General features: G+C 35.8%; 29 non-coding genes across 29 annotated transcripts; all 29 read right to left on the bottom strand.

The window, feature by feature from the left end:
* Nucleotides 1–4,935: 4,935 nt before the first annotated feature.
* TRNAF-GAA (transfer RNA phenylalanine (anticodon GAA)) lies at nucleotides 4,936–5,008 on the bottom strand. Its single transcript has one exon. It is a non-coding gene; the product is annotated as a tRNA-Phe (tRNA).
* Nucleotides 5,009–6,961: 1,953 nt separating this feature from the next.
* On the bottom strand, nucleotides 6,962–7,034 carry TRNAF-GAA (transfer RNA phenylalanine (anticodon GAA)). Its single transcript has one exon. It is a non-coding gene; the product is annotated as a tRNA-Phe (tRNA).
* A 2,865-nt stretch (nucleotides 7,035–9,899) lies between these two features.
* TRNAL-UAG (transfer RNA leucine (anticodon UAG)) lies at nucleotides 9,900–9,982 on the bottom strand. The gene has a single exon. It is a non-coding gene; the product is annotated as a tRNA-Leu (tRNA).
* A 3,892-nt stretch (nucleotides 9,983–13,874) lies between these two features.
* On the bottom strand, nucleotides 13,875–13,957 carry TRNAM-CAU (transfer RNA methionine (anticodon CAU)). Its single transcript has one exon. It is a non-coding gene; the product is annotated as a tRNA-Met (tRNA).
* A 3,951-nt stretch (nucleotides 13,958–17,908) lies between these two features.
* On the bottom strand, nucleotides 17,909–17,991 carry TRNAL-CAG (transfer RNA leucine (anticodon CAG)). Its single transcript has one exon. It is a non-coding gene; the product is annotated as a tRNA-Leu (tRNA).
* A 1,891-nt stretch (nucleotides 17,992–19,882) lies between these two features.
* Nucleotides 19,883–19,965, bottom strand: TRNAL-CAG (transfer RNA leucine (anticodon CAG)). The gene has a single exon. It is a non-coding gene; the product is annotated as a tRNA-Leu (tRNA).
* A 1,934-nt stretch (nucleotides 19,966–21,899) lies between these two features.
* TRNAL-CAG (transfer RNA leucine (anticodon CAG)) lies at nucleotides 21,900–21,982 on the bottom strand. The gene has a single exon. It is a non-coding gene; the product is annotated as a tRNA-Leu (tRNA).
* Nucleotides 21,983–26,987: 5,005 nt separating this feature from the next.
* Nucleotides 26,988–27,060, bottom strand: TRNAF-GAA (transfer RNA phenylalanine (anticodon GAA)). Its single transcript has one exon. It is a non-coding gene; the product is annotated as a tRNA-Phe (tRNA).
* Nucleotides 27,061–27,895: 835 nt separating this feature from the next.
* TRNAL-CAG (transfer RNA leucine (anticodon CAG)) lies at nucleotides 27,896–27,978 on the bottom strand. The gene has a single exon. It is a non-coding gene; the product is annotated as a tRNA-Leu (tRNA).
* A 3,006-nt stretch (nucleotides 27,979–30,984) lies between these two features.
* TRNAF-GAA (transfer RNA phenylalanine (anticodon GAA)) lies at nucleotides 30,985–31,057 on the bottom strand. Its single transcript has one exon. It is a non-coding gene; the product is annotated as a tRNA-Phe (tRNA).
* Nucleotides 31,058–31,891: 834 nt separating this feature from the next.
* Nucleotides 31,892–31,974, bottom strand: TRNAL-UAG (transfer RNA leucine (anticodon UAG)). Its single transcript has one exon. It is a non-coding gene; the product is annotated as a tRNA-Leu (tRNA).
* Nucleotides 31,975–33,877: 1,903 nt separating this feature from the next.
* On the bottom strand, nucleotides 33,878–33,960 carry TRNAL-CAG (transfer RNA leucine (anticodon CAG)). Its single transcript has one exon. It is a non-coding gene; the product is annotated as a tRNA-Leu (tRNA).
* Nucleotides 33,961–36,981: 3,021 nt separating this feature from the next.
* On the bottom strand, nucleotides 36,982–37,054 carry TRNAF-GAA (transfer RNA phenylalanine (anticodon GAA)). Its single transcript has one exon. It is a non-coding gene; the product is annotated as a tRNA-Phe (tRNA).
* Nucleotides 37,055–37,888: 834 nt separating this feature from the next.
* TRNAL-UAG (transfer RNA leucine (anticodon UAG)) lies at nucleotides 37,889–37,971 on the bottom strand. The gene has a single exon. It is a non-coding gene; the product is annotated as a tRNA-Leu (tRNA).
* A 1,902-nt stretch (nucleotides 37,972–39,873) lies between these two features.
* TRNAL-UAG (transfer RNA leucine (anticodon UAG)) lies at nucleotides 39,874–39,956 on the bottom strand. Its single transcript has one exon. It is a non-coding gene; the product is annotated as a tRNA-Leu (tRNA).
* Nucleotides 39,957–43,845: 3,889 nt separating this feature from the next.
* TRNAC-GCA (transfer RNA cysteine (anticodon GCA)) lies at nucleotides 43,846–43,928 on the bottom strand. Its single transcript is given in 2 exon segments — nucleotides 43,846–43,880; nucleotides 43,885–43,928. It is a non-coding gene; the product is annotated as a tRNA-Cys (tRNA).
* Nucleotides 43,929–45,831: 1,903 nt separating this feature from the next.
* On the bottom strand, nucleotides 45,832–45,914 carry TRNAL-CAG (transfer RNA leucine (anticodon CAG)). Its single transcript has one exon. It is a non-coding gene; the product is annotated as a tRNA-Leu (tRNA).
* A 1,891-nt stretch (nucleotides 45,915–47,805) lies between these two features.
* On the bottom strand, nucleotides 47,806–47,888 carry TRNAL-CAG (transfer RNA leucine (anticodon CAG)). Its single transcript has one exon. It is a non-coding gene; the product is annotated as a tRNA-Leu (tRNA).
* A 3,951-nt stretch (nucleotides 47,889–51,839) lies between these two features.
* Nucleotides 51,840–51,922, bottom strand: TRNAL-CAG (transfer RNA leucine (anticodon CAG)). The gene has a single exon. It is a non-coding gene; the product is annotated as a tRNA-Leu (tRNA).
* A 1,903-nt stretch (nucleotides 51,923–53,825) lies between these two features.
* Nucleotides 53,826–53,908, bottom strand: TRNAL-CAG (transfer RNA leucine (anticodon CAG)). The gene has a single exon. It is a non-coding gene; the product is annotated as a tRNA-Leu (tRNA).
* A 1,903-nt stretch (nucleotides 53,909–55,811) lies between these two features.
* On the bottom strand, nucleotides 55,812–55,894 carry TRNAL-CAG (transfer RNA leucine (anticodon CAG)). Its single transcript has one exon. It is a non-coding gene; the product is annotated as a tRNA-Leu (tRNA).
* A 995-nt stretch (nucleotides 55,895–56,889) lies between these two features.
* Nucleotides 56,890–56,962, bottom strand: TRNAF-GAA (transfer RNA phenylalanine (anticodon GAA)). The gene has a single exon. It is a non-coding gene; the product is annotated as a tRNA-Phe (tRNA).
* A 4,858-nt stretch (nucleotides 56,963–61,820) lies between these two features.
* Nucleotides 61,821–61,903, bottom strand: TRNAL-UAG (transfer RNA leucine (anticodon UAG)). Its single transcript has one exon. It is a non-coding gene; the product is annotated as a tRNA-Leu (tRNA).
* A 995-nt stretch (nucleotides 61,904–62,898) lies between these two features.
* TRNAF-GAA (transfer RNA phenylalanine (anticodon GAA)) lies at nucleotides 62,899–62,971 on the bottom strand. Its single transcript has one exon. It is a non-coding gene; the product is annotated as a tRNA-Phe (tRNA).
* An 835-nt stretch (nucleotides 62,972–63,806) lies between these two features.
* Nucleotides 63,807–63,889, bottom strand: TRNAL-UAG (transfer RNA leucine (anticodon UAG)). The gene has a single exon. It is a non-coding gene; the product is annotated as a tRNA-Leu (tRNA).
* Nucleotides 63,890–65,811: 1,922 nt separating this feature from the next.
* On the bottom strand, nucleotides 65,812–65,894 carry TRNAL-UAG (transfer RNA leucine (anticodon UAG)). Its single transcript has one exon. It is a non-coding gene; the product is annotated as a tRNA-Leu (tRNA).
* Nucleotides 65,895–81,732: 15,838 nt separating this feature from the next.
* On the bottom strand, nucleotides 81,733–81,815 carry TRNAL-AAG (transfer RNA leucine (anticodon AAG)). Its single transcript has one exon. It is a non-coding gene; the product is annotated as a tRNA-Leu (tRNA).
* Nucleotides 81,816–83,708: 1,893 nt separating this feature from the next.
* On the bottom strand, nucleotides 83,709–83,791 carry TRNAL-CAG (transfer RNA leucine (anticodon CAG)). Its single transcript has one exon. It is a non-coding gene; the product is annotated as a tRNA-Leu (tRNA).
* A 1,892-nt stretch (nucleotides 83,792–85,683) lies between these two features.
* TRNAL-AAG (transfer RNA leucine (anticodon AAG)) lies at nucleotides 85,684–85,766 on the bottom strand. Its single transcript has one exon. It is a non-coding gene; the product is annotated as a tRNA-Leu (tRNA).
* Between the last annotated feature and the right edge of the window lie 28,250 nt (nucleotides 85,767–114,016).

The following is a 114,016-nucleotide window of genomic DNA, read 5'->3' as shown; positions in this document are numbered from 1 at the left end:
ATTTTTTATATGCGTACTTTTCGTCTGCATTAATTTTTAAACCTCCATTTATTTTGTTTGGATATTAGAAATGTTAGATTTCTCACAAATGCGGTGATGCACCACATTTCTTCAGAAACTACTGTTTGGCCACACAGCAGGGCTTTGAAAGGAAGAGCCCTATTTGGGTTTTGCAATGCAGATTTTGCAGGAATACCTTGCAGATGAAATTTGCAGAGTACCAAAACAGCAGAAAACCTCCCAAAGTGACCACATTTTAGAAATTATTTTGCACAATGAGTTAATCAACACCTGCAATTACTATTGTCAGCCTATAGGTGTTTTCACTCTGAACCATCCAGCATTGCAAGTATGCCAGTTTAGTGCCCAGCTTTTGCTTGCAGAGACAAGCAACCCATACATTTTTAAGTGGGCTCTACTCACTGGAGCAATGTCAAATATGTAGATGCTTTGTCTCACCATTAAAGTAGAAACCTCCTATATTTCAAATTAAAGATGACGGACCTGTGTGGAGCTTGTGTTTTTTTGCCTTTTTGACTTTGTCCACAGCATATTTTTTAAGGACATTTGTCTCAGTAATGCCTCAGTGTTTCAAAGTCAAACAAGCTGACTATAATCATTCAGCTAGTGTCTGATAAGTGCTGTCTGTTTCAGCTATCAGGTTACCTTTTAATCCTCTTACAGCTAAGTCAATCTGAAATAAAACAAAATAGAGGAAAAATTACTAAAAAACATTCATGTGTTCAAAAGGAAAAAGTAACCGTTTCTCAAATTTTTAACATTTTGTTTTCTGTAGATAGTTAAGATTTTTAGGCCTTTTGATCATGATCAGTCCATGTGCTTTGTTTAATATCTCCTTAAAATGTAAACGGTGAAGAAAAAGCATTTTGCCGAAACCCGGGATTGGACCAGGGACCTTTAGATATTCAGTCTAACGCTCTCCCAACTGAGCTATTTCGGCCATATCTATACATTTTCTGGGGGGTTTGACACTCTGCAAATGTCAAGTGTCACACCTGGAGGGATATATTATAATTTTTCATTTGACTGTTTTTTGAAGCATGATTTCTATTTGAAATGCCTTCCATTTTGCTGTACATATTTAATAACATTCATTAACTGTTTGTGAATGAGTAGAAAAAGACAGCAATTTTGCCATTGAATTTTTACATTTTCAGTTTGTCTCCATGCACCAGTATAATCCTGACCCTGTGCTTCTAGAATAGGTCATGGTCGCACATAAAACACAATTTGCATGCATAATGTTACATCAAGTTTTATTTTTTATGAGATGCAAACAATTGGAGCAAAAAAGAGACAAAAATTTAGAGAAAATATTTTATTGATTGTTAAAAGTGAGACCATTTGTCCCAAAATGTGCTGAAACATGTCAAAATGACATGGGCATTTCACATTTTTTAAACTATGATTACCTACTTGTTAAGTTTTTGTTTATTAAGTATCGTTATGGTCTATTGATGTATGAGGTGAAAACTATGAAAGTAGACTTACCAGCAAATCCGTTTCTAGATATATTTCATGACAGCACTGTAGAAGGTTGATTCCCTACCCTAATAGGGACAGAGAACACAAAGAGGTGAAATAGTCCCTCCTCATTGACTGTCCAAAGGATTTTTCTAGTGCCAAAAGAACAACAGACATATGCACAAAAAATCTGTTTGATGTTCCTAGAGTTCTTTTTTGAGAGGACAAATTCAGATTCACTCCAAAGACTCTCAGGAAATTTTTCAAAACCACATTACTAAGTTTTGTTTGACCTCATCTAATCAATAAATGAAGATAAAGATTCTTGAAATTAAATGTGGATGTCAGAAGTGGGATTGGAACCCAAGCCTCGAGGGGAGACTGCGACCTGAAAGCAGCGCCTTAGACCGTTCGCCTTAGACCGCTTCGATATGCAATTGGAACTTAACTCCTTCCATGCTAGTCAGCAGAAATGTTACCATTCCTTGTGATTAAAAACTTGTCACACACCCCAAAAAAGTCAATAAATAACATTTTTTATATGCGTACTTTTCGTCTGCATTAATTTTTAAACCTCCATTTATTTTGTTTGGATATTAGAAATGTTAGATTTCTCACAAATGCGGTGATGCACCACATTTCTTCAGAAACTACTGTTTGGCCACACAGCAGGGCTTTGAAAGGAAGAGCCCTATTTGGGTTTTGCAATGCAGATTTTGCAGGAATACCTTGCAGATGAAATTTGCAGAGTACCAAAACAGCAGAAAACCTCCCAAAGTGACCACATTTTAGAAATTATTTTGCACAATGAGTTAATCAACACCTGCAATTACTATTGTCAGCCTATAGGTGTTTTCACTCTGAACCATCCAGCATTGCAAGTATGCCAGTTTAGTGCCCAGCTTTTGCTTGCAGAGACAAGCAACCCATACATTTTTAAGTGGGCTCTACTCACTGGAGCAATGTCAAATATGTAGATGCTTTGTCTCACCATTAAAGTAGAAACCTCCTATATTTCAAATTAAAGATGACGGACCTGTGTTCAGCTTGTGTTTTTTGCCTTTTTGACTTTGTCCACAGCATATTTTTTAAGGACATTTGTCTCAGTAATGCCTCAGTGTTTCAAAGTCAAACAAGCTGACTATAATCATTCAGCTAGTGTCTGATAAGTGCTGTCTGTTTCAGCTATCAGGTTACCTTTTAATCCTCTTACAGCTAAGTCAATCTGAAATAAAACAAAATAGAGGAAAAATTACTAAAAAACATTCATGTGTTCAAAAGGAAAAAGTTACCGTTTCTCAAATTTTTAACATTTTGTTTTCTGTAGATAGTTAAGATTTTTAGGCCTTTTGATCATTATCGGTCCATGTGCTTTGTTTAATATCTCCTTAAAATGTAAACGGTGAAGAAAAAGCATTTTGCCGAAACCCGGCATTGGACCAGGGACCTTTAGATCTTCAGTCTAACGCTCTCGCAACTGAGCTATTTCGGCCATTTCTATACATTTTCTGGGGGGTTTGACACTCTGCAAATGTCAAGTGTCACACCTGGAGGGATATATTATAATTTTTCATTTGACTGTTTTTTGAAGCATGATTTCTATTTGAAACGCCTTCCATTTTGCTGTACATATTTAATAACATTCATTAACTATTTGTGAATGAGTAGAAAAAGACAGCAATTTTGCCATTGAATTTTTACATTTTCAGTTTGTCTCCATGCACCAGTATAATTCTGACCCTGTGCTTCTAGAATAGGTCATGGTCGCACATAAAACACAATTTGCATGCATAATGTTACATCAAGTTTTATTTTTTATGAGATGCAAACAATTGGAGCAAAAAAGAGACAAAAATTTAGAGAAAATATTTTATTGATTGTTAAAAGTGAGACCATTTGTCCCAAAATGTGCTGAAACATGTCAGAATGACATGGGCATTTCACATTTTTTAAACTATGATTACCTACTTGTTAAGTTTTTGTTTATTAAGTATCGTTATGGTCTATTGATGTATGAGGTGAAAACTATGAAAGTAGACTTACCAGCAAATCCGTTTCTAGATATATTTCATGACAGCACTGTAGAAGGTTGATTCCCTACCCTAATAGGGACAGAGAACACAAAGAGGTGAAATAGTCCCTCCTCATTGACTGTCCAAAGGATTTTTCTAGTGCCAAAAGAACAACAGACATATGCACAAAAAATCTGTTTGATGTTCCTAGAGTTCTTTTTTGAGAGGACAAATTCAGATTCACTCCAAAGACTCTCAGGAAATTTTTCAAAACCACATTACTAAGTTTTGTTTGACCTCATCTAATCAATAAATGAAGATAAAGTTTCTTGAAATTAAATGTTGATGTCAGAAGTGGGATTTGAACCCACGCCTCCAGGGGAGACTGCGACCTGAACGCAGCACCTTAGACCGCTCGGTATTAGACCGCTCGCCTTAGACCGCTTCGATATGCAATTGGAACTTAACTCCTTCCATGCTAGTCAGCAGAAATGTTACCATTCCTTGTGATTAAAAACTTGTCACACCACCCCAAAAAAGTCAATAAATAACATTTTTTATATGCGTACTTTTCGTCTGCATTAATTTTTAAACCTCCATTTATTTTGTTTGGATATTAGAAATGTTAGATTTCTCACAAATGCGGTGATGCACCACATTTCTTCAGAAACTACTGTTTGGCCACACAGCAGGACTTTGAAAGGAAGAGCCCTATTTGGGTTTTGCAATGCAGATTTTGCAGGAATACCTTGCAGATGAAATTTGCAGAGTACCAAAACAGCAGAAAACCTCCCAAAGTGACCACATTTTAGAAATTATTTGCACAATGAGTTAATCAACACCTGCAATTACTATTGTCAGCCTATAGGTGTTTTCACTCTGAACCATCCAGCATTGCAAGTATGCCAGTTTAGTGGCCAGCTTTTGCTTGCAGAGACAAGCAACCCATACATTTTTAAGTGGGCTCTACTCACTGGAGCAATGTCAAATATGTAGATGCTTTGTCTCACCATTAAAGTAGAAACCTCCTATATTTCAAATTAAAGATGACGGACCTGTGTTCAGCTTGTGTTTTTTGCCTTTTTGACTTTGTCCACAGCATATTTTTTAAGGACATTTGTCTCAGTAATGTCTCAGTGTTTCAAAGTCAAACAAGCTGACTATAATCATTCAGCTAGTGTCTGATAAGTGCTGTCTGTTTCAGCTATCAGGTTACCTTTTAATCCTCTTACAGCTAAGTCAATCTGAAATAAAACAAAATAGAGGAAAAATTACTAAAAAACATTCATGTGTTCAAAAGGAAAAAGTTACCGTTTCTCAAATTTTTAACATTTTGTTTTCTGTAGATAGTTAAGATTTTTAGGCCTTTTGATCATGATCAGTCCATGTGCTTTGTTTAATATCTCCTTAAAATGTAAACGGTGAAGAAAAAGCATTTTGCCGAAACCCGGGATTGGACCAGGGACCTTTAGATCTTCAGTCTAACGCTCTCCCAACTGAGCTATTTCGGCCATATCTATACATTTTCTGGGGGGTTTGACACTCTGCAAATGTCAAGTGTCACACCTGGAGGGATATATTATAATTTTTCATTTGACTGTTTTTTGAAGCATGATTTCTATTTGAAACGCCTTCCATTTTGCTGTACATATTTAATAACATTCATTAACTATTTGTGAATGAGTAGAAAAAGACAGCAATTTTGCCATTGAATTTTTACATTTTCAGTTTGTCTCCATGCACCAGTATAATTCTGACCCTGTGCTTCTAGAATAGGTCATGGTCGCACATAAAACACAATTTGCATGCATAATGTTACATCAAGTTTTATTTTTTATGAGATGCAAACAATTGGAGCAAAAAAGAGACAAAAATTTAGAGAAAATATTTTATTGATTGTTAAAAGTGAGACCATTTGTCCCAAAATGTGCTGAAACATGTCAGAATGACATGGGCATTTCACATTTTTTAAACTATGATTACCTACTTGTTAAGTTTTTGTTTATTAAGTATCGTTATGGTCTATTGATGTATGAGGTGAAAACTATGAAAGTAGACTTACCAGCAAATCCGTTTCTAGATATATTTCATGACAGCACTGTAGAAGGTTGATTCCCTACCCTAATAGGGACAGAGAACACAAAGAGGTGAAATAGTCCCTCCTCATTGACTGTCCAAAGGATTTTTCTAGTGCCAAAAGAACAACAGACATATGCACAAAAAATCTGTTTGATGTTCCTAGAGTTCTTTTTTGAGAGGACAAATTCAGATTCACTCCAAAGACTCTCAGGAAATTTTTCAAAACCACATTACTAAGTTTTGTTTGACCTCATCTAATCAATAAATGAAGATAAAGTTTCTTGAAATTAAATGTCAGAAGTGGGATTTGCACCCACGCCTCGAGGGGAGACTGCGACCTGAACGCAGCACCTTAGACCGCTCGGTATTAGACCGCTCGCCTTAGACCGCTTCGATATGCAATTGGAACTTAACTCCTTCCATGCTAGACAGCAGAAATGTTACCATTCCTTGTGATTAAAAACTTGTCACACCACCCCAAAAAAGTCAATAAATAACATTTTTTATATGCGTACTTTTCGTCTGCATTAATTTTTAAACCTCCATTTATTTTGTTTGGATATTAGAAATGTTAGATTTCTCACAAATGCGGTGATGCACCACATTTCTTCAGAAACTACTGTTTGGCCACACAGCAGGGCTTTGAAAGGAAGAGCCCTATTTGGGTTTTGCAATGCAGATTTTGCAGGAATACCTTGCAGATGAAATTTGCAGAGTACCAAAACAGCAGAAAACCTCCCAAAGTGACCACATTTTAGAAATTATTTTGCACAATGAGTTAATCAACACCTGCAATTACTATTGTCAGCCTATAGGTGTTTTCACTCTGAACCATCCAGCATTGCAAGTATGCCAGTTTAGTGCCCAGCTTTTGCTTGCAGAGACAAGCAACCCACACATTTTTAAGTGGGCTCTACTCACTGGAGCAATGTCAAATATGTAGATGCTTTGTCTCACCATTAAAGTAGAAACCTCCTATATTTCAAATTAAAGATGACGGACCTGTGTGGAGCTTGTGTTTTTTGCCTTTTTGACTTTGTCCACAGCATATTTTTTAAGGACATTTGTCTCAGTAATGCCTCAGTGTTTCAAAGTCAAACAAGCTGACTATAATCATTCAGCTAGTGTCTGATAAGTGCTGTCTGTTTCAGCTATCAGGTTACCTTTTAATCCTCTTACAGCTAAGTCAATCTGAAATAAAACAAAATAGAGGAAAAATTACTAAAAAAAATTCATGTGTTCAAAAGGAAAAAGTTACCGTTTCTCAAATTTTTAACATTTTGTTTTCTGTAGATAGTTAAGATTTTTAGGCCTTTTGATCATGATCAGTCCATGTGCTTTGTTTAATATCTCCTTAAAATGTAAACGGTGAAGAAAAAGCATTTTGCCGAAACCCGGGATTGGACCAGGGACCTTTAGATCTTCAGTCTAACGCTCTCCCAACTGAGCTATTTCGGCCTTATCTATACATTTTCTGGGGGGTTTGACACTCTGCAAATGTCAAGTGTCACACCTGGAGGGATATATTATAATTTTTCATTTGACTGTTTTTTGAAGCATGATTTCTATTTGAAACGCCTTCCATTTTGCTGTACATATTTAATAACATTCATTAACTATTTGTGAATGAGTAGAAAAAGACAGCAATTTTGCCATTGAATTTTTACATTTTCAGTTTGTCTCCATGCACCAGTATAATTCTGACCCTGTGCTTCTAGAATAGGTCATGGTCGCACATAAAACACAATTTGCATGCATAATGTTACATCAAGTTTTATTTTTTATGAGATGCAAACAATTGGAGCAAAAAAGAGACAAAAATTTAGAGAAAATATTTTATTGATTGTTAATGTTAAAAGTGAGACCATTTGTCCCAAAATGTGCTGAAACATGTCAGAATGACATGGGCATTTCACATTTTTTAAACTATGATTACCTACTTGTTAAGTTTTTGTTTATTAAGTATCGTTATGGTCTATTGATGTATGAGGTGAAAACTATGAAAGTAGACTTACCAGCAAATCCGTTTCTAGATATATTTCATGACAGCACTGTAGAAGGTTGATTCCCTACCCTAATAGGGACAGAGAACACAAAGAGGTGAAATAGTCCCTCCTCATTGACTGTCCAAAGGATTTTTCTAGTGCCAAAAGAACAACAGACCTATGCACAAAAAATCTGTTTGATGTTCCTAGAGTTCTTTTTTGAGAGGACAAATTCAGATTCACTCCAAAGACTCTCAGGAAATTTTTCAAAACCACATTACTAAGTTTTGTTTGACCTCATCTAATCAATAAATGAAGATAAAGTTTCTTGAAATTAAATATTGATGTCAGAAGTGGGATTTGAACCCACGCCTCCAGGGGAGACTGCGACCTGAACGCAGCGCCTTAAACCGCTCGGTATTAGACCGCTCGCCTTAGACCGCTTCGATATGCAATTGGAACTTAACTCCTTCCATGCTAGTCAGCAGAAATGTTACCATTCCTTGTGATTAAAAACTTGTCACACCACCCCAAAAAAGTCAATAAATAACATTTTTTATATGCGTACTTTTCATCTGCATTAATTTTTAAACCTCCATTTATTTTGTTTGGATATTAGAAATGTTAGATTTCTCACAAATGCGGTGATGCACCACATTTCTTCAGAAAGTACTGTTTGGCCACACAGCAGGGCTTTGAAAGGAAGAGCCCTATTTGGGTTTTGCAATGCAGATTTTGCAGGAATACCTTGCAGATGAAATTTGCAGAGTACCAAAACAGCAGAAAACCTCCCAAAGTGACCACATTTTAGAAATTATTTTGCACAATGAGTTAATCAACACCTGCAATTACTATTGTCAGCCTATAGGTGTTTTCACTCTGAACCATCCAGCATTGCAAGTATGCCAGTTTAGTGCCCAGCTTTTGCTTGCAGAGACAAGCAACCCATACATTTTTAAGTGGGCTCTACTCACTGGAGCAATGTCAAATATGTAGATGCTTTGTCTCACCATTAAAGTAGAAACCTCCTATATTTCAAATTAAAGATGACGGACCTGTGTGGAGCTTGTGTTTTTTGCCTTTTTTACTTTGTCCACAGCATATTTTTTAAGGACATTTGTCTCAGTAATGCCTCAGTGTTTCAAAGTCAAACAAGCTGACTATAATCATTCAGCTAGTGTCTGATAAGTGCTGTCTGTTTCAGCTATCAGGTTACCTTTTAATCCTCTTACAGCTAAGTCAATCTGAAATAAAACAAAATAGAGGAAAAATTACTAAAAAAAATTCATGTGTTCAAAAGGAAAAAGTTACCGTTTCTCAAATTTTTAACATTTTGTTTTCTGTAGATAGTTAAGATTTTTAGGCCTTTTGATCATGATCAGTCCATGTGCTTTGTTTAATATCTCCTTAAAATGTAAACGGTGAAGAAAAAGCATTTTGCCGAAACCCGGGATTGGACCAGGGACTTTTAGATCTTCAGTCTAACGCTCTCCCAACTTTGCTATTTCGGCCATATCTATACATTTTCTGGGGGGTTTGACACTCTGCAAATGTCAAGTGTCACACCTGGAGGGATATATTATAATTTTTCATTTGACTGTTTTTTGAAGCATGATTTCTATTTGAAACGCCTTCCATTTTGCTGTACATATTTAATAACATTCATTAACTATTTGTGAATGAGTAGAAAAAGACAGCAATTTTGCCATTGAATTTTTACATTTTCAGTTTGTCTCCATGCACCAGTATAATTCTGACCCTGTGCTTCTAGAATAGGTCATGGTCGCACATAAAACACAATTTGCATGCATAATGTTACATCAAGTTTTATTTTTTATGAAATGCAAACAATTGGAGCAAAAAAGAGACAAAAATTTAGAGAAAATATTTTATTGATTGTTAAAAGTGAGACCATTTGTCCCAAAATGTGCTGAAACATGTCAGAAGGACATGGGCATTTCACATTTTTTAAACTATGATTACCTACTTGTTAAGTTTTTGTTAATTAAGTATCGTTATGGTCTATTGATGTATGAGGTGAAAACTATGAAAGTAGACTTACCAGCAAATCCGTTTCTAGATATATTTCATGACAGCACTGTAGAAGGTTGATTCCCTACCCTAATAGGGACAGAGAACACAAAGAGGTGAAATAGTCCCTCCTCATTGACTGTCCAAAGGATTTTTCTAGTGCCAAAAGAACATATGCACAAAAATCTGTTTGATGTTCCTAGAGTTCTTTTTTGAGAGGACAAATTCAGATTCACTCCAAAGACTCTCAGGAAATTTTTCAAAACCACATTACATGAAGATAAAATTTCTTGAAATTAAATGTTGATGTCAGAAGTGGGATTTGAACCCACGCCTCCAGGGGAAACTGCAACCTAAACGCAGCGCCTTAGACCCCTCGGCCATCTTGACTTCGATATGGAATTGGAACTTAACTCCTTCCATGCTAGTCAGCAGAAATGTTACCATTCCTTGTGATTAAAAACTTGTCACACCACCCCAAAAAAGTCAATAAATAACATTTTTTATATGCGTACTTTTCGTCTGCATTAATTTTTAAACCTCCATTTATTTTGTTTGGATATTAGAAATGTTAGATTTCTCACAAATGCGGTGATGCACCACATTTCTTCAGAAACTACTGTTTGGCCACACAGCAGGGCTTTGAAAGGAAGAGCCCTATTTGGGTTTTGCAATGCAGATTTTGCAGGAATACCTTGCAGATGAAATTTGCAGAGTACCAAAACAGCAGAAAACCTCCCAAAGTGACCACATTTTAGAAATTATTTTGCACAATGAGTTAATCAACACCTGCAATTACTATTGTCAGCCTATAGGTGTTTTCACTCTGAACCATCCAGCATTGCAAGTATGCCAGTTTAGTGCCCAGCTTTTGCTTGCAGAGACAAGCAACCCATACATTTTTAAGTGGGCTCTACTCACTGGAGCAATGTCAAATATGTAGATGCTTTGTCTCACCATTAAAGTAGAAACCTCCTATATTTCAAATTAAAGATGACGGACCTGTGTGGAGCTTGTGTTTTTTGCCTTTTTGACTTTGTCCACAGCATATTTTTTAAGGACATTTGTCTCAGTAATGCCTCAGTGTTTCAAAGTCAAACAAGCTGACTATAATCATTCAGCTAGTGTCTGATAAGTGCTGTCTGTTTCAGCTATCAGGTTACCTTTTAATCCTCTTACAGCTAAGTCAATCTGAAATAAAACAAAATAGAGGAAAAATTACTAAAAAACATTCATGTGTTCAAAAGGAAAAAGTTACCGTTTCTCAAATTTTTAACATTTTGTTTTCTGTAGATAGTTAAGATTTTTAGGCCTTTTGATCATGATCAGTCCATGTGCTTTGTTTAATATCTCCTTAAAATGTAAACGGTGAAGAAAAAGCATTTTGCCGAAACCCGGGATTGGACTAGGGACCTTTAGATCTTCAGTCTAACGCTCTCCCAACTGAGATATTTCAGCCATATCTATACATTTTCTGGGGGGTTTGACACTCTGCAAATGTCAAGTGTCACACCTGGAGGGATATATTATAATTTTTCATTTGACTGTTTTTTGAAGCATGATTTCTATTTGAAACGCCTTCCATTTTGCTGTACATATTTAATAACATTCATTAACTATTTGTGAATGAGTAGAAAAAGACAGCAATTTTGCCATTGAATTTTTACATTTTCAGTTTGTCTCCATGCACCAGTATAATTCTGACCCTGTGCTTCTAGAATAGGTCATGGTCGCACATAAAACACAATTTGCATGCATAATGTTACATCAAGTTTTATTTTTTATGAGATGCAAACAATTGGAGCAAAAAAGAGACAAAAATTTAGAGAAAATATTTTATTGATTGTTAAAAGTGAGACCATTTGTCCCAAAATGTGCTGAAACATGTCAGAATGACATGGGCATTTCACATTTTTTAAACTATGATTACCTACTTGTTAAGTTTTTGTTTATTAAATATCGTTATGGTCTATTGATGTGTGAGGTGAAAACTATGAAAGTAGACTTACCAGCAAATCCGTTTCTAGATATATTTCATGACAGCACTGTAGAAGGTTGATTCCCTACCCTAATAGGGACAGAGAACACAAAGAGGTGAAATAGTCTCTCCTCATTGACTGTCCAAAGGATTTTTCTAGTGCCAAAAGAACAACAGACATATGCACAAAAAATCTGTTTGATGTTCCTAGAGTTCTTTTTTGAGAGGACAAATTCAGATTCACTCCAAAGACTCTCGGGAAATTTTTCAAAACCACATTACATGAAGATAAAGTTTCTTGAAATTAAATGTTGATGTCAGAAGTGGGATTTGAACACACGCCTCCAGGGGAGACTGCGACCTGAACGCAGCGCCTTAGACCGCTTGGCCATCCTGACTTCGATATGAAATTGGAACTTAACTCCTTCCATGCTAGTCAGCAGAAATGTTACCATTCCTTGTGATTAAAAACTTGTCACACCACCCCAAAAAAGTCAATAAATAACATTTTTTATATGCGTACTTTTCGTCTGCATTAATTTTTAAACCTCCATTTATTTTGTTTGGATATTAGAAATGTTAGATTTCTCACAAATGCGGTGATGCACCACATTTCTTCAGAAACTACTGTTTGGCCACACAGCAGGGCTTTGAAAGGAAGAGCCCTATTTGGGTTTTGCAATGCAGATTTTGCAGGAATACCTTGCAGATGAAATTTGCAGAGTACCAAAACAGCAGAAAACCTCCCAAAGTGACCACATTTTAGAAATTATTTTGCACAATGAGTTAATCAACACCTGCAATTACTATTGTCAGCCTATAGGTGTTTTCACTCTGAACCATCCAGCATTGCAAGTATGCCAGTTTAGTGCCCAGCTTTTGCTTGCAGAGACAAGCAACCCATACATTTTTAAGTGGGCTCTACTCACTGGAGCAATGTCAAATATGTAGATGCTTTGTCTCACCATTAAAGTAGAAACCTCCTATATTTCAAATTAAAGATGACGGACCTGTGTGGAGCTTGTGTTTTTTGCCTTTTTGACTTTGTCCACAGCATATTTTTTAAGGACATTTGTCTCAGGAATGCCTCAGTGTTTCAAAGTCAAACAAGCTGACTATAATCATTCAGCTAGTGTCTGATAAGTGCTGTCTGTTTCAGCTATCAGGTTACCTTTTAATCCTCTTACAGCTAAGTCAATCTGAAATAAAACAAAATAGAGGAAAAATTACTAAAAAACATTCATGTGTTCAAAAGGAAAAAGTTACCGTTTCTCAAATTTTTAACATTTTGTTTTCTGTAGATAGTTAAGATTTTTAGGCCTTTTGATCATGATCAGTCCATGTGCTTTGTTTAATATCTCCTTAAAATGTAAACGGTGAAGAAAAAGCATTTTGCCGAAACCCGGGATTGGACTAGGGACCTTTAGATCTTCAGTCTAACGCTCTCCCAACTGAGCTATTTCGGCCATATCTATACATTTTTTGGGGGGTTTGACACTCTGCAAATGTCAAGTGTCACACCTGGAGGGATATATTATAATTTTTCATTTGACTGTTTTTTGAAGCATGATTTCTATTTGAAACGCCTTCCATTTTGCTGTACATATTTAATAACATTCATTGACTATTTGTGAATGAGTAGAAAAAGACAGCAATTTTGCCATTGAATTTTTACATTTTCAGTTTGTCTCCATGCACCAGTATAATTCTGACCCTGTGCTTCTAGAATAGGTCATGGTCGCACATAAAACACAATTTGCATGCATAATGTTACATCAAGTTTTATTTTTTATGAGATGCAAACAATTGGAGCAAAAAAGAGACAAAAATTTAGAGAAAATATTTTATTGATTGTTAAAAGTGAGACCATTTGTCCCAAAATGTGCTGAAACATGTCAGAATGACATGGGCATTTCACATTTTTTAAACTATGATTACCTACTTGTTAAGTTTTTGTTTATTAAGTATCGTTATGGTCTATTGATGTATGAGGTGAAAACTATGAAAGTAGACTTACCAGCAAATCCGTTTCTAGATATATTTCATGACAGCACTGTAGAAGGTTGATTCCCTACCCTAATAGGGACAGAGAACACAAAGAGGTGAAATAGTCCCTCCTCATTGACTGTCCAAAGGATTTTTCTAGTGCCAAAAGAACAACAGACATATGCACAAAAAATGTGTTTGATGTTCCTAGAGTTCTATTTTGAGAGGACAAATTCAGATTCACTCCAAAGACTCTCAGGAAATTTTTCAAAACCACATCAATAAATGAAGATAAAGTTTCTGCAAATTAAATGTTGATGTCAGAAGTGGGATTTGAACCCACGCCTCCAGGGGAGACTGCGACATGAACGCTGCGCCTTAGACCGCTCGGCCATCCTGACTTTGATATGCAATTGGAACTTAACTCCTTCCATGCTAGTCAGCAGAAATGTTACCATTCCTTGTGATTACAAACTTGTCACACCACCCCAAAAAAGTCAATAAATAACATTTTTTATATGCGTACTTTTCGTCTGCATTAATTTTTAAACCTCCATTTATTTTGTTTGGATATTAGAAATGTTAGATTTCTCACAAATGCGGTGATGCACCACATTTCTTCAGAAACTACTGTTTGGCCACACAGCAGGGCTTTGAAAGGAAGAGCCCTATTTGGGTTTTGCAATGCAGATTTTGCAGGAATACCTTGCAGATGAAATTTGCAGAGTACCAAAACAGCAGAAAACCTCCCAAAGTGACCACATTTTAGAAATTATTTTGCACAATGAGTTAATCAACACCTGCAATTACTATTGTCAGCCTATAGGTGTTTTCACTCTGAACCATCCAGCATTGCAAGTATGCCAGTTTAGTGCCCAGCTTTTGCTTGCAGAGACAAGCAACCCATACATTTTTAAGTGGGCTCTACTCACTGGAGCAATGTCAAATATGTAGATGCTTTGTCTCACCATTAAAGTAGAAACCTCCTATATTTCAAATTAAAGATGACGGACCTGTGTGGAGCTTGTGTTTTTTGCCTTTTTGACTTTGTCCACAGCATATTTTTTAAGGACATTTGTCTCAGTAATGCCTCAGTGTTTCAAAGTCAAACAAGCTGACTATAATCATTCAGCTAGTGTCTGATAAGTGCTGTCTGTTTCAGCTATCAGGTTACCTTTTAATCCTCTTACAGCTAAGTCAATCTGAAATAAAACAAAATAGAGGAAAAATTACTAAAAAACATTCATGTGTTCAAAAGGAAAAAGTTACCGTTTCTCAAATTTTTAACATTTTGTTTTCTGTAGATAGTTAAGATTTTTAGGCCTTTTGATCATGATCAGTCCATGTGCTTTGTTTAATATCTCCTTAAAATGTAAACGGTGAAGAAAAAGCATTTTGCCGAAACCCGGGATTGGACTAGGGACCTTTAGATCTTCAGTCTAACGCTCTCCCAACTGAGCTATTTCGGCCATATCTATACATTTTCTGGGGGGTTTGACACTCTGCAAATGTCAAGTGTCACACCTGGAGGGATATATTATAATTTTTCATTTGACTGTTTTTTGAAGCATGATTTCTATTTGAAACGCCTTCCATTTTGCTGTACATATTTAATAACATTCATTGACTATTTGTGAATGAGTAGAAAAAGACAGCAATTTTGCCATTGAATTTTTACATTTTCAGTTTGTCTCCATGCACCAGTATAATTCTGACCCTGTGCTTCTAGAATAGGTCATGGTCGCACATAAAACACAATTTGCATGCATAATGTTACATCAAGTTTTATTTTTTATGAGATGCAAACAATTGGAGCAAAAAAGAGACAAAAATTTAGAGAAAATATTTTATTGATTGTTAAAAGTGAGACCATTTGTCCCAAAATGTGCTGAAACATGTCAGAATGACATGGGCATTTCACATTTTTTAAACTATGATTACCTACTTGTTAAGTTTTTGTTTATTAAGTATCGTTATGGTCTATTGATGTATGAGGTGAAAACTATGAAAGTAGACTTACCAGCAAATCCGTTTCTAGATATATTTCATGACAGCACTGTAGAAGGTTGATTCCCTACCCTAATAGGGACAGAGAACACAAAGAGGTGAAATAGTCCCTCCTCGTTGACTGTCCAAAGGATTTTTCTAGTGCCAAAAGAACAACAGACATATGCACAAAAAATGTGTTTGATGTTCCTAGAGTTCTTTTTTGAGAGGACAAATTCAGATTCACTCCAAAGACTCTCAGGAAATTTTTCAAAACCACATTACTAAGTTTTGTTTGACCTCATCTAATCAATAAATGAAGATAAAGTTTCTTGAAATTAAATGTTGATGTCAGAAGTGGGATTTGAACCCACGCCTCCATGGGAGACTGCGACCTGAACGCTGCGCCTTAGACCGCTCGGCCATCCTGACTTTGATATGCAATTGGAACTTAACTCCTTCCATGCTAGTCAGCAGAAATGTTACCATTCCTTGTGATTACAAACTTGTCACACCACCCCAAAAAAGTCAATAAATAACATTTTTTATATGCGTACTTTTCGTCTGCATTAATTTTTAAACCTCCATTTATTTTGTTTGGATATTAGAAATGTTAGATTTCTCACAAATGCGGTGATGCACCACATTTCTTCAGAAACTACTGTTTGGCCACACAGCAGGGCTTTGAAAGGAAGAGCCCTATTTGGGTTTTGCAATGCAGATTTTGCAGGAATACCTTGCAGATGAAATTTGCAGAGTACCAAAACAGCAGAAAACCTCCCAAAGTGACCACATTTTAGAAATTATTTTGCACAATGAGTTAATCAACACCTGCAATTACTATTGTCAGCCTATAGGTGTTTTCACTCTGAACCATCCAGCATTGCAAGTATGCCAGTTTAGTGCCCAGCTTTTGCTTGCAGAGACAAGCAACCCATACATTTTTAAGTGGGCTCTACTCACTGGAGCAATGTCAAATATGTAGATGCTTTGTCTCACCATTAAAGTAGAAACCTCCTATATTTCAAATTAAAGATGACGGACCTGTGTGGAGCTTGTGTTTTTTGCCTTTTTGACTTTGTCCACAGCATATTTTTTAAGGACATTTGTCTCAGTAATGCCTCAGTGTTTCAAAGTCAAACAAGCTGACTATAATCATTCAGCTAGTGTCTGATAAGTGCTGTCTGTTTCAGCTATCAGGTTACCTTTTAATCCTCTTACAGCTAAGTCAATCTGAAATAAAACAAAATAGAGGAAAAATTACTAAAAAACATTCATGTGTTCAAAAGGAAAAAGTTACCGTTTCTCAAATTTTTAACATTTTGTTTTCTGTAGATAGTTAAGATTTTTAGGCCTTTTGATCATGATCAGTCCATGTGCTTTGTTTAATATCTCCTTAAAATGTAAACGGTGAAGAAAAAGCATTTTGCCGAAACCCGGGATTGGACTAGGGACCTTTAGATCTTCAGTCTAACGCTCTCCCAACTGAGCTATTTCGGCCATATCTATACATTTTCTGGGGGGTTTGACACTCTGCAAATGTCAAGTGTCACACCTGGAGGGATATATTATAATTTTTCATTTGACTGTTTTTTGAAGCATGATTTCTATTTGAAACGCCTTCCATTTTGCTGTACATATTTAATAACATTCATTGACTATTTGTGAATGAGTAGAAAAAGACAGCAATTTTGCCATTGAATTTTTACATTTTCAGTTTGTCTCCATGCACCAGTATAATTCTGACCCTGTGCTTCTAGAATAGGTCATGGTCGCACATAAAACACAATTTGCATGCATAATGTTACATCAAGTTTTATTTTTTATGAGATGCAAACAATTGGAGCAAAAAAGAGACAAAAATTTAGAGAAAATATTTTATTGATTGTTAAAAGTGAGACCATTTGTCCCAAAATGTGCTGAAACATGTCAGAATGACATGGGCATTTCACATTTTTTAAACTATGATTACCTACTTGTTAAGTTTTTGTTTATTAAGTATCGTTATGGTCTATTGATGTATGAGGTGAAAACTATGAAAGTAGACTTACCAGCAAATCCGTTTCTAGATATATTTCATGACAGCACTGTAGAAGGTTGATTCCCTACCCTAATAGGGACAGAGAACACAAAGAGGTGAAATAGTCCCTCCTCATTGACTGTCCAAAGGATTTTTCTAGTGCCAAAAGAACAACAGACATATGCACAAAAAATGTGTTTGATGTTCCTAGAGTTCTTTTTTGAGAGGACAAATTCAGATTCACTCCAAAGACTCTCAGGAAATTTTTCAAAACCACATTACTAAGTTTTGTTTGGCCTCATCTAATCAATAAATGAAGATAAAGTTTCTTGAAATTAAATGTTGATGTCAGAAGTGGGATTTGAACCCACGCCTCCAGGGGAGACTGCGACCTGAACGCAGCGCCTTAGACCGCTCGGCCATCCTGACTTCGATATGCAATTGGAACTTAACTCCTTCCATGCTAGTCAGCAGAAATGTTACCATTCCTTGTGATTACAAACTTGTCACACCACCTCAAAAAAGTCAATAAATAACATTTTTTATATGCGTACTTTTCGTCTGCATTAATTTTTAAACCTCCATTTATTTTGTTTGGATATTAGAAATGTTAGATTTCTCACAAATACGGTGATGCACCACATTTCTTCAGAAACTACTGTTTGGCCACACAGCAGGGCTTTGAAAGGAAGAGCCCTATTTGGGTTTTGCAATGCAGATTTTGCAGGAATACCTTGCAGATGAAATTTGCAGAGTACCAAAACAGCAGAAAACCTCCCAAAGTGACCACATTTTAGAAATTATTTTGCACAATGAGTTAATCAACACCTGCAATTACTATTGTCAGCCTATAGGTGTTTTCACTCTGAACCATCCAGCATTGCAAGTATGCCAGTTTAGTGCCCAGCTTTTGCTTGCAGAGGCAAGCAACCCATACATTTTTAAGTGGGCTCTACTCACTGGAGCAATGTCAAATATGTAGATGCTTTGTCTCACCATTAAAGTAGAAACCTCCTATATTTCAAATTAAAGATGACGGACCTGTGTGGAGCTTGTGTTTTTTGACTTTTTGACGTTGTCCACAGCATATTTTTTAAGGACATTTGTCTCAGTAATGCCTCAGTGTTTCAAAGTCAAACAAGCTGACTATAATCATTCAGCTAGTGTCTGATAAGTGCTGTCTGTTTCAGCTATCAGGTTACCTTTTAATCCTCTTACAGCTAAGTCAATCTGAAATAAAACAAAATAGAGGAAAAATTACTAAAAAACATTCATGTGTTCAAAAGGAAAAAGTTACCGTTTCTCAAATTTTTAACATTTTGTTTTCTGTAGATAGTTAAGATTTTTAGGCCTTTTGATCATGATCAGTCCATGTGCTTTGTTTAATATCTCCTTAAAATGTAAATGGTGAAGAAAAAGCATTTTGCCGAAACCCGGGACCTTGAGATCTTCAGTCTAACGCTCTCCCAACTGAGCTATTTCGGCCATATCTATACATTTTCTGGGGGGTTTGACACTCTGCAAATGTCAAGTGTCACACCTGGAGGGATATATTATAATTTTTCATTTGACTGTTTTTTGAAGCATGATTTCTATTTGAAACGCCTTCCATTTTGCTGTACATATTTAATAACATTCATTAACTATTTGTGAATGAGTAGAAAAAGACAGCAATTTTGCCATTGAATTTTTACATTTTCAGTTTGTCTCCACGCACCAGTATAATTCTGACCCTGTGCTTCTAGAATAGGTCATGGTCGCACATAAAACACAATTTGCATGCATAATGTTACATCAAGTTTTATTTTTTATGAGATGCAAACAATTGGAGCAAAAAAGAGACAAAAATTTAGAGAAAATATTTTATTGATTGTTAAAAGTGAGACCATTTGTCCCAAAATGTGCTGAAACATGTCAGAATGACATGGGCATTTCACATTTTTTAAACTATGATTACCAACTTGTTAAGTTTTTGTTTATTAAGTATCGTTATGGTCTATTGATGTATGAGGTGAAAACTATGAAAGTAGACTTACCAGCAAATCCGTTTCTAGATATATTTCATGACAGCACTGTAGAAGGTTGATTCCCTACCCTAATAGGGACAGAGAACACAAAGAGGTGAAATAGTCCCTCCTCATTGACTGTCCAAAGGATTTTTCTAGTGCCAAAAGAACAACAGACATATGCACAAAAAATCTGTTTGATGTTCCTAGAGTTCTTTTTTGAGAGGACAAATTCAGATTCACTCCAAAGACTCTCAGGAAATTTTTCAAAACCACATTACATGAAGATGAAGTTACTTGAAATTAAATGTTGATGTCAGAAGTCGGATTTGAACCAACGCCTCCAGGGGAGACTGCGACCTGAACGCAGCGCCTTAGACCGCTCGGCCATCCTGACTTCGATATGCAATTGGAACTTAACTCCTTCCATGCTAGTCAGGAGAAATGTCACCATTCCTTGTGATTACAAACTTGTCACACCACCCCAAAAAAGTCAATAAATAACATTTTTTATATGCGTACTTTTCGTCTGCATTAATTTTTAAACCTCCATTTATTTTGTTTGGATATTAGAAATGTTAGATTTCTCACAAATACGGTGATGCACCACATTTCTTCAGAAACTACTGTTTGGCCACACAGCAGGGCTTTGAAAGGAAGAGCCCTATTTGGGTTTTGCAATGCAGATTTTGCAGGAATACCTTGCAGATGAAATTTGCAGAGTACCAAAACAGCAGAAAACCTCCCAAAGTGACCACATTTTAGAAATTATTTTGCACAATGAGTTAATCAACACCTGCAATTACTATTGTCAGCCTATAGGTGTTTTCACTCTGAACCATCCAGCATTGCAAGTATGCCAGTTTAGTGCCCAGCTTTTGCTTGCAGAGGCAAGCAACCCATACATTTTTAAGTGGGCTCTACTCACTGGAGCAATGTCAAATATGTAGATGCTTTGTCTCACCATTAAAGTAGAAACCTCCTATATTTCAAATTAAAGATGACGGACCTGTGTGGAGCTTGTGTTTTTTGCCTTTTTGACGTTGTCCACAGCATATTTTTTAAGGACATTTGTCTCAGTAATGCCTCAGTGTTTCAAAGTCAAACAAGCTGACTATAATCATTCAGCTAGTGTCTGATAAGTGCTGTCTGTTTCAGCTATCAGGTTACCTTTTAATCCTCTTACAGCTAAGTCAATCTGAAATAAAACAAAATAGAGGAAAAATTACTAAAAAACATTCATGTGTTCAAAAGGAAAAAGTTACCGTTTCTCAAATTTTTAACATTTTGTTTTCTGTAGATAGTTAAGATTTTTAGGCCTTTTGATCATGATCAGTCCATGTGCTTTGTTTAATATCTCCTTAAAATGTAAACGGTGAAGAAAAAGCATTTTGCCGAAACCCGGGATTGGACCAGGGACCTTTAGATCTTCAGTCTAACGCTCTCCCAACTGAGCTATTTCAGCCATATCTATACATTTTCTGGGGGGTTTGACACTCTGCAAATGTCAAGTGTCACACCTGGAGGGATATATTATAATTTTTCATTTGACTGTTTTTTGAAGCATGATTTCTATTTGAAACGCCTTCCATTTTGCTGTACATATTTAATAACATTCATTAACTATTTGTGAATGAGTAGAAAAAGACAGCAATTTTGCCATTGAATTTTTACATTTTCAGTTTGTCTCCATGCACCAGTATAATTCTGACCCTGTGCTTCTAGAATAGGTCATGGTCACACATAAAACACAATTTGCATGCATAATGTTACATCAAGTTTTATTTTTTATGAGATGCAAACAATTGGAGCAAAAAAGAGACAAAAATTTAGAGAAAATATTTTATTGATTGTTAAAAGTGAGACCATTTGTCCCAAAATGTGCTGAAACATGTCAGAATGACATGGGCATTTCACATTTTTTAAACTATGATTACCAACTTGTTAAGTTTTTGTTTATTAAGTATCGTTATGGTCTATTGATGTATGAGGTGAAAACTATGAAAGTAGACTTACTAGCAAATCCGTTTCTAGATATATTTCATGACAGCACTGTAGAAGGTTGATTCCCTACCCTAATAGGGACAGAGAACAAAAAGAGGTGAAATAGTCCCTCCTCATTGACTGTCCAAAGGATTTTTCTAGTGCCAAAAGAACAACAGACATATGCACAAAAAATCTGTTTGATGTTCCTAGAGTTCTTTTTTGAGAGGACAAATTCAGATTCACTCCAAAGACTCTCAGGAAATTTTTCAAAACCACATTACTAAGTTTTGTTTGACCTCATCTAATCAATAAATGAAGATAAAGTTACTTGAAATTAAATGTTGATGTCAGAAGTGGGATTTGAACCCACGCCTCCAGGGGAGACTGCGACCTGAACGCAGCGCCTTAGACCGCTCGGCCATCCTGACTTCGATATGCAATTGGAAATTAACTCCTTCCATGCTAGTCAGCAGAAATGTTACCATTCCTTGTGATTACAAACTTGTCACACCACCCCAAAAAAGTCAATAAATAACATTTTTTATATGCGTACTTTTCGTCTGCATTAATTTTTAAACCTCCATTTATTTTGTTTGGATATTAGAAATGTTAGATTTCTCACAAATACGGTGATGCACCACATTTCTTCAGAAACTACTGTTTGGCCACACAGCAGGGCTTTGAAAGGAAGAGCCCTATTTGGGTTTTGCAATGCAGATTTTGCAGGAATACCTTGCAGATGAAATTTGCAGAGTACCAAAACAGCAGAAAACCTCCCAAAGTGACCACATTTTAGAAATTATTTTGCACAATGAGTTAATCAACACCTGCAATTACTATTGTCAGCCTATAGGTGTTTTCACTCTGAACCATCCAGCATTGCAAGTATGCCAGTTTAGTGCCCAGCTTTTGCTTGCAGAGGCAAGCAACCCATACATTTTTAAGTGGGCTCTACTCACTGGAGCAATATCAAATATGTAGATGCTTTGTCTCACCATTAAAGTAGAAACCTCCTATATTTCAAATTAAAGATGACGGACCTGTGTGGAGCTTGTGTTTTTTGCCTTTTTGACGTTGTCCACAGCATATTTTTTAAGGACATTTGTCTCAGTAATGCCTCAGTGTTTCAAAGTCAAACAAGCTGACTATAATCATTCAGCTAGTGTCTGATAAGTGCTGTCTGTTTCAGCTATCAGGTTACCTTTTAATCCTCTTACAGCTAAGTCAATCTGAAATAAAACAAAATAGAGGAAAAATTACTAAAAAACATTCATGTGTTCAAAAGGAAAAAGTTACCGTTTCTCAAATTTTTAACATTTTGTTTTCTGTAGATAGTTAAGATTTTTAGGCCTTTTGATCATGATCAGTCCATGTGCTTTGTTTAATATCTCCTTAAAATGTAAATGGTGAAGAAAAAGCATTTTGCCGAAACCCGGGACCTTTAGATCTTCAGTCTAACGCTCTCCCAACTGAGCTATTTCGGCCATATCTATACATTTTCTGGGGGGTTTGACACTCTGCAAATGTCAAGTGTCACACCTGGAGGGATATATTATAATTTTTCATTTGACTGTTTTTTGAAGCATGATTTCTATTTGAAACGCCTTCCATTTTGCTGTACATATTTAATAACATTCATTAACTATTTGTGAATGAGTAGAAAAAGACAGCAATTTTGCCATTGAATTTTTACATTTTCAGTTTGTCTCCACGCACCAGTATAATTCTGACCCTGTGCTTCTAGAATAGGTCATGGTCGCACATAAAACACAATTTGCATGCATAATGTTACATCAAGTTTTATTTTTTATGAGATGCAAACAATTGGAGCAAAAAAGAGACAAAAATTTAGAGAAAATATTTTATTGATTGTTAAAAGTGAGACCATTTGTCCCAAAATGTGCTGAAACATGTCAGAATGACATGGGCATTTCACATTTTTTAAACTATGATTACCAACTTGTTAAGTTTTTGTTTATTAAGTATCGTTATGGTCTATTGATGTATGAGGTGAAAACTATGAAAGTAGACTTACCAGCAAATCCGTTTCTAGATATATTTCATGACAGCACTGTAGAAGGTTGATTCCCTACCCTAATAGGGACAGAGAACACAAAGAGGTGAAATAGTCCCTCCTCATTGACTGTCCAAAGGATTTTTCTAGTGCCAAAAGAACAACAGACATATGCACAAAAAATCTGTTTGATGTTCCTAGAGTTCTTTTTTGAGAGGACAAATTCAGATTCACTCCAAAGACTCTCAGGAAATTTTTCAAAACCACATTACTAAGTTTTGTTTGACCTCATCTAATCAATAAATGAAGATAAAGTTTCTTGAAATTAAATGTTGATGTCAGAAGTGGGATTTGAACCCACACCTCCAGGGGAGACTGTGACCTGAACGCTGCGCCTTAGACCACTCGGCCATCCTTACTTCGATATGCAATTGGAACTTAACTCCTTCCATGCTAGTCAGCAGAAATGTTACCATTCCTTGTGATTACAAACTTGTCACACCACCCCAAAAAAGTCAATAAATAACATTTTTTATATGCATACTTTTCGTCTGCATTAATTTTTAAACCTCCATTTATTTTGTTTGGATATTAGAAATGTTAGATTTCTCACAAATGCGGTGATGCACCACATTTCTTCAGAAACTACTGTTTGGCCACACAGCAGGGCTTTGAAAGGAAGAGCCCTATTTGGGTTTTGCAATGCAGATTTTGCAGGAATACCTTGCAGATGAAATTTGCAGAGTACCAAAACAGCAGAAAACCTCCCAAAGTGACCACATTTTAGAAATTATTTTGCACAATGAGTTAATCAACACCTGCAATTACTATTGTCAGCCTATAGGTGTTTTCACTCTGAACCATCCAGCATTGCAAGTATGCCAGTTTAGTGCCCAGCTTTTGCTTGCAGAGACAAGCAACCCATACATTTTTAAGTGGGCTCTACTCACTGGAGCAATGTCAAATATGTAGATGCTTTGTCTCACCATTAAAGTAGAAACCTCCTATATTTCAAATTAAAGATGACGGACCTGTGTGGAGCTTGTGTTTTTTTGCCTTTTTGACTTTGTCCACAGCATATTTTTTAAGGACATTTGTCTCAGTAATGCCTCAGTGTTTCAAAGTCAAACAAGCTGACTATAATCATTCAGCTAGTGTCTGATAAGTGCTGTCTGTTTCAGCTATCAGGTTACCTTTTAATCCTCTTACAGCTAAGTCAATCTGAAATAAAACAAAATAGAGGAAAAATTACTAAAAAACATTCATGTGTTCAAAAGGAAAAAGTTACCGTTTCTCAAATTTTTAACATTTTGTTTTCTGTAGATAGTTAAGATTTTTAGGCCTTTTGATCATGATCAGTCCATGTGCTTTGTTTAATATCTCCTTAAAATGTAAACGGTGAAGAAAAAGCATTTTGCCGAAACCCGGGACCTTTAGATCTTCAGTCTAACGCTCTCCCAACTGAGCTATTTCGGCCATATCTATACATTTTCTGGGGGGTTTGACACTCTGCAAATGTCAAGTGTCACACCTGGAGGGATATATTATAATTTTTCATTTGACTGTTTTTTGAAGCATGATTTCTATTTGAAACGCCTTCCATTTTGCTGTACATATTTAATAACATTCATTAACTATTTGTGAATGAGTAGAAAAAGACAGCAATTTTGCCATTGAATTTTTACATTTTCAGTTTGTCTCCATGCACCAGTATAATTCTGACCCTGTGCTTCTAGAATAGGTCATGGTCGCACATAAAACACAATTTGCATGCATAATGTTACATCAAGTTTTATTTTTTATGAGATGCAAACAATTGGAGCAAAAAAGAGACAAAAATTTAGAGAAAATATTTTATTGATTGTTAAAAGTGAGACCATTTGTCCCATAATGTGCTGAAACATGTCAGAATGACATGGGCATTTCACATTTTTTAAACTATGATTACCTACTTGTTAAGTTTTTGTTTATTAAGTATCGTTATGGTCTATTGATGTATGAGGTGAAAACTATGAAAGTAGACTTACCAGCAAATCCGTTTCTAGATATATTTCATGACAGCACTGTAGAAGGTTGATTCCCTACCCTAATAGGGACAGAGAACACAAAGAGGTGAAATAGTCCCTCCTCATTGACTGTCCAAAGGATTTTTCTAGTGCCAAAAGAACAACAGACATATGCACAAAAAATCTGTTTGATGTTCCTAGAGTTGTTTTTTGAGAGGACAAATTCAGATTCACTCCAAAGACTCTCAGGAAATTTTTCAAAACCACATTACTAAGTTTTGTTTGACCTCATCTAATCAATAAATGAAAATAAAGATTCTTGAAATTAAATGTTGATGTCAGAAGTGGGATTGGAACCCAAGCCTCGAGGGGAGACTGCGACATGAACGCAGCGCCTTAGACCGCTCGCCTTAGACCGCTTCGATATGCAATTGGAACTTAACTCCTTCCATGCTAGTCAGCAGAAATGTTACCATTCCTTGTGATTAAAAACTTGTCACACACCCCAAAAAAGTCAATAAATAACATTTTTTATATGCGTACTTTTCGTCTGCATTAATTTTTAAACCTCCATTTATTTTGTTTGGATATTAGAAATGTTAGATTTCTCACAAATGCGGTGATGCACCACATTTCTTCAGAAACTACTGTTTGGCCACACAGCAGGGCTTTGAAAGGAAGAGCCCTATTTGGGTTTTGCAATGCAGATTTTGCAGGAATACCTTGCAGATGAAATTTGCAGAGTACCAAAACAGCAGAAAACCTCCCAAAGTGACCACATTTTAGAAATTATTTTGCACAATGAGTTAATCAACACCTGCAATTACTATTGTCAGCCTATAGGTGTTTTCACTCTGAACCATCCAGCATTGCAAGTATGCCAGTTTAGTGCCCAGCTTTTGCTTGCAGAGACAAGCAACCCATACATTTTTAAGTGGGCTCTACTCACTGGAGCAATGTCAAATATGTAGATGCTTTGTCTCACCATTAAAGTAGAAACCTCCTATATTTCAAATTAAAGATGACGGACCTGTGTTCAGCTTGTGTTTTTTGCCTTTTTGACTTTGTCCACAGCATATTTTTTAAGGACATTTGTCTCAGTAATGCCTCAGTGTTTCAAAGTCAAACAAGCTGACTATAATCATTCAGCTAGTGTCTGATAAGTGCTGTCTGTTTCAGCTATCAGGTTACCTTTTAATCCTCTTACAGCTAAGTCAATCTGAAATAAAACAAAATAGAGGAAAAATTACTAAAAAACATTCATGTGTTCAAAAGGAAAAAGTTACCGTTTCTCAAATTTTTAACATTTTGTTTTCTGTAGATAGTTAAGATTTTTAGGCCTTTTGATCATTATCAGTCCATGTGCTTTGTTTAATATCTCCTTAAAATGTAAACGGTGAAGAAAAAGCATTTTGCCGAAACCCGGGATTGGACCAGGGACCTTTAGATCTTCAGTCTAACGCTCTCCCAACTGAGCTATTTCGGCCATTTCTATACATTTTCTGGGGGGTTTGACACTCTGCAAATGTCAAGTGTCACACCTGGAGGGATATATTATAATTTTTCATTTGACTGTTTTTTGAAGCATGATTTCTATTTGAAACGCCTTCCATTTTGCTGTACATATTTAATAACATTCATTAACTATTTGTGAATGAGTAGAAAAAGACAGCAATTTTGCCATTGAATTTTTACATTTTCAGTTTGTCTCCATGCACCAGTATAATTCTGACCCTGTGCTTCTAGAATAGGTCATGGTCGCACATAAAACACAATTTGCATGCATAATGTTACATCAAGTTTTATTTTTTATGAGATGCAAACAATTGGAGCAAAAAATAGACAAAAATTTAGAGAAAATATTTTATTGATTGTTAAAAGTGAGACCATTTGTCCCAAAATGTGCTGAAACATGTCAGAATGACATGGGCATTTCACATTTTTTAAACTATGATTACCTACTTGTTAAGTTTTTGTTTATTAAGTATCGTTATGGTCTATTGATGTATGAAGTGAAAACTATGAAAGTAGACTTACCAGCAAATCCGTTTCTAGATATATTTCATGACAGCACTGTAGAAGGTTGATTCCCTACCCTAATAGGGACAGAGAACACAAAGAGGTGAAATAGTCCCTCCTCATTGACTGTCCAAAGGATTTTTCTAGTGCCAAAAGAACAACAGACATATGCACAAAAAATCTGTTTGATGTTCCTAGAGTTCTTTTTTGAGAGGACAAATTCAGATTCACTCCAAAGACTCTCAGGAAATTTTTCAAAACCACATTACATGAAGATAAAGTTACTTGAAATTAAATGTTGATGTCAGAAGTGGGATTTGAACCCACGCCTCCAGGGGAGACTGCGACCTGAACGCAGCGCCTTAGACCGCTCGGCCATCCTGACTTCGATATGAAATTGGAACTTAACTCCTTCCATGCTAGTCAGCAGAAATGTTACCATTCCTTGTGATTACAAACTTGTCACACCACCCCAAAAAAGTCAATAAATAACATTTTTTATATGCGTACTTTTCGTCTGCATTAATTTTTAAACCTCCATTTATTTTGTTTGGATATTAGAAATGTTAGATTTCTCACAAATACGGTGATGCACCACATTTCTTCAGAAACTACTGTTTGGCCACACAGCAGGGCTTTGAAAGGAAGAGCCCTATTTGGGTTTTGCAATGCAGATTTTGCAGGAATACCTTGCAGATGAAATTTGCAGAGTACCAAAATAGCAGAAAACCTCCCAAAGTGACCACATTTTAGAAATTATTTTGCACAATGAGTTAATCAACACCTGCAATTACTATTGTCAGCCTATAGGTGTTTTCACTCTGAACCATCCAGCATTGCAAGTATGCCAGTTTAGTGCCCAGCTTTTGCTTGCAGAGGCAAGCAACCCATACATTTTTAAGTGGGCTCTACTCACTGGAGCAATGTCAAATATGTAGATGCTATGTCTCACCATTAAAGTAGAAACCTCCTATATTTCAAATTAAAGATGACGGACCTGTGTGGAGCTTGTGTTTTTTGCCTTTTTGACTTTGTCCACAGCATATTTTTTAAGGACATTTGTCTCAGTAATGCCTCAGTGTTTCAAAGTCAAACAAGCTGACTATAATCATTCAGCTAGTGTCTGATAAGTGCTGTCTGTTTCAGCTATCAGGTTACCTTTTAATCCTCTTACAGCTAAGTCAATCTGAAATAAAACAAAATAGAGGAAAAATTACTAAAAAACATTCATGTGTTCAAAAGGAAAAAGTTACCGTTTCTCAAATTTTTAACATTTTGTTTTCTGTAGATAGTTAAGATTTTTAGGCCTTTTGATCATGATCAGTCCATGTGCTTTGTTTAATATCTCCTTAAAATGTAAATGGTGAAGAAATAGCATTTTGCCGAAACCCGGGACCTTTAGATCTTCAGTCTAACGCTCTCCCAACTGAGCTATTTCGGCCATATCTATACATTTTCTGGGGGGTTTGACACTCTGCAAATGTCAAGTGTCACACCTGGAGGGATATATTATAATTTTTCATTTGACTGTTTTTTGAAGCATGATTTCTATTTGAAACGCCTTCCATTTTGCTGTACATATTTAATAACATTCATTAACTATTTGTGAATGAGTAGAAAAAGACAGCAATTTTGCCATTGAATTTTTACATTTTCAGTTTGTCTCCATGCACCAGTATAATTCTGACCCTGTGCTTCTAGAATAGGTCATGGTCGCACATAAAACACAATTTGCATGCATAATGTTACATCAAGTTTTATTTTTTATGAGATGCAAACAATTGGAGCAAAAAAGAGACAAAAATTTAGAGAAAATATTTTATTGATTGTTAATGTTAAAAGTGAGACCATTTGTCCCAAAATGTGCTGAAACATGTCAGAATGACATGGGCATTTCACATTTTTTAAACTATGATTACCTACTTGTTAAGTTTTTGTTTATTAAGTATCGTTATGGTCTATTGATGTATGAGGTGAAAACTATGAAAGTAGACTTACCAGCAAATCCGTTTCTAGATATATTTCATGACAGCACTGTAGAAGGTTGATTCCCTACCCTAATAGGGACAGAGAACACAAAGAGGTGAAATAGTCCCTCCTCATTGACTGTCCAAAGGATTTTTCTAGTGCCAAAAGAACAACAGACATATGCACAAAAAATCTGTTTGATGTTCCTAGAGTTCTTTTTTGAGAGGACAAATTCAGATTCACTCCAAAGACTCTCAGGAAATTTTTCAAAACCACATTACTAAGTTTTGTTTGACCTCATCTAATCAATAAATGAAGATAAAGTTTCTTGAAATTAAATATTGATGTCAGAAGTGGGATTTGAACCCACGCCTCCAGGGGAGACTGCGACCTGAACGCAGCGCCTTAGACCGCTCGCCTTAGACCGCTTCGATATGCAATTGGAACTTAACTCCTTCCATGCTAGTCAGCAGAAATGTTACCATTCCTTGTGATTAAAAACTTGTCACACCACCCCAAAAAAGTCAATAAATAACATTTTTTATATGCGTACTTTTCGTCTGCATTAATTTTTAAACCTCCATTTATTTTGTTTGGATATTAGAAATGTTAGATTTCTCACAAATGCGGTGATGCACCACATTTCTTCAGAAACTACTGTTTGGCCACACAGCAGGGCTTTGAAAGGAAGAGCCCTATTTGGGTTTTGCAATGCAGATTTTGCAGGAATACCTTGCAGATGAAATTTGCAGAGTACCAAAACAGCAGAAAACCTCCCAAAGTGACCACATTTTAGAAATTATTTTGCACAATGAGTTAATCAACACCTGCAATTACTATTGTCAGCCTATAGGTGTTTTCACTCTGAACCATCCAGCATTGCAAGTATGCCAGTTTAGTGCCCAGCTTTTGCTTGCAGAGACAAGCAACCCATACATTTTTAAGTGGGCTCTACTCACTGGAGCAATGTCAAATATGTAGATGCTTTGTCTCACCATTAAAGTAGAAACCTCCTATATTTCAAATTAAAGATGACGGACCTGTGTGGAGCTTGTGTTTTTTGCCTTTTTGACTTTGTCCACAGCATATTTTTTAAGGACATTTGTCTCAGTAATGCCTCAGTGTTTCAAAGTCAAACAAGCTGACTATAATCATTCAGCTAGTGTCTGATAAGTGCTGTCTGTTTCAGCTATCAGGTTACCTTTTAATCCTCTTACAGCTAAGTCAATCTGAAATAAAACAAAATAGAGGAAAAATTACTAAAAAACATTCATGTGTTCAAAAGGAAAAAGTTACCGTTTCTCAAATTTTTAACATTTTGTTTTCTGTAGATAGTTAAGATTTTTAGGCCTTTTGATCATGATCAGTCCATGTGCTTTGTTTAATATCTCCTTAAAATGTAAACGGTGAAGAAAAAGCATTTTGCCGAAACCCGGGATTGGACCAGGGACCTTTAGATCTTCAGTCTAACGCTCTCCCAACTGAGCTATTTCGGCCATATCTATACATTTTCTGGGGGGTTTGACACTCTGCAAATGTCAAGTGTCACACCTGGAGGGATATATTATAATTTTTCATTTGACTGTTTTTTGAAGCATGATTTCTATTTGAAACGCCTTCCATTTTGCTGTACATATTTAATAACATTCATTAACTATTTGTGAATGAGTAGAAAAAGACAGCAATTTTGCCATTGAATTTTTACATTTTCAGTTTGTCTCCATGCACCAGTATAATTCTGACCCTGTGCTTCTAGAATAGGTCATGGTCGCACATAAAACACAATTTGCATGCATAATGTTACATCAAGTTTTATTTTTTATGAGATGCAAACAATTGGAGCAAAAAAGAAACAAAAATTTAGAGAAAATATTTTATTGATTGTTAAAAGTGAGACCATTTGTCCCAAAATGTGCTGAAACATGTCAGAATGACATGGGCATTTCACATTTTTTAAACTATGATTACCTACTTGTTAAGTTTTTGTTTATTAAGTATCGTTATGGTCTATTGATGTATGAGGTGAAAACTATGAAAGTAGACTTACCAGCAAATCCGTTTCTAGATATATTTCATGACAGCACTGTAGAAGGTTGATTCCCTACCCTAATAGGGACAGAGAACACAAAGAGGTGAAATAGTCCCTCCTCATTGACTGTCCAAAGGATTTTTCTAGTGCCAAAAGAACAACAGACATATGCACAAAAATCTGTTTGATGTTCCTAGAGTTCTTTTTTGAGAGGACAAATTCAGATTCACTCCAAAGACTCTCAGGAAATTTTTCAAAACCACATTACATGAAGATAAAGTTTCTTGAAATTAAATGTTGATGTCAGAAGTGGGATTTGAACCCACGCCTCCAGGGGAAACTGCAACCTAAGCGCAGCGCCTTAGACCACTCTGCCATCTTGACTTCGATATGCAATTGGAACTTAACTCCTTCCATGCTAGTCAGCAGAAATGTTACCATTCCTTGTGATTAAAAACTTGTCACACCACCCCAAAAAAGTCAATAAATAACATTTTTTATATGCGTACTTTTCGTCTGCATTAATTTTTAAACCTCCATTTATTTTGTTTGGATATTAGAAATGTTAGATTTCTCACAAATGCGGTGATGCACCACATTTCTTCAGAAACTACTGTTTGGCCACACAGCAGGGCTTTGAAAGGAAGAGCCCTATTTGGGTTTTGCAATGCAGATTTTGCAGGAATACCTTGCAGATGAAATTTGCAGAGTACCAAAACAGCAGAAAACCTCCCAAAGTGACCACATTTTAGAAATTATTTTGCACAATGAGTTAATCAACACCTGCAATTACTATTGTCAGCCTATAGGTGTTTTCACTCTGAACCATCCAGCATTGCAAGTATGCCAGTTTAGTGCCCAGCTTTTGCTTGCAGAGACAAGCAACCCATACATTTTTAAGTGGGCTCTACTCACTGGAGCAATGTCAAATATGTAGATGCTTTGTCTCACCATTAAAGTAGAAACCTCCTATATTTCAAATTAAAGATGACGGACCTGTGTGGAGCTTGTGTTTTTTGCCTTTTTGACTTTGTCCACAGCATATTTTTTAAGGACATTTGTCTCAGTAATGCCTCAGTGTTTCAAAGTCAAACAAGCTGACTATAATCATTCAGCTAGTGTCTGATAAGTGCTGTCTGTTTCAGCTATCAGGTTACCTTTTAATCCTCTTACAGCTAAGTCAATCTGAAATAAAACAAAATAGAGGAAAAATTACTAAAAAACATTCATGTGTTCAAAAGGAAAAAGTTACCGTTTCTCAAATTTTTAACATTTTGTTTTCTGTAGATAGTTAAGATTTTTAGGCCTTTTGATCATGATCAGTCCATGTGCTTTGTTTAATATCTCCTTAAAATGTAAACGGTGAAGAAAAAGCATTTTGCCGAAACCCGGGATTGGACTAGGGACCTTTAGATCTTCAGTCTAACGCTCTCCCAACTGAGATATTTCGGCCATATCTATACATTTTCTGGGCGGTTTGACACTCTGCAAATGTCAAGTGTCACACCTGGAGGGATATATTATAATTTTTCATTTGACTGTTTTTTGAAGCATGATTTCTATTTGAAACGCCTTCCATTTTGCTGTACATATTTAATAACATTCATTAACTATTTGTGAATGAGTAGAAAAAGACAGCAATTTTGCCATTGAATTTTTACATTTTCAGTTTGTCTCCATGCACCAGTATAATTCTGACCCTGTGCTTCTAGAATAGGTCATGGTCGCACATAAAACACAATTTGCATGCATAATGTTACATCAAGTTTTATTTTTTATGAGATGCAAACAATTGGAGCAAAAAAGAAACAAAAATTTAGAGAAAATATTTTATTGATTGTTAAAAGTGAGACCATTTGTCCCAAAATGTGCTGAAACATGTCAGAATGACATGGGCATTTCACATTTTTTAAACTATGATTACCTACTTGTTAAGTTTTTGTTTATTAAGTATCGTTATGGTCTATTGATGTATGAGGTGAAAACTATGAAAGTAGACTTACCAGCAAATCCGTTTCTAGATATATTTCATGACAGCACTGTAGAAGGTTGATTCCCTACCCTAATAGGGACAGAGAACACAAAGAGGTGAAATAGTCCCTCCTCATTGACTGTCCAAAGGATTTTTCTAGTGCCAAAAGAACAACAGACATATGCACAAAAAATCTGTTTGATGTTCCTAGAGTTCTTTTTTGAGAGGACAAATTCAGATTCACTCCAAAGACTCTCAGGAAATTTTTCAAAACCACATTACATGAAGATAAAGTTACTTGAAATTAAATGTTGATGTCAGAAGTGGGATTTGAACCCACGCCTCCAGGGGAGACTGCGACCTGAACGCAGCGCCTTAGACCGCTCGGCCATCCTGACTTCGATATGAAATTGGAACTTAACTCCTTCCATGCTAGTCAGCAGAAATGTTACCATTCCTTGTGATTACAAACTTGTCACACCACCCCAAAAAAGTCAATAAATAACATTTTTTATATGCGTACTTTTCGTCTGCATTAATTTTTAAACCTCCATTTATTTTGTTTGGATATTAGAAATGTTAGATTTCTCACAAATACGGTGATGCACCACATTTCTTCAGAAACTACTGTTTGGCCACACAGCAGGGCTTTGAAAGGAAGAGCCCTATTTGGGTTTTGCAATGCAGATTTTGCAGGAATACCTTGCAGATGAAATTTGCAGAGTACCAAAATAGCAGAAAACCTCCCAAAGTGACCACATTTTAGAAATTATTTTGCACAATGAGTTAATCAACACCTGCAATTACTATTGTCAGCCTATAGGTGTTTTCACTCTGAACCATCCAGCATTGCAAGTATGCCAGTTTAGTGCCCAGCTTTTGCTTGCAGAGGCAAGCAACCCATACATTTTTAAGTGGGCTCTACTCACTGGAGCAATGTCAAATATGTAGATGCTATGTCTCACCATTAAAGTAGAAACCTCCTATATTTCAAATTAAAGATGACGGACCTGTGTGGAGCTTGTGTTTTTTGCCTTTTTGACTTTGTCCACAGCATATTTTTTAAGGACATTTGTCTCAGTAATGCCTCAGTGTTTCAAAGTCAAACAAGCTGACTATAATCATTCAGCTAGTGTCTGATAAGTGCTGTCTGTTTCAGCTATCAGGTTACCTTTTAATCCTCTTACAGCTAAGTCAATCTGAAATAAAACAAAATAGAGGAAAAATTACTAAAAAACATTCATGTGTTCAAAAGGAAAAAGTTACCGTTTCTCAAATTTTTAACATTTTGTTTTCTGTAGATAGTTAAGATTTTTAGGCCTTTTGATCATGATCAGTCCATGTGCTTTGTTTAATATCTCCTTAAAATGTAAATGGTGAAGAAAAAGCATTTTGCCGAAACCCGGGACCTTTAGATCTTCAGTCTAACGCTCTCCCAACTGAGCTATTTCGGCCATATCTATACATTTTCTGGGGGGTTTGACACTCTGCAAATGTCAAGTGTCACACCTGGAGGGATATATTATAATTTTTCATTTGACTGTTTTTTGAAGCATGATTTCTATTTGAAACGCCTTCCATTTTGCTGTACATATTTAATAACATTCATTAACTATTTGTGAATGAGTAGAAAAAGACAGCAATTTTGCCATTGAATTTTTACATTTTCAGTTTGTCTCCATGCACCAGTATAATTCTGACCCTGTGCTTCTAGAATAGGTCATGGTCGCACATAAAACACAATTTGCATGCATAATGTTACATCAAGTTTTATTTTTTATGAGATGCAAACAATTGGAGCAAAAAAGAGACAAAAATTTAGAGAAAATATTTTATTGATTGTTAATGTTAAAAGTGAGACCATTTGTCCCAAAATGTGCTGAAACATGTCAGAATGACATGGGCATTTCACATTTTTTAAACTATGATTACCTACTTGTTAAGTTTTTGTTTATTAAGTATCGTTATGGTCTATTGATGTATGAGGTGAAAACTATGAAAGTAGACTTACCAGCAAATCCGTTTCTAGATATATTTCATGACAGCACTGTAGAAGGTTGATTCCCTACCCTAATAGGGACAGAGAACACAAAGAGGTGAAATAGTCCCTCCTCATTGACTGTCCAAAGGATTTTTCTAGTGCCAAAAGAACAACAGACATATGCACAAAAAATATGTTTGATGTTCCTAGAGTTCTTTTTTGAGAGGACAAATTCAGATTCACTCCAAAGACTCTCAGGAAATTTTTCAAAACCACATTACTAAGTTTTGTTTGACCTCATCTAATCAATAAATGAAGATAAAGTTTCTTGAAATTAAATATTGATGTCAGAAGTGGGATTTGAACCCACGCCTCCAGGGGAGACTGCGACCTGAACGCAGCGCCTTAGACCGCTCGGTATTAGACCGCTCGCCTTAGACCGCTTCGATATGCAATTGGAACTTAACTCCTTCCATGCTAGTCAGCAGAAATGTTACCATTCCTTGTGATTAAAAACTTGTCACACCACCCCAAAAAAGTCAATAAATAACATTTTTTATATGCGTACTTTTCGTCTGCATTAATTTTTAAACCTCCATTTATTTTGTTTGGATATTAGAAATGTTAGATTTCTCACAAATGCGGTGATGCACCACATTTCTTCAGAAACTACTGTTTGGCCACACAGCAGGGCTTTGAAAGGAAGAGCCCTATTTGGGTTTTGCAATGCAGATTTTGCAGGAATACCTTGCAGATGAAATTTGCAGAGTACCAAAACAGCAGAAAACCTCCCAAAGTGACCACATTTTAGAAATTATTTTGCACAATGAGTTAATCAACACCTGCAATTACTATTGTCAGCCTATAGGTGTTTTCACTCTGAACCATCCAGCATTGCAAGTATGCCAGTTTAGTGCCCAGCTTTTGCTTGCAGAGACAAGCAACCCATACATTTTTAAGTGGGCTCTACTCACTGGAGCAATGTCAAATATGTAGATGCTTTGTCTCACCATTAAAGTAGAAACCTCCTATATTTCAAATTAAAGATGACGGACCTGTGTGGAGCTTGTGTTTTTTGCCTTTTTGACTTTGTCCACAGCATATTTTTTAAGGACATTTGTCTCAGTAATGCCTCAGTGTTTCAAAGTCAAACAAGCTGACTATAATCATTCAGCTAGTGTCTGATAAGTGCTGTCTGTTTCAGCTATCAGGTTACCTTTTAATCCTCTTACAGCTAAGTCAATCTGAAATAAAACAAAATAGAGGAAAAATTACTAAAAAACATTCATGTGTTCAAAAGGAAAAAGTTACCGTTTCTCAAATTTTTAACATTTTGTTTTCTGTAGATAGTTAAGATTTTTAGGCCTTTTGATCATGATCAGTCCATGTGCTTTGTTTAATATCTCCTTAAAATGTAAACGGTGAAGAAAAAGCATTTTGCCGAAACCCGGGATTGGACCAGGGACCTTTAGATCTTCAGTCTAACGCTCTCCCAACTGAGCTATTTCGGCCATATCTATACATTTTCTGGGGGGTTTGACACTCTGCAAATGTCAAGTGTCACACCTGGAGGGATATATTATAATTTTTCATTTGACTGTTTTTTGAAGCATGATTTCTATTTGAAACGCCTTCCATTTTGCTGTACATATTTAATAACATTCATTAACTATTTGTGAATGAGTAGAAAAAGACAGCAATTTTGCCATTGAATTTTTACATTTTCAGTTTGTCTCCATGCACCAGTATAATTCTGACCCTGTGCTTCTAGAATAGGTCATGGTCGCACATAAAACACAATTTGCATGCATAATGTTACATCAAGTTTTATTTTTTATGAGATGCAAACAATTGGAGCAAAAAAGAGACAAAAATTTAGAGAAAATATTTTATTGATTGTTAAAAGTGAGACCATTTGTCCCAAAATGTGCTGAAACATGTCAGAATGACATGGGCATTTCACATTTTTTAAACTATGATTACCTACTTGTTAAGTTTTTGTTTATTAAATATCGTTATGGTCTATTGATGTATGAGGTGAAAACTATGAAAGTAGACTTACCAGCAAATCCGTTTCTAGATATATTTCATGACAGCACTGTAGAAGGTTGATTCCCTACCCTAATAGGGACAGAGAACACAAAGAGGTGAAATAGTCCCTCCTCATTGACTGTCCAAAGGATTTTTCTAGTGCCAAAAGAACAACAGACATATGCACAAAAATCTGTTTGATGTTCCTAGAGTTCTTTTTTGAGAGGACAAATTCAGATTCACTCCAAAGACTCTCAGGAAATTTTTCAAAACCACATTACATGAAGATAAAGTTTCTTGAAATTAAATGTTGATGTCAGAAGTGGGATTTGAACCCACGCCTCCAGGGGAAACTGCAACCTAAGCGCAGCGCCTTAGACCACTCTGCCATCTTGACTTCGATATGCAATTGGAACTTAACTCCTTCCATGCTAGTCAGCAGAAATGTTACCATTCCTTGTGATTAAAAACTTGTCACACCACCCCAAAAAAGTCAATAAATAACATTTTTTATATGCGTACTTTTCGTCTGCATTAATTTTTAAACCTCCATTTATTTTGTTTGGATATTAGAAATGTTAGATTTCTCACAAATGCGGTGATGCACCACATTTCTTCAGAAACTACTGTTTGGCCACACAGCAGGGCTTTGAAAGGAAGAGCCCTATTTGGGTTTTGCAATGCAGATTTTGCAGGAATACCTTGCAGATGAAATTTGCAGAGTACCAAAACAGCAGAAAACCTCCCAAAGTGACCACATTTTAGAAATTATTTTGCACAATGAGTTAATCAACACCTGCAATTACTATTGTCAGCCTATAGGTGTTTTCACTCTGAACCATCCAGCATTGCAAGTATGCCAGTTTAGTGCCCAGCTTTTGCTTGCAGAGACAAGCAACCCATACATTTTTAAGTGGGCTCTACTCACTGGAGCAATGTCAAATATGTAGATGCTTTGTCTCACCATTAAAGTAGAAACCTCCTATATTTCAAATTAAAGATGACGGACCTGTGTGGAGCTTGTGTTTTTTGCCTTTTTGACTTTGTCCACAGCATATTTTTTAAGGACATTTGTCTCAGTAATGCCTCAGTGTTTCAAAGTCAAACAAGCTGACTATAATCATTCAGCTAGTGTCTGATAAGTGCTGTCTGTTTCAGCTATCAGGTTACCTTTTAATCCTCTTACAGCTAAGTCAATCTGAAATAAAACAAAATAGAGGAAAAATTACTAAAAAACATTCATGTGTTCAAAAGGAAAAAGTTACCGTTTCTCAAATTTTTAACATTTTGTTTTCTGTAGATAGTTAAGATTTTTAGGCCTTTTGATCATGATCAGTCCATGTGCTTTGTTTAATATCTCCTTAAAATGTAAACGGTGAAGAAAAAGCATTTTGCCGAAACCCGGGATTGGACTAGGGACCTTTAGATCTTCAGTCTAACGCTCTCCCAACTGAGCTATTTCGGCCATATCTATACATTTTCTGGGCGGTTTGACACTCTGCAAATGTCAAGTGTCACACCTGGAGGGATATATTATAATTTTTCATTTGACTGTTTTTTGAAGCATGATTTCTATTTGAAACGCCTTCCATTTTGCTGTACATATTTAATAACATTCATTAACTATTTGTGAATGAGTAGAAAAAGACAGCAATTTTGCCATTGAATTTTTACATTTTCAGTTTGTCTCCATGCACCAGTATAATTCTGACCCTGTGCTTCTAGAATAGGTCATGGTCGCACATAAAACACAATTTGCATGCATAATGTTACATCAAGTTTTATTTTTTATGAGATGCAAACAATTGGAGCAAAAAAGAGACAAAAATTTAGAGAAAATATTTTATTGATTGTTAAAAGTGAGACCATTTGTCCCAAAATGTGCTGAAACATGTCAGAATGACATGGGCATTTCACATTTTTTAAACTATGATTACCTACTTGTTAAGTTTTTGTTTATTAAATATCGTTATGGTCTATTGATGTATGAGGTGAAAACTATGAAAGTAGACTTACCAGCAAATCCGTTTCTAGATATATTTCATGACAGCACTGTAGAAGGTTGATTCCCTACCCTAATAGGGACAGAGAACACAAAGAGGTGAAATAGTCCCTCCTCATTGACTGTCCAAAGGATTTTTCTAGTGCCAAAAGAACAACAGACATATGCACAAAAATCTGTTTGATGTTCCTAGAGTTCTTTTTTGAGAGGACAAATTCAGATTCACTCCAAAGACTCTCAGGAAATTTTTCAAAACCACATTACATGAAGATAAAGTTTCTTGAAATTAAATGTTGATGTCAGAAGTGGGATTTGAACCCACGCCTCCAGGGGAAACTGCAACCTAAGCGCAGCGCCTTAGACCACTCTGCCATCTTGACTTCGATATGCAATTGGAACTTAACTCCTTCCATGCTAGTCAGCAGAAATGTTACCATTCCTTGTGATTAAAAACTTGTCACACCACCCCAAAAAAGTCAATAAATAACATTTTTTATATGCGTACTTTTCGTCTGCATTAATTTTTAAACCTCCATTTATTTTGTTTGGATATTAGAAATGTTAGATTTCTCACAAATGCGGTGATGCACCACATTTCTTCAGAAACTACTGTTTGGCCACACAGCAGGGCTTTGAAAGGAAGAGCCCTATTTGGGTTTTGCAATGCAGATTTTGCAGGAATACCTTGCAGATGAAATTTGCAGAGTACCAAAACAGCAGAAAACCTCCCAAAGTGACCACATTTTAGAAATTATTTTGCACAATGAGTTAATCAACACCTGCAATTACTATTGTCAGCCTATAGGTGTTTTCACTCTGAACCATCCAGCATTGCAAGTATGCCAGTTTAGTGCCCAGCTTTTGCTTGCAGAGACAAGCAACCCATACATTTTTAAGTGGGCTCTACTCACTGGAGCAATGTCAAATATGTAGATGCTTTGTCTCACCATTAAAGTAGAAACCTCCTATATTTCAAATTAAAGATGACGGACCTGTGTGGAGCTTGTGTTTTTTGCCTTTTTGACTTTGTCCACAGCATATTTTTTAAGGACATTTGTCTCAGTAATGCCTCAGTGTTTCAAAGTCAAACAAGCTGACTATAATCATTCAGCTAGTGTCTGATAAGTGCTGTCTGTTTCAGCTATCAGGTTACCTTTTAATCCTCTTACAGCTAAGTCAATCTGAAATAAAACAAAATAGAGGAAAAATTACTAAAAAACATTCATGTGTTCAAAAGGAAAAAGTTACCGTTTCTCAAATTTTTAACATTTTGTTTTCTGTAGATAGTTAAGATTTTTAGGCCTTTTGATCATGATCAGTCCATGTGCTTTGTTTAATATCTCCTTAAAATGTAAACGGTGAAGAAAAAGCATTTTGCCGAAACCCGGGATTGGACTAGGGACCTTTAGATCTTCAGTCTAACGCTCTCCCAACTGAGCTATTTCAGCCATATCTATACATTTTCTGGGGGGTTTGACACTCTGCAAATGTCAAGTGTCACACCTGGAGGGATATATTATAATTTTTCATTTGACTGTTTTTTGAAGCATGATTTCTATTTGAAACGCCTTCCATTTTGCTGTACATATTTAATAACATTCATTAACTATTTGTGAATGAGTAGAAAAAGACAGCAATTTTGCCATTGAATTTTTACATTTTCAGTTTGTCTCCATGCACCAGTATAATTCTGACCCTGTGCTTCTAGAATAGGTCATGGTCGCACATAAAACACAATTTGCATGCATAATGTTACATCAAGTTTTATTTTTTATGAGATGCAAACAATTGGAGCAAAAAAGAGACAAAAATTTAGAGAAAATATTTTATTGATTGTTAAAAGTGAGACCATTTGTCCCAAAATGTGCTGAAACATGTCAGAATGACATGGGCATTTCACATTTTTTAAACTATGATTACCTACTTGTTAAGTTTTTGTTTATTAAATATCGTTATGGTCTATTGATGTGTGAGGTGAAAACTATGAAAGTAGACTTACCAGCAAATCCGTTTCTAGATATATTTCATGACAGCACTGTAGAAGGTTGATTCCCTACCCTAATAGGGACAGAGAACACAAAGAGGTGAAATAGTCCCTCCTCATTGACTGTCCAAAGGATTTTTCTAGTGCCAAAAGAACAACAGACATATGCACAAAAAATCTGTTTGATGTTCCTAGAGTTCTTTTTTGAGAGGACAAATTCAGATTCACTCCAAAGACTCTCAGGAAATTTTTCAAAACCACATTACATGAAGATAAAGTTTCTTGAAATTAAATGTTGATGTCAGAAGTGGGATTTGAACTCACGCCTCCAGGGAAAACTGCAACCTAAACGCAGCGCCTTAGACCACTCTGCCATCTTGACTTCGATATGCAATTGGAACTTAACTCCTTCCATGCTAGTCAGCAGAAATGTTACCATTCCTTGTGATTAAAAACTTGTCACACCACCCCAAAAAAGTCAATAAATAACATTTTTTATATGCGTACTTTTCGTCTGCATTAATTTTTAAACCTCCATTTATTTTGTTTGGATATTAGAAATGTTAGATTTCTCACAAATGCGGTGATGCACCACATTTCTTCAGAAACTACTGTTTGGCCACACAGCAGGGCTTTGAAAGGAAGAGCCCTATTTGGGTTTTGCAATGCAGATTTTGCAGGAATACCTTGCAGATGAAATTTGCAGAGTACCAAAACAGCAGAAAACCTCCCAAAGTGACCACATTTTAGAAATTATTTTGCACAATGAGTTAATCAACACCTGCAATTACTATTGTCAGCCTATAGGTGTTTTCACTCTGAACCATCCAGCATTGCAAGTATGCCAGTTTAGTGCCCAGCTTTTGCTTGCAGAGACAAGCAACCCATACATTTTTAAGTGGGCTCTACTCACTGGAGCAATGTCAAATATGTAGATGCTTTGTCTCACCATTAAAGTAGAAACCTCCTATATTTCAAATTAAAGATGACGGACCTGTGTGGAGCTTGTGTTTTTTGCCTTTTTGACTTTGTCCACAGCATATTTTTTAAGGACATTTGTCTCAGTAATGCCTCAGTGTTTCAAAGTCAAACAAGCTGACTATAATCATTCAGCTAGTGTCTGATAAGTGCTGTCTGTTTCAGCTATCAGGTTACCTTTTAATCCTCTTACAGCTAAGTCAATCTGAAATAAAACAAAATAGAGGAAAAATTACTAAAAAACATTCATGTGTTCAAAAGGAAAAAGTTACCGTTTCTCAAATTTTTAACATTTTGTTTTCTGTAGATAGTTAAGATTTTTAGGCCTTTTGATCATGATCAGTCCATGTGCTTTGTTTAATATCTCCTTAAAATGTAAACGGTGAAGAAAAAGCATTTTGCCGAAACCCGGGATTGGACCAGGGACCTTTAGATCTTCAGTCTAGCGCTCTCCCAACTGAGCTATTTTGACCATATCTATAGATTTTCTGGGGGGTTTGACACTCTGCAAATGTCAAGTGTCACACCTGGAGGGATATATTATAATTTTTCATTTGACTGTTTTTTGAAGCATGATTTCTATTTGAAACGCCTTCCATTTTGCTGTACATATTTAATAACATTCATTAACTATTTGTGAATGAGTAGAAAAAGACAGCAATTTTGCCATTGAATTTTTACATTTTCAGTTTGTCTCCATGCACCAGTATAATTCTGACCCTGTGCTTCTAGAATAGGTCATGGTCGCACATAAAACACAATTTGCATGCATAATGTTACATCAAGTTTTATTTTTTATGAGATGCAAACAATTGGAGCAAAAAAGAGACAAAAATTTAGAGAAAATATTTTATTGATTGTTAAAAGTGAGACCATTTGTCCCAAAATGTGCTGAAACATGTCAGAATGACATGGGCATTTCACATTTTTTAAACTATGATTACCTACTTGTTAAGTTTTTGTTTATTAAATATCGTTATGGTCTATTGATGTATGAGGTGAAAACTATGAAAGTAGACTTACCAGCAAATCCGTTTCTAGATATATTTCATGACAGCACTGTAGAAGGTTGATTCCCTACCCTAATAGGGACAGAGAACACAAAGAGGTGAAATAGTCCCTCCTCATTGACTGTCCAAAGGATTTTTCTAGTGCCAAAAGAACAACAGACATATGCACAAAAAATCTGTTTGATGTTCCTAGAGTTCTTTTTTGAGAGGACAAATTCAGATTCACTCCAAAGACTCTCAGGAAATTTTTCAAAACCACATTACATGAAGATAAAGTTTCTTGAAATTAAATGTTGATGTCAGAAGTGGGATTTGAACCCACGCCTCCAGGGGAAACTGCAACCTGAACGCTGCGCCTTAGACCGCTCGGCCATCCTGACTTTGATATGCAATTGGAACTTAACTCCTTCCATGCTAGTCAGCAGAAATGTTACCATTCCTTGTGATTACAAACTTGTCACACCACCCCAAAAAAGTCAATAAATAACATTTTTTATATGCGTACTTTTCGTCTGCATTAATTTTTAAACCTCCATTTATTTTGTTTGGATATTAGAAATGTTAGATTTCTCACAAATGCGGTGATGCACCACATTTCTTCAGAAACTACTGTTTGGCCACACAGCAGGGCTTTGAAAGGAAGAGCCCTATTTGGGTTTTGCAATGCAGATTTTGCAGGAATACCTTGCAGATGAAATTTGCAGAGTACCAAAACAGCAGAAAACCTCCCAAAGTGACCACATTTTAGAAATTATTTTGCACAATGAGTTAATCAACACCTGCAATTACTATTGTCAGCCTATAGGTGTTTTCACTCTGAACCATCCAGCATTGCAAGTATGCCAGTTTAGTGCCCAGCTTTTGCTTGCAGAGACAAGCAACCCATACATTTTTAAGTGGGCTCTACTCACTGGAGCAATGTCAAATATGTAGATGCTTTGTCTCACCATTAAAGTAGAAACCTCCTATATTTCAAATTAAAGATGACGGACCTGTGTGGAGCTTGTGTTTTTTGCCTTTTTGACTTTGTCCACAGCATATTTTTTAAGGACATTTGTCTCAGTAATGCCTCAGTGTTTCAAAGTCAAACAAGCTGACTATAATCATTCAGCTAGTGTCTGATAAGTGCTGTCTGTTTCAGCTATCAGGTTACCTTTTAATCCTCTTACAGCTAAGTCAATCTGAAATAAAACAAAATAGAGGAAAAATTACTAAAAAACATTCATGTGTTCAAAAGGAAAAAGTTACCGTTTCTCAAATTTTTAACATTTTGTTTTCTGTAGATAGTTAAGATTTTTAGGCCTTTTGATCATGATCAGTCCATGTGCTTTGTTTAATATCTCCTTAAAATGTAAACGGTGAAGAAAAAGCATTTTGCCGAAACCCGGGATTGGACTAGGGACCTTTAGATCTTCAGTCTAACGCTCTCCCAACTGAGCTATTTCGGCCATATCTATACATTTTCTGGGGGGTTTGACACTCTGCAAATGTCAAGTGTCACACCTGGAGGGATATATTATAATTTTTCATTTGACTGTTTTTTGAAGCATGTTTTCTATTTGAAACGCCTTCCATTTTGCTGTACATATTTAATAACATTCATTGACTATTTGTGAATGAGTAGAAAAAGACAGCAATTTTGCCATTGAATTTTTACATTTTCAGTTTGTCTCCATGCACCAGTATAATTCTGACCCTGTGCTTCTAGAATAGGTCATGGTCGCACATAAAACACAATTTGCATGCATAATGTTACATCAAGTTTTATTTTTTATGAGATGCAAACAATTGGAGCAAAAAAGAAACAAAAATTTAGAGAAAATATTTTATTGATTGTTAAAAGTGAGACCATTTGTCCCAAAATGTGCTGAAACATGTCAGAATGACATGGGCATTTCACATTTTTTAAACTATGATTACCTACTTGTTAAGTTTTTGTTTATTAAGTATCGTTATGGTCTATTGATGTATGAGGTGAAAACTATGAAAGTAGACTTACCAGCAAATCCGTTTCTAGATATATTTCATGACAGCACTGTAGAAGGTTGATTCCCTACCCTAATAGGGACAGAGAACACAAAGAGGTGAAATAGTCCCTCCTCATTGACTGTCCAAAGGATTTTTCTAGTGCCAAAAGAACAACAGACATATGCACAAAAAATCTGTTTGATGTTCCTAGAGTTCTTTTTTGAGAGGACAAATTCAGATTCACTCCAAAGACTCTCAGGAAATTTTTCAAAACCACATTACATGAAGATAAAGTTACTTGAAATTAAATGTTGATGTCAGAAGTGTGATTTGAACCCACGCCTCCAGGGGAGACTGCGACCTGAACGCAGCGCCTTAGACCGCTCGGCCATCCTGACTTCGATATGAAATTGGAACTTAACTCCTTCCATGCTAGTCAGCAGAAATGTTACCATTCCTTGTGATTACAAACTTGTCACACCACCCCAAAAAAGTCAATAAATAACATTTTTTATATGCGTACTTTTCGTCTGCATTAATTTTTAAACCTCCATTTATTTTGTTTGGATATTAGAAATGTTAGATTTCTCACAAATACGGTGATGCACCACATTTCTTCAGAAACTACTGTTTGGCCACACAGCAGGGCTTTGAAAGGAAGAGCCCTATTTGGGTTTTGCAATGCAGATTTTGCAGGAATACCTTGCAGATGAAATTTGCAGAGTACCAAAATAGCAGAAAACCTCCCAAAGTGACCACATTTTAGAAATTATTTTGCACAATGAGTTAATCAACACCTGCAATTACTATTGTCAGCCTATAGGTGTTTTCACTCTGAACCATCCAGCATTGCAAGTATGCCAGTTTAGTGCCCAGCTTTTGCTTGCAGAGGCAAGCAACCCATACATTTTTAAGTGGGCTCTACTCACTGGAGCAATGTCAAATATGTAGATGCTATGTCTCACCATTAAAGTAGAAACCTCCTATATTTCAAATTAAAGATGACGGACCTGTGTGGAGCTTGTGTTTTTTGCCTTTTTGACTTTGTCCACAGCATATTTTTTAAGGACATTTGTCTCAGTAATGCCTCAGTGTTTCAAAGTCAAACAAGCTGACTATAATCATTCAGCTAGTGTCTGATAAGTGCTGTCTGTTTCAGCTATCAGGTTACCTTTTAATCCTCTTACAGCTAAGTCAATCTGAAATAAAACAAAATAGAGGAAAAATTACTAAAAAACATTCATGTGTTCAAAAGGAAAAAGTTACCGTTTCTCAAATTTTTAACATTTTGTTTTCTGTAGATAGTTAAGATTTTTAGGCCTTTTGATCATGATCAGTCCATGTGCTTTGTTTAATATCTCCTTAAAATGTAAATGGTGAAGAAAAAGCATTTTGCCGAAACCCGGGACCTTTAGATCTTCAGTCTAACGCTCTCCCAACTGAGCTATTTCGGCCATATTTATACATTTTCTGGGGGGTTTGACACTCTGCAAATGTCAAGTGTCACACCTGGAGGGATATATTATAATTTTTCATTTGACTGTTTTTTGAAGCATGATTTCTATTTGAAACGCCTTCCATTTTGCTGTACATATTTAATAACATTCATTAACTATTTGTGAATGAGTAGAAAAAGACAGCAATTTTGCCATTGAATTTTTACATTTTCAGTTTGTCTCCATGCACCAGTATAATTCTGACCCTGTGCTTCTAGAATAGGTCATGGTCGCACATAAAACACAATTTGCATGCATAATGTTACATCAAGTTTTATTTTTTATGAGATGCAAACAATTGGAGCAAAAAAGAGACAAAAATTTAGAGAAAATATTTTATTGATTGTTAAAAGTGAGACCATTTGTCCCAAAATGTGCTGAAACATGTCAGAATGACATGGGCATTTCACATTTTTTAAACTATGATTACAAACTTGTTAAGTTTTTGTTTATTAAGTATCGTTATGGTCTATTGATGTATGAGGTGAAAACTATGAAAGTAGACTTACCAGCAAATCCGTTTCTAGATATATTTCATGACAGCACTGTAGAAGGTTGATTCCCTACCCTAATAGGGACAGAAAACACAAAGAGGTGAAATAGTCCCTCCTCATTGACTGTCCAAAGGATTTTTCTAGTGCCAAAAGAACAACAGACATATGCACAAAAAATCTGTTTGATGTTCCTAGAGTTCTTTTTTGAGAGGACAAATTCAGATTCACTCCAAAGACTCTCAGGAAATTTTTCAAAACCACATTACATGAAGATAAAGATACTTGAAATTAAATGTTGATGTCAGAAGTGTGATTTGAACCCACGCCTCCAGGGGAGACTGCGACCTGAACGCAGCGCCTTAGACCGCTCGGCCATCCTGACTTCGATATGCAATTGGAACTTAACTCCTTCCATGCTAGTCAGCAGAAATGTTACCATTCCTTGTGATTACAAACTTGTCACACCACCTCAAAAAAGTCAATAAATAACATTTTTTATATGCGTACTTTTCGTCTGCATTAATTTTTAAACCTCCATTTATTTTGTTTGGATATTAGAAATGTTAGATTTCTCACAAATACGGTGATGCACCACATTTCTTCAGAAACTACTGTTTGGCCACACAGCAGGGCTTTGAAAGGAAGAGCCCTATTTGGGTTTTGCAATGCAGATTTTGCAGGAATACCTTGCAGATGAAATTTGCAGAGTACCAAAACAGCAGAAAACCTCCCAAAGTGACCACATTTTAGAAATTATTTTGCACAATGAGTTAATCAACACCTGCAATTACTATTGTCAGCCTATAGGTGTTTTCACTCTGAACCATCCAGCATTGCAAGTATGCCAGTTTAGTGCCCAGCTTTTGCTTGCAGAGGCAAGCAACCCATACATTTTTAAGTGGGCTCTACTCACTGGAGCAATGTCAAATATATAGATGCTTTGTCTCACCATTAAAGTAGAAACCTCCTATATTTCAAATTAAAGATGACGGACCTGTGTGGAGCTTGTGTTTTTTGCCTTTTTGACGTTGTCCACAGCATATTTTTTAAGGACATTTGTCTCAGTAATGCCTCAGTGTTTCAAAGTCAAACAAGCTGACTATAATCATTCAGCTAGTGTCTGATAAGTGCTGTCTGTTTCAGCTATCAGGTTACCTTTTAATCCTCTTACAGCTAAGTCAATCTGAAATAAAACAAAATAGAGGAAAAATTACTAAAAAACATTCATGTGTTCAAAAGGAAAAAGTTACCGTTTCTCAAATTTTTAACATTTTGTTTTCTGTAGATAGTTAAGATTTTTAGGCCTTTTGATCATGATCAGTCCATGTGCTTTGTTTAATATCTCCTTAAAATGTAAACGGTGAAGAAAAAGCATTTTGCCGAAACCCGGGATTGGACTAGGGACCTTTAGATCTTCAGTCTAACGCTCTCCCAACTGAGCTATTTCGGCCATATCTATACATTTTCTGGGGGGTTTGACACTCTGCAAATGTCAAGTGTCACACCTGGAGGGATATATTATAATTTTTCATTTGACTGTTTTTTGAAGCATGATTTCTATTTGAAACGCCTTCCATTTTGCTGTACATATTTAATAACATTCATTGACTATTTGTGAATGAGTAGAAAAAGACAGCAATTTTGCCATTGAATTTTTACATTTTCAGTTTGTCTCCATGCACCAGTATAATTCTGACCCTGTGCTTCTAGAATAGGTCATGGTCGCACATAAAACACAATTTGCATGCATAATGTTACATCAAGTTTTATTTTTTATGAGATGCAAACAATTGGAGCAAAAAAGAGACAAAAATTTAGAGAAAATATTTTATTGATTGTTAAAAGTGAGACCATTTGTCCCAAAATGTGCTGAAACATGTCAGAATGACATGGGCATTTCACATTTTTTAAACTATGATTACCTACTTGTTAAGTTTTTGTTTATTAAGTATCGTTATGGTCTATTGATGTATGAGGTGAAAACTATGAAAGTAGACTTACCAGCAAATCCGTTTCTAGATATATTTCATGACAGCACTGTAGAAGGTTGATTCCCTACCCTAATAGGGACAGAGAACACAAAGAGGTGAAATAGTCCCTCCTCGTTGACTGTCCAAAGGATTTTTCTAGTGCCAAAAGAACAACAGACATATGCACAAAAAATGTGTTTGATGTTCCTAGAGTTCTTTTTTGAGAGGACAAATTCAGATTCACTCCAAAGACTCTCAGGAAATTTTTCAAAACCACATTACTAAGTTTTGTTTGACCTCATCTAATCAATAAATGAAGATAAAGTTTCTTGAAATTAAATGTTGATGTCAGAAGTGGGATTTGAACCCACGCCTCCAGGGGAGACTGCGACCTGAACGCTGCGCCTTAGACCGCTCGGCCATCCTGACTTTGATATGAAATTGGAACTTAACTCCTTCCATGCTAGTCAGCAGAAATGTTACCATTCCTTGTGATTACAAACTTGTCACACCACCCCAAAAAAGTCAATAAATAACATTTTTTATATGCGTACTTTTCGTCTGCATTAATTTTTAAACCTCCATTTATTTTGTTTGGATATTAGAAATGTTAGATTTCTCACAAATGCGGTGATGCACCACATTTCTTCAGAAACTACTGTTTGGCCACACAGCAGGGCTTTGAAAGGAAGAGCCCTATTTGGGTTTTGCAATGCAGATTTTGCAGGAATACCTTGCAGATGAAATTTGCAGAGTACCAAAACAGCAGAAAACCTCCCAAAGTGACCACATTTTAGAAATTATTTTGCACAATGAGTTAATCAACACCTGCAATTACTATTGTCAGCCTATAGGTGTTTTCACTCTGAACCATCCAGCATTGCAAGTATGCCAGTTTAGTGCCCAGCTTTTGCTTGCAGAGACAAGCAACCCATACATTTTTAAGTGGGCTCTACTCACTGGAGCAATGTCAAATATGTAGATGCTTTGTCTCACCATTAAAGTAGAAACCTCCTATATTTCAAATTAAAGATGACGGACCTGTGTGGAGCTTGTGTTTTTTGCCTTTTTGACTTTGTCCACAGCATATTTTTTAAGGACATTTGTCTCAGTAATGCCTCAGTGTTTCAAAGTCAAACAAGCTGACTATAATCATTCAGCTAGTGTCTGATAAGTGCTGTCTGTTTCAGCTATCAGGTTACCTTTTAATCCTCTTACAGCTAAGTCAATCTGAAATAAAACAAAATAGAGGAAAAATTACTAAAAAACATTCATGTGTTCAAAAGGAAAAAGTTACCGTTTCTCAAATTTTTAACATTTTGTTTTCTGTAGATAGTTAAGATTTTTAGGCCTTTTGATCATGATCAGTCCATGTGCTTTGTTTAATATCTCCTTAAAATGTAAACGGTGAAGAAAAAGCATTTTGCCGAAACCCGGGATTGGACTAGGGACCTTTAGATCTTCAGTCTAACGCTCTCCCAACTGAGCTATTTCGGCCATATCTATACATTTTCTGGGGGGTTTGACACTCTGCAAATGTCAAGTGTCACACCTGGAGGGATATATTATAATTTTTCATTTGACTGTTTTTTGAAGCATGATTTCTATTTGAAACGCCTTCCATTTTGCTGTACATATTTAATAACATTCATTGACTATTTGTGAATGAGTAGAAAAAGACAGCAATTTTGCCATTGAATTTTTACATTTTCAGTTTGTCTCCATGCACCAGTATAATTCTGACCCTGTGCTTCTAGAATAGGTCATGGTCGCACATAAAACACAATTTGCATGCATAATGTTACATCAAGTTTTATTTTTTATGAGATGCAAACAATTGGAGCAAAAAAGAGACAAAAATTTAGAGAAAATATTTAATTGATTGTTAAAAGTGAGACCATTTGTCCCAAAATGTGCTGAAACATGTCAGAATGACATGGGCATTTCACATTTTTTAAACTATGATTACCTACTTGTTAAGTTTTTGTTTATTAAGTATCGTTATGGTCTATTGATGTATGAGGTGAAAACTATGAAAGTAGACTTACCAGCAAATCCGTTTCTAGATATATTTCATGACAGCACTGTAGAAGGTTGATTCCCTACCCTAATAGGGACAGAGAACACAAAGAGGTGAAATAGTCCCTCCTCATTGACTGTCCAAAGGATTTTTCTAGTGCCAAAAGAACAACAGACATATGCACAAAAAATGTGTTTGATGTTCCTAGAGTTCTTTTTTGAGAGGACAAATTCAGATTCACTCCAAAGACTCTCAGGAAATTTTTCAAAACCACATTACTAAGTTTTGTTTGACCTCATCTAATCAATAAATGAAGATAAAGTTTCTTGAAATTAAATGTTGATGTCAGAAGTGGGATTTGAACCCACGCCTCTAGGGGAGACTGCGACCTGAACGCAGCGCCTTAGACCGCTCGGCCATCCTGACTTCGATATGAAATTGGAACTTAACTCCTTCCATGCTAGTCAGCAGAAATGTTACCATTCCTTGTGATTACAAACTTGTCACACCACCTCAAAAAAGTCAATAAATAACATTTTTTATATGCGTACTTTTCGTCTGCATTAATTTTTAAACCTCCATTTATTTTGTTTGGATATTAGAAATGTTAGATTTCTCACAAATACGGTGATGCACCACATTTCTTCAGAAACTACTGTTTGGCCACACAGCAGGGCTTTGAAAGGAAGAGCCCTATTTGGGTTTTGCAATGCAGATTTTGCAGGAATACCTTGCAGATGAAATTTGCAGAGTACCAAAACAGCAGAAAACCTCCCAAAGTGACCACATTTTAGAAATTATTTTGCACAATGAGTTAATCAACACCTGCAATTACTATTGTCAGCCTATAGGTGTTTTCACTCTGAACCATCCAGCATTGCAAGTATGCCAGTTTAGTGCCCAGCTTTTGCTTGCAGAGACAAGCAACCCATACATTTTTAAGTGGGCTCTACTCACTGGAGCAATGTCAAATATGTAGATGCTTTGTCTCACCATTAAAGTAGAAACCTCCTATATTTCAAATTAAAGATGACGGACCTGTGTGGAGCTTGTGTTTTTTGCCTTTTTGACTTTGTCCACAGCATATTTTTTAAGGACATTTGTCTCAGTAATGCCTCAGTGTTTCAAAGTCAAACAAGCTGACTATAATCATTCAGCTAGTGTCTGATAAGTGCTGTCTGTTTCAGCTATCAGGTTACCTTTTAATCCTCTTACAGCTAAGTCAATCTGAAATAAAACAAAATAGAGGAAAAATTACTAAAAAACATTCATGTGTTCAAAAGGAAAAAGTTACCGTTTCTCAAATTTTTAACATTTTGTTTTCTGTAGATAGTTAAGATTTTTAGGCCTTTTGATCATGATCAGTCCATGTGCTTTGTTTAATATCTCCTTAAAATGTAAACGGTGAAGAAAAAGCATTTTGCCGAAACCCGGGATTGGACTAGGGACCTTTAGATCTTCAGTCTAACGCTCTCCCAACTGAGCTATTTCGGCCATATCTATACATTTTCTGGGGGGTTTGACACTCTGCAAATGTCAAGTGTCACACCTGGAGGGATATATTATAATTTTTCATTTGACTGTTTTTTGAAGCATGATTTCTATTTGAAACGCCTTCCATTTTGCTGTACATATTTAATAACATTCATTGACTATTTGTGAATGAGTAGAAAAAGACAGCAATTTTGCCATTGAATTTTTACATTTTCAGTTTGTCTCCATGCACCAGTATAATTCTGACCCTGTGCTTCTAGAATAGGTCATGGTCGCACATAAAACACAATTTGCATGCATAATGTTACATCAAGTTTTATTTTTTATGAGATGCAAACAATTGGAGCAAAAAAGAGACAAAAATTTAGAGAAAATATTTAATTGATTGTTAAAAGTGAGACCATTTGTCCCAAAATGTGCTGAAACATGTCAGAATGACATGGGCATTTCACATTTTTTAAACTATGATTACCAACTTGTTAAGTTTTTGTTTATTAAGTATCGTTATGGTCTATTGATGTATGAGGTGAAAACTATGAAAGTAGACTTACCAGCAAATCCGTTTCTAGATATATTTCATGACAGCACTGTAGAAGGTTGATTCCCTACCCTAATAGGGACAGAGAACACAAAGAGGTGAAATAGTCCCTCCTCATTGACTGTCCAAAGGATTTTTCTAGTGCCAAAAGAACAACAGACATATGCACAAAAAATGTGTTTGATGTTCCTAGAGTTCTTTTTTGAGAGGACAAATTCAGATTCACTCCAAAGACTCTCAGGAACTTTTTCAAAACCACATTACATGAAGATAAAGTTACTTGAAATTAAATGTTGATGTCAGAAGTGGGATTTGAACCCACGCCTCCAGGGGAGACTGCGACCTGAACGCAGCGCCTTAGACCGCTCGGCCATCCTGACTTCGCTATGCAATTGGAACTTAACTCCTTCCATGCTAGTCAGGAGAAATGTCACCATTCCTTGTGATTACAAACTTGTCACACCACCCCAAAAAAGTCAATAAATAACATTTTTTATATGCGTACTTTTCGTCTGCATTAATTTTTAAACCTCCATTTATTTTGTTTGGATATTAGAAATGTTAGATTTCTCACAAATACGGTGATGCACCACATTTCTTCAGAAACTACTGTTTGGCCACACAGCAGGGCTTTGAAAGGAAGAGCCCTATTTGGGTTTTGCAATGCAGATTTTGCAGGAATACCTTGCAGATGAAATTTGCAGAGTACCAAAACAGCAGAAAACCTCCCAAAGTGACCACATTTTAGAAATTATTTTGCACAATGAGTTAATCAACACCTGCAATTACTATTGTCAGCCTATAGGTGTTTTCACTCTGAACCATCCAGCATTGCAAGTATGCCAGTTTAGTGCCCAGCTTTTGCTTGCAGAGGCAAGCAACCCATACATTTTTAAGTGGGCTCTACTCACTGGAGCAATGTCAAATATGTAGATGCTTTGTCTCACCATTAAAGTAGAAACCTCCAATATTTCAAATTAAAGATGACGGACCTGTGTGGAGCTTGTGTTTTTTGCCTTTTTGACGTTGTCCACAGCATATTTTTTAAGGACATTTGTCTCAGTAATGCCTCAGTGTTTCAAAGTCAAACAAGCTGACTATAATCATTCAGCTAGTGTCTGATAAGTGCTGTCTGTTTCAGCTATCAGGTTACCTTTTAATCCTCTTACAGCTAAGTCAATCTGAAATAAAACAAAATAGAGGAAAAATTACTAAAAAACATTCATGTGTTCAAAAGGAAAAAGTTACCGTTTCTCAAATTTTTAACATTTTGTTTTCTGTAGATAGTTAAGATTTTTAGGCCTTTTGATCATGATCAGTCCATGTGCTTTGTTTAATATCTCCTTAAAATGTAAACGGTGAAGAAAAAGCATTTTGCCGAAACCCGGGATTGGACCAGGGACCTTTAGATCTTCAGTCTAACGCTCTCCCAACTGAGCTATTTCAGCCATATCTATACATTTTCTGGGGGGTTTGACACTCTGCAAATGTCAAGTGTCACACCTGGAGGGATATATTATAATTTTTCATTTGACTGTTTTTTGAAGCATGATTTCTATTTGAAACGCCTTCCATTTTGCTGTACATATTTAATAACATTCATTAACTATTTGTGAATGAGTAGAAAAAGACAGCAATTTTGCCATTGAATTTTTACATTTTCAGTTTGTCTCCATGCACCAGTATAATTCTGACCCTGTGCTTCTAGAATAGGTCATGGTCACACATAAAACACAATTTGCATGCATAATGTTACATCAAGTTTTATTTTTTATGAGATGCAAACAATTGGAGCAAAAAAGAGACAAAAATTTAGAGAAAATATTTTATTGATTGTTAAAAGTGAGACCATTTGTCCCAAAATGTGCTGAAACATGTCAGAATGACATGGGCATTTCACATTTTTTAAACTATGATTACCAACTTGTTAAGTTTTTGTTTATTAAGTATCGTTATGGTCTATTGATGTATGAGGTGAAAACTATGAAAGTAGACTTACTAGCAAATCCGTTTCTAGATATATTTCATGACAGCACTGTAGAAGGTTGATTCCCTACCCTAATAGGGACAGAGAACACAAAGAGGTGAAATAGTCCCTCCTCATTGACTGTCCAAAGGATTTTTCTAGTGCCAAAAGAACAACAGACATATGCACAAAAAATCTGTTTGATGTTCCTAGAGTTCTTTTTTGAGAGGACAAATTCAGATTCACTCCAAAGACTCTCAGGAAATTTTTCAAAACCACATTACATGAAGATAAAGTTACTTGAAATTAAATGTTGATGTCAGAAGTGGGATTTGAACCCACGCCTCCAGGGGAGACTGCGACCTGAACGCAGCGCCTTAGACCGCTCGGCCATCCTGACTTCGATATGCAATTGGAACTTAACTCCTTCCATGCTAGTCAGCAGAAATGTTACCATTCCTTGTGATTACAAACTTGTCACACCACCCCAAAAAAGTCAATAAATAACATTTTTTATATGCGTACTTTTCGTCTGCATTAATTTTTAAACCTCCATTTATTTTGTTTGGATATTAGAAATGTTAGATTTCTCACAAATACGGTGATGCACCACATTTCTTCAGAAACTACTGTTTGGCCACACAGCAGGGCTTTGAAAGGAAGAGCCCTATTTGGGTTTTGCAATGCAGATTTTGCAGGAATACCTTGCAGATGAAATTTGCAGAGTACCAAAACAGCAGAAAACCTCCCAAAGTGACCACATTTTAGAAATTATTTTGCACAATGAGTTAATCAACACCTGCAATTACTATTGTCAGCCTATAGGTGTTTTCACTCTGAACCATCCAGCATTGCAAGTATGCCAGTTTAGTGCCCAGCTTTTGCTTGCAGAGGCAAGCAACCCATACATTTTTAAGTGGGCTCTACTCACTGGAGCAATATCAAATATGTAGATGCTTTGTCTCACCATTAAAGTAGAAACCTCCTATATTTCAAATTAAAGATGACGGACCTGTGTGGAGCTTGTGTTTTTTGCCTTTTTGACGTTGTCCACAGCATATTTTTTAAGGACATTTGTCTCAGTAATGCCTCAGTGTTTCAAAGTCAAACAAGCTGACTATAATCATTCAGCTAGTGTCTGATAAGTGCTGTCTGTTTCAGCTATCAGGTTACCTTTTAATCCTCTTACAGCTAAGTCAATCTGAAATAAAACAAAATAGAGGAAAAATTACTAAAAAACATTCATGTGTTCAAAAGGAAAAAGTTACCGTTTCTCAAATTTTTAACATTTTGTTTTCTGTAGATAGTTAAGATTTTTAGGCCTTTTGATCATGATCAGTCCATGTGCTTTGTTTAATATCTCCTTAAAATGTAAACGGTGAAGAAAAAGCATTTTGCCGAAACCCGGGATTGGACCAGGGACCTTTAGATCTTCAGTCTAACGCTCTCCCAACTGAGCTATTTCGGCCATATCTATACATTTTCTGGGGGGTTTGACACTCTGCAAATGTCAAGTGTCACACCTGGAGGGATATATTATAATTTTTCATTTGACTGTTTTTTGAAGCATGATTTCTATTTGAAACGCCTTCCATTTTGCTGTACATATTTAATAACATTCATTAACTATTTGTGAATGAGTAGAAAAAGACAGCAATTTTGCCATTGAATTTTTACATTTTCAGTTTGTCTCCATGCACCAGTATAATTCTGACCCTGTGCTTCTAGAATAGGTCATGGTCGCACATAAAACACAATTTGCATGCATAATGTTACATCAAGTTTTATTTTTTATGAGATGCAAACAATTGGAGCAAAAAAGAGACAAAAATTTAGAGAAAATATTTTATTGATTGTTAAAAGTGAGACCATTTGTCCCATAATGTGCTGAAACATCTCAGAATGACATGGGCATTTCACATTTTTTAAACTATGATTACCTACTTGTTAAGTTTTTGTTTATTAAGTATCGTTATGGTCTATTGATGTATGAGGTGAAAACTATGAAAGTAGACTTACCAGCAAATCCGTTTCTAGATATATTTCATGACAGCACTGTAGAAGGTTGATTCCCTACCCTAATAGGGACAGAGAACACAAAGAGGTGAAATAGTCCCTCCTCATTGACTGTCCAAAGGATTTTTCTAGTGCCAAAAGAACAACAGACATATGCACAAAAAATCTGTTTGATGTTCCTAGAGTTCTTTTTTGAGAGGACAAATTCAGATTCACTCCAAAGACTCTCAGGAAATTTTTCAAAACCACATTACTAAGTTTTGTTTGACCTCATCTAATCAATAAATGAAGATAAAGTTTCTTGAAATTAAATGTCAGAAGTGGGATTTGAACCCACGCCTCGAGGGGAGACTGCGACCTGAACGCAGCACCTTAGACCGCTCGGTATTAGACCGCTCGCCTTAGACCGCTTCGATATGCAATTGGAACTTAACTCCTTCCATGCTAGACAGCAGAAATGTTACCATTCCTTGTGATTAAAAACTTGTCACAAGACCCCAAAAAAGTCAATAAATAACATTTTTTATATGCGTACTTTTCGTCTGCATTAATTTTTAAACCTCCATTTATTTTGTTTGGATATTAGAAATGTTAGATTTCTCACAAATGCGGTGATGCACCACATTTCTTCAGAAACTACTGTTTGGCCACACAGCAGGGCTTTGAAAGGAAGAGCCCTATTTGGGTTTTGCAATGCAGATTTTGCAGGAATACCTTGCAGATGAAATTTGCAGAGTACCAAAACAGCAGAAAACCTCCCAAAGTGACCACATTTTAGAAATTATTTTGCACAATGAGTTAATCAACACCTGCAATTACTATTGTCAGCCTATAGGTGTTTTCACTCTGAACCATCCAGCATTGCAAGTATGCCAGTTTAGTGCCCAGCTTTTGCTTGCAGAGACAAGCAACCCATACATTTTTAAGTGGGCTCTACTCACTGGAGCAATGTCAAATATGTAGATGCTTTGTCTCACCATTAAAGTAGAAACCTCCTATATTTCAAATTAAAGATGACGGACCTGTGTGGAGCTTGTGTTTTTTGCCTTTTTGACTTTGTCCACAGCATATTTTTTAAGGACATTTGTCTCAGTAATGCCTCAGTGTTTCAAAGTCAAACAAGCTGACTATAATCATTCAGCTAGTGTCTGATAAGTGCTGTCTGTTTCAGCTATCAGGTTACCTTTTAATCCTCTTACAGCTAAGTCAATCTGAAATAAAACAAAATAGAGGAAAAATTACTAAAAAAAATTCATGTGTTCAAAAGGAAAAAGTTACCGTTTCTCAAATTTTTAACATTTTGTTTTCTGTAGATAGTTAAGATTTTTAGGCCTTTTGATCATGATCAGTCCATGTGCTTTGTTTAATATCTCCTTAAAATGTAAACGGTGAAGAAAAAGCATTTTGCCGAAACCTGGGATTGGACTAGGGACCTTTAGATCTTCAGTCTAACGCTCTCCCAACTGAGCTATTTCGGCCATATCTATACGTTTTCTGGGGGGTTTGACACTCTGCAAATGTCAAGTGTCACACCTGGAGGGATATATTATAATTTTTCATTTGACTGTTTTTTGAAGCATGTTTTCTATTTGAAACGCCTTCCATTTTGCTGTACATATTTAATAACATTCATTGACTATTTGTGAATGAGTAGAAAAAGACAGCAATTTTGCCATTGAATTTTTACATTTTCAGTTTGTCTCCATGCACCAGTATAATTCTGACCCTGTGCTTCTAGAATAGGTCATGGTCACACATAAAACACAATTTGCATGCATAATGTTACATCAAGTTTTATTTTTTATGAGATGCAAACAATTGGAGCAAAAAAGAGACAAAAATTTAGAGAAAATATTTTATTGATTGTTAAAAGTGAGACCATTTGTCCCAAAATGTGCTGAAACATGTCAGAATGACATGGGCATTTCACATTTTTTAAACTATGATTACCAACTTGTTAAGTTTTTGTTTATTAAGTATCGTTATGGTCTATTGATGTATGAGGTGAAAACTATGAAAGTAGACTTACCAGCAAATCCGTTTCTAGATATATTTCATGACAGCACTGTAGAAGGTTGATTCCCTACCCTAATAGGGACAGAGAACAAAAAGAGGTGAAATAGTCCCTCCTCATTGACTGTCCAAAGGATTTTTCTAGTGCCAAAAGAACAACAGACATATGCACAAAAAATCTGTTTGATGTTCCTAGAGTTCTTTTTTGAGAGGACAAATTCAGATTCACTCCAAAGACTCTCAGGAAATTTTTCAAAACCACATTACTAAGTTTTGTTTGACCTCATCTAATCAATAAATGAAGATAAAGTTTCTTGAAATTAAATGTTGATGTCAGAAGTGGGATTTGAACCCACGCCTCCAGGGGAGACTGCGACCTGAACGCTGCGCTTTAGACCGCTCGGCCATCCTGACTTCGATATGCAATTGGAACTTAACTCCTTCCATGCTAGTCAGCAGAAATGTTACCATTCCTTGTGATTACAAACTTGTCACACCACCCCAAAAAAGTCAATAAATAACATTTTTTATATGCGTACTTTTCGTCTGCATTAATTTTTAAACCTCCATTTATTTTGTTTGGATATTAGAAATGTTAGATTTCTCACAAATACGGTGATGCACCACATTTCTTCAGAAACTACTGTTTGGCCACACAGCAGGGCTTTGAAAGGAAGAGCCCTATTTGGGTTTTGCAATGCAGATTTTGCAGGAATACCTTGCAGATGAAATTTGCAGAGTACCAAAACAGCAGAAAACCTCCCAAAGTGACCACATTTTAGAAATTATTTTGCACAATGAGTTAATCAACACCTGCAATTACTATTGTCAGCCTATAGGTGTTTTCACTCTGAACCATCCAGCATTGCAAGTATGCCAGTTTAGTGCCCAGCTTTTGCTTGCAGAGGCAAGCAACCCATACATTTTTAAGTGGGCTCTACTCACTGGAGCAATGTCAAATATGTAGATGCTTTGTCTCACCATTAAAGTAGAAACCTCCTATATTTCAAATTAAAGATGACGGACCTGTGTGGAGCTTGTGTTTTTTGCCTTTTTGACTTTGTCCACAGCATATTTTTTAAGGACATTTGTCTCAGTAATGCCTCAGTGTTTCAAAGTCAAACAAGCTGACTATAATCATTCAGCTAGTGTCTGATAAGTGCTGTCTGTTTCAGCTATCAGGTTACCTTTTAATCCTCTTACAGCTAAGTCAATCTGAAATAAAACAAAATAGAGGAAAAATTACTAAAAAACATTCATGTGTTCAAAAGGAAAAAGTTACCGTTTCTCAAATTTTTAACATTTTGTTTTCTGTAGATAGTTAAGATTTTTAGGCCTTTTGATCATGATCAGTCCATGTGCTTTGTTTAATATCTCCTTAAAATGTAAATGGTGAAGAAAAAGCATTTTGCCGAAACCCAGGACCTTTAGTCTAACGCTCTCCCAACTGAGCTATTTCGGCCATATCTATACATTTTCTGGGGGGTTTGACACTCTGCAAATGTCAAGTGTCACACCTGGAGGGATATATTATAATTTTTCATTTGACTGTTTTTTGAAGCATGATTTCTATTTGAAACACCTTCCATTTTGCTGTACATATTTAATAACATTCATTAACTATTTGTGAATGAGTAGAAAAAGACAGCAATTTTGCCATTGAATTTTTACATTTTCAGTTTGTCTCCATGCACCAGTATAATTCTGACCCTGTGCTTCTAGAATAGGTCATGGTCGCACATAAAACACAATTTGCATGCATAATGTTACATCAAGTTTTATTTTTTATGAGATGCAAACAATTGGAGCAAAAAAGAGACAAAAATTTAGAGAAAATATTTTATTGATTGTTAAAAGTGAGACCATTTGTCCCAAAATGTGCTGAAACATGTCAGAATGACATGGGCATTTCACATTTTTTAAACTATGATTACCTACTTGTTAAGTTTTTGTTTATTAAATATCGTTATGGTCTATTGATGTATGAGGTGAAAACTATGAAAGTAGACTTACCAGCAAATCCGTTTCTAGATATATTTCATGACAGCACTGTAGAAGGTTGATTCCCTACCCTAATAGGGACAGAGAACACAAAGAGGTGAAATAGTCCCTCCTCATTGACTGTCCAAAGGATTTTTCTAGTGCCAAAAGAACAACAGACATATGCACAAAAAATCTGTTTGATGTTCCTAGAGTTCTTTTTTGAGAGGACAAATTCAGATTCACTCCAAAGACTCTCAGGAAATTTTTCAAATCCACATTACATGAAGATAAAGTTTCTTGAAATTAAATGTTGATGTCAGAAGTGGGATTTGAACCCACGCCTCCAGGGGAAACTGCAACCTAAACGCAGCGCCTTAGACCACTCGGCCATCTTGACTTCGATATGCAATTGGAACTTAACTCCTTCCATGCTAGTCAGCAGAAATGTTACCATTCCTTGTGATTAAAAACTTGTCACACCACCCCAAAAAAGTCAATAAATAACATTTTTTATATGCGTACTTTTCGTCTGCATTAATTTTTAAACCTCCATTTATTTTGTTTGGATATTAGAAATGTTAGATTTCTCACAAATGCGGTGATGCACCACATTTCTTCAGAAACTACTGTTTGGCCACACAGCAGGGCTTTGAAAGGAAGAGCCCTATTTGGGTTTTGCAATGCAGATTTTGCAGGAATACCTTGCAGATGAAATTTGCAGAGTACCAAAACAGCAGAAAACCTCCCAAAGTGACCACATTTTAGAAATTATTTTGCACAATGAGTTAATCAACACCTGCAATTACTATTGTCAGCCTATAGGTGTTTTCACTCTGAACCATCCAGCATTGCAAGTATGCCAGTTTAGTGCCCAGCTTTTGCTTGCAGAGACAAGCAACCCATACATTTTTAAGTGGGCTCTACTCACTGGAGCAATGTCAAATATGTAGATGCTTTGTCTCACCATTAAAGTAGAAACCTCCTATATTTCAAATTAAAGATGACGGACCTGTGTGGAGCTTGTGTTTTTTGCCTTTTTGACTTTGTCCACAGCATATTTTTTAAGGACATTTGTCTCAGTAATGCCTCAGTGTTTCAAAGTCAAACAAGCTGACTATAATCATTCAGCTAGTGTCTGATAAGTGCTGTCTGTTTCAGCTATCAGGTTACCTTTTAATCCTCTTACAGCTAAGTCAATCTGAAATAAAACAAAATAGAGGAAAAATTACTAAAAAACATTCATGTGTTCAAAAGGAAAAAGTTACCGTTTCTCAAATTTTTAACATTTTGTTTTCTGTAGATAGTTAAGATTTTTAGGCCTTTTGATCATGATCAGTCCATGTGCTTTGTTTAATATCTCCTTAAAATGTAAACGGTGAAGAAAAAGCATTTTGCCGAAACCCGGGATTGGACCAGGGACCTTTAGATCTTCAGTCTAACGCTCTCCCAACTGAGCTATTTCGGCCATATCTATACATTTTCTGGGGGGTTTGACACTCTGCAAATGTCAAGTGTCACACCTGGAGGGATATATTATAATTTTTCATTTGACTGTTTTTTGAAGCATGATTTCTATTTGAAACGCCTTCCATTTTGCTGTACATATTTAATAACATTCATTAACTATTTGTGAATGAGTAGAAAAAGACAGCAATTTTGCCATTGAATTTTTACATTTTCAGTTTGTCTCCATGCACCAGTATAATTCTGACCCTGTGCTTCTAGAATAGGTCATGGTCGCACATAAAACACAATTTGCATGCATAATGTTACATCAAGTTTTATTTTTTATGAGATGCAAACAATTGGAGCAAAAAAGAGACAAAAATTTAGAGAAAATATTTTATTGATTGTTAAAAGTGAAACCATTTGTCCCAAAATGTGCTGAAACATGTCAGAATGACATGGGCATTTCACATTTTTTAAACTATGATTACCTACTTGTTAAGTTTTTGTTTATTAAATATCGTTATGGTCTATTGATGTATGAGGTGAAAACTATGAAAGTAGACTTACCAGCAAATCCGTTTCTAGATATATTTCATGACAGCACTGTAGAAGGTTGATTCCCTACCCTAATAGGGACAGAGAACACAAAGAGGTGAAATAGTCCCTCCTCATTGACTGTCCAAAGGATTTTTCTAGTGCCAAAAGAACAACAGACATATGCACAAAAAATCTGTTTGATGTTCCTAGAGTTCTTTTTTGAGAGGACAAATTCAGATTCACTCCAAAGACTCTGAGGAAATTTTTCAAAACCACATTACATGAAGATAAAGTTTCTTGAAATTAAATGTTGATGTCAGAAGTGGGATTTGAACCCACGCCTCCAGGGGAAACTGCAACCTAAACGCAGCGCCTTAGACCACTCGGCCATCTTGACTTCGATATGCAATTGGAACTTAACTCCTTCCATGCTAGTCAGCAGAAATGTTACCATTCCTTGTGATTAAAAACTTGTCACACCACCCCAAAAAAGTCAATAAATAACATTTTTTATATGCGTACTTTTCGTCTGCATTAATTTTTAAACCTCCATTTATTTTGTTTGGATATTAGAAATGTTAGATTTCTCACAAATGCGGTGATGCACCACATTTCTTCAGAAACTACTGTTTGGCCACACAGCAGGGCTTTGAAAGGAAGAGCCCTATTTGGGTTTTGCAATGCAGATTTTGCAGGAATACCTTGCAGATGAAATTTGCAGAGTACCAAAACAGCAGAAAACCTCCCAAAGTGACCACATTTTAGAAATTATTTTGCACAATGAGTTAATCAACACCTGCAATTACTATTGTCAGCCTATAGGTGTTTTCACTCTGAACCATCCAGCATTGCAAGTATGCCAGTTTAGTGCCCAGCTTTTGCTTGCAGAGACAAGCAACCCATACATTTTTAAGTGGGCTCTACTCACTGGAGCAATGTCAAATATGTAGATGCTTTGTCTCACCATTAAAGTAGAAACCTCCTATATTTCAAATTAAAGATGACGGACCTGTGTGGAGCTTGTGTTTTTTGCCTTTTTGACTTTGTCCACAGCATATTTTTTAAGGACATTTGTCTCAGTAATGCCTCAGTGTTTCAAAGTCAAACAAGCTGACTATAATCATTCAGCTAGTGTCTGATAAGTGCTGTCTGTTTCAGCTATCAGGTTACCTTTTAATCCTCTTACAGCTAAGTCAATCTGAAATAAAACAAAATAGAGGAAAAATTACTAAAAAACATTCATGTGTTCAAAAGGAAAAAGTTACCGTTTCTCAAATTTTTAACATTTTGTTTTCTGTAGATAGTTAAGATTTTTAGGCCTTTTGATCATGATCAGTCCATGTGCTTTGTTTAATATCTCCTTAAAATGTAAACGGTGAAGAAAAAGCATTTTGCCGAAACCCGGGACCTTTAGATCTTCAGTCTAACGCTCTCCCAACTGAGCTATTTCGGCCATATCTTTACATTTTCTGGGGGGTTTGACACTCTGCAAATGTCAAGTGTCACACCTGGAGGGATATATTATAATTTTTCATTTGACTGTTTTTTGAAGCATGATTTCTATTTGAAACGCCTTCCATTTTGCTGTACATATTTAATAACATTCATTAACTATTTGTGAATGAGTAGAAAAAGACAGCAATTTTGCCATTGAATTTTTACATTTTCAGTTTGTCTCCATGCACCAGTATAATTCTGACCCTGTGCTTCTAGAATAGGTCATGGTCGCACATAAAACACAATTTGCATGCATAATGTTACATCAAGTTTTATTTTTTATGAGATGCAAACAATTGGAGCAAAAAAGAGACAAAAATTTAGAGAAAATATTTTATTGATTGTTAAAAGTGAGACCATTTGTCCCAAAATGTGCTGAAACATGTCAGAATGACATGGGCATTTCACATTTTTTAAACTATGATTACCTACTTGTTAAGTTTTTGTTTATTAAATATTGTTATGGTCTATTGATGTATGAGGTGAAAACTATGAAAGTAGACTTACCAGCAAATCCGTTTCTAGATATATTTCATGACAGCACTGTAGAAGGTTGATTCCCTACCCTAATAGGGACAGAGAACACAAAGAGGTGAAATAGTCCCTCCTCATTGACTGTCCAAAGGATTTTTCTAGTGCCAAAAGAACAACTGACATATGCACAAAAAATCTGTTTGATGTTCCTAGAGTTCTTTTTTGAGAGGACAAATTCAGATTCACTCCAAAGACTCTCGGGAAATTTTTCAAAACCACATTACTAAGTTTTGTTTGACCTCATCTAATCAATAAATGAAGATAAAGTTTCTTGAAATTAAATGTTGATGTCAGAAGTGGGATTTGAACCCACGCCTCCAGGGGAAACTGCAACCTAAACGCAGCGCCTTAGACCACTCTGCCATCTTGACTTCGATATGAAATTGGAACTTAACTCCTTCCATGCTAGTCAGCAGAAATGTTACCATTCCTTGTGATTAAAAACTTGTCACACCACCCCAAAAAAGTCAATAAATAACATTTTTTATATGCGTACTTTTCGTCTGCATTAATTTTTAAACCTCCATTTATTTTGTTTGGATATTAGAAATGTCAGATTTCTCACAAATGCGGTGATGCACCACATTTCTTCAGAAACTACTGTTTGGCCACACAGCAGGGCTTTGAAAGGAAGAGCCCTATTTGGGTTTTGCAATGCAGATTTTGCAGGAATACCTTGCAGATGAAATTTGCAGAGTACCAAAACAGCAGAAAACCTCCCAAAGTGACCACATTTTAGAAATTATTTTGCACAATGAGTTAATCAACACCTGCAATTACTATTGTCAGCCTATAGGTGTTTTCACTCTGAACCATCCAGCATTGCAAGTATGCCAGTTTAGTGCCCAGCTTTTGCTTGCAGAGGCAAGCAACCCATACATTTTTAAGTGGGCTCTACTCACTGGAGCAATGTCAAATATGTAGATGCTTTGTCTCACCATTAAAGTAGAAACCTCCTATATTTCAAATTAAAGATGACGGACCTGTGTGGAGCTTGTGTTTTTTGCCTTTTTGACTTTGTCCACAGCATATTTTTTAAGGACATTTGTCTCAGTAATGCCTCAGTGTTTCAAAGTCAAACAAGCTGACTATAATCATTCAGCTAGTGTCTGATAAGTGCTGTCTGTTTCAGCTATCAGGTTACCTTTTAATCCTCTTACAGCTAAGTCAATCTGAAATAAAACAAAATAGAGGAAAAATTACTAAAAAACATTCATGTGTTCAAAAGGAAAAAGTTACCGTTTCTCAAATTTTTAACATTTTGTTTTCTGTAGATAGTTAAGATTTTTAGGCCTTTTGATCATGATCAGTCCATGTGCTTTGTTTAATATCTCCTTAAAATGTAAACGGTGAAGAAAAAGCATTTTGCCGAAACCCGGGATTGGACCAGGGACCTTTAGATCTTCAGTCTAATGCTCTCCCAACTGAGATATTTCGGCCATATCTATACATTTTCTGGGGGGTTTGACACTCTGCAAATGTCAAGTGTCACACCTGGAGGGATATATTATAATTTTTCATTTGACTGTTTTTTGAAGCATGATTTCTATTTGAAACGCCTTCCATTTTGCTGTACATATTTAATAACATTCATTAACTATTTGTGAATGAGTAGAAAAAGACAGCAATTTTGCCATTGAATTTTTACATTTTCAGTTTGTCTCCATGCACCAGTATAATTCTGACCCTGTGCTTCTAGAATAGGTCATGGTCGCACATAAAACACAATTTGCATGCATAATGTTACATCAAGTTTTATTTTTTATGAGATGCAAACAATTGGAGCAAAAAAGAGACAAAAATTTAGAGAAAATATTTTATTGATTGTTAAAAGTGAGACCATTTGTCCCAAAATGTGCTGAAACATGTCAGAATGACATGGGCATTTCACATTTTTTAAACTATGATTACCTACTTGTTAAGTTTTTGTTTATTAAATATTGTTATGGTCTATTGATGTATGAGGTGAAAACTATGAAAGTAGACTTACCAGCAAATCCGTTTCTAGATATATTTCATGACAGCACTGTAGAAGGTTGATTCCCTACCCTAATAGGGACAGAGAACACAAAGAGGTGAAATAGTCCCTCCTCATTGACTGTCCAAAGGATTTTTCTAGTGCCAAAAGAACAACAGACATATGCACAAAAAATCTGTTTGATGTTCCTAGAGTTCTTTTTTGAGAGGACAAATTCAGATTCACTCCAAAGACTCTCGGGAAATTTTTCAAAACCACATTACATGAAGATAAAGTTTCTTGAAATTAAATGTTGATGTCAGAAGTGGGATTTGAACACACGCCTCCAGGGGAAACTGCGACCTGAACGCAGCGCCTTAGACCGCTCGGCCATCCTGACTTCGATATGAAATTGGAACTTAACTCCTTCCATGCTAGTCAGCAGAAATGTTACCATTCCTTGTGATTAAAAACTTGTCACACCACCCCAAAAAAGTCAATAAATAACATTTTTTATATGCGTACTTTTCGTCTGCATTAATTTTTAAACCTCCATTTATTTTGTTTGGATATTAGAAATGTTAGATTTCTCACAAATGCGGTGATGCACCACATTTCTTCAGAAACTACTGTTTGGCCACACAGCAGGGCTTTGAAAGGAAGAGCCCTATTTGGGTTTTGCAATGCAGATTTTGCAGGAATACCTTGCAGATGAAATTTGCAGAGTACCAAAACAGCAGAAAACCTCCCAAAGTGACCACATTTTAGAAATTATTTTGCACAATGAGTTAATCAACACCTGCAATTACTATTGTCAGCCTATAGGTGTTTTCACTCTGAACCATCCAGCATTGCAAGTATGCCAGTTTAGTGCCCAGCTTTTGCTTGCAGAGACAAGCAACCCATACATTTTTAAGTGGGCTCTACTCACTGGAGCAATGTCAAATATGTAGATGCTTTGTCTCACCATTAAAGTAGAAACCTCCTATATTTCAAATTAAAGATGACGGACCTGTGTGGAGCTTGTGTTTTTTGCCTTTTTGACTTTGTCCACAGCATATTTTTTAAGGACATGTGTCTCAGGAATGCCTCAGTGTTTCAAAGTCAAACAAGCTGACTATAATCATTCAGCTAGTGTCTGATAAGTGCTGTCTGTTTCAGCTATCAGGTTACCTTTTAATCCTCTTACAGCTAAGTCAATCTGAAATAAAACAAAATAGAGGAAAAATTACTAAAAAACATTCATGTGTTCAAAAGGAAAAAGTTACCGTTTCTCAAATTTTTAACATTTTGTTTTCTGTAGATAGTTAAGATTTTTAGGCCTTTTGATCATGATCAGTCCATGTGCTTTGTTTAATATCTCCTTAAAATGTAAACGGTGAAGAAAAAGCATTTTGCCGAAACCCGGGATTGGACTAGGGACCTTTAGATCTTCAGTCTAACGTTCTCCCAACTGAGCTATTTCGGCCATATCTATACATTTTCTGGGGGGTTTGACACTCTGCAAATGTCAAGTGTCACACCTGGAGGGATATATTATAATTTTTCATTTGACTGTTTTTTGAAGCATGATTTCTATTTGAAACGCCTTCCATTTTGCTGTACATATTTAATAACATTCATTGACTATTTGTGAATGAGTAGAAAAAGACAGCAATTTTGCCATTGAATTTTTACATTTTCAGTTTGTCTCCATGCACCAGTATAATTCTGACCCTGTGCTTCTAGAATAGGTCATGGTCGCACATAAAACACAATTTGCATGCATAATGTTACATCAAGTTTTATTTTTTATGAGATGCAAACAATTGGAGCAAAAAAGAGACAAAAATTTAGAGAAAATATTTTATTGATTGTTAAAAGTGAGACCATTTGTCCCAAAATGTGCTGAAACATGTCAGAATGACATGGGCATTTCACATTTTTTAAACTATGATTACCTACTTGTTAAGTTTTTGTTTATTAAGTATCGTTATGGTCTATTGATGTATGAGGTGAAAACTATGAAAGTAGACTTACCAGCAAATCCGTTTCTAGATATATTTCATGACAGCACTGTAGAAGGTTGATTCCCTACCCTAATAGGGACAGAGAACACAAAGAGGTGAAATAGTTCCTCCTCATTGACTGTCCAAAGGATTTTTCTAGTGCCAAAAGAACAACAGACATATGCACAAAAAATGTGTTTGATGTTCCTAGAGTTCTTTTTTGAGAGGACAAATTCAGATTCACTCCAAAGACTCTCAGGAAATTTTTCAAAACCACATTACTAAGTTTTGTTTGACCTCATCTAATCAATAAATGAAGATAAAGTTTCTTGAAATTAAATATTGATGTCAGAAGTGGGATTTGAACCCACGCCTCCAGGGGAGACTACGACCTGAACGCTGCGCCTTTGACCGCTCGGCCATCCTGACTTCGATATGCAATTGGAACTTAACTCCTTCCATGCTAGTCAGCAGAAATGTTACCATTCCTTGTGATTACAAACTTGTCACACCACCCCAAAAAAGTCAATAAATAACATTTTTTATATGCGTACTTTTCGTCTGCATTAATTTTTAAACCTCCATTTATTTTGTTTGGATATTAGAAATGTTAGATTTCTCACAAATACGGTGATGCACCACATTTCTTCAGAAACTACTGTTTGACCACACAGCAGGGCTTTGAAAGGAAGAGCCCTATTTGGGTTTTGCAATGCAGATTTTGCAGGAATACCTTGCAGATGAAATTTGCAGAGTACCAAAATAGCAGAAAACCTCCCAAAGTGACCACATTTTAGAAATTATTTTGCACAATGAGTTAATCAACACCTGCAATTACTATTGTCAGCCTATAGGTGTTTTCACTCTGAACCATCCAGCATTGCAAGTATGCCAGTTTAGTGCCCAGCTTTTGCTTGCAGAGGCAAGCAACCCATACATTTTTAAGTGGGCTCTACTCACTGGAGCAATGTCAAATATGTAGATGCTTTGTCTCACCATTAAAGTAGAAACCTCCTATATTTCAAATTAAAGATGACGGACCTGTGTGGAGCTTGTGTTTTTTGCCTTTTTGACTTTGTCCACAGCATATTTTTTAAGGACATTTGTCTCAGTAATGCCTCAGTGTTTCAAAGTCAAACAAGCTGACTATAATCATTCAGCTAGTGTCTGATAAGTGCTGTCTGTTTCAGCTATCAGGTTACCTTTTAATCCTCTTACAGCTAAGTCAATCTGAAATAAAACAAAATAGAGGAAAAATTACTAAAAAACATTCATGTGTTCAAAAGGAAAAAGTTACCGTTTCTCAAATTTTTAACATTTTGTTTTCTGTAGATAGTTAAGATTTTTAGGCCTTTTGATCATGATCAGTCCATGTGCTTTGTTTAATATCTCCTTAAAATGTAAACGGTGAAGAAAAAGCATTTTGCCGAAACGCGGGACCTTTAGATCTTCAGTCTAACGCTCTCCCAACTGAGCTATTTCGGCCATATCTATACATTTTCTGGGGGGTTTGACACTCTGCAAATGTCAAGTGTCACACCTGGAGGGATATATTATAATTTTTCATTTGACTGTTTTTTGAAGCATGATTTCTATTTGAAACGCCTTCCATTTTGCTGTACATATTTAATAACATTCATTAACTATTTGTGAATGAGTAGAAAAAGACAGCAATTTTGCCATTGAATTTTTACATTTTCAGTTTGTCTCCATGCACCAGTATAATTCTGACCCTGTGCTTCTAGAATAGGTCATGGTCGCACATAAAACACAATTTGCATGCATAATGTTACATCAAGTTTTATTTTTTATGAGATGCAAACAATTGGAGCAAAAAAGAGACAAAAATTTAGAGAAAATATTTTATTGATTGTTAAAAGTGAGACCATTTGTCCCAAAATGTGCTGAAACATGTCAGAATGACATGGGCATTTCACATTTTTTAAACTATGATTACCTACTTGTTAAGTTTTTGTTTATTAAGTATCGTTATGGTCTATTGATGTATGAGGTGAAAACTATGAAAGTAGACTTACCAGCAAATCCGTTTCTAGATATATTTCATGACAGCACTGTAGAAGGTTGATTCCCTACCCTAATAGGGACAGAGAACACAAAGAGGTGAAATAGTCCCTCCTCATTGACTGTCCAAAGGATTTTTCTAGTGCCAAAAGAACAACAGACATATGCACAAAAAATCTGTTTGATGTTCCTAGAGTTCTTTTTTGAGAGGACAAATTCAGATTCACTCCAAAGACTCTCAGGAAATTTTTCAAAACCACATTACATGAAGATAAAGTTTCTTGAAATTAAATGTTGATGTCAGAAGTGGGATTTGAACTCACGCCTCCAGGGGAAACTGCAACCTAAACGCAGCGCCTTAGACCACTCTGCCATCCTGACTTTGATATGCAATTGGAACTTAACTCCTTCCATGCTAGTCAGCAGAAATGTTACCATTTCTTGTGATTAAAAACTTGTCACACCACCCCAAAAAAGTCAATAAATAACATTTTTTATATGCGTACTTTTCGTCTGCATTAATTTTTAAACCTCCATTTATTTTGTTTGGATATAAGAAATGTTAGATTTCTCACAAATGCGGTGATGCACCACATTTCTTCAGAAACTACTGTTTGGCCACACAGCAGGGCTTTGAAAGGAAGAGCCCTATTTGGGTTTTGCAATGCAGATTTTGCAGGAATACCTTGCAGATGAAATTTGCAGAGTACCAAAACAGCAGAAAACCTCCCAAAGTGACCACATTTTAGAAATTATTTTGCACAATGAGTTAATCAACACCTGCAATTACTATTGTCAGCCTATAGGTGTTTTCACTCTGATCCAGCATTGCAAGTATGCCAGTTTAGTGCCCAGCTTTTGCTTGCAGAGACAAGCAACCCATACATTTTTAAGTGGGCTCTACTCACTGGAGCAATGTCAAATATGTAGATGCTTTGTCTCACCATTAAAGTAGAAACCTCCTATATTTCAAATTAAAGATGACGGACCTGTGTGGAGCTTGTGTTTTTTGCCTTTTTGACTTTGTCCACAGCATATTTTTTAAGGACATTTGTCTCAGTAATGCCTCAGTGTTTCAAAGTCAAACAAGCTGACTATAATCATTCAGCTAGTGTCTGATAAGTGCTGTCTGTTTCAGCTATCAGGTTACCTTTTAATCCTCTTACAGCTAAGTCAATCTGAAATAAAACAAAATAGAGGAAAAATTACTAAAAAACATTCATGTGTTCAAAAGGAAAAAGTTACCGTTTCTCAAATTTTTAACATTTTGTTTTCTGTAGATAGTTAAGATTTTTAGGCCATTTGATCATGATCAGTCCATGTGCTTTGTTTAATATCTCCTTAAAATGTAAACAGTGAAGAAAAAGCATTTGGCCGAAACCCGGGATTGGACCAGGGACCTTTAGATCTTCAGTCTAACGCTCTCCCAACTGAGCTATTTCGGCCATATCTATACATTTTCTGGGGGGTTTGACACTCTGCAAATGTCAAGTGTCACACCTGGAGGTATATATTATAATTTTTCATTTGACTGTTTTTTGAAGCATGATTTCTATTTGAAACGCCTTCCATTTTGCTGTACATATTTAATAACATTCATTAACTATTTGTGAATGAGTAGAAAAAGACAGCAATTTTGCCATTGAATTTTTACATTTTCAGTTTGTCTCCATGCACCAGTATAATTCTGACCCTGTGCTTCTAGAATAGGTCATGGTCGCACATAAAACACAATTTGCATGCATAATGTTACATCAAGTTTTATTTTTTATGAGATGCAAATATTTGGAGCAAAAAAGAGACAAAAATGTAGAGAAAATATTTTATTGATTGTTAAAAGTGAGACCATTTGTCCCAAAATGTGCTGAAACATGTCAGAATGACATGGGCATTTCACATTTTTTAAACTATGATTACCTACTTGTTAAGTTTTTGTTTATTAAGTATCGTTATGGTCTATTGATGTATGAGGTGAAAACTATGAAAGTAGACTTACCAGCAAATCCGTTTCTAGATATATTTCATGACAGCACTGTAGAAGGTTGATTCCCTACCCTAATAGGGACAGAGAACACAAAGAGGTGAAATAGTCCCTCCTCATTGACTGTCCAAAGGATTTTTCTAGTGCCAAAAGAACAACAGACATATGCACAAAAAATCTGTTTGATGTTCCTAGAGTTCTTTTTTGAGAGGACAAATTCAGATTCACTCCAAAGACTCTCAGGAAATTTTTCAAAACCACATTACATGAAGATAAAGTTTCTTGAAATTAAATGTTGATGTCAGAAGTGGAATTTGAACCCACGCCTCCAGGGGAGACTGCGACCTGCACGCAGCGCCTTAGACCACTCGGCCATCCTGACTTTGATATGCAATTGGAACTTAACTCCTTCCATGCTAGTCAGCAGAAATGTTACCATTTCTTGTGATTAAAAACTTGTCACACCACCCCAAAAAAGTCAATAAATAACATTTTTTATATGCGTACTTTTCGTCTGCATTAATTTTTAAACCTCCATTTATTTTGTTTGGATATTAGAAATGTTAGATTTCTCACAAATACGGTGATGCACCACATTTCTTCAGAAACTACTGTTTGGCCACACAGCAGGGCTTTGAAAGGAAGAGCCCTATTTGGGTTTTGCAATGCAGATTTTGCAGGAATACCTTGCAGATGAAATTTGCAGAGTACCAAAACAGCAGAAAACCTCCCAAAGTGACCAAATTTTAGAAATTATTTTGCACAATGAGTTAATCAACACCTGCAATTACTATTGTCAGCCTATAGGTGTTTTCACTCTGATCCATCCAGCATTGCAAGTATGCCAGTTTAGTGCCCAGCTTTTGCTTGCAGAGACAAGCAACCCATACATTTTTAAGTTGGCTCTACTCACTGGAGCAATGTCAAATATGTAGATGCTTTGTCTCACCATTAAAGTAGAAACCTCCTATATTTCAAATTAAAGATGACGGACCTGTGTGGAGCTTGTGTTTTTTGCCTTTTTGACTTTGTCCACAGCATATTTTTTAAGGACATTTGTCTCAGTAATGCCTCAGTGTTTCAAAGTCAAACAAGCTGACTATAATCATTCAGCTAGTGTCTGATAAGTGCTGTCTGTTTCAGCTATCAGGTTACCTTTTAATCCTCTTACAGCTAAGTTAATCTGAAATAAAACAAAATAGAGGAAAAATTACTAAAAAACATTCATGTGTTCAAAAGGAAAAAGTTACCGTTTCTCAAATTTTTCACATTTTGTTTTCTGTAGATAGTTAAGATTTTTAGGCCTTTTGATCATGATCAGTCCATGTGCTTTGTTTAATATCTCCTTAAAATGTAAATGGTGAAGAAAAAGCATTTTGCTGAAACCCGGGACCTTTAGATCTTCAGTCTAACGCTCTCCCAACTGAGATATTTCGGCCATATCTATACATTTTCTGGGGGGTTTGACACTCTGCAAATGTCAAGTGTCACACCTGGAGGGATATATTATAATTTTTCATTTGACTGTTTTTTGAAGCATGATTTCTATTTGAAACGCCTTCCATTTTGCTGTACATATTTAATAACATTCATTAACTATTTGTGAATGAGTAGAAAAAGACAGCAATTTTGCCATTGAATTTTTACATTTTCAGTTTGTCTCCATGCACCAGTATAATTCTGACCCTGTGCTTCTAGAATAGGTCATGGTCGCACATAAAACACAATTTGCATGCATAATGTTACATCAAGTTTTATTTTTTATGAGATGCAAACAATTGGAGCAAAAAAGAGACAAAAATTTAGAGAAAATATTTTATTGATTGTTAAAAGTGAGACCATTTGTCCCAAAATGTGCTGAAACATGTCAGAATGACATGGGCATTTCACATTTTTTAAACTATGATTACCTACTTGTTAAGTTTTTGTTTATTAAGTATCGTTATGGTCTATTGATGTATGAGGTGAAAACTATGAAAGTAGACTTACCAGCAAATCCGTTTCTAGATATATTTCATGACAGCACTGTAGAAGGTTGATTCCCTACCCTAATAGGGACAGAGAACACAAAGAGGTGAAATAGTCCCTCCTCATTGACTGTCCAAAGGATTTTTCTAGTGCCAAAAGAACAACAGACATATGCACAAAAAATCTGTTTGATGTTCCTAGAGTGTTCTTTTTTGAGAGGACAAATTCAGATTCACTCCAAAGACTCTCAGGAAATTTTTCAAAACCACATTACTAAGTTTTGTTTGACCTCATCTAATCAATAAATGAAGATAAAGTTACTTGAAATTAAATGTTGATGTCAGAAGTGGGATCTGAACCCACTCCTCCAGGGGAGACTGCGACCTGAACGCTGCGCCTTTGACCGCTCGGCCATCCTGACTTCAATATGCAATTGGAATTTAACTCCTTCCATGCTAGTCAGCAGAAATGTTACCATTCCTTGTGATTACAAACTTGTCACACCACCCCAAAAAAGTCAATAAATAACATTTTTTATATGCGTACTTTTCGTCTGCATTAATTTTTAAACCTCCATTTATTTTGTTTGGATATAAGAAATGTTAGATTTCTCACAAATGCGGTGATGCACCACATTTCTTCAGAAACTACTGTTTGGCCACACAGCAGGGCTTTGAAAGGAAGAGCCCTATTTAGGTTTTGCAATGCAGATTTTGCAGGAATACCTTGCAGATGAAATTTGCAGAGTACCAAAACAGCAGAAAACCTCCCAAAGTGACAACATTTTAGAAATTATTTTGCACAATGAGTTAATCAACACCTGCAATTACTATTGTCAGCCTATAGGTGTTTTCACTCTGATCCATCCAGCATTGCAAGTATGCCAGTTTAGTGCCCAGCTTTTGCTTGCAGAGACAAGCAACCCATACATTTTTAAGTTGGCTCTACTCACTGGAGCAATGTCAAATATGTAGATGCTTTGTCTCACCATTAAAGTAGAAACCTCCTATATTTCAAATTAAAGATGACGGACCTGTGTGGAGCTTGTGTTTTTTGCCTTTTTGACTTTGTCCACAGCATATTTTTTAAGGACATTTGTCTCAGTAATGCCTCAGTGTTTCAAAGTCAAACAAGCTGACTATAATCATTCAGCTAGTGTCTGATAAGTGCTGTCTGTTTCAGCTATCAGGTTACCTTTTAATCCTCTTACAGCTAAGTCAATCTGAAATAAAACAAAATAGAGGAAAAATTACTAAAAAACATTCATGTGTTCAAAAGGAAAAAGTTACCGTTTCTCAAATTTTTAACATTTTGTTTTCTGTAGATAGTTAAGATTTTTAGGCCTTTTGATCATGATCAGTCCATGTGCTTTGTTTAATATCTCCTTAAAATGTAAACGGTGAAGAAAAAGCATTTTGCCGAAACGCGGGACCTTTAGATCTTCAGTCTAACGCTCTCCCAACTGAGCTATTTCGGCCATATCTATACATTTTCTGGGGGGTTTGACACTCTGCAAATGTCAAGTGTCACACCTGGAGGGATATATTATAATTTTTCATTTGACTGTTTTTTGAAGCATGATTTCTATTTGAAACGCCTTCCATTTTGCTGTACATATTTAATAACATTCATTAACTATTTGTGAATGAGTAGAAAAAGACAGCAATTTTGCCATTGAATTTTTACATTTTCAGTTTGTCTCCATGCACCAGTATAATTCTGACCCTGTGCTTCTAGAATAGGTCATGGTCGCACATAAAACACAATTTGCATGCATAATGTTACATCAAGTTTTATTTTTTATGAGATGCAAACAATTGGAGCAAAAAAGAGACAAAAATTTAGAGAAAATATTTTATTGATTGTTAAAAGTGAGACCATTTGTCCCAAAATGTGCTGAAACATGTCAGAATGACATGGGCATTTCACATTTTTTAAACTATGATTACCTACTTGTTAAGTTTTTGTTTATTAAGTATCGTTATGGTCTATTGATGTATGAGGTGAAAACTATGAAAGTAGACTTACCAGCAAATCCGTTTCTAGATATATTTCATGACAGCACTGTAGAAGGTTGATTCCCTACCCTAATAGGGACAGAGAACACAAAGAGGTGAAATAGTCCCTCCTCATTGACTGTCCAAAGGATTTTTCTAGTGCCAAAAGAACAACCGACATATGCACAAAAAATCTGTTTGATGTTCCTAGAGTTCTTTTTTGAGAGGACAAATTCAAATTCACTCGAAAGACTCTCAGGAAATTTTTCAAAACCACATTACTAAGTTTTGTTTGACCTCATCTAATCAATAAATGAAGATAAAGTTTCTTGAAATTAAATGTTGATGTCAGAAGTGGGATCTGAACCCACGCCTCCAGGGGAGACTGCGACCTGAACGCTGCGCCTTAGACCGCTCGGCCATCCTGACTTCGATATGCAATTGGAACTTAACTCCTTCCATGCTAGTCAGCAGAAATGTTACCATTCCTTGTGATTACAAACTTGTCACACCACCCCAAAAAAGTCAATAAATAACATTTTTTATATGCGTACTTTTCGTCTGCATTAATTTTTAAACCTCCATTTATTTTGTTTGGATATTAGAAATGTTAGATTTCTCACAAATACGGTGATGCACCACATTTCTTCAGAAACTACTGTTTGGCCACACAGCAGGGCTTTGAAAGGAAGAGCCCTATTTGGGTTTTGCAATGCAGATTTTGCAGGAATACCTTGCAGATGAAATTTGCAGAGTACCAAAACAGCAGAAAACCTCCCAAAGTGACCACATTTTAGAAATTATTTTGCACAATGAGTTAATCAACACCTGCAATTACTATTGTCAGCCTATAGGTGTTTTCACTCTGAACCATCCAGCATTGCAAGTATGCCAGTTTAGTGCCCAGCTTTTGCTTGCAGAGACAAGCAACCCATACATTTTTAAGTGGGCTCTACTCACTGGAGCAATGTCAAATATGTAGATGCTTTGTCTCACCATTAAAGTAGAAACCTCCTATATTTCAAATTAAAGATGACGGACCTGTGTGGAGCTTGTGTTTTTTTGCCTTTTTGACTTTGTCCACAGCATATTTTTTAAGGACATTTGTCTCAGTAATGCCTCAGTGTTTCAAAGTCAAACAAGCTGACTATAATCATTCAGCTAGTGTCTGATAAGTGCTGTCTGTTTCAGCTATCAGGTTACCTTTTAATCCTCTTACAGCTAAGTCAATCTGAAATAAAACAAAATAGAGGAAAAATTACTAAAAAACATTCATGTGTTCAAAAGGAAAAAGTTACCGTTTCTCAAATTTTTAACATTTTGTTTTCTGTAGATAGTTAAGATTTTTAGGCCTTTTGATCATGATCAGTCCATGTGCTTTGTTTAATATCTCCTTAAAATGTAAATGGTGAAGAAAAAGCATTTTGCCGAAACACGGGACCTTTAGATCTTCAGTCTAACGCTCTCCCAACTGAGATATTTCGGCCATATCTATACATTTTCTCGGGGGTTTGACACTCTGCAAATGTCAAGTGTCACACCTGGAGGGATATATTATAATTTTTCATTTGACTGTTTTTTGAAGCATGATTTCTATTTGAAACGCCTTCCATTTTGCTGTACATATTTAATAACATTCATTAACTATTTGTGAATGAGTAGAAAGAGACAGCAATTTTGCCATTGAATTTTTACATTTTCAGTTTGTCTCCATGCACCAGTATAATTCTGACCCTGTGCTTCTAGAATAGGTCATGGTCGCACATAAAACACAATTTGCATGCATAATGTTACATCAAGTTTTATTTTTTATGAGATGCAAACAATTGGAGCAAAAAAGAGACAAAAATTTAGAGAAAATATTTTATTGATTGTTAAAAGTGAGACCATTTGTCCCAAAATGTGCTGAAACATGTCAGAATGACATGGGCATTTCACATTTTTTAAACTATGATTACCTACTTGTTAAGTTTTTGTTTATTAAGTATCGTTATGGTCTATTGATGTATGAGGTGAAAACTATGAAAGTAGACTTACCAGCAAATCCGTTTCTAGATATATTTCATGACAGCACTGTAGAAGGTTGATTCCCTACCCTAATAGGGACAGAGAACACAAAGAGGTGAAATAGTCCCTCCTCATTGACTGTCCAAAGGATTTTTCTAGTGCCAAAAGAACAACAGACATATGCACAAAAAATCTGTTTGATGTTCCTAGAGTTCTTTTTTGAGAGGACAAATTCAGATTCACTCCAAAGACTCTCAGGAAATTTTTCAAAACCACATTACATGAAGATAAAGTTTCTTGAAATTAAATGTTGATGTCAGAAGTGGGATTTGAAACCACGCCTCCAGGGGAGACTGCGACCTGAACGCAGCGCCTTAGACCGCTCGGCCATCTTGACTTCGATATGCAATTGGAAATTAACTCCTTCCATGCTAGTCAGCAGAAATGTTACCATTTCTTGTGATTAAAAACTTGTCACACCACCCCAAAAAAGTCAATAAATAACATTTTTTATATGCGTACTTTTCGTCTGCATTAATTTTTAAACCTCCATTTATTTTGTTTGGATATTAGAAATGTTAGATTTCTCACAAATGCGGTGATGCACCACATTTCTTCAGAAACTACTGTTTGGCCACACAGCAGGGCTTTGAAAGGAAGAGCCCTATTTGGGTTTTGCAATGCAGATTTTGCAGGAATACCTTGCAGATGAAATTTGCAGAGTACCAAAACAGCAGAAAACCTCCCAAAGTGACCACATTTTAGAAATTATTTTGCACAATGAGTTAATCAACACCTGCAATTACTATTGTCAGCCTATATGTGTTTTCACTCTGAACCATCCAGCATTGCAAGTATGCCAGTTTAGTGCCCAGCTTTTGCTTGCAGAGACAAGCAACCCATACATTTTTAAGTGGGCTCTACTCACTGGAGCAATGTCAAATATGTAGATGCTTTGTCTCACCATTAAAGTAGAAACCTCCTATATTTCAAATTAAAGATGACGGACCTGTGTGGAGCTTGTGTTTTTTTGCCTTTTTGACTTTGTCCACAGCATATTTTTTAAGGACATTTGTCTCAGTAATGCCTCAGTGTTTCAAAGTCAAACAAGCTGACTATAATCATTCAGCTAGTGTCTGATAAGTGCTGTCTGTTTCAGCTATCAGGTTACCTTTTAATCCTCTTACAGCTAAGTCAATCTGAAATAAAACAAAATAGAGGAAAAATTACTAAAAAACATTCATGTTTTCAAAAGGTAAAAGTTACCGTTTCTCAAATTTTTAACATTTTGTTTTCTGTAGGTAGTTAAGATTTTTAGGCCTTTTGATCATGATCAGTCCATGTGCTTTGTTTAATATCTCCTTAAAATGTAAATGGTGAAGAAAAAGCATTTTGCCGAAACCCGGGACCTTTAGATCGTCAGTCTAACGCTCTCCCAACTGAGCTATTTCGGCCATATCTATACATTTTCTGGGGGGTTTGACACTCTGCAAATGTCAAGTGTCACACCTGGAGGGATATATTATAATTTTTCATTTGACTGTTTTTTGAAGCATGATTTCTATTTGAAACGCCTTCCATTTTGCTGTACATATTTAATAACATTCATTAACTATTTGTGAATGAGTAGAAAAAGACAGCAATTTTGCCATTGAATTTTTACATTTTCAGTTTGTCTCCATGCACCAGTATAATTCTGACCCTGTGCTTCTAGAATAGGTCATGGTCGCACATAAAACACAATTTGCATGCATAATGTTACATCAAGTTTTATTTTTTATGAGATGCAAACAATTGGAGCAAAAAAGAGACAAAAATTTAGAGAAAATATTTTATTGATTGTTAAAAGTGAGACCATTTGTCCCAAAATGTGCTGAAACATGTCAGAATGACATGGGCATTTCACATTTTTTAAACTATGATTACCTACTTGTTAAGTTTTTGTTTATTAAGTATCGTTATGGTCTATTGATGTATGAGGTGAAAACTATGAAAGTAGACTTACCAGCAAATCCGTTTCTAGATATATTTCATGACAGCACTGTAGAAGGTTGATTCCCTACCCTAATAGGGACAGAGAACACAAAGAGGTGAAATAGTCCCTCCTCATTGACTGTCCAAAGGATTTTTCTAGTGCCAAAAGAACAACAGACATATGCACAAAAAATCTGTTTGATGTTCCTAGAGTTCTTTTTTGAGAGGACAAATTCAGATTCACTCCAAAGACTCTCAGGAAATTTTTCAAAACCACATTACATGAAGATAAAGTTTATTGAAATTAAATGTTGATGTCAGAAGTGGGATTTGAACCCACGCCTCTAGGGGAGACTACGACCTTAACGCAGCGCCTTAGACCACTCGGCCATCCTGACTTCGATATGCAATTGGAACTTAACTCCTTCCATGCTAGTCAGCAGAAATGTTACCATTCCTTGTGATTAAAAGCTTGTCACACCACCCCAAAAAAGTAAATAAATAACATTTTTTATATGCGTACTTTTCGTCTGCATTAATTTTTAAACCTCCATTTATTTTGTTTGGATATTAGAAATGTTAGATTTCTCACAAATGCGGTGATGCACCACATTTCTTCAGAAACTACTGTTTGGCCACACAGCAGGGCTTTGAAAGGAAGAGCCCTATTTGGGTTTTGCAATGCAGATTTTGCAGGAATACCTTGCAGATGAAATTTGCAGAGTACCAAAACAGCAGAAAACCTCCCAAAGTGACCACATTTTAGAAATTATTTTGCACAATGAGTTAATCAACACCTGCAATTACTATTGTCAGCCTATAGGTGTTTTCACTCTGAACCATCCAGCATTGCAAGTATGCCAGTTTAGTGCCCAGCTTTTGCTTGCAGAGACAAGCAACCCATACATTTTTAAGTGGGCTCTACTCACTGGAGCAATGTCAAATATGTAGATGCTTTGTCTCACCATTAAAGTAGAAACCTCCTATATTTCAAATTAAAGATGACGGACCTGTGTGGAGCTTGTGTTTTTTGCCTTTTTGACTTTGTCCACAGCATATTTTTTAAGGACATTTGTCTCAGTAATGCCTCAGTGTTTCAAAGTCAAACAAGCTGACTATAATCATTCAGCTAGTGTCTGATAAGTGCTGTCTGTTTCAGCTATCAGGTTACCTTTTAATCCTCTTACAGCTAAGTTAATCTGAAATAAAACAAAATAGAGGAAAAATTACTAAAAAACATTCATGTGTTCAAAAGGAAAAAGTTACCGTTTCTCAAATTTTTAACATTTTGTTTTCTGTAGATAGTTAAGATTTTTAGGCCTTTTGATCATGATCAGTCCATGTGCTTTGTTTAATATCTCCTTAAAATGTAAATGGTGAAGAAAAAGCATTTTGCCGAAACCCGGGACCTTTAGATCTTCAGTCTAACGCTCTCCCAACTGAGCTATTTCAGCCATATCTATACATTTTCTGGGGGGTTTGACACTCTGCAAATGTCAAGTGTCACACCTGGAGGGATATATTATAATTTTTCATTTGACTGTTTTTTGAAGCATGATTTCTATTTGAAACGCCTTCCATTTTGCTGTACATATTTAATAACATTCATTAACTATTTGTGAATGAGTAGAAAAAGACAGCAATTTTGCCATTGAATTTTTACATTTTCAGTTTGTCTCCATGCACCAGTATAATTCTGACCCTGTGCTTCTAGAATAGGTCATGGTCGCACATAAAACACAATTTGCATGCATAATGTTACATCAAGTTTTATTTTTTATGAGATGCAAACAATTGGAGCAAAAAAGAGACAAAAATTTAGAGAAAATATTTTATTGATTGTTAAAAGTGAGACCATTTGTCCCAAAATGTGCTGAAACATGTCAGAATGACATGGGCATTTCACATTTTTTAAACTATGATTACCTACTTGTTAAGTTTTTGTTTATTAAGTATCGTTATGGTCTATTGATGTATGAGGTGAAAACTATGAAAGTAGACTTACCAGCAAATCCGTTTCTAGATATATTTCATGACAGCACTGTAGAAGGTTGATTCCCTACCCTAATAGGGACAGAGAACACAAAGAGGTGAAATAGTCCCTCCTCATTGACTGTCCAAAGGATTTTTCTAGTGCCAAAAGAACAACAGACATATGCACAAAAAATCTGTTTGATGTTCCTAGAGTGTTCTTTTTTGAAAGGACAAATTCAGATTCACTCCAAAGACTCTCAGGAAATTTTTCAAAACCACATTACATGAAGATAAAGTTTCTTGAAATTAAGTGTTGATGTCAGAAGTGGTATTTGAACCCACGCCTCCAGGGGAGACTGCGACCTGAACGCAGCGCCTTAGACCACTCGGCCATCCTGACTTTGATATGCAATTGGAACTTAACTCCTTCCATGCTAGTCAGCAGAAATGTTACCATTCCTTGTGATTAAAAACTTGTCACACCACCCCAAAAAAGTCAATAAATAACATTTTTTATATGCGTACTTTTCATCTGCATTAATTTTTAAACCTCCATTTATTTTGTTTGGATATTAGAAATGTTAGATTTCTCACAAATGCGGTGATGCACCACATTTCTTCAGAAACTACTGTTTGGCCACACAGCAGGGCTTTGAAAGGAAGAGCCCTATTTGGGTTTTGCAATGCAGATTTTGCAGGAATACCTTGCAGATGAAATTTGCAGAGTACCAAAACAGCAGAAAACCTCCCAAAGTGACCACATTTTAGAAATTATTTTGCACAATGAGTTAATCAACACCTGCAATTACTATTGTCAGCCTATAGGTGTTTTCACTCTGAACCATCCAGCATTGCAAGTATGCCAGTTTAGTGCCCAGCTTTTGCTTGCAGAGACAAGCAACCCATACATTTTTAAGTGGGCTCTACTCACTGGAGCAATGTCAAATATGTAGATGCTTTGTCTCACCATTAAAGTAGAAACCTCCTATATTTCAAATTAAAGATGACGGACCTGTGTGGAGCTTGTGTTTTTTTGCCTTTTTGACTTTGTCCACAGCATATTTTTTAAGGACATTTGTCTCAGTAATGCCTCAGTGTTTCAAAGTCAAACAAGCTGACTATAATCATTCAGCTAGTGTCTGATAAGTGCTGTCTGTTTCAGCTATCAGGTTACCTTTTAATCCTCTTACAGCTAAGTCAATCTGAAATAAAACAAAATAGAGGAAAAATTACTAAAAAACATTCAAGTGTTCAAAAGGAAAAAGTTACCGTTTCTCAAATTTTTAACATTTTGTTTTCTGTAGATAGTTAAGATTTTTAGGCCTTTTGATCATGATCAGTCCATGTGCTTTGTTTAATATCTCCTTAAAATGTAAACGGTGAAGAAAAAGCATTTTGCCGAAAACCGGGACCTTTAGATCTTCAGTCTAACGCTCTCCCAACTGAGCTATTTCGGCCATATCTATACATTTTCTGGGGGGTTTGACGCTCTGCAAATGTCAAGTGTCACACCTGGAGGGATATATTATAATTTTTCATTTGACTGTTTTTTGAAGCATGATTTCTATTTGAAACGCCTTCCATTTTGCTGTACATATTTAATAACATTCATTGACTATTTGTGAATGAGTAGAAAAAGACAGCAATTTTGCCATTGAATTTTTACATTTTCAGTTTGTCTCCATGCACCAGTATAATTCTGACCCTGTGCTTCTAGAATAGGTCATGGTCGCACATAAAACACAATTTGCATGCATAATGTTACATCAAGTTTTATTTTTTATGAGATGCAAACAATTGGAGCAAAAAAGAGACAAAAATTTAGAGAAAATATTTTATTGATTGTTAAAAGTGAGACCATTTGTCCCAAAATGTGCTGAAACATGTCAGAATGACATGGGCATTTCACATTTTTTAAACTATGATTACCTACTTGTTAAGTTTTTGTTTATTAAGCATCGTTATGGTCTATTGATGTATGATGTGAAAACTATGAAAGTAGACTTACCAGCAAATCCGTTTCTAGATATATTTCATGACAGCACTGTAGAAGGTTGATTCCCTACCCTAATAGGGACAGAGAACACAAAGAGGTGAAATAGTCCCTACTCATTGACTGTCCAAAGGATTTTTCTAGTGCCAATAGAACAACAGACATATGCACAAAAAATCTGTTTGATGTTCCTAGAGTTCTTTTTTGAGAGGACAAATTCAGATTCACTCCAAAGACTCTCAGGAAATTTCTCAAAACCACATTACATGAAGATAAAGTTTCTTGAAATTAAATGTTGATGTCAGAAGTGGGATTTGAACCCACGCCTCCAGGGGAGACTGCGACCTTAACGCAGCGCCTTAGACCACTCGGCCATCCTGACTTCGATATGCAATTGGAACTTAACTCCTTCCATGCTAGTCAGCAGAAATGTTACCATTCCTTGTGATTAAAAACTTGTCACACCACCCCAAAAAAGTAAATAAATAACATTTTTTATATGCGTACTTTTCGTCTGCATTAATTTTTAAACCTCCATTTATTTTGTTTGGATATTAGAAATGTTAGATTTCTCACAAATGCGGTGATGCACCACATTTCTTCAGAAACTACTGTTTGGCCACACAGCAGGGCTTTGAAAGGAAGAGCCCTATTTGGGTTTTGCAATGCAGATTTTGCAGGAATACCTTGCAGATGAAATTTGCAGAGTACCAAAACAGCAGAAAACCTCCCAAAGTGACCACATTTTAGAAATTATTTTGCACAATGAGTTAATCAACACCTGCAATTACTATTGTCAGCCTATAGGTGTTTTCACTCTGAACCATCCAGCATTGCAAGTATGCCAGTTTAGTGCCCAGCTTTTGCTTGCAGAGACAAGCAACCCATACATTTTTAAGTGGGCTCTACTCACTGTAGCAATGTCAAATATGTAGATGCTTTGTCTCACCATTAAAGTAGAAACCTCCTATATTTCAAATTAAAGATGACGGACCTGTGTGGAGCTTGTGTTTTTTGCCTTTTTGACTTTGTCCACAGCATATTTTTTAAGGACATTTGTCTCAGTAATGCCTCAGTGTTTCAAAGTCAAACAAGCTGACTATAATCATTCAGCTAGTGTCTGATAAGTGCTGTCTGTTTCAGCTATCAGGTTACCTTTTAATCCTCTTACAGCTAAGTTAATCTGAAATAAAACAAAATAGAGGAAAAATTACTAAAAAACATTCATGTGTTCAAAAGGAAAAAGTTACCGTTTCTCAAATTTTTAACATTTTGTTTTCTGTAGATAGTTAAGATTTTTAGGCCTTTTGATCATGATCAGTCCATGTGCTTTGTTTAATATCTCCTTAAAATGTAAATGGTGAAGAAAAAGCATTTTGCCGAAACCCGGGACCTTTAGATCTTCAGTCTAACGCTCTCCCAACTGAGCTATTTCGGCCATATCTATACATTTTCTGGGGGGTTTGACACTCTGCAAATGTCAAGTGTCACACCTGGAGGGATATATTATAATTTTTCATTTGACTGTTTTTTGAAGCATGATTTCTATTTGAAACGCCTTCCATTTTGCTGTACATATTTAATAACATTCATTAACTATTTGTGAATGAGTAGAAAAAGACAGCAATTTTGCCATTGAATTTTTACATTTTCAGTTTGTCTCCATGCACCAGTATAATTCTGACCCTGTGCTTCTAGAATAGGTCATGGTCGCACATAAAACACAATTTGCATGCATAATGTTACATCAAGTTTTATTTTTTATGAGATGCAAACAATTGGAGCAAAAAAGAGACAAAAATTTAGAGAAAATATTTTATTGATTGTTAAAAGTGAGACCATTTGTCCCAAAATGTGCTGAAACATGTCAGAATGACATGGGCATTTCACATTTTTTAAACTATGATTACCTACTTGTTAAGTTTTTGTTTATTAAGTATCGTTATGGTCTATTGATGTATGAGGTGAAAACTATGAAAGTAGACTTACCAGCAAATCCGTTTCTAGATATATTTCATGACAGCACTGTAGAAGGTTGATTCCCTACCCTAATAGGGACAGAGAACACAAAGAGGTGAAATAGTCCCTCCTCATTGACTGTCCAAAGGATTTTTCTAGTGCCAAAAGAACAACAGACATATGCACAAAAAATCTGTTTGATGTTCCTAGAGTGTTCTTTTTTGAGAGGACAAATTCAGATTCACTCCAAAGACTCTCAGGAAATTTTTCAAAACCACATTACTAAGTTTTGTTTGACCTCATCTAATCAATAAATGAAGACAAAGTTACTTGAAATTAAATGTTGATGTCAGAAGTGGGATCTGAACCCACGCCTCCAGGGGAGACTGCGACCTGAACGCTGCGCCTTTGACCGCTCGGCCATCCTGACTTCGATATGCAGTTGGAATTTAACTCCTTCCATGCTAGTCAGCAGAAATGTTACCATTCCTTGTGATTACAAACTTGTCACACCACCCCAAAAAAGTCAATAAATAACATTTTTTATATGCGTACTTTTCGTCTGCATTAATTTTTAAACCTCCATTTATTTTGTTTGGATATTAGAAATGTTAGATTTCTCACAAATGCGGTGATGCACCACATTTCTTCAGAAACTACTGTTTGGCCACACAGCAGGGATTTGAAAGGAAGAGCCCTATTTGGGTTTTGCAATGCAGATTTTGCAGGAATACCTTGCAGATGAAATTTGCAGCGTACCAAAACAGCAGAAAACCTCCCAAAGTGACCACATTTTAGAAATTATTTTGCACAATGAGTTAATCAACACCTGCAATTACTATTGTCAGCCTATAGGTGTTTTCACTCTGAACCATCCAGCATTGCAAGTATGCCAGTTTAGTGCCCAGCTTTTGCTTGCAGAGACAAGCAACCCATACATTTTTAAGTGGGCTCTACTCACTGGAGCAATGTCAAATATGTAGATGCTTTGTCTCACCATTAAAGTAGAAACCTCCTATATTTCAAATTAAAGATGACGGACCTGTGTGGAGCTTGTGTTTTTTTGCCTTTTTGACTTTGTCCACAGCATATTTTTTAAGGACATTTGTCTCAGTAATGCCTCAGTGTTTCAAAGTCAAACAAGCTGACTATAATCATTCAGCTAGTGTCTGATAAGTGCTGTCTGTTTCAGCTATCAGGTTACCTTTTAATCCTCTTACAGCTAAGTCAATCTGAAATAAAACAAAATAGAGGAAAAATTACTAAAAAACATTCATGTGTACAAAAGGAAAAAGTTACCGTTTCTCAAATTTTTAACATTTTGTTTTCTGTAGATAGTTAAGATTTTCAGGCCTTTTGATCATGATCAGTCCATGTGCTTTGTTTAATATCTCCTTAAAATGTAAACGGTGAAGAAAAAGCATTTGGCCGAAACCCGGGACCTTTAGATCTTCAGTCTAACGCTCTCCCAACTGAGCTATTTCGGCCATATCTATACATTTTCTGGGGGGTTTGACACTCTGCAAATGTCAAGTGTCACACCTGGAGGGATATATTATAATTTTTCATTTGACTGTTTTTTGAAGCATGATTTCTATTTGAAACGCCTTCCATTTTGCTGTACATATTTAATAACATTCATTAACTATTTGTGAATGAGTAGAAAAAGACAGCAATTTTGCCATTGAATTTTTACATTTTCAGTTTGTCTCCATGCACCAGTATAATTCTGACCCTGTGCTTCTAGAATAGGTCATGGTCGCACATAAAACACAATTTGCATGCATAATGTTACATCAAGTTTTATTTTTTATGAGATGCAAACAATTGGAGCAAAAAAGAGACAAAAATTTAGAGAAAATATTTTATTGATTGTTAAAAGTGAGACCATTTGTCCCAAAATGTGCTGAAACATGTCAGAATGACATGGGCATTTCACATTTTTTAAACTATGATTACCTACTTGTTAAGTTTTTGTTTATTAAGTATCGTTATGGTCTATTGATGTATGAGGTGAAAACTATGAAAGTAGACTTACCAGCAAATCCGTTTCTAGATATATTTCATGACAGCACTGTAGAAGGTTGATTCCCTACCCTAATAGGGACAGAGAACACAAAGAGGTGAAATAGTCCCTCCTCATTGACTGTCCAAAGGATTTTTCTAGTGCCAAAAGAACAACAGACATATGCACAAAAAATCTGTTTGATGTTCCTAGAGTTCTTTTTTGAGAGGACAAATTCAGATTCACTCCAAAGACTCTCAGGAAATTTTTCAAAACCACATTACATGAAGAAAAAGTTTCTTGAAATTAAATGTTGATGTCAGAAGTGGGATTTGAACCCACGCCTCCAGGGGAGACTGCGACCTGAACGCAAAGTCAATAAATAACATTTTTTATATGCGTACTTTTCATCTGCATTAATTTTTAAACCTCCATTTATTTTGTTTGGATATTAGAAATGTTAGATTTCTCACAAATGCGGTGATGCACCACATTTCTTCAGAAACTACTGTTTGGCCACACAGCAGGGCTTTGAAAGGAAGAGCCCTATTTGGGTTTTGCAATGCAGATTTTGCAGGAATACCTTGCAGATGAAATTTGCAGAGTACCAAAACAGCAGAAAACCTCCCAAAGTGACCACATTTTAGAAATTATTTTGCACAATGAGTTAATCAACACCTGCAATTACTATTGTCAGCCTATAGGTGTTTTCACTCTGAACCATCCAGCATTGCAAGTATGCCAGTTTAGTGCCCAGCTTTTGCTTGCAGAGACAAGCAACCCATACATTTTTAAGTGGGCTCTACTCACTGGAGCAATGTCAAATATGTAGATGCTTTGTCTCACCATTAAAGTAGAAACCTCCTATATTTCAAATTAAAGATGACGGACCTGTGTGGAGCTTGTGTTTTTTTGCCTTTTTGACTTTGTCCACAGCATATTTTTTAAGGACATTTGTCTCAGTAATGCCTCAGTGTTTCAAAGTCAAACAAGCTGACTATAATCATTCAGCTAGTGTCTGATAAGTGCTGTCTGTTTCAGCTATCAGGTTACCTTTTAATCCTCTTACAGCTAAGTCAATCTGAAATAAAACAAAATAGAGGAAAAATTACTAAAAAACATTCATGTGTTCAAAAGGAAAAAGTTACCGTTTCTCAAATTTTTAACATTTTGTTTTCTGTAGATAGTTAAGATTTTTAGGCCTTTTGATCATGATCAGTCCATGTGCTTTGTTTAATATCTCCTTAAAATGTAAATGGTGAAGAAAAAGCATTTTGCCGAAACCCGGGACCTTTAGATCTTCAGTCTAACGCTCTCCCAACTGAGCTATTTCGGCCATATCTATACATTTTCTGGGGGGTTTGACACTCTGCAAATGTCAAGTGTCACACCTGGAGGGATATATTATAATTTTTCATTTGACTGTTTTTTGAAGCATGATTTCTATTTGAAACGCCTTCCATTTTGCTGTACATATTTAATAACATTCATTAACTATTTGTGAATGAGTAGAAAAAGACAGCAATTTTGCCATTGAATTTTTACATTTTCAGTTTGTCTCCATGCACCAGTATAATTCTGACCCTGTGCTTCTAGAATAGGTCATGGTCGCACATAAAACACAATTTGCATGCATAATGTTACATCAAGTTTTATTTTTTATGAGATGCAAACAATTGGAGCAAAAAAGAGACAAAAATTTAGAGAAAATATTTTATTGATTGTTAAAAGTGAGACCATTTGTCCCAAAATGTGCTGAAACATGTCAGAATGACATGGGCATTTCACATTTTTTAAACTATGATTACCTACTTGTTAAGTTTTTGTTTATTAAGTATCGTTATGGTCTATTGATGTATGAGGTGAAAACTATGAAAGTAGACTTACCAGCAAATCCGTTTCTAGATATATTTCATGACAGCACTGTAGAAGGTTGATTCCCTACCCTAATAGGGACAGAGAACACAAAGAGGTGAAATAGTCCCTCCTCATTGACTGTCCAAAGGATTTTTCTAGTGCCAAAAGAACAACAGACATATGCACAAAAAATCTGTTTGATGTTCCTAGAGTGTTCTTTTTTGAGAGGACAAATTCAGATTCACTCCAAAGACTCTCAGGAAATTTTTCAAAACCACATTACTAAGTTTTGTTTGACCTCATCTAATCAATAAATGAAGACAAAGTTACTTGAAATTAAATGTTGATGTCAGAAGTGGGATCTGAACCCACGCCTCCAGGGGAGACTGCGACCTGAACGCTGCGCCTTTGACCGCTCGGCCATCCTGACTTCGATATGCAATTGGAATTTAACTCCTTCCATGCTAGTCAGCAGAAATGTTACCATTCCTTGTGATTACAAACTTGTCACACCACCCCAAAAAAGTCAATAAATAACATTTTTTATATGCGTACTTTTCGTCTGCATTAATTTTTAAACCTCCATTTATTTTGTTTGGATATTAGAAATGTTAGATTTCTCACAAATGCGGTGATGCACCACATTTCTTCAGAAACTACTGTTTGGCCACACAGCAGGGATTTGAAAGGAAGAGCCCTATTTGGGTTTTGCAATGCAGATTTTGCAGGAATACCTTGCAGATGAAATTTGCAGCGTACCAAAACAGCAGAAAACCTCCCAAAGTGACCACATTTTAGAAATTATTTTGCACAATGAGTTAATCAACACCTGCAATTACTATTGTCAGCCTATAGGTGTTTTCACTCTGAACCATCCAGCATTGCAAGTATGCCAGTTTAGTGCCCAGCTTTTGCTTGCAGAGACAAGCAACCCATACATTTTTAAGTGGGCTCTACTCACTGGAGCAATGTCAAATATGTAGATGCTTTGTCTCACCATTAAAGTAGAAACCTCCTATATTTCAAATTAAAGATGACGGACCTGTGTGGAGCTTGTGTTTTTTTGCCTTTTTGACTTTGTCCACAGCATATTTTTTAAGGACATTTGTCTCAGTAATGCCTCAGTGTTTCAAAGTCAAACAAGCTGACTATAATCATTCAGCTAGTGTCTGATAAGTGCTGTCTGTTTCAGCTATCAGGTTACCTTTTAATCCTCTTACAGCTAAGTCAATCTGAAATAAAACAAAATAGAGGAAAAATTACTAAAAAACATTCATGTGTACAAAAGGAAAAAGTTACCGTTTCTCAAATTTTTAACATTTTGTTTTCTGTAGATAGTTAAGATTTTCAGGCCTTTTGATCATGATCAGTCCATGTGCTTTGTTTAATATCTCCTTAAAATGTAAACGGTGAAGAAAAAGCATTTGGCCGAAACCCGGGACCTTTAGATCTTCAGTCTAACGCTCTCCCAACTGAGCTATTTCGGCCATATCTATACATTTTCTGGGGGGTTTGACACTCTGCAAATGTCAAGTGTCACACCTGGAGGGATATATTATAATTTTTCATTTGACTGTTTTTTGAAGCATGATTTCTATTTGAAACGCCTTCCATTTTGCTGTACATATTTAATAACATTCATTAACTATTTGTGAATGAGTAGAAAAAGACAGCAATTTTGCCATTGAATTTTTACATTTTCAGTTTGTCTCCATGCACCAGTATAATTCTGACCCTGTGCTTCTAGAATAGGTCATGGTCGCACATAAAACACAATTTGCATGCATAATGTTACATCAAGTTTTATTTTTTATGAGATGCAAACAATTGGAGCAAAAAAGAGACAAAAATTTAGAGAAAATATTTTATTGATTGTTAAAAGTGAGACCATTTGTCCCAAAATGTGCTGAAACATGTCAGAATGACATGGGCATTTCACATTTTTTAAACTATGATTACCTACTTGTTAAGTTTTTGTTTATTAAGTATCGTTATGGTCTATTGATGTATGAGGTGAAAACTATGAAAGTAGACTTACCAGCAAATCCGTTTCTAGATATATTTCATGACAGCACTGTAGAAGGTTGATTCCCTACCCTAATAGGGACAGAGAACACAAAGAGGTGAAATAGTCCCTCCTCATTGACTGTCCAAAGGATTTTTCTAGTGCCAAAAGAACAACAGACATATGCACAAAAAATCTGTTTGATGTTCCTAGAGTTCTTTTTTGAGAGGACAAATTCAGATTCACTCCAAAGACTCTCAGGAAATTTTTCAAAACCACATTACATGAAGAAAAAGTTTCTTGAAATTAAATGTTGATGTCAGAAGTGGGATTTGAACCCACGCCTCCAGGGGAGACTGCGACCTGAACGCAAAGTCAATAAATAACATTTTTTATATGCGTACTTTTCATCTGCATTAATTTTTAAACCTCCATTTATTTTGTTTGGATATTAGAAATGTTAGATTTCTCACAAATGCGGTGATGCACCACATTTCTTCAGAAACTACTGTTTGGCCACACAGCAGGGCTTTGAAAGGAAGAGCCCTATTTGGGTTTTGCAATGCAGATTTTGCAGGAATACCTTGCAGATGAAATTTGCAGAGTACCAAAACAGCAGAAAACCTCCCAAAGTGACCACATTTTAGAAATTATTTTGCACAATGAGTTAATCAACACCTGCAATTACTATTGTCAGCCTATAGGTGTTTTCACTCTGAACCATCCAGCATTGCAAGTATGCCAGTTTAGTGCCCAGCTTTTGCTTGCAGAGACAAGCAACCCATACATTTTTAAGTGGGCTCTACTCACTGGAGCAATGTCAAATATGTAGATGCTTTGTCTCACCATTAAAGTAGAAACCTCCTATATTTCAAATTAAAGATGACGGACCTGTGTGGAGCTTGTGTTTTTTTGCCTTTTTGACTTTGTCCACAGCATATTTTTTAAGGACATTTGTCTCAGTAATGCCTCAGTGTTTCAAAGTCAAACAAGCTGACTATAATCATTCAGCTAGTGTCTGATAAGTGCTGTCTGTTTCAGCTATCAGGTTACCTTTTAATCCTCTTACAGCTAAGTCAATCTGAAATAAAACAAAATAGAGGAAAAATTACTAAAAAACATTCATGTGTTCAAAAGGAAAAAGTTACCGTTTCTCAAATTTTTAACATTTTGTTTTCTGTAGATAGTTAAGATTTTTAGGCCTTTTGATCATGATCAGTCCATGTGCTTTGTTTAATATCTCCTTAAAATGTAAATGGTGAAGAAAAAGCATTTTGCCGAAACACGGGACCTTTAGATCTTCAGTCTAACGCTCTCCCAACTGAGATATTTCGGCCATATCTATACATTTTCTCGGGGGTTTGACACTCTGCAAATGTCAAGTGTCACACCTGGAGGGATATATTATAATTTTTCATTTGACTGTTTTTTGAAGCATGATTTCTATTTGAAACGCCTTCCATTTTGCTGTACATATTTAATAACATTCATTAACTATTTGTGAATGAGCAGAAAGAGACAACAATTTTGCCATTGAATTTTTACATTTTCAGTTTGTCTCCATGCACCAGTATAATTCTGACCCTGTGCTTCTAGAATAGGTCATGGTCGCACATAAAACACAATTTGCATGCATAATGTTACATCAAGTTTTATTTTTTATGAGATGCAAACAATTGGAGCAAAAAAGAGACAAAAATTTAGAGAAAATATTTTATTGATTGTTAAAAGTGAGACCATTTGTCCCAAAATGTGCTGAAACATGTCAGAATGACATGGGCATTTCACATTTTTTAAACTATGATTACCTACTTGTTAAGTTTTTGTTTATTAAGTATCGTTATGGTCTATTGATGTATGAGGTGAAAACTATGAAAGTAGACTTACCAGCAAATCCGTTTCTAGATATATTTCATGACAGCACTGTAGAAGGTTGATTCCCTACCCTAATAGGGACAGAGAACACAAAGAGGTGAAATAGTCCCTCCTCATTGACTGTCCAAAGGATTTTTCTAGTGCCAAAAGAACAACAGACATATGCACAAAAAATCTGTTTGATGTTCCTAGAGTTCTTTTTTGAGAGGACAAATTCAGATTCACTCCAAAGACTCTCAGGAAATTTTTCAAAACCACATTACATGAAGAAAAAGTTTCTTGAAATTAAATGTTGATGTCAGAAGTGGGATTTGAACCCACGCCTCCAGGGGAGACTGCGACCTGAACGCAAAGTCAATAAATAACATTTTTTATATGCGTACTTTTCATCTGCATTAATTTTTAAACCTCCATTTATTTTGTTTGGATATTAGAAATGTTAGATTTCTCACAAATGCGGTGATGCACCACATTTCTTCAGAAACTACTGTTTGGCCACACAGCAGGGCTTTGAAAGGAAGAGCCCTATTTGGGTTTTGCAATGCAGATTTTGCAGGAATACCTTGCAGATGAAATTTGCAGAGTACCAAAACAGCAGAAAACCTCCCAAAGTGACCACATTTTAGAAATTATTTTGCACAATGAGTTAATCAACACCTGCAATTACTATTGTCAGCCTATAGGTGTTTTCACTCTGAACCATCCAGCATTGCAAGTATGCCAGTTTAGTGCCCAGCTTTTGCTTGCAGAGACAAGCAACCCATACATTTTTAAGTGGGCTCTACTCACTGGAGCAATGTCAAATATGTAGATGCTTTGTCTCACCATTAAAGTAGAAACCTCCTATATTTCAAATTAAAGATGACGGACCTGTGTGGAGCTTGTGTTTTTTTGCCTTTTTGACTTTGTCCACAGCATATTTTTTAAGGACATTTGTCTCAGTAATGCCTCAGTGTTTCAAAGTCAAACAAGCTGACTATAATCATTCAGCTAGTGTCTGATAAGTGCTGTCTGTTTCAGCTATCAGGTTACCTTTTAATCCTCTTACAGCTAAGTCAATCTGAAATAAAACAAAATAGAGGAAAAATTACTAAAAAACATTCATGTGTTCAAAAGGAAAAAGTTACCGTTTCTCAAATTTTTAACATTTTGTTTTCTGTAGATAGTTAAGATTTTTAGGCCTTTTGATCATGATCAGTCCATGTGCTTTGTTTAATATCTCCTTAAAATGTAAATGGTGAAGAAAAAGCATTTTGCCGAAACACGGGACCTTTAGATCTTCAGTCTAACGCTCTCCCAACTGAGATATTTCGGCCATATCTATACATTTTCTCGGGGGTTTGACACTCTGCAAATGTCAAGTGTCACACCTGGAGGGATATATTATAATTTTTCATTTGACTGTTTTTTGAAGCATGATTTCTATTTGAAACGCCTTCCATTTTGCTGTACATATTTAATAACATTCATTAACTATTTGTGAATGAGTAGAAAGAGACAACAATTTTGCCATTGAATTTTTACATTTTCAGTTTGTCTCCATGCACCAGTATAATTCTGACCCTGTGCTTCTAGAATAGGTCATGGTCGCACATAAAACACAATTTGCATGCATAATGTTACATCAAGTTTTATTTTTTATGAGATGCAAACAATTGGAGCAAAAAAGAGACAAAAATTTAGAGAAAATATTTTATTGATTGTTAAAAGTGAGACCATTAGTCCCAAAATGTGCTGAAACATGTCAGAATGACATGGGCATTTCACATTTTTTAAACTATGATTACCTACTTGTTAAGTTTTTGTTTATTAAGTATCGTTATGGTCTATTGATGTATGAGGTGAAAACTATGAAAGTAGACTTACCAGCAAATCCGTTTCTAGATATATTTCATGACAGCACTGTAGAAGGTTGATTCCCTACCCTAATAGGGACAGAGAACACAAAGAGGTGAAATAGTCCCTCCTCATTGACTGTCCAAAGGATTTTTCTAGTGCCAAAAGAACAACAGACATATGCACAAAAAATCTGTTTGATGTTCCTAGAGTTCTTTTTTGAGAGGACAAATTCAGATTCACTCCAAAGACTCTCAGGAAATTTTTCAAAACCACATTACATGAAGAAAAAGTTTCTTGAAATTAAATGTTGATGTCAGAAGTGGGATTTGAACCCACTCCTCCAGGGGAGACTGCGACCTGAACGCAAAGTCAATAAATAACATTTTTTATATGCGTACTTTTCATCTGCATTAATTTTTAAACCTCCATTTATTTTGTTTGGATATTAGAAATGTTAGATTTCTCACAAATGCGGTGATGCACCACATTTCTTCAGAAACTACTGTTTGGCCACACAGCAGGGCTTTGAAAGGAAGAGCCCTATTTGGGTTTTGCAATGCAGATTTTGCAGGAATACCTTGCAGATGAAATTTGCAGAGTACCAAAACAGCAGAAAACCTCCCAAAGTGACCACATTTTAGAAATTATTTTGCACAATGAGTTAATCAACACCTGCAATTACTATTGTCAGCCTATAGGTGTTTTCACTCTGAACCATCCAGCATTGCAAGTATGCCAGTTTAGTGCCCAGCTTTTGCTTGCAGAGACAAGCAACCCATACATTTTTAAGTGGGCTCTACTCACTGGAGCAATGTCAAATATGTAGATGCTTTGTCTCACCATTAAAGTAGAAACCTCCTATATTTCAAATTAAAGATGACGGACCTGTGTGGAGCTTGTGTTTTTTTGCCTTTTTGACTTTGTCCACAGCATATTTTTTAAGGACATTTGTCTCAGTAATGCCTCAGTGTTTCAAAGTCAAACAAGCTGACTATAATCATTCAGCTAGTGTCTGATAAGTGCTGTCTGTTTCAGCTATCAGGTTACCTTTTAATCCTCTTACAGCTAAGTCAATCTGAAATAAAACAAAATAGAGGAAAAATTACTAAAAAACATTCATGTGTTCAAAAGGAAAAAGTTACCGTTTCTCAAATTTTTAACATTTTGTTTTCTGTAGATAGTTAAGATTTTTAGGCCTTTTGATCATGATCAGTCCATGTGCTTTGTTTAATATCTCCTTAAAATGTAAATGGTGAAGAAAAAGCATTTTGCCGAAACCCGGGACCTTTAGATCTTCAGTCTAACGCTCTCCCAACTGAGCTATTTCGGCCATATCTATACATTTTCTGGGGGGTTTGACACTCTGCAAATGTCAAGTGTCACACCTGGAGGGATATATTATAATTTTTCATTTGACTGTTTTTTGAAGCATGATTTCTATTTGAAACGCCTTCCATTTTGCTGTACATATTTAATAACATTCATTAACTATTTGTGAATGAGTAGAAAAAGACAGCAATTTTGCCATTGAATTTTTACATTTTCAGTTTGTCTCCATGCACCAGTATAATTCTGACCCTGTGCTTCTAGAATAGGTCATGGTCGCACATAAAACACAATTTGCATGCATAATGTTACATCAAGTTTTATTTTTTATGAGATGCAAACAATTGGAGCAAAAAAGAGACAAAAATTTAGAGAAAATATTTTATTGATTGTTAAAAGTGAGACCATTTGTCCCAAAATGTGCTGAAACATGTCAGAATGACATGGGCATTTCACATTTTTTAAACTATGATTACCTACTTGTTAAGTTTTTGTTTATTAAGTATCGTTATGGTCTATTGATGTATGAGGTGAAAACTATGAAAGTAGACTTACCAGCAAATCCGTTTCTAGATATATTTCATGACAGCACTGTAGAAGGTTGATTCCCTACCCTAATAGGGACAGAGAACACAAAGAGGTGAAATAGTCCCTCCTCATTGACTGTCCAAAGGATTTTTCTAATGCCAAAAGAACAACAGACATATGCACAAAAAATCTGTTTGATGTTCCTAGAGTGTTATTTTTTGAGAGGACAAATTCAGATTCACTCCAAAGACTCTCAGGAAATTTTTCAAAACCACATTACTAAGTTTTGTTTGACCTCATCTAATCAATAAATGAAGACAAAGTTACTTGAAATTAAATGTTGATGTCAGAAGTGGGATCTGAACCCACGCCTCCAGGGGAGACTGCGACCTGAACGCTGCGCCTTTGACCGCTCGGCCATCCTGACTTCGATATGCAATTGGAATTTAACTCCTTCCATGCTAGTCAGCAGAAATGTTACCATTCCTTGTGATTACAAACTTGTCACACCACCCCAAAAAAGTCAATAAATAACATTTTTTATATGCGTACTTTTCGTCTGCATTAATTTTTAAACCTCCATTTATTTTGTTTGGATATTAGAAATGTTAGATTTCTCACAAATGCGGTGATGCACCACATTTCTTCAGAAACTACTGTTTGGCCACACAGCAGGGATTTGAAAGGAAGAGCCCTATTTGGGTTTTGCAATGCAGATTTTGCAGGAATACCTTGCAGATGAAATTTGCAGCGTACCAAAACAGCAGAAAACCTCCCAAAGTGACCACATTTTAGAAATTATTTTGCACAATGAGTTAATCAACACCTGCAATTACTATTGTCAGCCTATAGGTGTTTTCACTCTGAACCATCCAGCATTGCAAGTATGCCAGTTTAGTGCCCAGCTTTTGCTTGCAGAGACAAGCAACCCATACATTTTTAAGTGGGCTCTACTCACTGGAGCAATGTCAAATATGTAGATGCTTTGTCTCACCATTAAAGTAGAAACCTCCTATATTTCAAATTAAAGATGACGGACCTGTGTGGAGCTTGTGTTTTTTTGCCTTTTTGACTTTGTCCACAGCATATTTTTTAAGGACATTTGTCTCAGTAATGCCTCAGTGTTTCAAAGTCAAACAAGCTGACTATAATCATTCAGCTAGTGTCTGATAAGTGCTGTCTGTTTCAGCTATCAGGTTACCTTTTAATCCTCTTACAGCTAAGTCAATCTGAAATAAAACAAAATAGAGGAAAAATTACTAAAAAACATTCATGTGTACAAAAGGAAAAAGTTACCGTTTCTCAAATTTTTAACATTTTGTTTTCTGTAGATAGTTAAGATTTTCAGGCCTTTTGATCATGATCAGTCCATGTGCTTTGTTTAATATCTCCTTAAAATGTAAACGGTGAAGAAAAAGCATTTGGCCGAAACCCGGGACCTTCAGATCTTCAGTCTAACGCTCTCCCAACTGAGCTATTTCGGCCATATCTATACATTTTCTGGGGGGTTTGACACTCTGCAAATGTCAAGTGTCACACCTGGAGGGATATATTATAATTTTTCATTTGACTGTTTTTTGAAGCATGATTTCTATTTGAAACGCCTTCCATTTTGCTGTACATATTTAATAACATTCATTAACTATTTGTGAATGAGTAGAAAAAGACAGCAATTTTGCCATTGAATTTTTACATTTTCAGTTTGTCTCCATGCACCAGTATAATTCTGACCCTGTGCTTCTAGAATAGGTCATGGTCGCACATAAAACACAATTTGCATGCATAATGTTACATCAAGTTTTATTTTTTATGAGATGCAAACAATTGGAGCAAAAAAGAGACAAAAATTTAGAGAAAATATTTTATTGATTGTTAAAAGTGAGACCATTTGTCCCAAAATGTGCTGAAACATGTCAGAATGACATGGGCATTTCACATTTTTTAAACTATGATTACCTACTTGTTAAGTTTTTGTTTATTAAGTATCGTTATGGTCTATTGATGTATGAGGTGAAAACTATGAAAGTAGACTTACCAGCAAATCCGTTTCTAGATATATTTCATGACAGCACTGTAGAAGGTTGATTCCCTACCCTAATAGGGACAGAGAACACAAAGAGGTGAAATAGTCCCTCCTCATTGACTGTCCAAAGGATTTTTCTAGTGCCAAAAGAACAACAGACATATGCACAAAAAATCTGTTTGATGTTCCTAGAGTTCTTTTTTGAGAGGACAAATTCAGATTCACTCCAAAGACTCTCAGGAAATTTTTCAAAACCACATTACATGAAGAAAAAGTTTCTTGAAATTAAATGTTGATGTCAGAAGTGGGATTTGAACCCACGCCTCCAGGGGAGACTGCGACCTGAACGCAAAGTCAATAAATAACATTTTTTATATGCGTACTTTTCATCTGCATTAATTTTTAAACCTCCATTTATTTTGTTTGGATATTAGAAATGTTAGATTTCTCACAAATGCGGTGATGCACCACATTTCTTCAGAAACTACTGTTTGGCCACACAGCAGGGCTTTGAAAGGAAGAGCCCTATTTGGGTTTTGCAATGCAGATTTTGCAGGAATACCTTGCAGATGAAATTTGCAGAGTACCAAAACAGCAGAAAACCTCCCAAAGTGACCACATTTTAGAAATTATTTTGCACAATGAGTTAATCAACACCTGCAATTACTATTGTCAGCCTATAGGTGTTTTCACTCTGAACCATCCAGCATTGCAAGTATGCCAGTTTAGTGCCCAGCTTTTGCTTGCAGAGACAAGCAACCCATACATTTTTAAGTGGGCTCTACTCACTGGAGCAATGTCAGATATGTAGATGCTTTGTCTCACCATTAAAGTAGAAACCTCCTATATTTCAAATTAAAGATGACGGACCTGTGTGGAGCTTGTGTTTTTTTGCCTTTTTGACTTTGTCCACAGCATATTTTTTAAGGACATTTGTCTCAGTAATGCCTCAGTGTTTCAAAGTCAAACAAGCTGACTATAATCATTCAGCTAGTGTCTGATAAGTGCTGTCTGTTTCAGCTATCAGGTTACCTTTTAATCCTCTTACAGCTAAGTCAATCTGAAATAAAACAAAATAGAGGAAAAATGACTAAAAAACATTCATGTGTTCAAAAGGAAAAAGTTACCGTTTCTCAAATTTTTAACATTTTGTTTTCTGTAGATAGTTAAGATTTTTAGGCCTTTTGATCATGATCAGTCCATGTGCTTTGTTTAATATCTCCTTAAAATGTAAATGGTGAAGAAAAAGCATTTTGCCGAAACACGGGACCTTTAGATCTTCAGTCTAACGCTCTCCCAACTGAGATATTTCGGCCATATCTATACATTTTCTCGGGGGTTTGACACTCTGCAAATGTCAAGTGTCACACCTGGAGGGATATATTATAATTTTTCATTTGACTGTTTTTTGAAGCATGATTTCTATTTGAAACGCCTTCCATTTTGCTGTACATATTTAATAACATTCATTAACTATTTGTGAATGAGTAGAAAGAGACAACAATTTTGCCATTGAATTTTTACATTTTCAGTTTGTCTCCATGCACCAGTATAATTCTGACCCTGTGCTTCTAGAATAGGTCATGGTCGCACATAAAACACAATTTGCATGCATAATGTTACATCAAGTTTTATTTTTTATGAGATGCAAACAATTGGAGCAAAAAAGAGACAAAAATTTAGAGAAAATATTTTATTGATTGTTAAAAGTGAGACCATTTGTCCCAAAATGTGCTGAAACATGTCAGAATGACATGGGCATTTCACATTTTTTAAACTATGATTACCTACTTGTTAAGTTTTTGTTTATTAAGTATCGTTATGGTCTATTGATGTATGAGGTGAAAACTATGAAAGTAGACTTACCAGCAAATCCGTTTCTAGATATATTTCATGACAGCACTGTAGAAGGTTGATTCCCTACCCTAATAGGGACAGAGAACACAAAGAGGTGAAATAGTCCCTCCTCATTGACTGTCCAAAGGATTTTTCTAGTGCCAAAAGAACAACAGACATATGCACAAAAAATCTGTTTGATGTTCCTAGAGTTCTTTTTTGAGAGGACAAATTCAGATTCACTCCAAAGACTCTCAGGAAATTTTTCAAAACCACATTACATGAAGAAAAAGTTTCTTGAAATTAAATGTTGATGTCAGAAGTGGGATTTGAACCCACTCCTCCAGGGGAGACTGCGACCTGAACGCAAAGTCAATAAATAACATTTTTTATATGCGTACTTTTCATCTGCATTAATTTTTAAACCTCCATTTATTTTGTTTGGATATTAGAAATGTTAGATTTCTCACAAATGCGGTGATGCACCACATTTCTTCAGAAACTACTGTTTGGCCACACAGCAGGGCTTTGAAAGGAAGAGCCCTATTTGGGTTTTGCAATGCAGATTTTGCAGGAATACCTTGCAGATGAAATTTGCAGAGTACCAAAACAGCAGAAAACCTCCCAAAGTGACCACATTTTAGAAATTATTTTGCACAATGAGTTAATCAACACCTGCAATTACTATTGTCAGCCTATAGGTGTTTTCACTCTGAACCATCCAGCATTGCAAGTATGCCAGTTTAGTGCCCAGCTTTTGCTTGCAGAGACAAGCAACCCATACATTTTTAAGTGGGCTCTACTCACTGGAGCAATGTCAAATATGTAGATGCTTTGTCTCACCATTAAAGTAGAAACCTCCTATATTTCAAATTAAAGATGACGGACCTGTGTGGAGCTTGTGTTTTTTTGCCTTTTTGACTTTGTCCACAGCATATTTTTTAAGGACATTTGTCTCAGTAATGCCTCAGTGTTTCAAAGTCAAACAAGCTGACTATAATCATTCAGCTAGTGTCTGATAAGTGCTGTCTGTTTCAGCTATCAGGTTACCTTTTAATTCTCTTACAGCTAAGTCAATCTGAAATAAAACAAAATAGAGGAAAAATTACTAAAAAACATTCATGTGTTCAAAAGGAAAAAGTTACCGTTTCTCAAATTTTTAACATTTTGTTTTCTGTAGATAGTTAAGATTTTTAGGCCTTTTGATCATGATCAGTCCATGTGCTTTGTTTAATATCTCCTTAAAATGTAAATGGTGAAGAAAAAGCATTTTGCCGAAACCCGGGACCTTTAGATCTTCAGTCTAACGCTCTCCCAACTGAGCTATTTCGGCCATATCTATACATTTTCTGGGGGGTTTGACACTCTGCAAATGTCAAGTGTCACACCTGGAGGGATATATTATAATTTTTCATTTGACTGTTTTTTGAAGCATGATTTCTATTTGAAACGCCTTCCATTTTGCTGTACATATTTAATAACATTCATTAACTATTTGTGAATGAGTAGAAAAAGACAGCAATTTTGCTATTGAATTTTTACATTTTCAGTTTGTCTCCATGCACCAGTATAATTCTGACCCTGTGCTTCTAGAATAGGTCATGGTCGCACATAAAACACAATTTGCATGCATAATGTTACATCAAGTTTTATTTTTTATGAGATGCAAACAATTGGAGCAAAAAAGAGACAAAAATTTAGAGAAAATATTTTATTGATTGTTAAAAGTGAGACCATTTGTCCCAAAATGTGCTGAAACATGTCAGAATGACATGGGCATTTCACATTTTTTAAACTATGATTACCTACTTGTTAAGTTTTTGTTTATTAAGTATCGTTATGGTCTATTGATGTATGAGGTGAAAACTATGAAAGTAGACTTACCAGCAAATCCGTTTCTAGATATATTTCATGACAGCACTGTAGAAGGTTGATTCCCTACCCTAATAGGGACAGAGAACACAAAGAGGTGAAATAGTCCCTCCTCATTGACTGTCCAAAGGATTTTTCTAATGCCAAAAGAACAACAGACATATGCACAAAAAATCTGTTTGATGTTCCTAGAGTGTTCTTTTTTGAGAGGACAAATTCAGATTCACTCCAAAGACTCTCAGGAAATTTTTCAAAACCACATTACTAAGTTTTGTTTGACCTCATCTAATCAATAAATGAAGACAAAGTTACTTGAAATTAAATGTTGATGTCAGAAGTGGGATCTGAACCCACGCCTCCAGGGGAGACTGCGACCTGAACGCTGCGCCTTTGACCGCTCGGCCATCCTGACTTCGATATGCAATTGGAATTTAACTCCTTCCATGCTAGTCAGCAGAAATGTTACCATTCCTTGTGATTACAAACTTGTCACACCACCCCAAAAAAGTCAATAAATAACATTTTTTATATGCGTACTTTTCGTCTGCATTAATTTTTAAACCTCCATTTATTTTGTTTGGATATTAGAAATGTTAGATTTCTCACAAATGCGGTGATGCACCACATTTCTTCAGAAACTACTGTTTGGCCACACAGCAGGGATTTGAAAGGAAGAGCCCTATTTGGGTTTTGCAATGCAGATTTTGCAGGAATACCTTGCAGATGAAATTTGCAGCGTACCAAAACAGCAGAAAACCTCCCAAAGTGACCACATTTTAGAAATTATTTTGCACAATGAGTTAATCAACACCTGCAATTACTATTGTCAGCCTATAGGTGTTTTCACTCTGAACCATCCAGCATTGCAAGTATGCCAGTTTAGTGCCCAGCTTTTGCTTGCAGAGACAAGCAACCCATACATTTTTAAGTGGGCTCTACTCACTGGAGCAATGTCAAATATGTAGATGCTTTGTCTCACCATTAAAGTAGAAACCTCCTATATTTCAAATTAAAGATGACGGACCTGTGCGGAGCTTGTGTTTTTTTGCCTTTTTGACTTTGTCCACAGCATATTTTTTAAGGACATTTGTCTCAGTAATGCCTCAGTGTTTCAAAGTCAAACAAGCTGACTATAATCATTCAGCTAGTGTCTGATAAGTGCTGTCTGTTTCAGCTATCAGGTTACCTTTTAATCCTCTTACAGCTAAGTCAATCTGAAATAAAACAAAATAGAGGAAAAATTACTAAAAAACATTCATGTGTACAAAAGGAAAAAGTTACCGTTTCTCAAATTTTTAACATTTTGTTTTCTGTAGATAGTTAAGATTTTCAGGCCTTTTGATCATGATCAGTCCATGTGCTTTGTTTAATATCTCCTTAAAATGTAAACGGTGAAGAAAAAGCATTTGGCCGAAACCCGGGACCTTCAGATCTTCAGTCTAACGCTCTCCCAACTGAGCTATTTCGGCCATATCTATACATTTTCTGGGGGGTTTGACACTCTGCAAATGTCAAGTGTCACACCTGGAGGGATATATTATAATTTTTCATTTGACTGTTTTTTGAAGCATGATTTCTATTTGAAACGCCTTCCATTTTGCTGTACATATTTAATAACATTCATTAACTATTTGTGAATGAGTAGAAAAAGACAGCAATTTTGCCATTGAATTTTTACATTTTCAGTTTGTCTCCATGCACCAGTATAATTCTGACCCTGTGCTTCTAGAATAGGTCATGGTCGCACATAAAACACAATTTGCATGCATAATGTTACATCAAGTTTTATTTTTTATGAGATGCAAACAATTGGAGCAAAAAAGAGACAAAAATTTAGAGAAAATATTTTATTGATTGTTAAAAGTGAGACCATTTGTCCCAAAATGTGCTGAAACATGTCAGAATGACATGGGCATTTCACATTTTTTAAACTATGATTACCTACTTGTTAAGTTTTTGTTTATTAAGTATCGTTATGGTCTATTGATGTATGAGGTGAAAACTATGAAAGTAGACTTACCAGCAAATCCGTTTCTAGATATATTTCATGACAGCACTGTAGAAGGTTGATTCCCTACCCTAATAGGGACAGAGAACACAAAGAGGTGAAATAGTCCCTCCTCATTGACTGTCCAAAGGATTTTTCTAGTGCCAAAAGAACAACAGACATATGCACAAAAAATCTGTTTGATGTTCCTAGAGTTCTTTTTTGAGAGGACAAATTCAGATTCACTCCAAAGACTCTCAGGAAATTTTTCAAAACCACATTACATGAAGAAAAAGTTTCTTGAAATTAAATGTTGATGTCAGAAGTGGGATTTGAACCCACGCCTCCAGGGGAGACTGCGACCTGAACGCAAAGTCAATAAATAACATTTTTTATATGCGTACTTTTCATCTGCATTAATTTTTAAACCTCCATTTATTTTGTTTGGATATTAGAAATGTTAGATTTCTCACAAATGCGGTGATGCACCACATTTCTTCAGAAACTACTGTTTGGCCACACAGCAGGGCTTTGAAAGGAAGAGCCCTATTTGGGTTTTGCAATGCAGATTTTGCAGGAATACCTTGCAGATGAAATTTGCAGAGTACCAAAACAGCAGAAAACCTCCCAAAGTGACCACATTTTAGAAATTATTTTGCACAATGAGTTAATCAACACCTGCAATTACTATTGTCAGCCTATAGGTGTTTTCACTCTGAACCATCCAGCATTGCAAGTATGCCAGTTTAGTGCCCAGCTTTTGCTTGCAGAGACAAGCAACCCATACATTTTTAAGTGGGCTCTACTCACTGGAGCAATGTCAAATATGTAGATGCTTTGTCTCACCATTAAAGTAGAAACCTCCTATATTTCAAATTAAAGATGACGGACCTGTGTGGAGCTTGTGTTTTTTTGCCTTTTTGACTTTGTCCACAGCATATTTTTTAAGGACATTTGTCTCAGTAATGCCTCAGTGTTTCAAAGTCAAACAAGCTGACTATAATCATTCAGCTAGTGTCTGATAAGTGCTGTCTGTTTCAGCTATCAGGTTACCTTTTAATCCTCTTACAGCTAAGTCAATCTGAAATAAAACAAAATAGAGGAAAAATTACTAAAAAACATTCATGTGTTCAAAAGGAAAAAGTTACCGTTTCTCAAATTTTTAACATTTTGTTTTCTGTAGATAGTTAAGATTTTTAGGCCTTTTGATCATGATCAGTCCATGTGCTTTGTTTAATATCTCCTTAAAATGTAAATGGTGAAGAAAAAGCATTTTGCCGAAACACGGGACCTTTAGATCTTCAGTCTAACGCTCTCCCAACTGAGATATTTCGGACATATCTATACATTTTCTCGGGGGTTTGACACTCTGCAAATGTCAAGTGTCACACCTGGAGGGATATATTATAATTTTTCATTTGACTGTTTTTTGAAGCATGATTTCTATTTGAAACGCCTTCCATTTTGCTGTACATATTTAATAACATTCATTAACTATTTGTGAATGAGTAGAAAAAGACAACAATTTTGCCATTGAATTTTTACATTTTCAGTTTGTCTCCATGCACCAGTATAATTCTGACCCTGTGCTTCTAGAATAGGTCATGGTCGCACATAAAACACAATTTGCATGCATAATGTTACATCAAGTTTTATTTTTTATGAGATGCAAACAATTGGAGCAAAAAAGAGACAAAAATTTAGAGAAAATATTTTATTGATTGTTAAAAGTGAGACCATTTGTCCCAAAATGTGCTGAAACATGTCAGAATGACATGGGCATTTCACATTTTTTAAACTATGATTACCTACTTGTTAAGTTTTTGTTTATTAAGTATCGTTATGGTCTATTGATGTATGAGGTGAAAACTATGAAAGTAGACTTACCAGCAAATCCGTTTCTAGATATATTTCATGACAGCACTGTAGAAGGTTGATTCCCTACCCTAATAGGGACAGAGAACACAAAGAGGTGAAATAGTCCCTCCTCATTGACTGTCCAAAGGATTTTTCTAGTGCCAAAAGAACAACAGACATATGCACAAAAAATCTGTTTGATGTTCCTAGAGTTCTTTTTTGAGAGGACAAATTCAGATTCACTCCAAAGACTCTCAGGAAATTTTTCAAAACCACATTACATGAAGAAAAAGTTTCTTGAAATTAAATGTTGATGTCAGAAGTGGGATTTGAACCCACGCCTCCAGGGGAGACTGCGACCTGAACGCAAAGTCAATAAATAACATTTTTTATATGCGTACTTTTCGTCTGCATTAATTTTTAAACCTCCATTTATTTTGTTTGGATATTAGAAATGTTAGATTTCTCACAAATGCGGTGATGCACCACATTTCTTCAGAAACTACTGTTTGGCCACACAGCAGGGCTTTGAAAGGAAGAGCCCTATTTGGGTTTTGCAATGCAGATTTTGCAGGAATACCTTGCAGATGAAATTTGCAGAGTACCAAAACAGCAGAAAACCTCCCAAAGTGACCACATTTTAGAAATTATTTTGCACAATGAGTTAATCAACACCTGCAATTACTATTGTCAGCCTATAGGTGTTTTCACTCTGAACCATCCAGCATTGCAAGTATGCCAGTTTAGTGCCCAGCTTTTGCTTGCAGAGACAAGCAACCCATACATTTTTAAGTGGGCTCTACTCACTGGAGCAATGTCAAATATGTAGATGCTTTGTCTCACCATTAAAGTAGAAACCTCCTATATTTCAAATTAAAGATGACGGACCTGTGTGGAGCTTGTGTTTTTTTGCCTTTTTGACTTTGTCCACAGCATATTTTTTAAGGACATTTGTCTCAGTAATGCCTCAGTGTTTCAAAGTCAAACAAGCTGACTATAATCATTCAGCTAGTGTCTGATAAGTGCTGTCTGTTTCAGCTATCAGGTTACCTTTTAATCCTCTTACAGCTAAGTCAATCTGAAATAAAACAAAATAGAGGAAAAATTACTAAAAAACATTCATGTGTTCAAAAGGAAAAAGTTACCGTTTCTCAAATTTTTAACATTTTGTTTTCTGTAGATAGTTAAGATTTTTAGGCCTTTTGATCATGATCAGTCCATGTGCTTTGTTTAATATCTCCTTAAAATGTAAATGGTGAAGAAAAAGCATTTTGCCGAAACACGGGACCTTTAGATCTTCAGTCTAACGCTCTCCCAACTGAGATATTTCGGCCATATCTATACATTTTCTCGGGGGTTTGACACTCTGCAAATGTCAAGTGTCACACCTGGAGGGATATATTATAATTTTTCATTTGACTGTTTTTTGAAGCATGATTTCTATTTGAAACGCCTTCCATTTTGCTGTACATATTTAATAACATTCATTAACTATTTGTGAATGAGTAGAAAGAGACAACAATTTTGCCATTGAATTTTTACATTTTCAGTTTGTCTCCATGCACCAGTATAATTCTGACCCTGTGCTTCTAGAATAGGTCATGGTCGCACATAAAACACAATTTGCATGCATAATGTTACATCAAGTTTTATTTTTTATGAGATGCAAACAATTGGAGCAAAAAAGAGACAAAAATTTAGAGAAAATATTTTATTGATTGTTAAAAGTGAGACCATTTGTCCCAAAATGTGCTGAAACATGTCAGAATGACATGGGCATTTCACATTTTTTAAACTATGATTACCTACTTGTTAAGTTTTTGTTTATTAAGTATCGTTATGGTCTATTGATGTATGAGGTGAAAACTATGAAAGTAGACTTACCAGCAAATCCGTTTCTAGATATATTTCATGACAGCACTGTAGAAGGTTGATTCCCTACCCTAATAGGGACAGAGAACACAAAGAGGTGAAATAGTCCCTCCTCATTGACTGTCCAAAGGATTTTTCTAGTGCCAAAAGAACAACAGACATATGCACAAAAAATCTGTTTGATGTTCCTAGAGTTCTTTTTTGAGAGGACAAATTCAGATTCACTCCAAAGACTCTCAGGAAATTTTTCAAAACCACATTACATGAAGAAAAAGTTTCTTGAAATTAAATGTTGATGTCAGAAGTGGGATTTGAACCCACGCCTCCAGGGGAGACTGCGACCTGAACGCAAAGTCAATAAATAACATTTTTTATATGCGTACTTTTCATCTGCATTAATTTTTAAACCTCCATTTATTTTGTTTGGATATTAGAAATGTTAGATTTCTCACAAATGCGGTGATGCACCACATTTCTTCAGAAACTACTGTTTGGCCACACAGCAGGGCTTTGAAAGGAAGAGCCCTATTTGGGTTTTGCAATGCAGATTTTGCAGGAATACCTTGCAGATGAAATTTGCAGAGTACCAAAACAGCAGAAAACCTCCCAAAGTGACCACATTTTAGAAATTATTTTGCACAATGAGTTAATCAACACCTGCAATTACTATTGTCAGCCTATAGGTGTTTTCACTCTGAACCATCCAGCATTGCAAGTATGCCAGTTTAGTGCCCAGCTTTTGCTTGCAGAGACAAGCAACCCATACATTTTTAAGTGGGCTCTACTCACTGGAGCAATGTCAAATATGTAGATGCTTTGTCTCACCATTAAAGTAGAAACCTCCTATATTTCAAATTAAAGATGACGGACCTGTGTGGAGCTTGTGTTTTTTTGCCTTTTTGACTTTGTCCACAGCATATTTTTTAAGGACATTTGTCTCAGTAATGCCTCAGTGTTTCAAAGTCAAACAAGCTGACTATAATCATTCAGCTAGTGTCTGATAAGTGCTGTCTGTTTCAGCTATCAGGTTACCTTTTAATCCTCTTACAGCTAAGTCAATCTGAAATAAAACAAAATAGAGGAAAAATTACTAAAAAACATTCATGTGTTCAAAAGGAAAAAGTTACCGTTTCTCAAATTTTTAACATTTTGTTTTCTGTAGATAGTTAAGATTTTTAGGCCTTTTGATCATGATCAGTCCATGTGCTTTGTTTAATATCTCCTTAAAATGTAAATGGTGAAGAAAAAGCATTTTGCCGAAACACGGGACCTTTAGATCTTCAGTCTAACGCTCTCCCAACTGAGATATTTCGGCCATATCTATACATTTTCTCGGGGGTTTGACACTCTGCAAATGTCAAGTGTCACACCTGGAGGGATATATTATAATTTTTCATTTGACTGTTTTTTGAAGCATGATTTCTATTTGAAACGCCTTCCATTTTGCTGTACATATTTAATAACATTCATTAACTATTTGTGAATGAGTAGAAAGAGACAACAATTTTGCCATTGAATTTTTACATTTTCAGTTTGTCTCCATGCACCAGTATAATTCTGACCCTGTGCTTCTAGAATAGGTCATGGTCGCACATAAAACACAATTTGCATGCATAATGTTACATCAAGTTTTATTTTTTATGAGATGCAAACAATTGGAGCAAAAAAGAGACAAAAATTTAGAGAAAATATTTTATTGATTGTTAAAAGTGAGACCATTTGTCCCAAAATGTGCTGAAACATGTCAGAATGACATGGGCATTTCACATTTTTTAAACTATGATTACCTACTTGTTAAGTTTTTGTTTATTAAGTATCGTTATGGTCTATTGATGTATGAGGTGAAAACTATGAAAGTAGACTTACCAGCAAATCCGTTTCTAGATATATTTCATGACAGCACTGTAGAAGGTTGATTCCCTACCCTAATAGGGACAGAGAACACAAAGAGGTGAAATAGTCCCTCCTCATTGACTGTCCAAAGGATTTTTCTAGTGCCAAAAGAACAACAGACATATGCACAAAAAATCTGTTTGATGTTCCTAGAGTTCTTTTTTGAGAGGACAAATTCAGATTCACTCCAAAGACTCTCAGGAAATTTTTCAAAACCACATTACATGAAGAAAAAGTTTCTTGAAATTAAATGTTGATGTCAGAAGTGGGATTTGAACCCACGCCTCCAGGGGAGACTGCGACCTGAACGCAAAGTCAATAAATAACATTTTTTATATGCGTACTTTTCATCTGCATTAATTTTTAAACCTCCATTTATTTTGTTTGGATATTAGAAATGTTAGATTTCTCACAAATGCGGTGATGCACCACATTTCTTCAGAAACTACTGTTTGGCCACACAGCAGGGCTTTGAAAGGAAGAGCCCTATTTGGGTTTTGCAATGCAGATTTTGCAGGAATACCTTGCAGATGAAATTTGCAGAGTACCAAAACAGCAGAAAACCTCCCAAAGTGACCACATTTTAGAAATTATTTTGCACAATGAGTTAATCAACACCTGCAATTACTATTGTCAGCCTATAGGTGTTTTCACTCTGAACCATCCAGCATTGCAAGTATGCCAGTTTAGTGCCCAGCTTTTGCTTGCAGAGACAAGCAACCCATACATTTTTAAGTGGGCTCTACTCACTGGAGCAATGTCAAATATGTAGATGCTTTGTCTCACCATTAAAGTAGAAACCTCCTATATTTCAAATTAAAGATGACGGACCTGTGTGGAGCTTGTGTTTTTTTGCCTTTTTGACTTTGTCCACAGCATATTTTTTAAGGACATTTGTCTCAGTAATGCCTCAGTGTTTCAAAGTCAAACAAGCTGACTATAATCATTCAGCTAGTGTCTGATAAGTGCTGTCTGTTTCAGCTATCAGGTTACCTTTTAATCCTCTTACAGCTAAGTCAATCTGAAATAAAACAAAATAGAGGAAAAATTACTAAAAAACATTCATGTGTTCAAAAGGAAAAAGTTACCGTTTCTCAAATTTTTAACATTTTGTTTTCTGTAGATAGTTAAGATTTTTAGGCCTTTTGATCATGATCAGTCCATGTGCTTTGTTTAATATCTCCTTAAAATGTAAATGGTGAAGAAAAAGCATTTTGCCGAAACACGGGACCTTTAGATCTTCAGTCTAACGCTCTCCCAACTGAGATATTTCGGCCATATCTATACATTTTCTCGGGGGTTTGACACTCTGCAAATGTCAAGTGTCACACCTGGAGGGATATATTATAATTTTTCATTTGACTGTTTTTTGAAGCATGATTTCTATTTGAAACGCCTTCCATTTTGCTGTACATATTTAATAACATTCATTAACTATTTGTGAATGAGTAGAAAGAGACAACAATTTTGCCATTGAATTTTTACATTTTCAGTTTGTCTCCATGCACCAGTATAATTCTGACCCTGTGCTTCTAGAATAGGTCATGGTCGCACATAAAACACAATTTGCATGCATAATGTTACATCAAGTTTTATTTTTTATGAGATGCAAACAATTGGAGCAAAAAAGAGACAAAAATTTAGAGAAAATATTTTATTGATTGTTAAAAGTGAGACCATTTGTCCCAAAATGTGCTGAAACATGTCAGAATGACATGGGCATTTCACATTTTTTAAACTATGATTACCTACTTGTTAAGTTTTTGTTTATTAAGTATCGTTATGGTCTATTGATGTATGAGGTGAAAACTATGAAAGTAGACTTACCAGCAAATCCGTTTCTAGATATATTTCATGACAGCACTGTAGAAGGTTGATTCCCTACCCTAATAGGGACA

The sequence above is a fragment of the Dendrobates tinctorius genome, unplaced genomic scaffold (assembly GCF_039654945.1).
Source record: "Dendrobates tinctorius isolate UK_male_01 unplaced genomic scaffold, ASM3965494v1 ptg000350l, whole genome shotgun sequence".
Lineage (NCBI taxonomy): Eukaryota > Metazoa > Chordata > Amphibia > Anura > Dendrobatidae > Dendrobates > Dendrobates tinctorius.
Note: the sequence above shows the minus strand (reverse complement) of the source record. Positions and strands in the feature narration are given on the sequence as shown.